We start from the raw sequence: 114043 nt of genomic DNA, 5'->3' as shown, positions 1-114043 counted from the left end.
ATAGTTTTTTCTTGCAGTAATCGTTCCTCCTGTTCAAGTTCAAGTTTCACATTCCTTTATTGTTTCATCTCATTACACAAGTAGGCTGTAAGAGAGTACAAATCTAAGGTTTCAGCTCCTTGACAGTGCAGTAAAAAAATAAAATTTAAAAAATAACGGAAATATTTAAAATAGCAAAAGCAATAGTAATGGATAAAGAGAATGAACAATAAGAAGTTTTGAACATATGAGTACATGTATGTATGTATGTATGTCTATAAAGTGTGATGTGCATGTGTCTTTCATATAATATATGAATAAATATCTATATGTAGGCTTTATATTATATGTGTATGTACATATATTTGTGCTTATGTAGCCTCTGTGTGTGTGACATCAGGCAGGCTGCAGGCCATCAGCGTCCATTATTCATGAACACTGTCATACTTCTAATGTCATAGGCTACCGACTATTAGAAGATCCCCTCATAATGCACTTAAAATATAAGTGATGGGGGCCAGAGGGGGCCACAGTCCTCCTTCTTTGCAAAAATGTATTTTAAAGTTTATCTGAAGCTAATATGAAGTGTCAGCTGTCCAAATGAGTCAAATCAAGTAGACATCTTTTAACCTTACAGTCTTTTCAGTGCCAAAGTCCCTCTTTTTGTTGCTATATTTTCACCGCGGCTCAACAGGGAAACACTTTCAGAGGAAACACAAAGAGGGAATTTGATGCTTAAAAGACTGTAAACGTGGCAGATATCCACTTGATATGACTGGCTCGGACTGTTGAGGCCTCATATAAGGTTCAGATAAACTTTTAAATACATTTTTGTACAAAATGACTGTGTGGACAAACTGTGAATTTTGCCCCCCATTACTTATACTGAAAGTGCATTTGAAGGGGCTCTTTTAATAATCAGAACAGGAGGAATGATCGCAGTGAGGAAAACCTCTTTCACTGTTAACATGGAGACCTGATTGTTTTTTAAAGACAGACTTGAAAATTTGTGACCCAATCCTTTAAGTGCAAACAAAATTCAAGCTACACTTTGTAAGATAGCCCTAGAATCACGGGCACATAGGCTAATTTTAACAGCAACATATGGCTAATTTTGGCTAACTTTTGGCCAGTTTTACATTCACTCATGTTTGACACACATGCTGTCCTCTTTATGCTTCTGCTTCAGTACAGGCTACTTCTACCCAAACAGATAGACAGTCTGAAAATCAACTCTTTTTTTATCAACAGTTACCGACAGTTTACAGCTTCACAGGGACAGTGAATGCAGCACAGTGCAGCGCCTGCCTTTGGTTTAAATGTTGAGATGTGGCCGCCACCTTGTGGTATAAACCAGTAGCTGCAGGTAGAGCTGAGGCTTGAATCTTGAAAATACCAAACTTTTATGTGTCCATTTGTATAGTTTTGGCGTCCGAAATACACTTTATGAATATTAAAAACAGGGTTAGGGGCTTGGGGAAACATGGGGACATATCTGCATCACTCCATATGTAAAGAGACAGAAAGGATATAATTTGTCAAAATATGTACCATATTTACATCTTATATTTAGTTTCATTGAAATGATTACTGTTGTTCACCTATGCAGAAATAGGCGTTTTTCACAGCACACACTTGTCATAGTAAAAGCACAAGTGTAATAACATTGATGATGGCACTTGAAGTGTTTCAGTAATAATAATAATAATGAGAAGAAGAAGAAGAAGAAGAAGAAGAAGAAGAAGAGGAAGAAGAAGAAGAAGAAGAAGAAGAGGAAGAAACTATTTATACAGCACTTTACAAAACAAAGTCAAGTTAAATAAATCAATAAAAATAAAAGCAATAAAACAACAGCAGTAATAAAACACATGAGACATTTTGATAATAAAACTGTGTGGTGTGTGTGACACTGTGGCAGTGAGACATATTTACCCTGCTGTGACACATCAAGATGTATTCTCTATTAACACACCTTCAGACAACAACCACAGGACCAAAGGAGTGACTTTCCTCAGTCTCATACATACAGTATATACCAGGTGACAACGAGAAAAGACAACAAGATTTTAATTGTTAATATTTCTGCACCTCAAAAATAAAATATGTCGCAGGACTAGACAGAGATGTGGTATTAATCTTTGGAGTCTTTACTTGGCATTTCTATTCATCTTGAAAACTCATTTTTACTGGCACCAACACAGAATAAACATCTGTCTTTCACGTTGGCAGCAGTAGTAAATTTTCCGCCAACAAAAGTAGTTAATCCCTCCTACAGGACACATTTGGCAGTAATGCAATTTATCATTCCCATCAGTCTAATTTAGAGGGACTCCCACCAACATTGCTTGATTACCACATATAGTGGTAGTGATCAATTGCAAAATTTGGGGAATCCATCTAGCTTCAGTCCACTTTTGACTTGTTTTCAGAGGTGATAATGTATATTATTATGGATCCTACTACATATGCATATTAGCCTGGAAAAATATTATATTTCAGTCATGTTGTGGAGCTTTTCTTAGCACAGACTGCTCTCCTTTAGGGTTACTAATGACCTCTTTTCACCTTTACTAGACGTAACTACCAGAGGTTACTAGAGGTTGAGCCTCCTCAATATTAGTGAAGTTTCACACACTGACCACAACATACTGTTTGACTACAACAAACATCGGGAATGGCTCATTGGCACAATTTGACCCGCTGAATAAAACATCCTGTGTTATGATAGCCTATGAAATGTACAGATGGGTGACAAATTAAAGGAAAAACTGGTGCAGGTGTGAATGCTTGACCCCTACAGTTAGGGGATCCGGTGGCTCTGATATGCTGTAGGGGGGCATTTTGCAAGTTTATTCCTGATGTTGGAAATTGTTTTTTAAAGGTCCACTTACTGAGAAAACCCCATATACTGATCTGAGATGTACTTGAAAACTCCCAAAAAGTTAGTAAGTGGACCTTAAGTTCCTCTTATTTCTTTAGAGGGGGGTGGGGGGGTCAAAACTGTTTATTTTTTAGAAACAAAAAGATTCATGTGAGTTTCGGAAGGTTTCTAATTGGTTGTAATGAAATAATAATGTACAGTACCATAGCAGATAATCTTATAACAAATGATAACTTTAATTCAAATTTTGATACTCTACACTTACACAGTGTAGTTAGTTTAATTTTTTTTTTTTTTTTGCATCATCCTTTTACACAAAAACAAACCTTTCGCCTCATCAGTCAGTAACTCATCTATGTGTGACTTCATTATAAATCATTTGTTTAGTCTAAACAAAAGGGAAGTGAAACAGATTTCAAGGAGCAACACACAATAAAGCCCTTCGCCCGCCACACTTAAATATAGTTCTCTCTCTGTCTCTCAGAGTCACTGATGGTCACGCAGCTGTAAAATGCCTGAAAATGAAGTACTCTACTCTGAAGTTAAGTTCACAAGAAGGAAAGGAAACACCATTGGTAAGTCTTAAATATTATTAATGATGAATGATCTATCTATCTATCGAATTGGTAGATTTTACCTCCCTCTTACATTTCTAAGACAGCAGTTTGAGGTTGTGTTTTTGTGTTGCAGAGACTGCTTCCTTATCAGCTGACGCCCCTTACGCTGAAGTCAGGCTCTTGAAAACTCAGCCATCCACAGAGCTGCCTGGTAGGTAATAACCAGGGGTAACTAAACAAGAAGATGAACTGTAACCTCCAGTCAGTGGCCATCATGCATTTTTAATTTTGTGTTCTTCAAACAAATGCTGCTCTTCAATCATACAGAGCTTTCTTCATTAGATCACTAAAGGTATGCTCAGTCCTTTGAAACAAAAAACAAGATTATATTAAAAATAAAAAAAGGTCAGGATAGTAGATTTGATCCCTTTGATAAATTGTATTGTGTAAAAACACATTAAAATGTATATTCTGTACAGCAAAATGTATCAAAGGAATCAAATTGCTAATCTGAACTTTTAGGTTTATTTTGGATATTTTAAAATACTTTATCCTGATGTAACTTTAATGAGCTTGAAACCGACTTCAACAATGTATAATAATGTTTAGTTCAGCTAAAAGGAGAATAAACTATAATCTGAAGTTCATTAAAGGTTCAACCACTGATTTTTTTTTTACCATACTGTAGATTTGAGGTATAGTTGTAAATGAAGAATTTTAGGTTAACTAGGAAAATTGCAGTTTTGTGTGTTTTTCACTACTGATTATAACATATATACAGTACTGTGCAAAGGTTTTAGACACTAAAAGTAAAGTTGGGATGCTGTAAAAAAATAAAGAATAGTTTTTATTTATCAATCTCCCTGTTTCGCTTACAGTAACCTCTCTCCCAACTGGTAACTGACAGACTGTCAATGAAGAAATAATGAAAGAAACACAATCAACCACTGAGTGAAGAGAGGGTCTGTCAGTTTATTGTAAAGTGCTGTGAAGAGAAGTCAAGGCAGAGAAAAAATGAGGAACTGGAACGCATAGCAGTCACATAAAGCTTTAGTCATCTATTACCCAATGTATGAAACCTGGTGTTTCCTGTTGCTCTTTTTTTATGTACTATGGTCCTTCATAGTTCTACTGGCCGGGTAAACAACAATAAGTTTCACCATAATTATATTATTGTTGTTTTATTAACTTTAAGATTCTGTGTGTGGATGTGTTCATGTATAGGTACACATGAGTACTCATAGATGTTATAACTAGAATAAACAGTTCAGAGCTGCGGGTGAGGAAAGGCAGAGCCCGCTCAAAATTTGTGTGTGAATGTGTGAATCTGCACCAAATGTACCAGGACATCCACTAACTGAAATGTTTCACTTCATGAGAGTGTCGAAAACGAAAATATGAGCTGATCATGGGTTGTCACAGCAGCACTAAAGCCAGTATAACCTGTAGAAGTACTTTGTTAATTTGCCATTATTTTTGCATGAAACTGAACTTTTCCTAATCCTGTCCATACTGATATATCCTACATAATGTGTATACATCCTGCACGTATATCATGTTACTCTGATTTGCGAAAGAATCTGATTCCTTGAAAAAAATGCAGATATTTGAAAGTTGTTTTTATTTTTTTATTTATTTATCAAATCCAAAATTCCAACCAAAATATTGACACATTAACATTCAGGTGAAAATATTTATTATGTGCAGATAGAAGGAGTGAATACAGTAATATTAACATCTGTCTAAACCAATGCAACAGCCCTGTGCAAAATGCCACTTTTATGACAATTATAATGTTCCACTTCTGTTAAAATGGTATCAGAGCTTTTGGTTCAACTGGTAATTTCTGCATTAAACCGTATAGATGTTCATGTTGTTGTTTGCACAATCTGTGTGCATGTCTCATGTCTTCTAACTGTTCAACAGGTTCCCAACAAGTGGTGTCAAATAGAGGGTCAAAGTTCAAATCACAGAGAGTTGCTCTGGTGGTTCTCTGTGTTCTCTTGGCAGTTGTGGTCGCCGCTCTTTGTTGTGTCTGTAAGTTTGAGCAGTTTTATCAAAGTGGGTTGATGTAGATTAACCTTCAAAATTCATAGGATATCTACAGTAGTTATTACTCATAGTCACATTATCAAAGATCATCATCAGGCTAATCTTGGAAAGGAGTTAAGTTTCCTCTAATAACCAGACTCCTGCTCATTATCAAGCACTGGCTGAGTCACCAAAGGAGTGTTTAAAGCTTTACAGACTACTTTTGTTTTATAAACAGCTTATGATAACATGCAAACGAAGAAGAGTCTCCAAGCAATGAAAGCCGAACATGAAGCTATGAAGACAAATTTCACGGGTAGGGGTTTGAGTTTGACACTTTCTACAAGGTCCTGTCAACATTTCTCATGCAACACTGCAATGTTACTTTAATGTTACTTTACACATTTTGTATTATAGTATATTTTCATTTCAACTTGCCAGTTGGCAACTTTCAAGTTGTTGTCAGCAATAATTATGCACAACTATTTTGACAAGTGTGAAAGATTTCTAAATAAGACTGCTGAAAGTGACATTTCTTTTCTTCCTGTCTTTTTCAACAGAGAGCCTCTCTGAAAAGATGATGTCACCTTCTTGCCCACAACCACTACCTCCTGAAATAAAAAGTGATGGATTCCTCCTTCACACTTTTGTAACATCTGATGTTGATTATAGAAACTGTAATGGATTGACAGGTAACAGAAGTTAGATAGTAAACAGTGATTTGTTCCACCTGACTAAATTCCTTGCTGTAATCTCTTCAAAGGTGAATCATGTCTGAAATGTGCCAAGGGCTGGGAGCAACTTAGAGGAAAGTGCTATTATTTCTCCAACACATATTCATCCTGGGAAAAGAGCAGACATTTCTGCCAAAATCAAGGAGGAGACCTGGTGAAGATAGACAGCAGGGTGGAGCAGGTATTAAACACTGCAGCAGGTTCATGTAGCACACTTACTGTGTTATCATGCATTTTATCACATATTTGTGTTTCTGAAGCAGTAAACATGGCGTCTCAGCACAGAAAAGTCATGTTACATATCATAATGTTCACCAACTTTTCCTCTTCAGATACTCTTGAACCAGAAACTGATTGACAAAATGATCGATGCTGAGGACAAGTTCTGGATCGGACTGACAGACTCGAAGGAAGAGAACAAATGGTTTTGGGTGGACGGCTCATCGCTGAACACAAGGTTTGATTGTTGTGAAAAAATGTCCAAAAATCAAAAAATCTAATCAACTCATTTTTATTTAACCAACTCTTTCTCTTTTCCATCCCTTAGTTTGTCTTTCTGGGCTGAACGTGAGCCGGACAATTGGGATGGGGAAAATCCTAAAGGAGAGGACTGTGTGAGGATGGGAGAGAAAGCAGAAGCTGAAAACCTGAAGCAGTGGTTTGATAAGTCCTGCGACAAGCCTCACAGAAGTATTTGTGAGAAACAAGCAGTAACTGGATCTCGTAGGGTTATGTGTGTCTGAAATCCAGTTGAGCACAGACTTCTCAGCCTATTTACAGTTTTTTATCAGTTGCTTTATTATGATTCTCAAAACACGGTGTGTTACTCTCAAATCTGCAGTTCACTTTCTCACAACAGTATTCGCATTTCTTGTTTGTCATTTCAAATATGTTCAAATGATCCAGTCATGCATTGAGTTAAGTCTCTCCACTCTCTTGCGTCTCTACTGAACAGTAACTGTCAGACGTGTGCATCAAAATGTTCATTGTGTACAGCAAACTGTCTCAGACATGTTTCGAACAGGCACTGCAGTTCATTTAACTAAAAAGCAAGGAATCTCTCTCTGCCTGTCTGTCTGTATGTATGTCCTTCGCATATCTGGAGGACTGTTTGTCCGATTGACTTCACACTTGGCAGGTGTATTGCTGGGGGCCCAAGGATGTGCAGTGTCGAATTTGGTGCAATTTGGACATGCAATATGTTTAATATTAATAAACTTTGAATAAACCAGCGATCAGCGAGATTCAGGCCTCTGCCGACTGACTCCAGCATGTCAGGGAGAGACCAGAGATGAGGTGTGACTCGAGTCAGAGAAAAGTGCTCTAAAAAGAGAAAAAAAAGCTTTTAAGCAAGAATGGACATTCTTATCCTATGTCTAGACAGGTAGTGTAGTGTTGGCACGTTTAGCAGATCAGTAGCAGCAGTGAGTGACTACACAGGAGGCATTCAGGTACATTGTTGAGTTTAGGTCACAACAAAGGAAATACTTTCCACTGGCAGTTCAAAACCAGTTTGTCTCATATGCTCTGATATTGTGGCAATTGTGAAGCGCCACTACAGACAAAGCACAAATCTTTGGAGCAAACATACCCACTCAAATCAGAACTGAAGTTACAGGAAGAGCCCAATATGATTGATCCGCTTTATTATTATATAGGATGCACATTACTTTATTTTTAAATGCAGCCCTTATTATAGGCTACTTGAAATGAAAAAAGGACATTTATTTACTATTAGAGTAAGTATTATTTATAACATCTGTGTATAATAGAATGATGATTTCTTTCATGTTGTTGGTGTATATACTCATTCACATCTCACATCAACTGTATTAGTTTTTCTATACATTGAAGTAGCAGCCAGAGGCCAAGCAATTCGCTTGTTCCAAACAGGCATGTCTTGAACGTGCACTGCACTAGTAAAACAATAGATGTTGCAAATTTCTTCCAGCATGACAAAAGATGTCTGAAGTTGTGTGACAAAAAAATCTAAACTCAAGATCGTGGTTGAAAGAGTGGGCGTGTCATAAAAATTAGGATTATACTATGATTAGATGTCTTAAACTCATACTATATGTGTGTTCCTGTCTTTACAAGTCATGATGAATGTTTTTGTTTTGCTCTGCAAAGTTGCAGAAACAGCAAACGCAGCAGTTAAGACTAATAATGGGAGGCCAGTACTATATGCGTTAGAGGAAGTCAGGAGGGAATAAAGGTCAGAGACAGGTCAGAAGGGTATCATTTTGATTTAAGGATCTTCAGCTGGCCACCAGTTAGAGAACTGAGAAAGTGTTATCTGTGGAATGTGTCTGTAAACTTCAGAAGAAAGCTGAGACGCCCATTTGTAAGATATATAAGCCAACTGTGAATACTCCATGCATTACATTACATTTCTCTGTAACCCTACTTGTGTGTTGCACTCTGAAACGCTCCCTCTTGTACAAGAAAATAAATTCAACTTAAACTTTGATACTGCGGATCTGGTCTCCATCATTTAAAGGTCATTAAGAAGAAATTCTTTTGACAGAACGTATTTCTGTCACACATGATCCCAGTATCAAGAATGTACATTTATGTCTGAAATTGTTATATCCAGCCTCTCGTCAACCCAAAAGTTATGATGTGTTTTTATCCTTTTTGTGACCCCCGAGGAAGCCAAATCTAAGATTACAAAAATTTCACAACCCTGGTTTGCACTTGGCTCAATATGAAGCACTTAACCAAACATCAGTCCCATTTGACAGCGCTACACTGGCTGCCTATTCCATTAATTTTGGAAAGTGTAGGTGGTTTTGGAGAGGCCAGTTACTTTTTTTTTTTTTAGGACACAACAGGGTAAATATCAGACTTCATGTTTTTACAAATCAGTTCACTATCATATTTTACACAGAAAAACAGACAAACAGAAACTATGTTACCAGTATGAACTTATATAAAAAATACACATTGTATGAGGTGAAACTTTTTTATTATTCATGTTACATATTAGGTGTGTCAACGCAGAGTATACATGTACAAACGTAATTTCTCCAAAAATACATCAAACTGAACTTGGACTTGACTACTAATCAGAAAAAGAAAGACTACCTCTCCCAAAATAAATGTGTTCCTTAATGTTACTGTCTTTATTTCCTCCTATTTTGTTTTGAACTAATCTGGTTGAGTTCCACCTAGAGTACATCCTATAACAAGCACTTGACGGGTATAGACATACCATAGAAAACACACAAATACATTCATCACCATTGCCTAGAAAGGTTCAACACACCCCTTCCTAATAAACTACAGTCAAAGTCACTGAGGAGGATGAAAATTGCAATGCAACATTATTTCACTGGCCTGAAATGTACGCATAGGTGCAGGAGATAATTCAAAAGAGAGGTCGGTATTTAAATAAAATCGGAGAGTTTTGCATTGGTTTTGACTATAACAGTATAAATGTTGTATGTCTTTTGCTATTTAACTAAACCTGTAATGCAGTCTTTCTTCAAAGATAAATGTATACGTTGTGTACGTTCTATCGAACAGATTGCTGAAATAAACCTCTGTATAAAATATAAACTCTGAAACTTGCACCACAGTATTCTAGATTTATGTAACCTGTTTGCACAAAGATGTCTCTAAAGATAAAATCCAACTTCAGCACCTCACTTGCCGCTATAAACACACGTGAGAAGAAGGGAGACGATCAGTCAGGCCTTAAACTTATAAATTTATACTTAATGCGATGTTGTGCCTTTTAAATTATAGACTGTTAGACCCTGGAAGATACTTTGAGTTTTAGTTGGTAGTCGGGCCTATCAGTGTCTTCTTTACCTGTACTGTAACTTTGAACGCAAAGACTGAACTCCCTGCGACATGAATCTTAATAACAGCAGTGCAATGGCTGTGGCCGTGTCTGAGCTTGTCTTTGTGACATTAAACACAAATATAAAAGAAAGTCCTCGTAAAATAATTTCCATTCTGATGACTTCAAACATACATTTCAGTAACATATATGTGTAATTTTTTCTTGTTTGTTTGGAATGTACATTTACATTACAGTCCTGTTCTGAATAAAAACTCAATTCAACATTATAACTGGTCCTTGTTTACCCATGTAGTTGTATCTGTCTCGTTCAGCTGTCGTCTGATTGATCGGTCGGCAGACCAATCGGCAGGTACATAACCCAAATAGGCACTATGCAACCACATCAAAAAAATAAAGTAAAGTCATTCGTCCATAGCAATATATTGTGAATATATAATTCTATCTATAAAACAAAAGCCCTCTTGTGGCTCCTATTTCTAATACATACAGTAGTCTAAATGTAAATTATGTATGACAAAATCTAACATAACAATTAAGTAACCCCGTAATAACATGTATACAATCTCTTATTAACATACCGCGATGAGAAGAAAATATGTAAACCTCCAGGGGATTTGTTGTTTGCGGAGCCAAAGTCAGACGAATTGGCATCTGAGCAGATGAAAGGAAGAGAATCTGTGTGTAATTCCTCAGCTATTGCTGTCAAAGAGCCCTTCAGCAAGGCATTAAACTACCTTCTTCTCCAGTGTGGCCCATAATACAAGTCTGGCTGTACTGCTCTGTCTCTTCAATAAAAGGTTACTACTTTTTCATTTGCAGCCAGCAGCCGCCATCCTGTTGCCATCATGCCACTCGCTGATGACGGACCATTCATCACTGCTCATTTTCTCTCTGAACTCCATGTGAACATTAACCATCAGTTGATGAATGGGCAATTTAAAAAGTGAAGGCTGATTGAAGTGTGGTGTGGCCAGGGGATGTTTAGCTTGCTAATCCCTTCGATATCAATGCAAAATAATGGGACACAGTTATATTTATAAAAAGGTAACTTCAATATCTCTTTCTGTACTTCTCTCTTTTAGAGCTGCAATGATTAGCCGATTAATCAAATAGTCAATAGACAGAAAATTAATTAATTGCAACTATTTTGATAATAAATATTACCAATTGTTTTGGTAATTTTTACAGCAAAATAGTAAACTGAATATCTGTATTTTAGCCTGTTGATCAGACAAAACATCTCAAGACGTCATCATGAGTGTCATGAAACTATAATAGGCATTTTTCACTACTTTCTGACATTTTATAGACGACTAATTAAGAAAATAATCAACAGCTGAATCAATATTGAAAATAATCATTAGTTGCAGCCCTACTCTTTTCCCGTTGAAGACATTTTGACATGTTATGACTTTTTTGATGTCTGGGTTACATATAATCATTGTTTCAAACGCATTTAAATGAATATATTTCAGTGTGAAGCAGGTCAAAACTACACATCAACATATAGTCATTCAACTGCTGGAAAAGCATCTGAAAGACTTCTTGCAACTCACCAAAGTAATGCTTATTGGGTAGGTTGTTAAGAGTGCTTCTGTGTTACTCATTTTATCAGTGTGTTATTGTCAAAATGTGGCTTCTCCTGCAAGTTGTGTAGTAATTTTAATTTTAAAATCTTGTGCAGGATTTTTTCTCTATTTCTAACCAGAATGCAAATCTGATTCAGATCACGCTACCTAATGATGCTTTTTTATAAATTAGCAGCATGTTGTCTACATGACAATTGGTGGAAGTTTACTGGTTTATTTGTGGCAAAAATGAAACTAAAATAAAATAGGAAAGTAAAAAAATATAACTAGCTGCAGATTAAGGAGTAACTTAACACTCCTCAGCTGACAAACAGTATTTCACTGCCCTCTCTGGTTAAAAGTTTCAAGTGTGTTGCACCTCAGGGTGAGGTCAGAGGTGTGCTTTGATCCACCTGTAACCGCACCCAATACTGATACCCGGAGTACACTTCTCCATCACTGCAGCAACGTGAGAAGCTAAACTACTGGAGGCCAGCAAAGACAAGATTTTTCAGCTGCCGTTAAGTTGCTCTTTAAAGAAATTTAAAATGAATAACTTCCATTTTGATCCCCCTTCATTGTCACTATTTTAACAGTGAAAAAGCAGTAATCGTTCTTTTCCTTATTAAGATTTAAGTACAATTACTAGATGTGGCCCAAACATTGACAAATTAGCAGGAGGTTTAAATACTTGCCCTCATCACTGTAAAACATGATAAATTCAAAGGCATATTCCAAAGTTAACAGTACAAATATCAGAGAAACACTAGCAAAGAGGGACATTTAGTAACGAGTAGTGAGGTTATAATGATGTAGAATAGAGGTGATACTATATGAGCAACCTGGATTTGCAACATGTAGGGATTTTTTTCCTCTTTTTGTTTTGTTTGTACTTTAAACACTGCCACGTTTTACATACACAGTATTCTTGTGGCAACTGCAAAACAGTCATTGCGTCTCGTTTACTCTCTCTGTCTCAGTACAAACTCACGTTCTCCCACTCCACAAGGTACTGCACCTTCCCGTCTGGCGTGACACGTCTCGCCAAGATTCTCACTGCCTCCCCTCCTCCCCAGTTCCTGGCCACTGTCCCGTCTCCCCCACCGACTCCCATATTCCCTCCACCTCCTCCTCCTCCTCCACCTCCACCTACACCACCCCCTCCGCCCATGCCGGCCTGGTAAGGTAGGAGGGGCTCCAGCTGCTTCTGCCCCGGCTGGTGTTGGTTTTGGTGGTTGTGGTTGTGTTGGTGGTTGTGATGGTGCTGATGGAGGTGGTGGTGGTGATGGCTGCCATTGGTGTTGAGGGGGTACTGGAAGCAAGGTGGTGGTAATCTGCAGGTGTCCTCCACGCTAGGAAAACAAGAGGAGTGAGGAAGAGGAACTGATTCATTTAGAGGTATTTCACCATCCCATTCAAATAGGTTTTCTTTATGAGGAAGCATACTTTAACACAAAATTTGTACTGGAATGTTTTTCATAGGTTTGCTACAAATATACTTTTGCAAATAAAAACTAGCTTTAAATATCCTTAAAGGAAATACTGTACATTTATTTGCTTTCTTGCAGAGACTTTGATGAGAAAATGGATACCACTCTCATGAAGCTGGAGCTAGCTGTTTCCTCCTGCTCCTATTCTTAATGCTAAGCTAGGTTAACAGCTGTTAGCTCTAGCTTCATATTTAGCATACAGACATGATGGGGTATAGATCTTCTCATCTGAGTTTTAGCAAGAAAGCAAATAAGCATATTTTGTCCTTAAACTTCTGTCATCACTATCAACATAAGTAAAACTGGTATGTTGCTTGGTATTTCAAAATGTGACCTCTGATATGCATCACAAGCCAACTCAAAAAGGTCCAGAGAGGCAAAAATCAGTTGTGCTCAAAGTCCAAATGCATCGGTAAAAAATAAAAGAAAAAATTGATTAAAATTACTTATTTCACTTGTCAAAAGTCTTGAAAAATTCTCATACCATATTCCAAACACAGACAAACTTCATCGACGAAGAGGGACAGTGATCTAAATTTAAAATTAATCAACAGGGATATGTGGGAAATACATTAAACTGTCTTTACTCCATAGCTGCTAGTTGGCATACAACCCAATATGTTGCAGTGACTGAAATTTATGATTTAATAATCACAAATCTCCTGCTCAATACTCAAATCTGATGCTGCGCCAAAAAGAACCATTTTTACCATCAAGGTTACTTCAGCTAATGAGGAAGAAAACAAAAACTGTAGATGAGCAGTCTAACTGCCTGCCTTATGCTGTGGAAATGTCCTTGTTCTGTGTATAATGAAAAGGGTCCTCAAGAACATAGACTGGAAGGCAGACTGGGAGCAACCGAGGGGTCACTCATCAGTGCCGTTTAGATGTGGTGATAAGCAGCTCTACATCTGATACTTTAAGGCATAATTCTTGTTCCTTTGATCACAGGATGGTGAAAGATCAGGGGCAACAGTGGCTGAACAGAGCAGCCTCCACATGCGACTATGTGGACAAAATCTACTATGACTGTATGTAATTTTATATCACAATATCAATATATATCACAGTAGACGTAATTTTATAGAAATTTAATGACGAAATTATAGATCAAATAACCAGATATCTGAATCTGGTTAATTCAAGTCCAAATTTCTATAATTTCATGATCTATATCTTCATACTGTAAAGTGACTATATACATGACCAGCAGGATTTACTAGATATGAGGATGGTAGATGAGCAAAACCTGTTGTAGTGATGGAGACTCCTGGAGAGTGCAGTATTTCCGTTGTAAGAGGTGTGATACAGGGCATACATCCGCTTAGGGGGAGAGCTGTGGACAGGACAGACAAAGGTTAAAGACGTTAAAGACAGAGTTGCTTGCTTTGCAACTTGAATGTAAAATACAAGAAAAACACAAAGATCCAAACTGAAAAACATACTTTCCCACTTTCCCCTGGTATGTATCCATGAAGATAGTTTTGTTTGAGTTCATTTACTTAAAGGGGACACACAGTATCATGCGTTTTGTGATTTTCTGTTATTTTTTATACTGTTATAATGTCAGATGTCTATGTTAAACATACTAAAAGTTCCAAAACTTGAGGTCAACATATGTAAAATGCTGCCTGAAAGTCAAAAGCCAGGGCTTCAGCCTGCTCTGAACTACTTCCTTCTTGTGATGATATCCGATCGTTCCTGCATGCCCTCAAACAGCCATTAGTTCAGTAGTCTTTGTCACAAAGGTTATTCCACAGGTTTCCTTTTTGCATATTTCAAATCGGATTCAGGCTCAAACATGTACGGATGTATTTGAGAAGTTTCCATTTTGAAAGTGAAATCCTACTACTGCTGTTTGCTTACGTAGCCTCCAAAGCTAGCCAATCAGAGGAGGCTGCATAAAGGACATGTATAAGATAAATAAGGAATGTTCTAAACTGTAAATCACGCATATATATTCCAGTAGAGCCCCATGTTATGTCCCCTTTAAGTTTTGAGATATGTTCTGCTCTGACTTCTGCTGTCATCCTTATACAACAGAGCCAAAAAGAATTTTGTTTGTCTTGGTCACATCATTGAAAAATGACATTTGAAAAAATCTCTGCTGTCAAGAGTTTTCACAGGAACTATTTCCAACCAAAGAAATAATCCCACCTGCATTGTACTGAGGTGGCGGAGTCTTAGAGGCAGATATCTCAAAACCTCCGACACTTAAAACAAATCTATCTGAATCATGTTACTTCATAGTGCAGGAAGTAGGGATGCTGAGGGTGCTACAGCATCCTCGCCTCCATGTGTTTTTGAAAGATTGTTTTTTTTCTGTTGCATCACATCCCACCTCTCCAGGTCCTTATCAACCACAATATCTTTTTTTAACTATTACTATTATCACAAGTATAACAAGCCCTCCAGATGGATTCTGTAATATTTAGTACAGTCCCATCATATGTTGTTTGTAATGATCTGTTGTGGCAGGAAGTTTTGAACAAAATTTAGACACATGTTCGTGCGGCTACTGTATGCGTTACTTGTGATACAGGTGAACGGACCCTTTAACTCTTCTCATACTCATCAGTCACCACAGAAAAACAAAATGGTACAACACCCCTCACCTCAAGTTAAGCTCCTCCTCTGACTTCCTGGAGGTGTAAAGGCTGGCCCCTCCCATGTAGCCATGGCAACATGGCAGTAGCTCAATGGGGCTGGCAGACACTGGGGGTGGACAGGCCTAGGCACAGGAGACACGCACAGATCGGCTCGAGTCTGGATGCCAGCATCATCACAGGAGTCAATCAAGCACTGATAGCTCCGTGCTCAGTCATGCATAAAGTTAATTTTGCATATGGGACGTTCAGTTTTGAGATAAATATGTCTAGACAGAGGTTTGCATACTGAAATTCAGAGTGAAAACAATTTAAAACAGTTGATGCATATTTTTTTATATATATTTAGCATTCTTAAGGTTTTGATTTCATGCTCCTGCATTACATGAGGGCCAATATGTCAATATATCCACACTAATAGCATTAATGGATGTGAGTCACATCATTCTAAGGCTCATCAGACACAGTGGTGGTAGGTCCTGCTTGAACATATTACCTCAAGAGCACATCTCATGGAGCTGGCTGGTTAGTGAGGCAGCTCTCCTGACATACCAACTCATGACCCATAACACGTAAAAACATCAGAGCATCATCAGAGCCATCTATCACCAGAAATGTCATCTGGGGAGATGCCACTTGAAGGTTTTTGCATTTCTCATCGCTGGACTGTGACATATGGGGCAACTCGCTTGGCCCATTATCATTCCCTTCTCTAGCATTACTATTAGGAGGAGAGATTATTATTCAGTGGCCTTAGTCAACGTCTGTGCCTTTAAATGGATGTGCTCTGTCAATGCTGCACTGTCAAGGTGCCAGCGCCACCTGGCCAAACTGTAATCGACTGCAAAGTGCACTTGGAAGCGATCCCAGGCTATACATATCAGCATTCCTTCCCATCTCACTTTCCCTACTATAACAAACCTGCTCCTCCAAGACGGACGGAGATTAGCATCAATCAGAGGGGGCACAATGGGCCTGGATTTGCCAGAGTGAAAACAAATGCTCTGTGGAGCGTATTGTTCCAGGATTACTGTATGTTCACATACACGAATCAGAGAGTTGTGTAGGAGGACACAGTACAATGAGAATCCACGGTTAAGAATGCTGTGTAAAAATAGTAACCTGCCACATGTTTTGTTGGCTGTTTTAGTGTGATCCGCTGGGAATTGGGTTTGATGATCATGATAAATGCAGCGCTGAACTGCAGATGTTGATGAAATACTTGAGCGAGTTTTTGTGCAGCCAAGTTTGTATTTGAATTATAAATTTTAATCGAGCCAAACACATGACAGCTCATCTCTCACACGCTACCTTTACTCTAACCATAGACTTTAAAGCATCAGCATTAAACACACCGCAAAAAAGCAGCAGAAAAAAAAATACTGAGGCACTGAGCTGCACTTGGTGTTAAAAGACACGTAGACTGATCTAGACTGCGAAATGAACCTTCATCACAGTGTCTGACTGACAGGTTATTTGGATCGCAGAGAGCTGTTTACCTGCCTGCCTAAAAAAAAAAAAATAGAAGAAGAAAAAATAATCAGAGAGGTTTCCTGGCCCAGACCTTCCCCCTCCTCATGAGTTGAAGACAGAGGCACTGACCTGTGTCTCCATGATGCGACGCTTTGATTTACGTGGCTCTGGCCCTCCGACTCTCCTCTGGCAGGGTAGTGACAGTGGGCTGAAGAGCGCAAAAACAAACATAAATTAATATACAAACATAAACACACACATACAATCCCAATGTGCAATGTTTAGTTTATTCATGTGTCTGCATAAAATCCCACCGAGAGGTGTAAAAATACAATAAAATGAGATGATATACTGAGTGATGGTGATGTATTATGTTAGTAACACATTTTTAATATACAGTATGAGCTCATACATCATCAGCAAGGACATAAAACCTTCTTCATGCCTTCTTCTCCCCAAATTTCCCTCATTCTCTATCTTCTTCTTCTGCTTGCTTGTCTCCTGACTTGTTTATGACATATACAATACTTAAACTCCAAAAGTTGCCCCTGGAGGCTCGAACGTCCATTACAATTCACAATTTGAAAAAGCTGAATGGACTGTCCATTATGCTATAATTAGAGCTGTGTGAGTAGTACGACTTTAAATGTATATTTTTGCCTGAGGGCAATGCTAAAGAATGGACCGTGTAGTCATCAAAATCAGAGGGATTCATCCTCTTAGTGGCATGAATGTGTTCAGCAAATTGCATGGAAATCTTCTTACAAGATGTTCTTTGTATAAAGTTGGGGCATCTTTGACTGAGGGTGGCTGAAGAGGAAGGTTAGCTCCATAATGGCGGCGCTGAAGAAAAGCTTATGTAAAAAAAAAAGGGGGTTATCATCTGTGGACCATGAATAATTGTCTTTACTAATGTAAAGGTAATTCAGCCATTCCTTTCGGAAAATGAAATTGTGCCTCGTCATGGTCGACAGTATTGTAATTTTCACCTGACAGGGCCTCTATATAATGGTTTGGGGGTCTCCATAATCATCAGGAATCATCCTTTGAGGATCATGAATATTTATACCAAATTTCATGGCAATATTGCCCGTACTTGTCAAGATATCTTGTTCTGGACCGAAATGTTGTATCAACAAACCGACCAGTTGACAGTTAATATCACCATCTTTAGTCTCCGCCACAAGCAGAAATATACTGTATGTTCTACCTTTATTGCTCACCTGATCTTTGACCCTTTCTTTATTGTATTGAGGTTTCTTTTGTCTCTGTTCAGAAAAGTGCTGTAGAAATAGCATATTATCATCATTTGTTCAAATATATTTCATTGAAAAAATGCCTACTGTTACATGAAATTAGGCATTTGTAGTTTTTAAAACAAAAAATCAACCATAAATCTAGTAAAGGAGATATTTTTTTTAGAAATGGATAAACCAATGCTGTACTTAGTCTGAACATTAGTTAGTTTGTGGAGAAAAATTACTTCACTCTGGTCAACCAATCATCTCACATTTTTGTCAGTGAGAATGACGGAGCTTAAAGTGATGTAAGCCAATAAGATCAGTGTGTCTTGATGGATACTGGAAACCTGCAGCGTGTAGCTATTTAAGTGAGCAGAGGAAAGTGAAGAATTAATTACCGCAAGTACGAATGAACTGTCACCACATAAGCAAAAATGATTTTCTCTGCACTTCTGAAAATTATTCCCTACTTCAGTCCTGGTAAAAGAAGCATCAGTTACATGGCAAAAATGATTTAAAATGAAAAGTGTGTGCAGACTAAAGGACACATGCATACTCATGTGCTCAGACACACTTATGGATGTACAAACGTAAGCACACAGGGGGTTTTATAGCCTACTCTTTTAGGAGATTATTAAGACACTGATACATTTGCTGGCATATGAAAACTGCTGCTCTAAGTTAATTGTTCATGCGTAATGACTATATGCCCTGCGGGAATCCCAGAGCTCTTATTGAGATAAGAGCTGAAAAGAGAGACCCTGTCCTTAATCTGACCTTCTCCGGTGAGTTATGTTGGTAGGTGGGTCGGTGATGAGGGGTGACGAATCGGACGTCAGCGGTGGCGGGGCTCGGACCTGAAGCCCGAAAAGACACTTCTTCTTCTTGATCTCCTTTCCAGAGACAAACCTGGGTGACATCAAAGAGACAGCTTGTACAGTAGACGCAGTGAGCCTGGACTGGTGTTGGTTCTTAAAAATTATCATTCATTACTTCTCTTTCATGCTAATAACGAATTTAAAGTTACGTAACAAAATGTATGTATTCTCCTGATGAAAAAGTAGACTCAGGGACATTTCAAAGGTAGTGACTGTGTAATTTAGTATACATAATTAGAGCAGACTTTGTCTGGAGAAATTTGCAGTTTTATGACTGCAAGGTTTTTGGTGAAATTCAGTGAAAATCCAGTAAAAGCAATTATACTTCTAGGCTGGTTATTGTGATTAAATACCAACAACTTGTATCCTCTGCTAACAAGACAAAACCAGCACCGAAAAGAGTAAATTCCTTTTGGTCTAATTGCTGGTTACATTTTTCTGCCGTTTTATTCAAAGTCACACATTTCACCTCGCTCATTTCAGTCTGTGTGTCCAACGTTACAAACTACAGAGCACTAAGAAGACCCCTCTATTCATGGAGTGCTACTCATCAATCCAGGCATGTGTGGTCGGTGTTTATTCTTCTCATCATATGCGGTGACTTACCTGTCCTTGTGGGAGTTCAGAGCGTTGAGGAGATTGTGACAGCGGTCTTGCCTTGGCGTGTCAGAGAGCTGGAGGACAGGCAGGAATGAAAAATCAAAGCTGTGTTTACACAGCGGACGGCCATCAGACAGAAAACCTTAATGCTTACAATAATTTTCTTTTACAGTCGCTGACAGCAATTATCTTGATATGGAAAAATGACTTGTTGCAGCTACATGGCTGAAAAATCTGCTGTCATGTTATGACAAGACAAACAATACATCCCAAATGATCTTTTAAAAACAGCTTAAAAGAGAACCCAAAACCTCAGATACATGTACAGGAAATGCATAAAATCCCCCCTGGTGTCTCTCCCAGTCACCTCTACTTTTATCTTTATCTTTTATCTGTTTATTCTCTGTGGAGACGCTTCTGACTTTAAACCAGATGGTGTAACAACTTTGAGCCTCCACACTCTAGTTTAAAGGTTTGTAAAAAAAACTTCATTCATATTAACAAATCTATCATAAGCCATTCTTTAACTCAGCAGTGTTCCCCTTTAAGCTTACACAGAGGTTATACTTTTTTATACTTTAAATTTTACTTTAATGATGGTTAATAGGCTTTAAGTCTCAAATGCAAAAAAGGCTAGCAGCATTTCACATCATTTCATCATGGTGCTTAAACGGGGAAATATCAATACCGCGCCTAGGAGCAACGAGTCCCAATTCTCATTGGTGAAAGACAGGATTTCATGGTCAAAATCAAAGTATTTCCTCTTGCAGCACAGGGAGAGGTGGTAGAGCACTAAATGAGCCAAATCCACCCTGCGTTTCAAATAAAAAAATAGTAAAAATTAGATAATGTGAAACAGGTGAAATACATTAAAGACAAAAACAAAATGGAAGCAATTTTTTTAAGGATATGTTATTAAATATTTCAGAATATTTGCAACATTTGTGAGAGTAGTTTAATACATCAAATTTTTATGACATGCAGTAATATCAGTCTGTGCTGTGTTGTTGTGTGAAGTAGCATTGTATAAAACTACACATGAAATGTGCTGAAAATTACTTATCTTTTTACAATTTCATTGAACAAGAAAAATAACTATTGCGGTGTTTTCTTCCTTTGATAAAAGTGTCAAAAGTGTCGTATTTGTCGCTGTAAACATGTCAGTAAAGGTTAACATTACCAGGTCATGGGTAGTCTTTGGATGGTCTCTGGTCCCTTTGAACATACTGAGCACTGGAACTGATAAAACCTAAAACACATGTAAAAACACAGAAAATCTTAATTTATTCGAAAAAGAGTTAATTTGTCATCTTAAATTTTGTCCCTTTTTATCCTCACTTGCACAATCTGTACATTTATATTTCCTTTTAAAGCATATGAACATGTGTGAAAACTATTTTTGTCCAAGAAAAGTATATTTTCCACCTTGCAGACTTCTTATCATTTAGTCCGAGTATCACAAGTGTCACAGTATTTACACTGTAATTTCTTTCTTAGTTTCTTTGCAGTCTATATATGTTTCTCTTCTCTGGATATTTCATCATTTAATACATTACAATAAATCAACCTGAACTTGAAATGAACATACAGGTGTATCTGTTCCACTCTAATAACATTCGGTTCTGGGTGACCCTGAAACTCAGCTCAACACCATACCAACATTGTGTGCATCTATCTTTCTATATGCATGTGTTTGCTGAAGGTCATCGGGAAAGATGAAACGCAGACACTGTATGACGGCAGCACATGCTTACTATTCCAACTGTGAACTCAGTCTTCACTCTTCCTCCATCACCTGCTCAGCAGATGTTGCACCAATCCGGCCTCCCTCTCCCCAACTGTCAATCTAAATCTAATCCCTCCTTTCCCCCCCCCCTCCTCAGACAGGTTCGGCAATAACACCGTGTCAGGGTGGGTGTAAAACCCAGCCGGCTAACGCAGATGGTTACTGACAATAATAACTTAATGGATGGATACATTTTATTAAATGCATGAGATGCAGCCTATCAAACTGCACTGTGATCAGCAGCTTGAATATTCACCCAGCATCATATCTGAACTACTACCAGTAATATTAAACGTCTGCTCCGTCGTCTGTCACTGTCCCTTCACTTTGAACAGCTCTTGTCCTTGTAACATGAGTCAGTGAGTACATTGACATGCTAATAATTTAGTCTTAAGCTAATTAAGGCATTTCTCTGACAAGTGAAGCTGTCATGTAGACGTCTTCATCTGATTATGTTAATCAGACTTTGGTCTACTGCTCAAACGATTAGCTGATTCATCCATTAGTTAATCGACAGAAAACTAATGAACAACAATTTTGAAAATCAATCGATCATTTGTTATTTATCAAGTAAAAATGCAACTGGTTCCAGCTTCTCAGAAGTGAGGATTTGATGCTTTTCTCAGTTCTATATCATTGTAAGTTGAGTATCTTTGGGTATGGGACTGTTGGTAGGGGAAAAAGCGATTTGAAAATGTTATCTTGGGCTTTGAAAAACTGTGACTATTTCTAAACATTTTATAGACTCGGCCATTAAAGTCAAATGAATTATCAATAGCAGTGTTGCAGTTCTAGTATGGTTGTAATCAGAGTAAATATAGCCCTGATACAGGTACAGGTAGGTTACTGATCAGTCTGAACCTGAACATCGTACGTAACAAAATCAACAACATGTGGTGAGTAGACCAATAAGGAAAAAGATCAATGTAAAGAACATTAAAAGAGAAATTCAATTTCTTACATGAAAACACAATCCAAATATTACATGCTGACTGATACATCATCAAGATATTATCAGCTTTTATTGGCTTATCAAAAATATATGTTTGAAATGTTTGTAGACAGACAGACTAGAGTGGTTCTGGATAGCGTTGTCTGTCCACCGCTGTGGGTCAGACTGAAATATCTCAATAACTATTTGATGGATTGCCATGAAATTTTGTACAGACATTCATGCTCCCCAGAAGATGAATCTTAATGACTTTGGTGATCCTTTGACTTTTCCTCAAGTGCCATCACGAGGTTGATATGTGTTTATATAAGGTGAAATGTCTCTACAATTATTGGCTGAATTGCCATGAAATTTGCTTCAGACATTCATGTTCTCATCAGGATTAATTGTAAAAACTTTGGTGATCCCTCAACTTTTCCTTTTAGTCTTAAGTATTGAACAAATAATTCAGTAGTATTAAGACTAAATACTCAGCTGTACTTTCTGTTTAGTGCTTATTAGCAGTGTGAACTCACTAGACTAAGATGGTAAATATTATACCTGCTTGACATCAGCATGTTAGCATTGTCATTTTGAGTATGTTATGATGTTAGTATTAAGCTAATACAGCCTTAAAGAGATACTATCATGACTGCAGACTGTTGTTTTTAATTTTAGTTCAACACATTTTCACTGTATATTTATTAAAACTATTTACTGTTCAAAATGTACTGATATCCTGAATTAACTCTGATGCCTCAGTGTATTTCTTTCTCACAACAAATGAAAGGGATCACTGTGACAAATGTTGCTCCTGTAAAATCATTAGCAGAATTTACTCTCAAATATCTATATCTTCCTATAAAATCCCCGGTCAGTCTATATAGGCCTATAAACATACTCAGTGCGTAATGCAAGCCCGCTGTACCAAATTCCTACCAAACAGATTCCTTTAATTATTGTAATAATAAAATTATAATTATGAGGATAAAGAATCCACAGTTTTCATAGTGCTCTGTAACGTACCTGTCTCCATACAGTAATGGCTTGGTTAGACACTGTGTGCAGGCCTCGTGGAACCACTGGCCGCAACTTCCACACTGTAACATCTTCAGGTTCCACCTGCAGTCCCACAACAAGAGAACATCAAGAGACTTTTAACACATGAATGAATGAAGACAAGTTTGTATTTATGCATAATTAAGGGAAGGCTGAAGGCTGATGAATGCAGCTGACAGTTTGCATCTCATGAAATGTGTCTTCAGGTGTAAACTCCCACCGGGTGCTACTTCTCAAAAAGATATAGCAGTTGGGAGTTTGTTTTATACTGCTTGAGGTGCCAAGTGGGTGGAGTTTGCCACATCAGCAAAAGCAAAGAAGCAAAGTATAAAAAAACACAGAAAATGCATTTAAAAGATAGTTTGGTTTACTTATTTTTTGACTGACAACTTACCTGACAGTATCTGAATTGATGCATCACTCATAAATCATTCCGAAAAAGTCAAAACAAACTCTAATAAAACTTGTTATTGCTGTTTGACATACATCTGATTTGCTGCATGCAATAATCCACAAGGTGACTAAAATGAGATTAAGCTTTGAGAGACAATGTTGTTAAATGTTAAAGAGCATACATGTACAGTACATTCAAACTTAAACTGGCCTCTGCAGTGTCACTCACTCTCCAGGTCCGGCACAGTAGCAGTAACACTGTTGCTGATTGGTCAGATGTTGCGGGTCCCAGTCTAAAGACGACAGCTGATAGGGGAGCCGGAGTTTCATAAACTGCATGAGCCGGGCGAAGCGTCCTCGTTTGAGGGCCCCACCTCTCTGAAAACACAATTTTTAGGACAGAACTGATTGGTCTGTGACCCCTCGAATCACTGTCATGTCAGAGCAGCGAGGGAGACGGATCACATTCGGTGGGGGAGAAAGCAATTCGTCTCATTTTATTGTAGGTCAGCTGTGAGAGATAGTGTCCGAGGCAGCGGAAGTCTGGACAATGAGATATGGACATTGACTGATTGACAATTAACCGGGTGCTTTCTCATCTCATATCTACAGAACTGGAGCACATGTGATTGATTGACTTTAAATGTACTTCTCTCAACTTCAGCGTAGTTTTTCAGCTTCATAACTATTGATTGTTCATGATTTCTTGGACACAATGTAGAACATCTAATACTGAAGTCAATACTGAGCAAATTAGTGCGCTTTTGCCTCGAATAAACCTATTACCCGCCGTACACATCAGTGTAGTGGCAGCAAAGCCTGATAAATCTGACTGGATTTCTCCAATATTACACACTGAATGTTTTTTTCCCCAGAGTGTGAGACGGAGAGATTAGCAGTCTGACCTTGGTTGCGACTGCAAAGACACATTGCCGACATATCCACGAATCGCTGTCAGCTTCCGGTTCGATGGTTGGCGTGTGGCACTCTGGATGATAACCTGTAATGGGAGGAGGAGGCAGAGCGTTTAATTCGTGTTTGCAAGACAGACAGCCAGAGTGACAATAATGGCAGAGCAGCTCCATATTTAGTGCTCTGCTGGTTTGTTTCAACAGCATGCAAAACATTTTACTATACTATTTGCATCTAAGGAGCAAGGAGTATATTTGTCTGCTCCCCCCCCCCCCCCCCCCCCAAAAAAAATAAGCTGTCAGTTCGTCTGACAGAGCTGTGAAGACATGACGGTAAAATTTGCTGCCATTTCCTGCTTGTGCATCCTGCCGCTTGGTGTGTTTCTAAGACTTCTTCCCACTTTTCCATCATTATTCAGGCTTATTTATAAAGTCCCCCTCCACCCAAATACATGTTTTGTTTATTGTTACTTCACTTGGCTGTCACTTTGCAGAATGGATGAATGTAGAGTTTTACACTGGAAGGCTGTTTCTCTGTGCTCATATTTCAGTTTAAACACATGTACCTTCAAGCATGATTTTGTGACATCATAAGTAGTGCGGCACCTAATAAAGGTCCAATATGCAAATTACAGAAGTGTGATGTGGAAACTTAAAGCTGCGCAACATACATTGAGAATGAACTTTTCAGTTAAGCGAGAGACATTTTGTGTCTAATAGTTAAACTTTTAAAACTAAGAGTATTTGCATATTCATAGGTTCTGGATTTTTCAGTAAGGGAGAAGGAGAAATTGATTTTACAAATTTTTAACAAGGTGATTTAACTTTTTTGTGGGAAAAAAAATATCAGACTCAAATTATTATTCCAACCAGAGTGTTTTTATGTCTTGAAACATGTCTGGAGGGGGTCTTAAAATTAGCAACAAGGCAGTAAAGACACCCACTAGCATTTAAATCAGTGAATAATATTCCAAGTCTATGGATATCTCATTTATTTTCATTCTGGTCAGGATGGAGGTGCAACAACTCATATATATCATTTATGATGTGGTTTTCTGTGTTGTTTTTTTTTTTCTTGAAGGAGCAACATTGTTATTTAGCATACTGTGTCAAATCTTCAAGGTCAGAGCAAGTACTGGTGGAGAACCGCTGCTTGACAGCGGATGATGAGGCATGTTTCCTTACCGTGGCGACATTTAAGACAATTTATGAGGGGTTCTTTAAGAGGCGGGGCATCACAAATACAGCAAAGTTCTTCCACTCCAGCAGCGACTGAGGCAAACAGAAAAAGACACAGAGAGAGAGAGAGAGAGAGGCAAGGGGAGGGGAGGAAGAGAGCGAAAGTAAATGTCAGAGAGGAAGAAAGAGAGAGAGCAGTCAACGGCATTAATTTATGTATATTGATTCACATCCTTGCCACCTCATTGATTTCAGTGTCTCCTGCACCCTTTCAGATTTCACTTCATTTGACGGGCGGATATTCAGCCTGGTCCTAACATGCGACCAACTTCCCCTTCACTTGATGTTAGGTGGAGTGGGGGCGCCATTTCCCTGAGGAGTCATTAGTCTAATAAATTCATAAATAGGCTCTAATATACCAATTACATCTCAGCGTGCCCCCATCACAATACTCGGAACACTCAGCATTGTAACCTTGAACGTGATTGTAATTTTTTTTCTGTATTTTTCTCTGACAACAAATGAGAGATGTTGGGGAGAGAAAAGACAACAAAATAAAAAAAAAGTTTATAGCTCACAAGATGAGAGAATCAGAGAAGTATTCCTTCAGCTCCTCTGGTAAAAGTTGGAGAGTGTGAATCAAAATATCTATAGTGTGAGTTCAGCTGAGCATCGGTGCATTCAAAGACTAAAACTAAGAGCATTTTTCAACACAAGAAATGGAAAGTGTCGCCAACAGGAAGCTATTTACTCTTCTAGCTGAGAGAGAGAGAGAGAAAAAGAGTTCTTCTTACACGAGTGAATGTCCTTTCTTAGTACCCAGAACTCTGAGTTGTCCTCAAATCTCACCAGACAACATTGCTTGACTCCATCTACCTGAGAGGGAGATAGCAGGTGAGTGGAGTGATTGACAAAACTAAATGGAAGTCTTTTCAAATCCAGGTGAACACACTCACTGTCTGACACACACACACACACACACACTAAAAAAGTCATTCTGGCACACACACACACATACACACACACTCTCTCTCCTGCACAAACACCCACATGCACTTACTCTTTTCACATTGCCGAGGTACAGTAGTCCATCACTCCATCGAGCCAACACATCATCTCCTTCACTTACTCCCCCCATCCTGAGGAGAGAGACAGAGGGAGAGGAGGGAGAGCAGGGCTCATGTGAAATGGAAATCCGATTTATTCGCTGAATACTTTGCTGCCATTGCTGACAGAGGGGGTTTACGACCCCGGCGTTTCGGCTGGCTCTCAGACAGGCGGGCTTTCGGTGCAAAGGGGTTAAATTCATCCTCCTCCTTTTTAGAGGAGAGAGCATAGAGACAGCCTGTATCCACCACAGTGAAAGATGAGAGTGAGTACACAACCAGAGAGCAAGACAAATGATTACTGCACACATGAAACACACACACACACACACAAAAACACTGCATGATGACTGCTGCAATACAGTTTGATTGAATGAGCAAAGATCACTGTGCAGCTACTTGAAGCATCTGCCTTGCACTTTGCTGTGGTCTCCCCTCTTCTAACATCTTAAAAACTTGAATAGATGTATGAAATGACTGTGCAGGCTTTATCTCTGCACGTTGAGCATTTGTTCCAGTGCATGCACTCAAGTCAAGACAGACGCAGGATACATAACACTGTATGTAGCCTTTGTGAATCAAAAGCAAATCAGGCAAATTGTACAGTAAGCTGGCCGGTGAGGGGGTACCTGTCAAGTCGAACTCCTTTCCGTCGGGGTCACAGTGATTCCTGGGCAGGCTGGACATGAAATGCCCTCATCTGCTGTGGACCTCCGCTGTCCAATTACTGCCCGCTCGGATGCGCAGCCTGCGTGTTTGCAAAAAGTGGATGATGTGCATGTATGTCCCTGTCTGTGCCAAGCGCCTGTGTGTGTCAGTCAAGCCGTCAGCGAGGAGGCGACTGTCCGTCCGTCTCTCAGCCTAGTTTGTCCGTCCTCCTCCGCGATTCCGTTTCGTCATGTTCCTGTCGCTTTTGCTCTCTTCCCCCCCTCTCCGCCACCACCTATTGATGCTATTGAGGCGGGTTTGTCAGAGCAGCACCGGAATCAAGCCGCCAGAGACGCCATCATCCCTGCCTCTCTCCACCGACCGACTTGTTGTGACGCAGACATAAAACACCGAGATAGAGTGGGAGGGAGATACTGATAGAGGGGGATCCAGAGGTGGCGGGGAGGGGGGGGGGGGTCCACGGCGAGAGCACCTTCCCGTCTGAGGGATTGACCCTAAATCGTTGTGACAAGGGGGGATTTTGATGTCTGGGAGCAGGAGGGAGGGATGGCGGTGCGTTAAAAGCCAACGGAAGCAGCGCGCGCAACTACAGGGGCCAATTAAGTGGCCAATTAACGAGTTTAGCCGCCTCATTAATTGGTCTTAAACAAGAGAGACCAGCCAAGTTGAGAAACCAGTGGAGAAAAGTTTTCAAACTGAGATGGCCCAGCAAGCAGCGCCAAACTTGTCTTTATCAATATTGATTGATTGCCTCTGTCCTGCCAAACTGAACTGAATTTAGGAGGAGTGTTTGTTTTACTCTCTTTATTTTAAAGGGACATTTTTAGGGGTAATTGATATTTTTAAATCTCTTCCGAAGAATAAATTAGCTGTAAAATGACACCATATAAAGATCACAGCAGACTTATTACAAATGTTGTGCATCACTTAACATTTATTCACAAGTTCATGTTTCTACTTTCAGCATATTCTAAAATTTGCAAGTCAAACAGCCTCTCCACTGCTCTTTTTGCTGAAAATACTGGAAGCCAACTCCAAAGTGGACGAACTCTTGCCACATCTGCAGGACAGATGTGACATCCAGAGAGGGTCATCTCCTGTCACTAGACATCCGGGCTGTAATGTGTGATGGAAAATATTGTCCACACAAAATAAGTGTGGCTAAAACGAGTCTTAAATCTGACATATGTGCCACAAACAAACACACTACAGCCTTAACAAATAACGATCTAGTCATAATCCAGAAAATGCAAATAGTTGAAGTTATATTAAGTCAAAGATATAATGTTAATTAACTAGTTTAGCACCAAGACAAACATCAAGCAAGGCTGCTGTAAGAAGCTCCAGTCGCAGAGTTGTAAGTTACTGTGTAATAATGTCCAATTAAGCATCATTAGATTATACTCACAGTTTGGAATGATATCACGTTTTGCTGTTTTCACTACAGGCGCATGTTCCCAGCCTTGTTCAAGGTTTTGTTTGTTTATTTTTTTCCCTGCTTGTGTCTTTTCTTGTTTATTTATGTCTTACACATTACTCACACCAGCCAATCATGTGTTAACACCGCCGTGCGGTTCAAAATGGCCCCTGGCAGACTGAAAAGTGGTGGAGTGCCAATGCCAATTTTCAGCTGTGACCACTAGGTGGCGAGCAAATACAAGGACTAAACAATCAGTCTGTAGGATGCTCAGGATCTTTAGAGTAAGACTAAAGTTAAACAATTATGATATGATGAAGTAAAAAGTATTTTCACTGCACAAACTTTTTTGTTTCGAAGTGAGAATGAATTATTGCTCCAAAAACTACTAAAATGAAGCAGGGAACTGTTTGGTTGTACTGCTCACTGCTGTGATGAGGGGTTACATGTAGGCATTGTTTAAGGATGATATGATATATATAAAGTCTGATATAATCGATCTGTATAAATGTTGACATAACATGTGTTTTGAGTTTTGTACATTCACAAAATCTTAGTATAGCATACAGTAGTTTTCATTTTCCATAGTGTGTGTCAGTGAGAATCTGCTGTCAAAAATATTTACAGGCCCCTGAATTGTATACTCATTTCCTGGAAATGAGTATACAATTCCTGGAGTAATTTGCAGGTATTTAATGGTTAATTTTTTTAGGACGTTTTATAGAGAGAGTGGTGCAATTTAGTACAAAAACAGAGTTATGTTGGTTTAGTTGGTAAGTGAGTAGGTGTCTATCAGCATTTTTGGTAACACTTTATTTTACTGACCTTGTGCTTTCCTACTAATTTTCAGGATTTTTCCCTCTGAAAGTAGCTGCTGTGTAGCTGTTAATTCTTAGGACATTTATTTGAATGAGTAATGTAATTTGGTAGTGTACAGGAAATGCACTCATTATGAAGTTTTTAAGAAAGAGTCAGTTTAATTTATTAAGACTTTTTAAATATAAAACAATGAACCCAAATATAATCAGAGTTCATTTACCAACTAAACCAATTTAACTTTAACTAACTTTTTTTTTCCATTTTTCATATAATTTGCACCACTCTGTGTGTAAAAATAAGAAAAATAAAAATAAACACCCATCTAAAAATACCTGCAAATTACATAGAAAATGTCATGGAAATTTGTATAAAATGAAAGGACCCGTATAACAAAGCGCTGCCAAAATGTTCTTTTCAGTGTCACAATTTCTAAGTCTTGTAAACATAATGCACCTAGTCATTATAGTGACATGGTGGCTTTATTAATAAGAGTGGCTACAGAGTGTCTCATTCATCCCTGCAACAGCTGACTCAGGCAACAGCAACATGTGTAATGTCAATCAGTCTGTAGTCATGCATCTCTTCATTAATAAGAGCATCAGTCAGTTAATCAAAGACTGGAGTCAAGCACAACACAGTTAAGATCTGTGTGATGAGATGTGATGAGACTGAGCTTTTTAGATCAGACTTTATACTGTACTAAATACAGATGGGTGACAATTAACGAAAAAATTCAACATCAAGTGTTTGGACACCATGAGCATCCAGAGCAGCTGAAGTGCTCCATGGCATAAATTCTCAGAGTCCCTTAAACTTTACTAGAGAAATCAAACATTATCCCAACAGATAATCCTTCATTTGGCATTTTGACGATGGTTTTGGAGGGAGTCAAGCCAAGCCAATTTTTATTCATATAGCTCAATATCGCAAATCACAAATTTGCCTCAAAGGGCTTTACAATCTGTACAGCAACACAACATTCTCTATCTTTATTAGACTTTGTATTTGAATAAGGAAAAACTTCCCCAAAACACCCTTTAACAGGGAAAAAATGGATGAAACTTCAAGAAGAGCAACAGCGGAGGGATCCCTCTTTCAGGACTGACAGAATAGAACAGATAGTAAAATTATAGTATGAAAAAAACAGAATGACAAAATCATACATAAATTGATAACATGTAATTGGTAGGGCATCAAGGAATGTCCAGGTGCTGCCAGACAGAGATAGGACCTGAGCCATGTGACCTCCTCTCACCATGGAGATCTGGAAAGAGGACAGACTACGAAGGGAGGGAGAGACAAGAGGCTCAGTCTGAATCTCTTGGAAGATGAAGATTCAGATCCAACAGCCAAGGGAAGGAGAGTGGTCCCGGGATGGCCAATGGTCTGGTTCAAAGAAGCCTGAGTGGGAAGAGAGGACGTGGAGGAGAAAATAGGGGGAGAGAGGGAGAAGAAGAAAGATAGATAGAGAGAGAGAGATAGGTACACAACTCATGTGCTTGTGATACAACAAGCAAACAGAAAGTTAGAGAGATCCAATGGTTATAGGAAAGTTCACAAGGGATCAGTTTAACACATCACTTCATAATCTCTTGTAGGTGTTCGACTGGTTTGAGATTCGGTGATTGTGAAAACTAATGCATGTGTGTTTGTTTTATATTCATCCTCATAAAACCACTCTGTGACACCTTGTGCCTTGTATTCATGCCATTTTTGCTGGCATCCATACAACTACACTTGTGGTGTTTCCTGTGGATGTGGTGGTGCACTTTTAGAGCAACAGAGCTGCAAACATTTTGTTAACTGATTGTGAGAGAAGTGGCATCTAGGAGGCAACGGGGTTCCACTAAAAGACGTTATTTAGGTAAGGTAAGATAAGATAAAATAAGATACGATAAGATAAGATATACATCTGTCTTGGTCTCAACTGTTGCAGATGCATATAGAAAAATACAAGGTACACACAATATAAGTATATTATCTCCATATGTACATTATATAAATCTTAATCTGAAAATTAACCATTAACGTCAGATGTCAGATACGTGCAGTGGAGTAAAAAGTTAAGTATTTCAAAATTGTACTTAAGTACAGTAAATGTATTTAGCTAAATCACTGAAATACCCCTTTAACATCAGAACTGGAAATTATTTTTAGATTTAGTGACAGTAAAAATTAGGATTAGGGTTAGTTCAGGATTAGGCCTCGAGTTTAGGGTTGAAATTAAAACTTTAATGATTAGGTTGGGTTGGATGTATGACACAGATTAAATAGGTTTAGGATCTGTAGTTTAGTTTGTTTAATTCAGGTTAAGAATATGTAAATATAATAGGATAGCTTTGTTTTTTCAACAGTTTATTCAAATAAGATTATAGATTTGATGTTGTTTAAAGAGCTTTTGGATTGAGGATTATGGCTACAGTTAGGATTAGGTAAAACGAGGTGAAAAGGTTATAGGTTATAGGTTTAGGGACTGTCACTGGCATAGGAAAAGCGCGTGTGTTTGCGTGCGCGCGAGCCGCTTATGCGTAAGTGCGTTCGTGCGCAGTGAGAGTGTCTAGACCCCCTTCAGTCCATAAAGTCACATTTCCCCTGTGGAGCGGTGTATCGTAGACGGTCTGGTGTACAGTATCCTCACACTGTGTACTAACCAGAGAGACGCAGCGGTTGCCAAAGCGCTGAGTGCACAACATAGGCTACAGGAACTGCGACGTCAGAGAGAAAGAGAGAGGAGAGGGAGGAGGTGGAGGAGAGGGAGCGAGTTTGCAGCCAAACCAAAGTGCGCTATCAGCTGCTGAAGGCTGGACAGACGGGCAGTGTGGGGACACAGATAGAGGAGAGAGAGAGAGGGTGGGGAGGGGGGCGAGCCGGAGGACGGAGACTCCCTAGTCGTTGTCATCGGTGACGGTACAGATGGGTGCGACTCCCCTCAGCTGAGCCGGCCACCGATCCAGCAGTAACAGCGGTCATCCAATGCTGCCAGAATCCAGCTGACCACAGTTGGATAGCCTACATCCTGCTAATGACACTCGGCTATCAGTAAGTTGAATTACAGCTTCCTTCATTTCTGTTCCTCTATCTGCTTCATTTTAACGTCTTTTGGTAAAATTTCAAGGCCCTTTGTGTCATCGGGTGACTCACAATAGGAAGCAAATGTCATCATATGTCACTCTTGTATATTTAAATAGGAGTGTCAGTGCACAAACTTTTACAGCCCTCAGACTGTCAGGCTTTATTCTCACTATCCTACATGGACACAGAAGCTATCATTAGGACTGCACAGACTGTAGCACCACCCTATGGCTGCATGTATTGAGCAGAAAAGGAGCATTGTGTGGTGTGACTTAACTGTAACCTAGTTACAGCCCTATGTGTGTGTGTGTTCACCTCAGTCATATGTGAGCTGTTTGCTTTGGTCAGAGCCAGTGAATAGCAGCCATTCACAGCTCAGCGTAACCGTTAGTGCATAAACTGCACTGTTTATGCATGTTTTCTCTGCCTGTTCTCATCTCATGCAGATTGCAAACTAGTCCTTGTAAGCAAGAATATAACGAGTGAAATTACAAACCTGCAAGAATGATAGATGATTATGTAACTAAGTGTTGCACAAATGCCACAGAGCTGCAGGAGACCAAGACAAAAGCACAATAGAAAGTTGGGAGTGCCGGCATATTTTTATATCACACTTGAGGCTTTTTAGCTCTTGCTTGTATCTAAAGCTGTGAGAACAGAAAGGGGGTCCAGCACCTTGCTCACAGGTCATTTTCACCAGTGGTAGTGGGCCGTGTAGGGGATTCAAGTTGAGGATTTTCAGTTACAGCAGCCACCTGTCAGCCATCCTGCATATTTTTCCCACAAAAATCAAAAGAAACTGCAATTTACACACACAATATTTATTAAGATGTCATGCACTACCTACACAGCTGAGTGCTGAAACAGTGGTTTCATCAAAGTGCTTCAAGCTAGCATCACTGTGTGTGAGTCAAGTATCAAGCTCTCCATCTCTCTCCCTCCTACACCTCTCTTCCTGAAGCAGTGTTTACTAGATGCCTATCTTCATGGCAATCCAAATAGCAAAGACAGGAAAGGGAAATGAAAGCTATGCAAATCCTGACCTGCTGTAGGGCACAATGAATGTGTTTAACAAATTAAATGCAAAATGGCCTCAATGCCACCATTAACTTATTCTTGTATATTCCTTGTGTTTAAAATGTCTCCAATTTGCACTCAAAGTATGCTGTAATGTTTTCACAATGATTGCCAAAGTCAGACTTTGCTTGATATCCTGTCCAACAACGATCTTTAGCAGTTTGAGAGCATTCACAGCCTACCTAGTTACAATGTGGCTGTACATTGATTTGCATGTGTTTTTGTACTAATTAGACTGTTGTGTGATCCCAAAAAAAGTTAATCCATCCATCCTTTACTCACCAATGTGTAACAGTTAAGAATTGTGTTCAGTTGTATAGCACCTATCAACAAAAAGGCAATTCAAAATGCTTTACAACACAGAAAAAAAGACATTAACACAAGATATAAAATAGACACAAGTAGAGCAGCAACAATTAATCAAATAGCTGATCAACCGAAATTTAATCGGCAACAGTTTTGATATTCAATTAATTGTTTTGAGAAACAAAATTTCTGGTTTCTTTAGTCCTCTATGATAGTTAACTGAATATCTTTGGGTTGTGAGCTGGGAAACAGTGATTGACATGTTTTTTAACCATTTTCTGACATTTTATAGATCAAACGACTATTCGATTAATCGAGAAAATAATCGACAGTTTAATCGAGAATGAAAATAATTGTTAGTTGCAGCCATACACGCATTAAAGGCAAATAAATAGGAGCAATATAAAAAAGAAGATTAAAGTAAGCTAAAAGAGATGTGGTCAACTTTCTTAGTGTTAACGAGGACTTCAGCAGCCAAATTCTACTAATCTGCTTCTCTAGAGTGATTTATAAGGAGAATAGCAGAATAATAAGCTTCAAATGTTACTTTGTTTTATCATGAGCACTACTGAATATGTTAGCGCTTATTTAATCTCCGCAAACTCTCAAGATGTTTGCTCGAACGGCTGTTTAAGAGACCATGAAACACCTCTGTTCTTGTGTTCTTCCCATCCTTGGCAGCTGGCATCATGCTCCCCCGTAACATGCGAACAGGTGGTTGTGACCTGCCGGGGGTGGAGTCAAGCAATGTGCCTCTCATTGGCTACCGGCCCTTGTCACCTGACAGCGGCACCCCGAGCCACCAATCAGGGAGGAGGAGCAGCAGCGGTGAACTTGAAACTTCACAGGTGAGTGTGTTTTACTTTTGCATCAATGAAACACATCCATCATTTTGTCACTTGAGTGTGTGTGCTTATAGTGGCGACTGTGGTGTGTTTGAGAGCGAGACTATTTCCCACAGCGTCGTTCTGTGAAGTTCTGAGTGATGTTGTTTGAGTATTGACAGTCTACTGCCGCCTACTTTATTCGTTTTTTTTTCCTGTTCACATAATAAAGTGATCCGACGGAGCTGAGAGAGGATTACAAACTTTTCATTTGTCATGGTCCCCCCCCCCAGCCAACACAGCTAAAAGCATTTACAGCAGTCCTCCGTCCAACTACCCTTCTCTTGAATAAACAGCAGATGCGGTCGGCTTGGTTTTCAGAAAACCTTGAGGGAATAAGATCAGTGTGATCCAGACAGAAAGAGAGAAATGCGGCGTACGTACAGTATGTGTTTGATGCTTTTCCACCAGGGTGAACTTTTAAACTTTTTACATCTTCTAATGCAATAGACTTTTAAATAATTCACTTTTAAGACAATTCTTCTGCACTTCTCTGCATATGAGTTCTTTTTGCTGCTTTACTTGTATGCAGTTTGTCTCTGATATGCATTGACTTCAGAGTAACATCTGTACTTTAGTTGAACTAAATAGGAGGAAGTTAAAAGGTCTGTAGCACAGGTGAATTTCCCACGATCTTTCACCTCTGTTAATGTTTAGTGGCATGATAGCGAGGTGTGTTGAGCCTTATCACCTTCTCTGTATGAACTTCACACACAGCTGGAGTGTTGTTTTGAGGCCTTTTACTTCAAAGTCTCATCCAGGTTTACAGCTACAGTGAAATCGTTTTTTTTTTGTCTCTTGCATGTTTGCTGAAAAATTCAGACTTCAATAATAGCCACAAATGGTAACATAGCATTTTCCTTGAGTCATGATGATCTACTGACCAACTTATCTTGACCCAACCACACATGACCGGCACATGACTTGTTAGTTTGACTTTACACCAGGCCTGAAGAAACTCACGGCTAAAAAAAGAAGTTGCACTGAGTCTCTTTCCAAATGAGCAGACTTCCTCTGTGCTCATGTCACACGGCGGTTGCCGGACCTCGCGGTAAATAATGTATGTAGCGGTTTGGCCGGTCGATGCAGTGTACACCTGCTCTCCCTATAAACAGTATCCAGTATCACAGCCGGTCTCCAAGGACAGTCTGTCAAGTGGAAACCAATATGGCCACTTGATCATTCTTTAATGAGGGAAACTTGGATGTGTGAGCCAGGATCTGCAAAGTGACAACCTCGAGTGAGAAATGAAGCTCCGGTGAAGGAAACAAAGTGTGTTCTCATGTTCGGTTTCACTGACTGACACTTAAACATGGTTAATAAATAGATACTGATCATGTGTTTTGCATTTCTGAATCTATTTTCTTCATTGGCTCTTTTTTTCTATTCAAAGAGGATAACAGGCCAAATGTAGCTGATGGTTTCCAATGCAGCTACAGCTAAAAGATTTGATTTGATGTCATCCTTTCAGAATAAAAGATATTCTTATCATTTGGTGTAGATGTTGTAGTAGATACTTTCACCATTTTCAACATTTTCAAAAAGGTAACCAGGCAACTTCCATTTTTGTTGTCAGTCTCCTTGTTGGTGTTCCATTAACTAAAAAGTCAAGAATGTTGTGCGCTTACCTTTCCATGACAAAAATATAACTAGAGCTGCAGCTGAATTTACATTTATCATTTAATCTCCTGATTATTTTCTAAGTTTACCTTCTTAGTTTTGTCTATAAAATACCAAAATAGTGAAAAATGCTTGTCATAATTTTGTGGAGCTCATGGTTACGTCTTCAAATGTCTTGACATTTGAGAAGCTGCAACCAGCTACTGTTTGTTATTTTTGCTTTAAATGACCAAAAATGTTTATTTGATTATCAAAATAGTCGCAGATTAATTTTCTGTTGATCGATTAATATTAATTGATTAATCGATCAACAGAAAGTGAATCATTGCATCTCTAAATATAACATCATGTGTTATGTCTATTTGAAGGCAGTAATGTATTATTGTGTAATAAGTAATATTGTGTTGTATGCTAGGAAAGGCACTTTCCTACTTAAACATGACAATGCCCCTATGCACAAAACCAGGTCCATAAAGCAATGATTTTAGTAGTTTGATGTGTAAGACCTTGACTGGCCTGCACAGAGCCATGAACTCAACCCAATTCAATCCCTTTGAGACGAACTGACCATGAGCCAGGCCTTATCATCCGACGTCAGTGGCCGACATCATTGAAGCTATTGTAGCTGAATTGGAGCAAATCCCTGCAGTCAGGTTCCAAAATGTCATTGAAAACCTTCCCAGAAGAGCGGAGGCTATTACAGCAGCAGATTCATGCCCAGGTCTGGGAATGAGATGTTCAACAATCACACATTTTACATATTGCTTGGCTGGCCAGCTAGCCATTGTACATACCCATAAACCTACTACAGGAACAAGTTGGACATTTTCAGAGGTATCTATCAAGGTAATAGTGGAAATCACTCATGACAATCAAATGTGAGGAGTAAGATTAAGACAGTTTTTCCACACCGAAAGGTCAACTATTCCCCACAATTTACAGATCAGAGACTGATGGTATCTTACTAACAAAGTAATCGTATCCAAGGGAGATTTTTTCCTTTAAGGGGAACAGAACAGTTTTGACCTGAATGCCAAAGAGTTTTACTTGAAAGAAAGCAGATAACGGGCACCAAGGGATACATAGATGAAAGCGTGAGAAGAGGAGCAGAGAGAAAGATAGGAAGGAAAGGGTCTGGGTTGTGGACCACTCAAAAAAAACAATGGTTATCTTTAAATAAAGCTTCAGAAGATATATTTATGACCCCCTGTTTGGTGGAAAGACTGGTGTATTTGTTCAAAGGCAGTGCCTTTTGGCACAGCGGAAGCACAACTACATGAAGGTATTTAAGGAAAAAGGTTGGAACTGGTTGTTTTTTGAGACCAGGGGGTGAAAATGGAGAGTCGGCTTCCTGCCCGGTGCTTTTCTGGTGCCCTCCAATAGTTGACGTAGTTGTTCGCAAGGAGAGGTTGACGCAGGCTGAACTTGTGATGGAAGGAGAAGGGAAGAAAAATAGCTTCACAACACGACAGCACGTCCTGCTTCCTGTGTTTGTCTCCACTTATTATGTACTTCCTGCATGCAGCTGGGGGTGGGGGAACGTTTGGCCTTAAGAGAAGATCCCATCTCGCAAGGAACATAAACAAAGTGTCAAATCTGGCAACAACAAGGGATCATATGGGAAAAAATCAATAGTAGTTTTGATAAATCTTCTAAAAAATCACATGAGATTCACGAATAACAGCTGTGGAGTCATTTTTTATTAACCAGAAGCAACCCATGCCACCCACCACTGTGGCCTATATCATGATCCTTATCAGGCAGCTGAACTCCAAATTACAGACATCTATTACACCTTGGAAAGTTTCTCCACAGAAACAGCTGAAGGTTTCAGAAAAAGGTTTCAGAAGGCAAACTCAATTCGTTTCAGAAGGCAAACTCACCGAATATACTTTTATCTCAAGTATCTCAATATACCAGCTCTGTCTGGAGTAAGAACAGAGCAAAAGGGCAAGTTTCCTTTGTGTCAGTGATTAAGGCCCACAGGATCACCAGAAAACCAGAAAAGTGATCAGTGAGAGCTCTAAAACACTTTCACTCTTTTATAAGGAAGCAGTAAGACTATGCCTAAGGCGTGAAATATATTATCTTACATATAAATAAGCTATATTTAAAGTCTTGTTCGCAATTATTTTTATCTCAGTGAGACTCGTTTGCTCCATACTGCTGTTAATCATACTGCTAACTGCGTGCCCATGCATCTACCGCATAAGACACGTCTAATTGCTACTTTATCGTACTTTCTATGTTCACACTGTTAGTCTGAGTCAAAATCATGCTTAATCAATTTTTATTTGTTCTGTTATTATCTGTTCTCTTATTGTATTATGACCTATGTTATCTAATACAGAGTAAAGTTCAAAGTTTTATTGCTTAAAAGATTTTTTTGGTCTTATCTAGTGTTAAAATTTGATACAAGGAGGCTTATTTGTGACATTTAAAAATATGTGAGAGTAACTGACCTACTTTGGTTTAAGAAAATTGTAACTTGGTATTGTTACTCAGAACATTCATCCATATCAACCAGTTCTAAGAGTTTCAATATCTATTTTTAAGACTCAGAATAAACAAAGCCTTAACAAATTGAGTCCAGTGGGGCCTAATGATGTCAGACTTGCAGATATTTAAAGTCTAAGTAAAAACAATTAACTGTGTGTATGATCTAGCTTCGTAGGATGAATAATGCTAATAAGCGGACATAACTAGTAGTTTGAGTAACTTATCTTTGCATTTTCTTAATATATATTGTATAATTTTTATTTCATACACATTTTGCATAGTTGTTTTATTTCTCTTTCTCTTTTAGGCCAAATTTTGCACAATTCTTCAGTAAGCATCTATTCATCTGGAGGACCTGACTTCAGAGGAAATTGTATTACAGTTACAATTAAAGCCGCACCTATCAATAGTTTTTACATGGTCAATGAGTGAATGTGTAATGCAAAATGGGTTGCTCATAGAGACAAAACTACAGAAAATTATCAACTCGATCTGGAATTTCTCATTGTTTTGGTTTTGTAGCCCACAACCTCACAACCTCCTCGTGATAACATCAGATTGTTCATGCATGTCCACACGCTGTCAATTTCCTAACCTTTGTTGCTAAGGTTGTTCTACAGGTTGTTCGCGTTGTTCATTCACATATTTTGTTACGGATTTGGGCTCGAACATGCACGGACGTATTTGAGAAGTTTCATTTCGAGTCGAGAACGAGTAAAAGAAGTGAAATCCTACTGCTGCTGTTTGTTTACGTAGCCTCTGCCAAGTAGCAGCCTCTGGGAGCTAACCAATCAGAATAGAGTGGGTTCATTGGGAAGGGGGGCCTTAAAGAAACAGGAGCTACAACGGCCTGTTTCAGACAGGCTGAATTGAGGGGCTGCATAAAGGGCCAGTATAAGATAAGTGATGAGTTTTTTGAACTGTAAATCATACAAGATTTTCCAGTAGAGCCCCAGAATATAAATATAGACCTGGAAATGTGCATGATACATCCCCTTTAAAAAATACCTACAGTATACATTCTTTGTTCCCAGATTGTTACCCTCTTATTCTGTAACTTCACATCTTGTTTGATTGTACTTGCATGTATGTACTTGTATGTACTTTACTGGTACACTGATGGTACAGAAAAATTATGCTGTAAATAGGGATTAAACAGGGATTACTCTGTGGACCATAATCTAAACTCCATTGAACACATTGTTACTCTGTGGTTGCTGGATATATAAATTGGTAAATGTTTGCTAACACGTTAGCCATAACAATTTAACAGGATAATATGATACGATAAATGTTACATTGCTCAGCTGTCTCCAAGACGACAAAAACAAATAATATTGCTTTAATCATTAACCTTGCAGTCTCAGCTGTGTGTTACCTGACATGCTAATGAGGTGACTGCCATCCACACACACACACACACACAGCCGTGAAAGTCTCCACCTAGTTAGCATGGCTTCACTCTGCGATGTCATTAGCCCCTTAAATAAACACAGCATGCTTCCTGGTTTAGTGGCTGCTGAACATTTACTACCTCTCATTACAAGACTAGAGGCCTCTCACCTCTCACACAGCAAACTTCTGCCAATAGTCAGATGGTGGCTTTTTTAGTTAATTGTTGTTTTGCTTGGTGTAGCATTAAACAGGATACTCAGTCAAACTGGTTTATCTGCATGGGAAGGTCATCTACAAAGGCAAAAAGAGCAGGAGAGTGGCGAGGAGAAACTGAAAGAGAGGGGGTATTGTTCTGGAAATAGCTTCAGGGCTTTGTCTCTCAACGTGTGTGTGTGTGTGTGTGTGTTTGTGTGCAGGCAAGTGCACGTGTGTCTATTGATGAGGGTCTTTATTTGTGTGAGCAGTGTGTTTGTATGTGAATTATTCATATGCATATGTGTGTGTGAGAGTGTGTGTGTAAAAGGTGACTCACTAAAAACGAGCGTTGTCCTATCAACACTAACATATCCCTAAATGTGTGTTTGAATTGTGTGTGTGTGTGTGTTGTGTGTGTGTGTGTGTGTGTGTGTGTGTTTGTGTGTGCATAATGGGTGTTCCCGGGTGATGCAGGCTCACAGGGGCCGGACTAAGCTCCTGCTTCAGGTGTGTCTTTGTGAGATACAGACACAAGACTCGGAGAGGCAAACGGTAAAGACTTAAACATACAGATCTAGGTCAACTGACAGTGACAACAGAGGCAGTCAATTAGAGAGAGAAAGACAACAAAGGGAACGACAGATGAGAGCAAATGAGGGAAATGAAAATGGTATTAGTACCTTCATCCTGAAAATTTCCAGGAAGCTTAAGGATTGCTACCTGTCTGGACTTGCCGAGGGAAAGGTAACTTGTGTGACTGTTTTTTTTTCTTTCTTCTTCTCTCTTTTTTTGTGTGTGTACATTGGTTTATTTCATGGGAAAGATAGAATCGCAGGCAGATTTGCGTAAAAGCAAGTAGAGATAGCAGGCAGAATAACTGGTTTGGTACAGAGAGACTATTATTCAGAGCAGTAGGATCCTTTTTGAAAGCAGCGCCTGCTTGGAGGCCTGCTTGACCTTTGATCAAGTCAAGTAAAGGTAATCTGAAGTAGGCTAATAGAGGCTAACACATGCCTAATTACACTGTAGGTTGAGCTGGGGAAATAGCAGACCACAAGGCAGCAGTGGTTGCTTCATGTTTCGCCTCTGCTGCCCGCATGAATGTTTTCTTAGCTCATACTGTGACTTTGAATTTGCATTTGAGAAAGCTCACAAGTCAGCACATGCAAAATGAATGGTCATTAGTTTTTCTTTTTGAGAAGCTGGTTAACATTCAAAATGGTTTTGGAAGATTTTTGGTGTGTTTGTTGTGAGTGTGTTTCCAAGGTGTTGCTCAAGTGTTGACTCACGATGAGTATGAACCGTCTAAAATGGTCTGGAGATTTCCCCAGACATGCAGTATGACTGCACTCAGTGTTTTGCTCATACATTTTTTATCACGGAAAGTCACAGAAAGCATCAGTGTCAGGAGAAGTGTAAAGTGCTATCGATCAGCATATTAGTTAAATGCACAATCTGTGACATAGCTGTAAACAGGAGGGCAGTCCCTCCCACCACCAGAAATTCACAACACAAGATTGGAACCTGCTGTCAATCTAAAAATGATTAACAGCTCCTTTTAGTATGAGAGGTAACACTAGACAGCAACTAAATCTAAATTACTAATGTTATATGATGTTGTTAAAAACATGTCTTCATTTTGTTGAGCTTAAGTTTAGTTGAAAAAGAAAAAAATGCTGATTTTCCATCTATAACTCAAACCCTACAGGAATGAATATGATTATATCTCAAATTTGTGCTGTAAAAAAAAAAAAATTGGGCCTTGTTGTCGACACACCCTGCCTCAAGGATGTCATAATAAAGCTGTTTTGTCATGTGGCTCTTATTTTTCTGGCTGCTTCAACAGTATTTGAATACCTCTGGAGTGCTGTATATCTCACACTTATTCTCCCCATTAAAATGCCATGAGTCATCTGCTGACTGTAACATGACTTATGCTGTAGGATCCCGCTATCAAAGAACTGCGTGTGTGTCAGTATGTAGTTGTTGATATGACTGCTGCCAAGACAAATACCTGTACATTGATTGTATTGGACTGGACTACTGGATTTTGATTTTAAGTCCACAAGAAAGCCTATTGTTGAACAACATTCAAAAGGCTATAGCATTCATGAGTTTGTATGTGTGTGATTGGCAGACACTATGCTTAGTTGCACATTAAACCAAGTTTAGGGATAAATCTAAAATCAATCCAAAATAATTTTTCTATTGTGTTGCACCATCTCAACTCTTTAAAACTCTTTAAAATGGACAGTAGAGAGAGTATAGAGTTGCAATGATTAGTCAATCTACAGAAAATTAATCAGCAACTATTTTGATAATTGAATAATCATTTTAGTCATTTTTTAATTTAAAAAAAGGCCAAATATTTGCTGGTTTCAGCTTCTCATACATGATGATGATTGAATGGATTTTTATCCATAACAGTAAACTGATCATTTTTGGGTTTGGGACTGTTTAAAAAGGGCATTTTTCAGCATTTCTGCCATTTTATAGACATAACAATTAATCGAGAAAATAATCATAAACAATTACCATATGGTTTATCTAAGGAGATCATTCTTTGGTTGAAATGTATATACAGCCTGGTGGGTCGGGACTAGTTTGTCGTCATTTGAAGGCATCACAGACCAAGAACAGTGACGACCACTATCTCATCCAGTAATGATGATATGATGTGTTGCTTTACTCCTGATTCACTTGGTATAAAGCTTTTTTTTTCTAATATGACAAATGTGTTTATTTCTGTCTATGTTGTATGATTCTCTCTCTCAGGTAGAGCCCTCACCGATGAAGACTACCTGGTACTGTCCTCTGGATCTGGTAAGGCCGACTGTGTTGCTGTGATCCTTTGAGCCAGCACCAGTGTAAAATAGGGAAACTGTGTCAGGGACTTTCCCCGAGGCTAAAATTGGATCGTTAGAGCTCCATGTAGCATGTGAGAAATTAGTTCAAAGCAACTTGATTTTATGCTCCTTTTTTACACATGCATGGATATTATGTGTCTCTAGTGAAACAGATGATATCTCAATCATTATTTTACTGAGACTGTCTAATGTTAGAAGTTTTTAGTTTAGTAAAAAAGTAAGGTTAGATTTCATAAGTTTTTATTAAACAAATGCTTCATTACTCCTCATAATGTCAGTTCAGTTATCTTTTAAAAAATCCAAAGTCATGCATCGAACAGCGTCTTAACATCATTTTCTCTGCTCTATAGTCCACTGTGGTGGAGGAGGAAGAGGATGGGGTGATCTACACAGTGGTGGTCAAACAACATCATGTCGCCCCCAGCAGTCCGTTGGTAAGACATACTCGTTTGACTGACCTTATAGACCGCTCGAGACATGAGTAGAAGGGTAACATGAATAACACGAACTTCCTTTCTCTTGTCTTTTGCTCTCTTTTCCTTCCTCCAGTCCTCGGCTTCTCGTTCACAGTGTGTGAAAGCAGGAACAGAAGAGAAGCTTGTGCTCCACCTCCTCCACTCCTTCTCCATGGGAGATTCTTCCTTCATCACCATCTTCCTCTCTACCTATCGATCCTTCACCTCCACAGGAAGAGTGCTGGACATCCTCACTGACAGGTAGGAAAGAGTTTCGCCTTTGATCAGAACGATTGTGTTTGGAGTTTTTGTCTGGCAAGAAAATCCAGTGTCCAGGGAGGGTTTTAAAAAAGACTCAAAAATGAGAACAGTAAATAAAAAGGAAAGTAGCTGGTATGATAACAGTTCCAGGGGCATTGATGCACAACAAGACAGCAGCTGTCAGTAGCCTGTCTGGTTGGGTTTGTGTAGTTTGAAGCAGTGAAATCTTAGACTTATTCAGGCCAGTGGGAATTTGGGAAGAGGAGGAAATTGAGTTAACTGAGTATTTAAGACTGTTACTCAGCTCAGCCTAAATTGGAGGAACAAATCTCTTTATACCAAGATGATGCTCACAATGAAAAGGCTAACATGTAGATGTTTAGAAGCGTGTTAGCATGCTAACATACGCTAATTAGCACTAAACACACACAGAGGAGGCTGATGGGAATGTTTTTAGTTTTGCAGGTATTTGGTCATAAACCAAAGTATTGGACAAATTAAAATGTTGATTTGACAACTCAGTCCAAACCAAAGTCATTACAATCCATCTTGTGGAGGACATGAATGCCTGCTCTAAATTTTGTGCCGATCCATCTAGTAGATCTATATTTCACTCAACTTTAAATAAAAAAATTGTATGGCAATCCAAACAAAATGTCAACCTCAGAGCGCCAGAGGAAAAATGAGGGGATCACCAAATTCATTGGGAATCATCAAGTATTTGTACGAAATTTCATGGCAATCCATCCAATAGTTGTTGAGATACTTCAGTCTGGACCAAAGTTGTTGACTGAGAGACCAACTAGTATTACTATCCCAAGAGCCACGTTGCTAGCACTGCTAATAAAAACTTATCACAGGGCAATAGGACCTGCTATTTCATACAACAATCCCATGTTTTTATGGCTGCACCAATCCATCAAATAGAACTGTTCTAAATGTTGTGTGCAAAGTTATGTTTTCTCGAAAATTTAGCTCGACATACTTGGTACTTTCAAAAACTTTGAGAGCTCTTCTACAACATCAGTTGTGAGTTAAGTGTTGCACATGAATAATTTTGAAATTTCCTGATCATACAAATCACTTTAGTCTTTAAGGTGTATTCAAGCTTAAAAATGCGATAAAGCCAAAAGATGTCAGAGACCTTTCTCACTAGGAGGTGTCTGCAAAAGAGTTCCAGAAACCAAACGACGAAACTGGGTGTAATTAACTGTAGACCTAATTTCCATTTTTATAAGATAAACAGACAAGGCACTTCATTTACAGGAAGCACCTGTGTGGCCATATAATATGTAACTGCAACTTTCTTGACAACATAATACAGCAAAAGAAAACTCTTGGTTCTTTTCTTAAAAAGTAATAAAACTATTTGAATGAAACACCTGTTAGGAAAGTTTTCAAAGGAAACAACACAATGTAGAGCCATTGTACTGAACTTAACTTCCTGCATTATGCTCAGTGTTACCTGCGAACATTACAACAACTCCTTTGCTAAAAAGCATCTTAGGAAAAACAAGTCATACATATATGCATCACAAAGCATGAGTATTATTTATGACACAGCAAATGCACATATTTGATGCTGACTGACTCTTTGGAGCTTTCTGGGTTTTTGTCTGCTCTACTAACTTTGTCTTTCTTGTTAACAGATTGGAGCACCCACCAGGAGACAGCGAGAGGAGCCAGACGAGACAATCTTTCAACAAGTGAGTTTTTGAACACGCTACCCAATGTCTTTGTTTGTCTTTGTGAAACTTTTAGTGTGACATGAGGTTTGTGTACACTTAAATATAAGTGAGCTGCTGTGTGCCAATGCAAAACCATCATATACCTGAAGGAAATACTCTTTAACAGCCAAATGCTCCACTCTGTCTATCTGCTGTTGGTGCTGGGCAGTTTGCATACAGTCGGTTTATCAGAGTGTTTTCGCTGCAGCTGCTTGTCGCTGCTGGAAATGAGGTTGATGAGTGCACCCAGACCGAAGCAAAACGTGACAGCTACAAAAACCAAAACAATGAGGGGAACTGCAGAGTCAGATGATACAGTGATAGCAAGTGACTCCTGTCACATGACACAGTGTTGTTATAAAAATATTGATATAAAAATGTTGATTAATGCAGCTTTCAACAAGTAAATATCAGCAGAAGACGCCTGAACAAAAGATAGAAAAGGAAAATGTTTTAAAAACCATCTTGATATGTTATTTATTGACATAGTTTACTGGCATTTTGAGATAAAGCTGCTTAGAGATGACCAACTAATGGGAAATATATTAAATAGTAGTAAACTTAAAGTGACTTACTATAGAGATTGTTTAGTCTGACACTGAGGAGGGGAGCACCTTCAAATCAATCAGGCTTGTTGTACTGTAAAGAAAGTTGGGCATTTAAGCCCTCAGTTTTGTCTTACAGACAAGTAGCAGTGTTTTAGGGAGAGGGGGCAGTCAGTCAGATGGTTCCACCAATATCATAACATTTCATGCTTTGTCATCTTTAAAGAGGTCCTTCATGCTATTTGGCCAGGCTTTACGTGCTGTCGTGAAAAGCGTTTTTATTACTTTTTACAAACGGGCGATCATTCAATGTCTGTTTAAATAATACAATCTTGATCCTTTGCTTCTAATAAATTATAGACCCATCTCTAAGCTGCTTTTCTTGTCTAAACCCCTTGAGAAGGTGATGTCTTGGAAACTTGCTAGATGTGTTAGAAAAAATCAATATATTCAATCAATTCCAATCTGCAACTGCTTGTTTATCTGCTTCCGAAGTGCTGCACCAGCTCAGATCCAACCAGGGTTTAAACCAGAAGCAGATGTAGGTCCCATCACACATCCACTCATTGGCTCCCAGTAAAATTTGAAAATTATTCTTTTGACTTTCAAGACATAATACAATGACCTGATTTACGCCTATAACAATGTAAAAAAACTTAGCTGTCTGGAGGTCAAAGCTAAAAAAAACAAAACTCCCTCTCTCCCTGCAGAGCAGTGTGTACGGTGTTCAGCACATGGCTTTCGGAGTACCCTGAAGACTTCGAGAGTTTGGGGGAGCCCTCGCGCCTGCTGCGACTGGCTCCCCTCCTCCCCCAGGATTCCTCCTCCGCAGCTGACCTCCGTGCTCGTCTCCTCAGGATAGCTGAGGAGCTGAGTGAGAAAGCCTTGCTCCCTAACACCTCTAAAGGTTTGTATTTTAAGAGGGATTTAAATGACACAGTGAAGGCCACACTAGATTAGATTTTCATGTTGAAATATACCCAATTTATCGGTGTAAATTGCAAACTGAGGCTGCAAAAGAGAGAAAAATACAACCTTGTTTGGTTGTGGTATCAATTTGAGAACTGCTTTAGAAATATTTTTTGAAACCTTATCTTTGGATCTTCTAAACTCAGGAAGTGAATCCTTTTATTTAGGTATTCTTGACACGAGATACTGAGATACTGTGGTCACAACACTTTTTTTCCTATCCCATAATGTCAAGGTTACAAGTGAAATATGTTATTTTCTTGTGAAAATAAGACGTTTATCCTGTTTGCTTGGGTTTTCCTGAGATAACTAACCGTTATCATGAGAAAATGACTTTGTTATCTTGACGTAAGGAGATAGCTAACTTGTGATTGTAAAATAACAAGATTGAAAGACATAATTGCAACCGCAGATGCTCTTGGCTTCTGTACTCTGCAACAAAACAACTTCATTATTACACACAGGACCAGAGTCACAACATTGAGAGAAACTGATTCCTGCAGTTGGTGAAGAGAAATTACATTCAATGATCCACAGTTTTATTCAATAGCTTCAACCTTTGCAGATCAGACTGGTTTCACTAGCCCTCCTGATGCAGCAAAGTTTGAAGCCACCAGCGTCCTGGGATTCCCCGCAGCGATCATCGCTGAGCAGCTCACCAAGATAGAGACGGTGAGTTCACTTTCTAAGCTAGAACAAGTCTTTTAAAGTGACATGAAGTAAAATATTGACCAATGATATTATGTTTGCGTGTTACTAGTCTGCTTTCCATAGACTTGATCTGCCCTTTTCCACTATCCTGTTGGTGTTGTTAATCTTAATCAAATTAAATCATTAAAAAACTTCATCTTTAAGATTTCAGTCCTCCTGGTTGATTTGGCAGCACCTGTGGGTATTGTGGTAACAGCAAGTGAGGTTTAATGCTACAACAAACACTCCTTGAGCAGCTACATCGTTGGAAATACAACAGATGATGGTGTATCTGTTTACAGAGCAACCAAACAAACATGCATTGTTTTAATAAAGAAGTCAAAAATGCTGCACAGGATGTGTTTTCCGGTGTGCAGTAAAGTTGGTTTCCTTGCTGAGGAGTTGGGGATATGCAGCTTATTCATCTAACAACTCACTGTAAATGCACCTTCTTGTTCCATTACCATTACTGTCTTACAAAAATGTAAAATGATCCATTGTAGATGTGTTTTTGATGAATGCTTGTAGTCACTTCTTACCCTTTGTGACACATTGAATCTCCTGTGGCTGCTTCACAATAAAAGCCACTCCCTGTCTCGCCCACTGAAAGCTTTTATTGTGAAGCAACATACATGGGAAATGTTCAGTTTGCTTGAGCAGTAAATGAATACAACACTGGTATGGCGTAAAGAGAGTGAACAGTAAATAATGAGGCTGTTATCACTGAGATAAAGTGGCACTGGGTTCCTGTAAATCGTTCATGCTCACGTAGACAATTTAAATCCAGCAAGGGAATGGCGGACTCCGCCAATACCAATAAAAACTACTGTATAGAGAGGTAATTACTGAATGTAAATACACTGAATGGTTATTGCAGAAAAAAGGAAGATGGTGTTTGATTTCACGAAACCCAGCAACAACTGGTTTATTTAGAGTACGCTGAAGTAAATTGGTACTTACAGTAACATGAGCCACCACGGCTGCAAAAACAAACAGAGAGGTACCACCCACAGAAAACTCAAACTCTGTCAGCAGGAAATTCAAGCAGGAAGAGCTCACAGAACAGGGTCACATGGTTTGATTACTGATTCTTAGGAAACAGGTTGTTATTCATTAACATATATATATATATTTATATCCCACCTCTCTCAGGAGCTGTTTGTCCGTCTGGTCCCGTACCACTGCCTTGGCTCGTTGTGGTCTCAGAGGGATAAAAAAGGGAGAGAGGGCGTTTGTTGGTCGGTCCGGGCCACTGTACGTCAGTTCAACAAGTTGGCCAATGCGGTTCTAGCATCTTGCCTTTGGCCCACAAAACTGCGCAGCCAGCAGAGAGCTCGACTGCTGGAGAAATGGATCAGTGTGGCAGAGGTCAGTATACAAAAATATAAGATCACAGTTTAAAAAAAATTGCAGAACCTGATGCCATAAACACATTGTTTACAAGCTAGAAATGAGAAATATGGTTCATTCTGAACAGTAGTACAGAAGTACATCAGTTGGGGTTGCAGGTCCAAAAGCCTCAACTATGCATTTTCCTACAATAAACCCCCAGTAATCCTCTAACCATAATCCTGTTCTCTGCTGTGACTGTGCACATACCATCACAGCCTGCTTGGTGTCTGATATGGCTGTTCTTGTCATTTTCGTTTCAATCAATAGCTGAAAGCAAAACACATTATTGTATTGATTTATGGTTCTTTTGGACTAGAGTGGGAGCAAATACCAAAACAGCTTTTGAGTGCATCTGGTGATTGACCATGTTTTGCAGAAGATAAGAGGAGAGATTGTTCAAAATTAGCATATTAATAATCAGCATATTTTATACAAGAAGTATACTTCCTTTTTTAGTACTTGGAAATTGACTTTGCATGAACAGTACATATCAGCAATGTGCTGGTATATGTCAAAAACTGCGATGTAAGAGCTCAAGGCAAACAGTGATGGTGTGGATCTGCTTAAAAGTATTATTCAATGTTATTAAAAAAGAATTTACCGAGGTTTGTAACAGTGTTGTGGTTATTGTGCACAAAAATCAGCTTCTTTTGAGATATTGAAGAGCTTGAAGCAAGTACAGACGCACAAAAACACAGAAACATACTCATAAACATATCCTGCCCTTGGTTGTTATGGTCACATGAGCAGTTGTATTTCTATCCCAGCCTCTTTGTTGTGAATAAAACACAGCTTCTCTCCAGTATGAAGCAACATACACACACACTCTCACACACACACTAACATCCTCTTTGGCAAAGTGAGGTACAGTATCACTGGTTTGCTGCCAAAGTGCTGCCCCAAGCTCACCCCTGGTTTCTTTTGGGACAAACCTCTTAGCAGAATACATTATTCAGCACGTCAAACTGACACTGTAACTTAATACCAGCCAGACCCACACCCACAGGTGTTCTCAGTTACAGAGTGAGCGTGAGTGTAAGAGTGTGTTTGTGCATGAAAATGAGCATATTCATCTGTGTGTGCTTTCAACAGGAGTGCAGAGCCAGGAAGAACTTCTCCTCGCTGTACGCCATTGTGTCTGCCCTGCAGAGTAACCCCATCCACCGGCTGAGGAAGACCTGGCAGGACACTGACAGGTTTGTTGCCTGACAACTCAGGTTTTACAAAGGGAATAAAGAATATTAAGCATCATACACAAAGAAAACTATCGGCACTGTACAATTACATTCCTAGTTTGCTGTCCTTTCTGATTACCTTTCATAAAAACAGACCTGAAAGTAAAAAAATTAAATGTATTAAATGGCAGGACAACAAAAGTAACTCAGGTGTGCATCAGTAATACAAATTTTACAGTAGATTCAAGTGTTTTTATCAGCTAGATAGCTAAATTTCATCAGCAGTCCCTGGGCAGGCAAATCCACAAAGGAATTACTTCATCATATGTTATAATTCAGACCGGGGCACAGAGAATAAATATTGCATCATGCAAAACTAATTCAATTAACTAGGTATAGTATAAAGTAATAGAGGACTTTTATCAACCTCTGCTGGTGTTCAAAGAATTGCAGCCATGTTACCTCAGGTCTGTAGCAGATTCTAATGGCTTGAAAGGAAGCAGTGACATCTCATTTTCTCAATGATACACCTCTCTCATGTGGCCATAGCTTGTTTTGAGTCATCTTATTGTGCATGTCAGCTAACTGTCACATCTACTTTAATGGAGCAGAGCTATCGTTATATCTGCGTTTTTCCTGCTATGACAAGTCGAAGCGTCCGCTGAGGTCTATAGAGGACACTACAGTAGACAATAGGAGTAGAGATTTAATGAATAATCAGTGAAGAGGTCATATTTGACTTGCTGAATGCTTTAAGTTATTTTATATAAGTGAAAGCAGCTGAAACCAAGTCAATAAATTCAAAATCCAGGAGGATTATAAATAATAACCGTTGCAGTGTAAACATCCTGCAGTTTCATCCTTGATTGTTTTTTTTTTAAATAATTTTAAAGTAATAATCATCAAGAAACTTTAAAAATCTTTATATTTAAAAAAGCACTGTATACTTAATATGCTGTAACAGAAGTACACGTTTTTTTTATTGTCTTTACTTGATGGAGGTTAAGTGATTTAATTTGATTCAGAAATATATTTTAAAGAGAGCTAACCCTATGTTAAGTGTTTTATTAACTGTAAATGTGATGTGTTTTTAGGACCAGGAGGATAATTTCTTCATAGTTTCAAACTGCTTAACAGGAAACTGGTTTTAACCTAAAGACACTTTATCTATTAATCACTGAAGCAGCAGAAGTAAAAGATGTTTCCTCAAAGTTAAACTATAATCTTCAGCAGTTCCATTTTTAGTCACTGCACGATCTCAGTATTATTATTGTTTCAGTATTACTCTATTAGTCATGTTAATTATTCTTTACTCAATTTTCTTACCACTTTGGTTCATCTGAAATGTTAATAATCCCGGTATTAACTCATTTAAAATTTAAATAAGTACTGCAAAAATATTCATTATATTTCATTAATTAAAATGATATTGAAATATAAATGAGTATTTAAGACAATTTCACTAATTTGTTCACTTGACAGGGAGGCGATCAGGAGATACGAGGAACTGTCAGAGATATTCTCAGAGAAGGACAACTACTCGCAGAGCAGAGAACTCTTGAAGGAGGTAAGTTCATTTCAAGATGAAGAACAGAATGAGTGAAAGTGTAATATACTGTACGTATCCAAAATTGGCTGGGTTAAATGATGACATCATTTATATTACACTGTGTTAATAGAGCAGGTTCGGTGAGGAACTTGATCTTTTATTCATGGCACACAGAGGACGGTTTCTGCTTGGGTCATGACACAGCATGTAAACAGTTTTGTTTTTGAAAATTAGAAGTGAAAGCTTCAAGCCTGAATGACTTTTTCCCCAGATACCTAGTCATCTGACCACTTGTGTGTTACTTAAAGATAAAACTAAATGCTTGGCCATAGGGTGGAGATGCAGTTATTTATGCTGGAAAGCTGCCAGTTTGAGATCAGGGTTGTAGTGTCAGAGTGTAGTTTTGGTCTGGAGTTGATTTCAACAACTCCTTTCTAATGTCTTGGACTTGTTTTGGGCCTATTTTTAGATCTGTGTTACTCTGGGCTGCTGTTGGATACTGACACTTCTCATTGCCTTGCTAAAAAAATCTTCAAAGAGACTCTCTTCTCCACCTTCTTCCCCATCACTACAAACAGTTTGAGTTTACACCTGTGTATACAGTATGTATATGTATGCAGTGGATGCATAAAGACAATGTTTATTGTCTGTTTTCTATGCAGGTCTTGGTTTTGGGCTTGACAAATTCTGTTCAGTCTTGACTCATTATCAGATCACTTTTGGACCAGATTCTGAAATTAAAGTTTAGTGTATGGACTAATACACATGTAAAACATAACATCAAATACTCCCCATGCCTCAAATATCCTATATTGTGTCAACATCATGAGACTGAAGCAGGATATTGCTGAACAAGTGAACAGCCATGCCAACACCTCTGTGAGAGTGTACTTAGGCAGTGTGGTGCTTTGAGCTGAACACTAACGTCAAAATGCTCACAGTTGCAATGCTAAAGTTCTGATGTTTAGAAGGTATAATGTTTACCACATTCACCATTTAAATTTAGTGTATTAGCATGCTGACATCTGCTAATTAGCACTAAATACAAAGTAGGATCCTACAGAGGATGATGATCGCAATTTTCCTATTGTCCAAATATCGGACATATTGAAATTTTGACCTGATGTTGATTCTAGATGAAAGGTTAAAGGGGACATATGCTTTTTGTGATTTTCTGTTATTTGTATACTGTCACGATGTCGCATGTTTATGTTAAACATGGTCAAAGTTCCTAAACTTGAGGTGAAGGTATCTGAAAATGCTCCCTGAAAGTGAAAAGCCAGGGCTTCAGCCTGCTTTGAACGCTCTGTTTGCTGTTTTGCCTCCACTTCCTCCTTGTGATGACATCAGCAATTTCTATATTGAGTAAAGGAAGAGAGAAATAAGTGATATTCTACTGCTATTGTTTTTTTACGAAGCCTACTGGAACCGGCAGGTTATGGAAGCTAACCAGTTAGAACAGAGTGAGCTCTTAAAGAGAGACAAGAACTAAAACGGCCTGTTTCAGACAGAGGCTGAACTGAGGGGCTGCATATAGGACGAGAATAAGCTAAATAAGGAGTTTTTAAAACTGTAAATCATGCAAAGATATTCCAATAGAGCCCCAAAATATAAATATAGATCTGGAAGTATGCATGATCCATTCTCTTTAAGGGATCACCAAAGTGATTCCAGTTCATCCTGAAGGGGACATGAATGTTTTTACCAAATTTAATGACAATCCATCCAATAGTTATTGACACATTTCATTTACAACCACAAATGCCAAACTGCTGGTGGCGCTAGAGGAAATGTCAAGGAATCATCAAAGTCAGCAAGATTCATCCTCTGGGGACCATGAATGTCTATACAAAATTTCACCTAAATACATTTAATATTTATCAAGATATTTCAGTCTGGACCAAAGTGGTGGACTGACCAATTGACAAACCCACATAACCATTCCTTGAGCTACACTGATAGCATAGTTCACAACAAAAATACATCCTCACTGCAAGCATAATGAATGTATTTTAAGCCTCAAACTGCAGCTATGAAAAACCATGTGACTCTGCTGCACTTTGACTGAGATCTCACATCCTGGTGACTAGCATGCCAGAATTTGAACAGCAGCATGAGACATTTATTAATGTGTCTATCAAGTTAAATTCCTATCTGCACAGGCCTTATCTTCAGCTGAAAACAACATTCTGTGTTACAGATTTAGGACTGAGCGTGCTTTAAAGACCAGAAACCAGTCTAATCTGGTTGAGGAGAACTGCCCTTATTCTGTCAACACTTTCACTTCAGTGTTAGACACTCATCTGAAGACGTACATTATATTTAGTTTGCACTGTGTCAGAGTTTGGGGAAAATGGCAGGATTAGCTGTGTTTTGATTCACTGTAATGGCGCAGTGCAGGCATCAATACCTTTGCATTAGCTGCAATTTTACCCATGATACCCCCAGAGGAATTCATCCAAACATTCGCTTTCATTTTGAAAAGCTTCACTCTGAGCTTTGATGCCAGAAAAAAACACCATCGCCTTCTGTTGCCCTTTGATTTTTTCAGCACAGTTACTTGCCTCCCTTCATCTCTCAGCTTGTCTAAAAATGACTACGACTAGCTGACAGGATGTAAGATGAATGATTCAGACAAAAGGCTTAATAAAAGTTAGGGGAAATAAATTATTCACACCACTGTCATTAGAGCATTTGACAGTGTCATAACACTTTATATTTATATTATATATATATATATATATATATATATATATATATATATATATATATATATATATATATATATATATATATATATATTAGATTACATAATGTCTGTCATGTTTATGGCTAATGTCATATTGTCATGTCAACTTTGCATCGAAAATCACATTATGTATGACAACAGACAAGAATTCATTCATGTTCATATCAGTCGTTATAGGATTTATTCTAATTTAATGATTATTGAAATGTGTATTTTTGTTGTATTTTTGTTTAATTGCATATTTTTTTTACATATTTTTTTTTATCACCCTGAATGTTTATTTTTGTAAAATAAAAATCCATCTAGAGTCATGCATTGCAAATTAGCTTAGACTATAAATGCTAAATGTAATAAGATCTCTAAAGAGAAGCATAAATGAATCAAAACAAAGATACTATTGAAGCCACTATGTGTGGAATTTAAAACCCTCTGACTTTGGCATCCCATAGTGGTAGCATCACAAACAGCAATTTGGCATAGTAATCATTTCCCTTTCTCACCACAAGGTCCATTGTGTAGCTGTTGTAGAGCTTTCAATCACATCAGATGATCTTCATCAGTGGAGGGAGTTTGTCCAGTTGTTCAAATTTAAAATGTTTTCTGAGCACTTTTACAGACTTCTCATCTATGTCGGCTTAAAAGCTGAGGTTCGCAATCGATTTGGCAAACGTTGGCAAACTCCATCTGCTGATGAGGATCATGTGATCTGATCAAAAGCTCCAGAAGACCTTGTAGTGAGATTGTTTTCTCAAGTGCTGTGTTCAAGGTCAAGAATGAATCCTCGCTTTTGTCTTGCAGGAGGGGACGTCAAAGTTTGCCAACCTTGACAACAGGCTCAACCACAGACTTCCTAATAGGGTAAGTAGTGCAAATAACAATTTTATGAAATACGGAGTGATGGAGCTTTAGCTTTCAAGGAGACAGGCTTCTTTGTGGAAGGTCACTGGGTTGAACTTGCAGTGAACATTTGTGTTTAGAAAGTGAACAACAACCAGCTGAAAAACTGAATACTGTAGCTGTTGTTGTACAGGTCAGCACTCAGGTATAAATGGTGGAAATGATAAGAATACGTCTATTGAAAGACTCTAATATGCTGAGTTCAGATCTTTAAAATTTTTAAATTATTCTGATTAAAGCATCAAATCATTTAGGGTTATATCACCAGGACATTTCAGATAGCGTTAGGCAAATTGTCAGTCACAGAAGAGTAACTCAAAATGACCTCAGTGTTCGTCTCTTAGGCAAAAACCACAGTCACCAAGTAGATAAAAAAAGACTTATTTTCACCAACTTTACAACCCACGTCTGGTGTGTGAATATCAATTATTTTAGCCTGAAGGATTGTACACCCCCACAGGCCTTTATGGGAGACCTTGGGAAATTTAGGAATGATGTAAGACCCTGCAAAAGTGTCCTTAGTATTGTAAAAGTTAGGGGACAAAGATGTAGTATAGTATCATTTGAAAAATTATTGCATTCAGGTATATTTTTAAGGCTCATAGAGAAGCAGTCATGACATTAATCTTGTTTTATTGTATATACAGTGTTTGCTCTTCGTGCAATATAAGTTCAGTATGTCACAAACATGTGAGTAGAATCAGGTTTTACAGTTAAAAGCACTCAGCTAGTAAAAAGGTCTATGGCTTTCCTGAGAGCTTAATAATGGATTGCACTATAAAAGTACTCAATAATAGTATTTTCATACAAAAAGACTACATCCAAACATTGATACTGATGTCACTTCTGCTAAGCGGGTGGTGTTCAGTGGTTTGATGGAGGGTTGTAAGGGGGATCGACCAGCATGCAGCAGTGAAGTGGAACAGAGAGCTGTCGTCTGTGTGTGTGTGTGTGTGTGTGTGTGTGTGTGTGTGATGTGCTGAATCCTGAGCCATCGTTTGAAAAGTAGCTGCAGGCGGCTCCTCTGAAATCCCTCACTGTGTGGGCTCTTTTACGATGTGAATAAAAATCTCTGGGGGACTGATGAAACACACTTTCTTTTGTGTTTTTTTACACAGTCCAACGCCCAGGGCACCGTGCCCTACCTTGGCATCTTCCTCACAGACCTCACCATGCTGGACACGGCGGTCAAAGACAGGCTGGATGTAAGTGAATCTCATCTCTATCAAGGGGAAATCCAGTCACAAACCCCTGCGAGTTGCTCGGTATTTTACAATTATCAAACTGAAATAACACATCCTGTTTCTCCCTTTGCAGAACGGCTACATCAACTTTGACAAAAGGAGAAGGGTAAGTGTTGCAATACATATCAGTTTGAGAGATCTTATCTCACAATTCACACTTTGTCAAGTCTGTCTTAATAGTCAAGTGCCCGAATGAACTTTGAAACAGGTTTTGCTAACTGTAATCATTCCTCCTGTTCATACTGACCATTAAGAGAAATACAATGCAAGTGATGGGGGACAAAATCCACAGTACTTGTTTTGTGATACATACAAAAATGTATTCAGAGGTTTATTTGACGCCAATATGAGGTTCCAGCCATCTGAGTTAGTCAAGTAAAGTGGTTCTGCCACATGTACAGTCTTTTTAGTAAAAAACATATCTTTTTGTCTCGATGGACAGTGTTCGTCTGTTCAGCTGCAGTGGAAGGATTGTCATGAAAAGAAGGAAGTTGGCCTTATATTAGTTTCAAGTAAACTTGAAGGAGGCTTGTGGATTTTGTCCCCCATTACTTAGACTGTAAGTGTATTATGAAGGGATCTCTAAGTCCAGTATGAACAGGAGGAATGATTACAGCAAGGAAAACATGTGTCAGTGCTCATTTGGGGACCTGACTATTGTTTTAGGACAGACTTGAAAACCTTGTGAACTTATCCTTTAATATAAGAAGCATTCTGCATTTAGCTGATGCTCTGATACTCGGTGAACCAAGCTTTGGCTACTGCAGCTCAAAAATAACACACAAGTATTACGGAGTGTGTATGAGTACAGTAAGAATTGTAGCACCCTGACAAAATTCCTGTGACCTTGGAAAGATCTTATTAGAGAGGAACAGAAGTGAATAAAGTAAGAAGAGAGATAGGAGGGATGGTTTAAGATAAGAGCATATTAGAGCAAGAGGAGGTAACACTGTCTGAGGGAGGAAATGATTAAGTGCAGTGATGCTTTGAGGTGCTTCTAACAGAGAGGAGAAAAAAAAGTAATTCTTGATCAGCCAACACGGTTGCCCTTTTCTGTTATGAAACATTGTGGTGATACAGTTTTTTGTTAACAGGAATTTGAGGTTTTAGCTCAAATCCGGCTCCTGCAGTCTTCCTGCAAAAACTGTGTTTTCACTGCTGATGAGAGCTTCACACAGTGGTATCACAGTGTACCTACACTAACAGAGGAGGAAAGGTAAATGTTCAAAAGTTTTCACTCAGTTATTGACTTAAAATAAAATGTTTAGTGTAAAGACATTCATTCTCTTGACAAGAGCAATGTTGATTTTCTGCTCTTGGAAGATGGAAGATTTTGAATTTTAAACTCCTATGATGTCTATTTCAGTTATAGATTGTCCAATGAAATAGAAGCACCTGGTGAACCAAGCCCCCGTGGCCTTGCCCCAACAGTCATCATTACACAGTGCGGAGAGTAAGTAATGCTGAGCTCACAAACATGCACATACTGTAGGAGCTGAGTGAGGGGGTGAGTTTGAAAGATGTGGAGGTTTACCAGACAGGAAGAGTCTAATGAACATCTAATGAATATCTTTGGGTTTTGGACTGATGGTCCCACAAAACAAGCAATTTGAAGATACCACTTTGTGCATTTTTCACTCTATTGGACTACATTTGTAGACTAAACAATTAATCGAACAATTTCATTAAATGTGATTGATCCATAATGAAAATAACCATAAGTTGCAGTCCTGAAATGAATATGTTTGTGTATTTTCATGTGTTGACAGCCTGAGTACCTCCCGGACCAGCCTGGCTGGTGACAGTGACAGCCTGTTTGACTTCCCCTCCCCTGTCAATAACCTGCTCTCAAAACTCACAAAGGTAACATCCTATTACAAATACCTTCGGGCCAACCCTGCAATTATATTATACAGTATTAGCTTGGTACTAGTATGATACTGTATGAAGGAGTGACTCTTTTTTTGCTGTAGTCTAAATCTATTAAATATTTTAGAAAAACAACCACATCTTTTGTTCTTGGTCCTTGGATCACCATCATAATTACTGTTATTTTCATTGCAGCATATGAGATCTCCGTCTGTGTCCTGTTTGGATGTTGACACATCTCCTCCACCCAACGACTCTACCCCTGCCACGTTGACTCCATCCACTCCAACAAAATCACATCGCCGATCGGCCTCCTGCGGCAACAACCCCCCCAGTAACACCAAGGGTTCGGGGCCGGACATGCGAATCATCAGGATACGGATGGACCTGCAAGATGGAAACCTGTACCGAAGCATACTGGTACTACCCTGAGCTGTATTATTCTAATTTACAGCGGCGAGATTGTAGAGAATGTTATGTCCCAAATTATCCGAGACATGCTGCACTTACATCCTTTCTTCTTATCCGCACGGATCCCGTAATGATAGTCATCAGGATCAGATCCTCGGGAAACGATGGGCCCAGTATATCATTAGTGCAAATCAAGCTGTCCTTGTGTCATTGTTATTCTTCTCTCTCCTCTCAGGTTACGAGCAATGATAAGACCCCCACTGTGATCAGCTCTGCCTTAGAAAAGCACAATCAGGACCCCAAACAGGCATCCAGATATGAGCTGATCCAACTTCTGCCTGAAGGAAAAGGTAAAGATGTTCTCGCAGTTGCAGCAAAAGAACATTTTTTAAAGAATAATCCGCTGTCCAAAAAAACTCTACTGGAAATGTATTTTTGGACTAGTTTTATCATTTGGTGGTGCATTTATCTCATCCAGATGGGGACAAAACTGACATCATCTTGAGATTGTGATATATAATTTGCAGCTATCTAAATCCAAAATTGTGGTTAACACCAGGTATTAGTGAAGCACAGGCTTTTTTTTTTTACACTCACCATTTTGCACTTGACTTTAAGCAGTCATACAGGGAGAAAATCATTACCTTTGCCAAGAGAGTAATCATTTTGGTCCAGTTCGTTTGTTTTATTCTATTGTATTTGTAATTATATTGTCTATGTGTGTAGCATGGAGGGGGCTACAACTGAATGTCATTGTACAATCCTGAATTGTATATTGACAATTAAAATGAACCTTGAACATTGGCCCTTGTTAGCAGAATATCTGAAATGCTTTTTTATGGATTTCATTGAAATTTGGTTGAAAGTAAAGCCAGTTTTAAAGGAGTAAGTGGTTACTTTTTGTTGCATATCCAAAGATTTTTCATCAGAATTTCTTAATATTATAAGATGGGGCATTTTTGAACATTTTCAGGATTTTTTCACAAACTACTGTACTTTTTTAATGAGAAGAACATTTTTTATTATTAAAATAACAAAAGTAACTCAGCAAAGGTATGTGCTCTCTTAGTGGTTTGTACTTGTAGAAAACACCAAAAACTATATTTCAACAGTTGATCACAACTCCTAAAAGACACAGAACACCACAGACTAATCACATCTTTTATACATTGTCAGCTTATTTATGAGCATTTTATATCTTTAGTAGATAGTAACAGTAGAGAAATTGCAGGAAACAACGAGAGAAAGAGCAATAAAGGCCCTGATCCAAATGCGAGTTGGGAATGTTTTAGTTCATTGTTGGCGCCTTAACCTCTTGGCCACCAGGGCACTCCATGTATTGTCAGCTTTAGAGAACTGATGGTATCAGTGCAGCAGCTTTTGTAAAGCTCTATTGAATTTTCATGTGTTTATTTGTCTTTCTTCTCCTCTTAATGCAGAACTGGTCATCCCTGCTACAGGAAACGTCTTCTACGCCATGACATCATCTAGTGTTGACTTCCTGTTGAGAAGGAAAGGTGGGAACCCTCCTCTTGGCTCACAGCCAATCAGCACAGAGACAAGCGCCACTTTCCCGCGAATCAAGGCGAAGGGGAGGAGACTGGTCAGGACTCTATTTTGACATCAGATTTTTCCTCGGCGCAGCTTTGTCCACAGTGATGGATATTTAGTCCTGACATTATTGCAGTGTGAGCTCTCACAAACTGTAAATGTGGCCTTCTCTGCGCAAAACAAAAAATATACACATGCCTTTCTCCCATTCTCCCACCAACCCTGTTCTACCAAAACACCAAGACCAAGTCTCTTTAATGTACAACTGCATATAGCAGAGTTTGTCGGACATTTCAGACCTCCTGCTGCCCTGCAGTGCACACCAGAGCCGCCTGCTGCTGAAGAACAGTATCAGTTTTCCTCTTTTTCCAAACAGTATGCATTACTAATTTACACCTGGAGGAAGAGCAAAGGAAGCCTTTAAGTGAGTGCTTTTGGTGCTGGCTCTTGAGTCCCAGTCAGGTAGCACTTGATGCATTTTTTTCATTCCAACTCAATGAATAAGATCTGTTTTAATTTCTAACAGCCGATGGGGAAATCCAATGTTGTTGTATGTCTCAGTCGTGAGTAACGTTTCCAAATGTAAAAAGATGTAAAAAGATGTTTAATTGGAAAGAACTTGCTTTTGTGATCACCCAAGATGAAGGATTTAGGGCTGTGTTTTTTGGGGAGAAGCTTAATGAAATCTAATCTAATCTGATCTGGTTCTTGTCAACAGCACACACCTGGAAGACACAAAGAAAGTGCATCATTGTAGCAAAACACTGGAACCTGTCAAATGAGACATATATATGTTTTGTATATATTTATATATTTTGTACGTCTGTATGATGTCAAGATTGTGTTTACACTGGTAAGGAGCTCTAGGATCCATGTGTCTGAATTGTCAAGTAACTAATTCATTAAGGAAAAATGCATCAAATACCTGCAAGATTTTCACTTTAAACAGGCCAGCACCTGCCTACAGTGGGAATGATTATTTCAGCTTCAACTCAAGCAGATACTCATTTCAGCATAAACTTAAAGTTGCATAAACTTAAGTTTTTATATTGCATTTAATTTAGTAACTCTTCATAATGTGAAAGGGGTTACTCGTAAGGACAAACCCTCTGAGAATTATCAACTCTGCAGCTCTACAGAGCTTTTAAGCTCATTGTTTTGGTTTTACAGCCCAAAAATATACTTTTGTTAGTTTTCAAGCTGTTGTCAACCCTGTTTCTAGCAGCAGCTGTTTTTTTCTGCAAAAAAGTTCTGATAAAACTGCTGTATACTTTTCCAGCAACAACCAGCAGACACACAGTTAGTGCACAGTTGGTGAGAGAGCCAGATATTTTCATTACGAGTTGCTAGATACCAAACTAGAACTTAAGGGAGAGTGACATGTACTTATTTTATCAGATGGACAGAAATTCAACTCTAGATAAATCCTCTTCCTGTTCACTAACAAGCCAAAACAAAGGCGATAAAAAATGTTGATTTCTTCTGCCCCCTAGTGGCCGAAAATTGATTTTTGCAGCTTTAAAAGCAACTTGGAGCACACTTAAAACTTGTGGCTTTGCATAGTTTTATTAGTACCAAAGCCCTGTAAAACAGTAAGGAAAATCCCCCAAAATATGCCATCATTATTGGTTTTAAGGTTTTCCAAGTCTCAAGTCAACTTTTCAACAGAGCATAAGCTAAACTTGATGTATGCAGATTTTCCAGCAGTTCAGCAGGATACATCTTCACTGCTGTTTACATACAATGCAAAGCCTCAGTTCCAACTTCATGTTTTCAATTAACATGATAACTTCGGTGTAACTTTAAAACACACAACCTCTTTGAAATAAGTCTCAACTTTGACAAAGTCTTGTGACCCCTGGTTGTACTGTACCTGCTCATCGCTGGTGAGGCCTCCTTACTGGCTGAGGCATGAGCACGACAGGACCAGGGAGAGGATTCTGGGTAATAATAGATGACGTGTGCTAGCATTATGCTATGCTACTGATTGTTTTAGTGCCTTTCTCTACAGGGTGCTTACCTTTTCCATGTTTGCATTAGAATGTATACATTATACAAACACGCATGGGTGTATGCGTGGAGAAAATGCAGTCACCCACAGCGCTGTGTAGTCTCACATCAAAGCTATTTATGCACTACATACAGGATGTCCTATTTTTGTGGTAATAAATTTACTTTTATATGAATTCCATTGTTTTTGACTGATGTGCTGTAACATATTCCACGTTCAATACAGACATATATTGTCCATACTGCTGAGTATCCTCTGAAAATAACTCAAGCAAACAAAGCAAGGGGAATATATGTCAATACAGTTTATTCAGATTCAAGATAGCCAGCATCTTTATCTTCAAGCAAAATCATAGCATAAAAGCTGCCAATATAAGAATGAATGTATGCATGTATGTGGAAATGTGACATTCTAACATCTGAGGCACATAACAAAAAAAAAAAAAAAAATCATTCTGGATTTGTCAGAAAAGCACATTTGAGTAGCAGACACTCAGTTAATAACACAAACACTCATGAAACACAAAGTATTAAAAGCATTCCTCATACCTGAATGTTGTCAGCGTCTGTAATTTAATATTGTCGGTGAAATGTGTGTTTGTCAGTGTGTTTGTGTGCATTGATTGTTACATAGTGCAATTATTCCCATTTTGTTCGTACATTTACAATTCCATAAAACTCATTGTCATACATTTTTCCTTGACACGCTCCCTCACACTGAGTGGTTAAGTTGCTAAAGCAGCACTCACAAGTTTGCACCAGTGTCTCTTCAGTTTCAGTTAAAACAGTACCAAGTCCCTTTGAAGATACTTGAACCGGTGCTTTCTCTTAAAAAAACAATGACACTTGTATCTCTAAAATTAACACTATATTTCCTGTAAACCCCGCCGCTTCCTGTCAGAATTCACTACTTGTCCTCTTTCAGCATTGTTCAGCATGCATTAAATTTCGAGAGGAGGATTTAACAGTGCTTGATAACAGCCAATAATCATTCTGAACAAGCAGTAAGATGAACACGAAGTTAGAAAATTCAAATTACTTTAAAATGGTAAACATGATTCATTTCAATTAGATTTCAGCAGACATTAATAGAAATATATACAGTGAGTGTACCAAATATCATAAAACAATAATCACATATCTGACATTATCTCATGATTATCAACTCATTATGGCATTTTGCCTCAATCCCAGTTGACCTACAGCAGGCTGTCAGCACTTGATTGTTCCTCCTCCACACGCCTCACACTCAAGCGCCGCTGTTCGGTAAGCATTCCACACCACCGGATCCCGCAGACACACCGTGCCGCCGCCTCGCTTCTCCTCCGCCTCGTTCCGGTTAATGTCTCCCACACACACCCAGCCTCCTCCTGCCCCCGACCCAGCCGCCTTGGTGCTGACTGCCCACTTGGAGTGGTCTTGGCTGGTCTTGAAAGTGAACGTCTGCCCCGGGGAGATGGACTGGATGTCCAGGACATGCCAGCCCCGCGAGCAGTCGGAGGGGAGGATGCCGGTGGAGCGAACCCAGAACTGGACCAGGAGGTTTGACTGGAGGGTGGGCGCTACCCAGGAGTGGTACAGGTCTGATGAAGCAAGAGAGGGAGGACGGATGAGAACATGTTTTTGTTATTTTTAAACTGTCTGCATGCTGTTATAATAATTTAGGTCACATAAAAACTACAAAAAGTGATATTTGCATAACACCTTTCAACAACAACAATTCTAAATGCTTTATATAAAACATAACAGGCATTAAGAAAAGAAACACAAGGCAATATGAAAATAAGTGCAAAATATAAATAAATAAATTAGACAATTAGGCATTAGACTGAAGGTGAAGCTTCAGAACCTGAAGGTGATGCTCAGACAAGGTGAACCGCTACCAGAGCAAACTTTAAATTGCTTTCATTTCTCCGAAGTCGTACCATTGTTAAACGAAGATCCTTTGGCAAAGCTGATGAAGTTGGTGCCATCCTTTGAGGTCAGGGTCACGCTGCGATTGGACACAGTTTTGACATGTGGAAAGATGAGACCGGACGGATGTTTTTTCTTACAAACAGCAGCCAGCGCAGGCACCAGGGACGCCAAGGACTCAGGGACATCGCAGTCGTACACATTAGGCTGATTGATCTGCAGCTGCTCTCCTGTGGTGCAAAACAAATTAGATTTAAGGCAAACACTGCTAACGGCAATCCAGAATCAGAGTCACTTTATTCATTAAGTACAGTAAATGAATAGAACTGTCATGGTGACATTGGTGCAGAGGCATACAGACATAGCAAAGGGACAATGGAAGGCACAGGCCTGCAACAACAAAAATCCACCTCTGGAAAAGGGTTAAATCATATCATGTTAAGTGTGATTTGAGTTATTTTCCATCTTTTCCTTCAACCTTCCCTTATTCATTTCTACTTCCGTACATACGTAGGGAAAAACCTTTTCTCTCTGCCCCCTTGGTACAAAATTTCAGCTCTAGAAAGAAGTCCTTGCTCTTTGATTCTGAGACCGACAACATAACCTGATGTTTTCTACTTGTGTTTTAGACTTATAACAGGACATTAATGTTTTCTACATTCGGTCAGTTATCAGGGGAAAGAAAAGCTGCAAAATATTCTCAGAAATGCTAATAAACAGTATAGATTACCTTTTTGAAGTATGCATTACCATATGCAAGTTGTTCCTTTATTGGCCTCATTCAAAAACCATTACAAAATTTGTTGCTGGTTGTAGAAAACTGTGGAAATGCTGAACTCAAACACATCACGAGCTTCATTAGTCTACATTACTTTTTTATTACAGATTAATATTTCCATTACTTGCATGATAAGTTGACTGTTGAATCTATAAATTGTTACTAAATAGTGAAAAATTACCCAAGGTGATCTTCAAATTGCTTGTTTTGTCCAACCGATGTCCAAAACTCAAAACATATTCCGTTTTTACTGATATAAAATAGAGATAACATTTAAGAACATTTAAGAAGCTGGAACCAGTGAATGTTTGTCATTTAGGCATGATAGCGGCGTGCTTCTAGTTCAATGTGACCTTGTCTGTCGGTCCACCACTTGGGTCCAGATTGAAATATCTCAAGTACTATTTGATGAACTGCCATAACCTTATGGACAGACATTCATGGTGCTAAGAGGGTGAATCCGACTGACTTTAGTGATCCTCGACTCTCCCTCTAGCGCCACCAGCAGGTTGACATTTTTAAGTTTTAGTCAAATTAGACAAGTTCATGTCCCCTTCAGGATGAATTGCAATCACTTTGGTGAGTTTTCATCTAGCAGCATTATCAAGTTAAAATTCTAATTTATCCAGTACTTTGGTTTATGAGTGAATATAAGCAAAATGTTTAATTAATCATTAAAATTGTATTGATTAAGCACTAACTCAATGCATTAAACACTTGTTACAACATAAACAAGAAGATTTTTCTGGCAATATACATAATGGATAGGAAGTATTTATGAACTATGAAATAAAAATTTTAGTTATAGTGATGTCCAATCTCGTTAACGTGCAGATTTATGCAGCAGGGTGCTCCAGAATGAAACATAATCAGAACTAAAAAAGGATCACCTTCTGCTATTTGACAAAACATTTATGCACAGTTTATCCACGTAACCCTGGACACTGTCACACTCTCAACATCCCACAGAAACCGACGGACCAAATGCTTGCCGCAGTGTGAGGGCCAATATCTCTATGGTTACATACCTCAGTCTAATTACATTACCCCAGGCACTGCCATAGCAACTGTGCCAACTGCTGGGTCTGCCAGGGAACTGCAGACGCAGCTCGGTGACATGGAGATGACACCTGTTTACTCTGATTATCTTGGATAGGGGTTGTTGTTGTTGTTGTGTCAAACCTGACTGGATTATTAAGTAACTGGGAGATGACAAGACGATAATGACAGAGGAGTTCCCTTTCAAAATGAAACAGCCCGTATAAAAGATCATTTAACAGCTACACAGACCACACAACATCTTAAAATGTAAAATGACAAATATGTAGTATTTCAGAAGAATTATAATATTTTTATCAGGATGGAAAAGCCTTAGAAACAACATTTACAACCTCAAGAGACTCTTTACTGAAACTCACTCACTCAGCGTCTTTTTTTTTTTACACTTTGCAGCTATTAAAGGCAAGGTGACCCACCAATCAATGACAGGGAAACACTTTAATACATTATACGTCTCGACAGGTTTTATATTTGTCTTCACTGAAGAACTTTCATTATATTGGCTGGGGATTACATCATTTGTCTGATATTACACATGAAACCCTAATAAAGAGGCCTAATATATCAGCAAACCCATATATGTTGTTTGTAATTTTATAATAGCAGCATTTTAGATAACTAGAATTTTAAATATATTGAGCAATGAATGACCTTTTTCACTTATATAGATGTGAGTTTGAAGAGGAATTCCTCAATTACTGGTCAATTAAAGCATATTTAGTCATAATGATATTATGGCAGACAGAAGGGGTATGAAAATCATCAATTGTCTGGTTCTTCTCCTCCCAACTCTAATAACTGTAATCGAATACCATAATCCATTTAAACATGCTCATAAAGTGTTAACTGCATTTTGATAACGACTCTGCCTGAGCTACACGGCCATATGGCAGAACTCCAGTCTTACCGATGGTCTGGAAGCGGTCAAGCGGGTACGTAACGCAGATGAAGTTTTGCCCGTTGTTCACGCCGCTGCCGGGGTAAGAATATTCCCCTGCTTGTTGCACGGGGGGAAAGTGAGGGGTGCTGTGGACCAACCAGAAGCCTTGATTTTTATCCAGTAGCACGACACCTGAGGAGCAGAAGTGGATATTCAAACCAAAACGAAATAAATTCAACTATGCTTGTTCATTTTGATCCATAATATGAGATTTAATGTCAAATTTGCTTAAATGTACAAGTGCTCCTCAGTCTATTCATACACTGTTGTGGGATGTATGAAGCATTTGCTCCTTAAATAGGGCTTGCAGGGCTTTGCGAGCATTATAGCTAGACTGTTCTGGCGTTCACCTTTCGTGTGCCCCCCTCTGCTTCCACTGTTGTCCACCCATCTGTCACCAACGTCCTTGAGTGGCGGCTGGTCATTGTACAGGATATAGGCTACCTCTTTGTTCTGTAAAAAAAGGGTAGAGATTTTGTGGATATAGAAAAAACACCATTACACATGGACACATACTACTCACTCAAAAAAAAGCACACATGCACTTAGGGTAAAAAATGAAACAGCAGAAGCATATACATGTTGAAATTACTCTGATATATTTACCACAACTGCTGGGGGACGGAAACACAAACTGCATTTAAACGAAAAAGTAAATTTCAGTTCTCATTCTCAGTTTCTTATGCTTATCTGTTAATGTCAGTTGTTATAACAGAAACACTTCTTTTGAAAGAAACAGTATTGTTGCATAAATAACTGAAGTGTTGTGACTGCAGCAAAAAAGCAGAAGGAGGCAAAAATAAAATGCATCTGCTTTGAGGAAACGTATTTAATACTGATGTTTCTTGGGCAACAGTATAGTTGTGTTTTCACTGTGGATATCGGAGGGAAACATATGCAAAGAAATCCTAACATTAACACCCCTAGGAAGATTTGCAACCACTTTATGGCTGAAGCTAATGAGGATCCAAATACATAAACAAATACTAGAAAGAGAAATGAAGAGAAATCTATATTAATAACAAGAAAATATAATTTTGTATATGTCCTATATAAATTATACAGTTTTTAAGTAAATATTAGTAATTTTAGAGGCAGAGCCAGTGTGATGTCTTTGATTTCCAACAGGAAAAATCATTAAAAGGATATTTACATTTTAGAGAGATGTCAAATAAAAAGTGAAGTTCTGGCTGTTAGGAAAAAAAAAAAGATGTTGGCTTTGGTGTGGCTTGCACATATTTCATACATGAATAAAAAGGAACTGAGGACTATGTGGTAATTTTAGGATGCAGCTCTGAATCACATATAGAAGAACTCTCCCCGTGACTTTAAAATTAACTCTAATTCTCAGAGGAACAAAACTGAGCTCACGTTACAGACAAAAAGACATGTGACCGAAGCGGACCTTTCCTTGTGAGTACAGTTGTCCGACCGTCCTGCCCAGGGCTCCTGCTGTGTCGTTCACTGTGTACTTCCCATCAGTCCATCCTTCACCCCCTTTGTTCATCAGTAAATACTTTTCACCCTTTATGGGAGCTTTTCCGCCATGTTCTTTAGGCAGCTTGTACACATAGAACCTGAGAAAGACAGAGAATGAAAAGTCAAATCAAGGGACAGCAGGAGGAGGACATCTGTGAAGGTGTGACTGAAACAACTTGAGAAACGGAGATATTAGAGGAGAGCCTCCAGTAGGTGATTTTACACTGTAAGCAGCAACAGAAGACGGACTGTTTTTGTGTCCAGCACTGCATGACTGGACTATTACTAAACTGATTTTTCAAGTTATTGTTTCAGATTTCTAGAACTTATAACAGATTAAAAATAAGCCATAAAGTGTATATGCTTGTTATTAGTGAATTACCAATCAACAGCATCTCCTTGGTCGTTGTAGCAGCTGATTGTTGAGGTGTCGCCCCCCAGTGGCACACAGATGATCAGCAGGGAAATGAATAGAAGCATCTAAGAGACAAAACATACAAAATTGTGTTATCCTTACAGATAATATAAAGTATATTTCTGTATAAAACAAGAAAGGGTTTTTCAGGACGTTGGTAGTTTAGTGTAAAATGTGCATAGGGAACTGAGGGTTATTGTAAATACTTAACTGTACGAAAAATAAGTGAAAAGTAACGAAGTACATTTACTAAACTATCTAGAAATATTGTATATCCAACATAATAATTTGCAGCAGGGTTTCTGCAGACTTGACCAAGTTAAATTTGAGACATTTTTAACACCACATAGAATGCAATTTAACACCTGTTTCACTGTCAAAGTCACATCACATAAAAAACATTTTATAACTTACATTACTGTCTATGGCAGGCTAGAAAAAATATTGAAGACTTTTAAATATCTCCTAAAGCCTTTTTATGGAGGAAATCTTAGATCAATAAGACTTGTCAAGACCTGCAGATACTCTGTTAAACCCTCTACAACTGGAGTATTTTATATTGCAGATAAAGGAGTTTTCCACCACTGATAAAAGAAACTCACACTCAACAAAAAAGTATATTTTAAAAAATTAGTTAAGTCATTTGAGCCTATCTCAACTGTGTACAAAGACTGATTAAAAACGATAATGGTTCCAGAGGTTATTTGTGACATTCAAGAGCAGACATGACATACGTGAAAAATGAATGAAACTAAACATACAGTACATACAGCTCCTGTCAACAAAGTTTAAAGGCAAGTAGTGAAAGGTAAGTACTTTCAAAACAGCGAATCCCATCTGAAAACTAACACAAAACCTAAGTAAAACTGCACTCCATGTAACAACATAAACAACAGACGTAATGACAAGCCGCGAAACTTAGCTTTTTGCTAACTCTTCACATTGATAGGAAAGTAAAATCACTCAAAGCACAACTTAAGTTTCCCTAACCTGTCATACTCACCTCTTACTGAGTCCTCGATATATTTATATCTGGCTCTCAACGTGAGAAATCACGACCCTTAAGTTTCGGCTTCGCCTGCATCCTTATTTTGTTCTGAGACTGAAACAGTAGGATGAGACAGTGTCGTCATCCATGTGTTCCTCGGAAGCTAACTCTTACAGGCAACGTGTTACAGAAAATAATAGGAGGACAATGATTAAAAAGACAAAACAAACATATGGCGAATTGTTTTTCTGTAGCAGTACACAATGTACGAAACAAAGACTGAGGGAAAAATATGGTTAAACACAGTTTCTAAATGCGCCGTAACTTCTTGTTGTCTTCTCCTTGTCTTACAGTCCTAGGTGTCGGTCAAGTGTTTTTGGCGTCATCCAATGGGCGTGGCTGCATAGAAAAAAATCATGGCTGAATAAAGTTTAAAATAAATAAATAGGGATATAATTGAGTAAAATATAATAAAACTAGAAGTCCTGACTGCGGGGTGATGTGTGCAGGCCTATTATGTTTACATTAATCATTTAGTTGCCTTTATATAAATGCATTTTCACGGTAAGGATCTTTGAACAGATATATTATTAATGCCGTAGTCTCCAAACTGATAAAATGTGATCTTAGTGTTATGTCAGTATTTTTAAAAAGTTGATACATTTGACCATTTTCATTCTCTTAGAAATGAGACATCACATATTTTGAGTTCCCCCCCCCACCCCCTATCAGTATAGGCGTGGCAGGGTGGGACAGTTTCTGAAACTGCAGAGTGAGTGAGTGTTACTGCAGGTATTACAGACTGACATTCCTGAAACTGTGCGTGTAAAATACCCCAACACCAGTCTTATTACATCGGAACAATTTTGCAAGTCACCACGTGAAATAAAAAAAAAATGCTGACCTGGCCAATATCTAGTCTTTGACAGAATTGGCTAATAAGCTATCTGATAAACTAGCAGACTGGTACAGTACAGTCCATGTGCCTTAAAAGTGGAACCTTAGTTTGCTGGCTTGCTGTTGTTTCTTCCTGTTTGAGTGTTTTCACTTCTTGAGTTCTTCTGGGTGAGGTTTCTTTTTTTGTAACATGTCTTTCTCCCTTAACTGTTCCTCTTCTTTGTTAGAAATGTTTGTTTGTCGTAATGCCATTTGATGTTTTGAGGCAGAGGTAGAAAGTAGTAGATCATATCATGTGGCAGAATAATAAAAAACCTGAAGATATATCATGACCTTTGCCTGTACATCTGAAATTTAAACGTTTCGATAAGTTCATTGATCTCCTTTATAAAAAAAATGTAACAATTCCAAAAATATAATAACCTTTAGAGGCAATATTTTATGTTCTACTATTTGACTTACAATATAGGTTCTCCTTTTAATGTGTGTCTCAACTAAGAGTGTTGGTCAAAGTGTTGCTATCACACATCACATAATTCTGCTTTGTTTGAGGAAGTGACAAAGCCTCCTAACGCCACCTCTAACCTCTCTTCTGCAGACAGACCAGCACTTCCTCAGAAAGCTGTCCTCTGAGCTGAGTGGACTAAACACACACCAAAGAAGGTCACAGGACACAATGGGGTCCTGTATATAGCATGTATACAGTATGAAAGCTTTAGAAACAAATGGTTGGATCACGTGTTTTAATGAGTAACAACCAGGTTCTGTTTACCAGCAAATACTGTAAAGCTGTGTTATTGACATTGAACTTAACAGTTACTACCATGTTTAGATGTCAAATCTAGTTTAAGTCCTCTTATCCATATACATTTTCATACATTTAATATTTTTACAGTAAAAATTGGGTTAGTTGTTGAATACGTATCTCCTGTTTGTCTTGTGACCTTTGATAAATAAATGACTATGTAAAGTAAACTCAAATTCAGGAACTCTGAGATAACACTCACACAGTCCATTCAATCTGTGAAATATTAACACCTTTATCTTTGCCTCTTTTGTTCCCTAAATGGAACATCATAAGCCCATCTCTTTTCTGTGCGAACATTTTTGATTTATTTGCAACGGTATGCTTTTAAAAGATAAGCCTCTATCACAAGTCTGTGGGAATGTGTCTTGCAGTAGCATAGGAATGATGATTAATGATGAAAATAACAGAGCGGGTTTCACATACCGCTGTTTGTGTCACCGCTTAACTGCTTACGTACTACTGTGTGTTTGATATGCAAAAATGAAATCAAAATGAAAGGATACTCTGATGATATTCTCGTCAGAGTGTGTGTTAAATCCTTTTTTCAACAACAACATTTGGGGAAAGTTAAATAAATAGATGAATGAAAAAAGGCTCAGATACACATTTTGTTTTATTTTCTGGAGGAGAATTATTCATATACAGTTAAGCAACATGTGGCCTTGGAGCTCATATCTCCTCACCACCAGCCTCTGGTGTATTTAATGTCTACTGTAAAAGTAAGGAGAAATATTAGAGATTAATAGACTCCCTCCTTCACATTAAGAATAGGAACACACACTAAAAACATTCAACCACTCATCGCAGACATTCAATGAAATGCAAAACTTTGTGAGATAAGAAAGCATATTTACTGACAGAGAGACAGACAGACAGACAGAAAAATACCTAAATAGCAGTAAACTTCACTATCTCATCAAGAGATTATCTCTATCAAGTCACTTTAAAGCTCTATTGCTCAAACATTAGCGTTTTTGCTACAGTCTCGACAGCTTTATCACCTACCAACATTATCAAGAGGGATAACATTCCCCTTAAACAAAGCATCACAAAGGTCAACAAAAAAAATGAACCTAATTTAACAGGAAATAAGATTAAGGCTACAATACTAGAATGGCTCCCACAGCAGCTCCACGCCTGTTTTTTTTTATTCCATCTCAGGTTTGCAGCAAGCACGGTAGTTCAGTCCTCTGCTCGTCCATGCGTCCCCCCTGGACCTTCAGGAGCAGGGAGAAGAAGTCCTCATCATCCATGGGACCAGGAGCCCTGCTGCGCTGGTCCTCCAGCCTGCCCTGGGCCTGTGGGTAAGAAGAAGGTGGGAAAATGAAAGCCTGAAATGATGTGCATAGTCAAATAAAACACCACTCAACTTACATTGACATGACACTGAGGTTTCGCAAGATGTTTTCTGCCATGACTGTGCACTTTTGAGAATCCTTTTTACTAAGAAACAAAGTTGCCACAGCCTTCATGTCCTAATAAAACATTTACACTAACAAGTTCTGATTTCTTACTTGTGTCGTGAGAATCATATTGTAAAGATCTTCTTTGGGTGCTGGTGCGGGAACTGGCGCAGGCTTTTCAGGCTTTTCGGGCTTTTTCACAAAAGAGAGTTGCTTTATGCTGCCTCTGAAACTTCTGGCTTTTGGTTTTGGTGGTGAAGATGTTTCGAGCTGCGCCCTCTGGTCATCCAGCCGGCGGGCTTGAGCGGTGGCCACAAATTCAAAAAACTCCTCTTTCTGCAGTGAAGTCATGGAGGAAAAGATGACTGTGGAGAAATGAGAGAAAAGAGCTTTGATGGTCAGATGGCAGGAGGGTATAAGTGGTCTGTGGTCAAGGAAAGAAGTGGAAATAAGTCACACAAAACATGCTTCAGTCATGGAAAACAATAGTTTTGTGTTGTTGCAGCTGGACCGACATAAGTCAGCATCGCAACATGGAAAGAAATCATTTCTATCAGTTTTTATCACACCTGTGAAATGAAGTATACCCTCTCAAAGCACTCTTACCTCTGTTGACTGGCTTGGTGGTGTTGGGCTCTGAGTGGCACCTTCTTCTTCTCATCCCACCCTCCAGCCTGAAGGAGCAGCGCTGGTCATTGAGCCGTCTACCCTCCTGAAGGGTGCAGAGCAGCTCGTACAGCACGTCCGGGAAGTCGGGGGTTAATCGGTGAGCCTGAGAGAACATGGGTAGGTGGCAGAAAAAAGAATGAGGGAGAGAGAGAAAAGGTTTTTCTAAGTGGTACAAACTGTTTGTTTGGCACATAAAAAGAATTCACTTGACTCCTACGTACTCCCACATGCTCTGTGACAAAATCTTAACCTGTAATTTTTCCACCACAAGATTGTTTTTCATGTAGAGTAACATGGTGGCTGGTGCGTAATGTCAAGAACAGTACTATTGTTGATCTAGGGAACAAGTGAAATAACAATCCACAAACCTTTTTTGCATCCTCTTTTTGGCTCTGTGTACCTTCGGCTTGTTGCTCAGGGAGCTTTAACGTCTTTATGTCCACTTTAGGGTCATTTTGTGTGACCTTTTTATCCTCTGTGTCACTGGATTTCTCAGGTGTTTCATGAATCTTCGTCACCTTGTGCGTCTGCCCTTCACTCCCGCTCCCATCTTTGTTCTGTCCATCTTTTACATTCTCAGTTTCTTCTGGTTTGCCCTTTACATCCACAAAAACATCTCCTGTCTGCTCTTCTGCTGTGTGGGTCTGTTGCTCTTCTGAACACATTTTACCCGCCGTATCTTTTTCATTCTTGTCCTCTCCACAGTGCTCCTCTTTGTCTCTGAGAGCTGACTCTCTGCTCAAGCTCTGAACGACGACAGCCTCAGCAACGTCCCCTTCTTCAGTGATGACGAGAGGTTCCAGCAGCCCTCCTTCAGCCATTTCAACTTTGATCTCTGTGCTGTCCATTAATCTTCCTGTCAACCCCAACGAGATACACAGAAACAGGATTTAGGTCAAAGATCTTAGGTCAAAGATTTCAAGGTCCCCATTGTTAGTTCTTCTGAGAAAAATACTCAGCTAACATCCCACCAGTCAAGCCTGTAGTTACTTGGAATAGACATGTAGGTTACTACAGAGCAGCTGTGCTTTTTGCTCTTGCAAGGAAATGTATGAGAAACCAGTTTGACAGGTTCTAGTATGCTGGCTACAGATGTTTGAGATGAAAATATTGTAAGTTATATATTCCTGTCAGCTTTATGACAACAAAGTTGTGCGACAACATGATCGGGGAAGACGTCAACGTCTTGTCGCTGACAGAGGATTTCTTTTGCATATTTTACCAAAAGTTTCACAGTAATCTTTGTTTACAGACATATTCCCTTGTCGTTTCACCCCAAAAGATTCCTTGTGTACCATACATTAAATGTAAATTTAGTCATTTCAATCTTACCTTTATGTTTTTAACTTTCCCTCTTTAAACCATCATCTCTTAAAGTTGAAGTTACCGAACTGAGCACAGCATTTTTCGGCTCAACACTTGTCTTGTCAAGATCTTTATGAAGAAAAAAAAAAACCTGCTATGAAGAGTTTCACATGCCGACGTGAGAAGCTCTCGCCTTTTCTGCTCTGCTCTTGATACCTTTCTCTCTCGTCTTCTCTTCCTGTTCCTCTTACCACACAGCCCACCCCTATTTACTTGGCCCACATCTGACAAGTCATGCCATCATGAAATATTACTGTCAAATGCAGAAGGACACCCAGCATGTATTTGGTTAGCCTCAGTATGGTCCCAAGCAAAGGTTTTATGAGTTAGGATAAACTTAAAGCCGTCAAAGCAACAGTAGGCAGCTGCCTGCTTTAACTGCTGCTCATTTGATTATGTCAGACTCGACTCCAACATGTTGAAACAGGCGCACAGTTTTTCTGACACTGCTGTGGTTTTGGCACACATCCTGTTGACTTGCAGCTAAAAAGAGAAGTAGACTGAGTGAGAGAGGCTGTCTATGTGAGATGATCAGCTTCACATACGAGAAATTAAAGATTTTTACCTTTTTTCAATCTGAAAATCTCTGAAAATTTGTGCTTTCAATCGGGCTTAGCACTGAAGGAGAGACTGCGACTGAGAGAGACTCTTTGTGTGTGTGCGTGTGTATATGTGTGTACTTTGTGAACATACATAACACATACACACAAAGTCTCTCTCTCTCTATCACTCTCCCACACTTACTCATCCACCACCAAACCCACACTCTCACCCCAGCCAGACAATATTTGTACTTCTATCAGAAGTATTCATCATCCATCACTTATGTGCTATACACTAATCACTTATGTACAATACCGCACCTCCACACCAGTGTGCAATATGATGTATACTTGTGTATATTTTAATTTCTCTCTTTCTTATCTGTCTCTTTTCTCTCTCCTCTTTCTTTCCTAATTATTGTAAATGTTTTATTATATATTCTAATTGGAAATAGAGCTACAGAAGCCAAATTTCACTGCCTTCAGGGTTGCCATCTGCTGTGTTGCTGAGTATGTGACATTTTTATCCATTTTATTATTTAGATAGATCTTATTCCGCCTTATTCTATGACACAAACACACGCACACGCGCGCGCGCGCACACACACACACACACTTCTGCTTTCTCAAACGCTGGTAGTGCAGATGTTTTGCTGTTGTGGTTACCTTTAACCCAGTTGTGTTACTCCTCTATTTCCATAGAAAAAGCAGGCTTGCGATCCATCACATGCTGCAATGTTTTAACATAGCTTGTACCTTTTCCTGTCAATCGCTAGGGGACCCTGCTTTGTACGATGCCTCGGATCTGGCTGTGTTGTTGTGTGTCTGTGAGCACAGTCGGGCAGCAGTCGTCGCCACTGTGCGTCGCTGAAGATGTTGCAGCAGCAGCCTCTGACGGGCAACGGGCCCTCCAACGGCCGGGGACTCGGCATGAGTGGCCACCCCGGGTTGCATGCGCTCAACTCGGCTCACCAACCCTCCCAGCACCGGTCCGACGGAGGAGACTCGGGCCCAGAAAACGGACACGAAACCCGCAGAGATATTGGTGACATACTGCAGCAAATAATGACCATCACCGACCAAAGTTTGGACGAGGCACAAGCAAAGTAAGTGACAACTTTTGGATTTTTTTTAATTTATAAAGTGTTTGACGCTTTTTGGTTTTGCCGCTTTGTCGACTCTGACCCTCGGTGGCAAAGTTTCCTGAACTTCAATCTATTGTTTAAATTATTTAGCAAGAAGCTAACTAATTAGCTAATGGTAGCTACAGAAAACAAAGTTGCATTTGTTCAAACTTGCTCATTTTCAGATGTATATGTTGATTGGTTAATGTTTTTTATTCTCATGTTTCCCATTTACAAACATGTATATCTTCAGCAGCGGTCGCCTAAACAACGTAGCCATTGTTAGCTGGCTAGGCTAACTAGCGAATGCTACAATAGGTAGCTAACAGCTAACGCTAATGTTTACATTAAAACATAATTTTGCAGCTGGACATATTTAGACCACTAAACAAATGAAAATACCACCAAGCTTTCTGGTTATTGCATCCAGGCAGCTCATCAGTCAACACTTGGCTGCCTCCTTAGCTCAGAGCTAGCTATTTGCCATGCGAGAGTCACTTCATTTGTGTTGTTGTTTTGGTCGATTTGCATGTTGTTGTTGTTGTCACTATCTCTCTTTTTTGCGGTGAGACTCTTATCGTCGCTACAAATCAAGCTCTTTTTTTTTCATGTACAGGAAACATGCACTCAACTGTCACCGGATGAAACCTGCTTTGTTCAGCGTTTTGTGCGAGATCAAGGAAAAGACTGGTAACATTATTTACAGTGTTGTTGTCATCATGCATTTAATTTTAGTTTTGATGTGCAGTGGGCTCTTGGCTTATTACAGCGTTATTAGATTGTGTCATCAATCTAATCATAAACGGTGTAATGACACATCACATGCACCGATTTTACTGTTGAACTTAACTGTGGACAGTTGCACATTCCCAGTAGATATACATGCACAATATATATTTTTTACACTCAACAGTTCTTTTCACTTGGAACACATTTTTTACTATGTTTACTATATTTTATTTTTTAATTGTAAAATTTTATTTATATATGTTTACCACCTGTCTTTTGTGGTAGTTGTCTTACCTTCTGTTTTTTGATTGTTATGCACCACAACACCAAGGCTAATTCCTTGTTTGTGCAAACACACTTGGCATTAAATCTGATTCTGACATACCTACTTGCAATGTCGAAAACACATACAGGGAGATATAAAAACATCAACAGACTTTATGTACAATGCAAAACTAGAGACAAACAGTTAGATAAAGAGATATAAAGTATTATAGCTACAGGGCAATATAATGGAGGTCTTATTGTTACAGGTTGCTGGTTGGTCCTCACATGGATTCAGTTCATTCATGCTATGAAAGTTTTATGAAATTTTATTTTTATCTTTAGTTACAAAGCAGCCCATTTTTCTCTGCATAAATCAAATAAGTGGTTGCATTGTTAAAAGGTATGTTTACATTAGTTCTCAGTCCAATGTTTGATTAATGACTTCTCCTAGCCCAAACACAGTTCGTCACTGTTTCTATTGGCTGACTAGTGAGAACCTGAATAACTCTAATCCATGAGTCACATCAAAACAGGAAACACACACCTAAATGAATCCATTCAGTTGTACAGGCTTTAAAATAAGTGAATGGCAAATAGTGGGAACATTTTCAGGATGGAAGTGAAATGGGACTAAACCATGATACATTTACATTTTTCTATTTATATTTCACCCACAAAACCAATCAACACTGACATTTGTCTTGTTGACAGGCCTGTCGATGAGGAACGCCCAGGAGGAGGAGCCTCAGGATCCTCAGCTGGTGCGACTGGACAACATGCTGCTGGCAGAGGGTGTGGCGGGGCCAGAGAAGGGCGGCGGGGCTGCTGCTGCTGTTTCTGCAGCCACCAGCTCGGGAGGGATGTCACCTGACAGCTCGCTTGAGCACTCCGACTACAAAAGCAAGTTGAGCCAGATTCGCAGTATCTACCACACTGAGCTGGAGAAGTATGAGCAGGTACCGTGTCGCAACAGGAGACGAGCGCTGACATTGCCTGTACACGCTTGCCTGTACTAATGCTGCTCGCCAGAAGCGTAATCCATTGGCATGTTAGGTCTAGAGTTAAACCACATGACTTTTCTCCACCTGGCTATACACTTCTCTACTTAATGTTCTTCTTATGCTTCATATCTCTGTATGAGAGGAGGCATCTGAAGATTATCAAAGTAACACATACTGTAGGCAACTGATGATTATTAATCTGGCCCTGATAAGCCATTTAGTCTATTAAATGTTAAAAAATAGTGAAAAATGATTTCTTAAAGGCCACTGTAATGTCTTCAGTTTGCTTGTTTTGTCTGACTAACAGTCCAAAACCTAAATATTCAATTCACTGTCATATATGACAAAGAAGAACAGCAAAATCCTTAATATGTTTGGCATTTTTACCTGAAAAACAACTGATTGATTATCAAAATAGTTGCTGTTAATTTTCAGTACCGATCAAATAAAAGATCACTCAACTAATTGTTGCTCTTAACATATTCCAGCCTACACAAGGCCCTAATGTGTGCTGCTATTCAAAACACCATTGTTGTGATACTCATCTTATTAACAACAGTACAATACAGTTTTCTTGCACAGACTTTTTCCAAAATTGTTAGAGTAGCCTGTCAACTGCACATAAATAACACTAAGAAACCTTTCTCTGATAAAGTTGTATAGAGGTAAATTGCTTTATAGATCATTCAAATGCAGAATTTATCAGCAGGACATACCAATTGTGCAGAGAGCTTGAGCAAGTACATGCTTACTGACAACTGCAGTGATTTTAAACAGCTAGTTTTCACAATATGTCTTCATGTGATTCCATTTAACTATTAACTATAACACAAGAGGCCTTGATAAATCCCAGCAATCCAACATGAAATAATTCACTTAGCTACAGTTGTTTGCACATGTCTGTCCTTCAATGTCCATCCTCTTATTCCTCCCACCCCCACCCCCTCCCCCCACTACCCAGGCGTGCACTGAGTTCACCACCCACGTGATGAACCTGTTGAGGGAGCAGTCGCGCACACGGCCCGTGACTCCGCGGGAGATCGAGCGCATGGTGGCCATCATCCACCGCAAGTTCAGCTCGATCCAGACTCAGCTGAAGCAGAGCACTTGTGAAGCGGTCATGATCCTGAGGTCCCGCTTCCTTGACGCCAGGTGAGCGTGTGATGTTGGATTTTTTTTGTTTTCATTTTGTTTCTTGCGTACTGGAATACCGTAATCAAAATCTATCTCAGTTAAAGTTTGTACCTGCTCATATTTTGGGTATGATAGGTGTAGTCGGCTTGGATTGTCCACAGTTATAATGGTTTTGAAAGGTGACTGGGAGTCACAGCAAAAAATACAAAAATAAATAAAATTGTCACTTTTCAAAATTCCCGTTAGGAAAATTCCCAGCCATGATACCTTTCCTAGTTTGATGGAAGCTGTTTATGTTAGCTAATAGCTAAAAAATGCTGCAATGTTGATCTCATTTGTTGAAAATTATTCAGGTTTCCAGCATGTCATGACAAATTTCACCCATTTTATTCACATTTCTTGAAAAAAGTATATTCTATTAACACAGTAGCCATTAAAAACTGTATTGTGTGTGTGTGTGTGTGTGTGTGTGTAGAAAGGGCATGGGACCCCTGTCCACATGTAGAGTAGATAGTATAATAACAAAGAAAAGGAGAGAAAACTTTTGTTTTCTTCCAGCACTCATCACCTGTTTCTGTCTCATCAGGCGCAAGAGGCGTAACTTCAGCAAACAGGCCACCGAGGTCCTGAATGAGTATTTCTATTCCCACCTGTCCAACCCTTACCCCAGTGAAGAAGCCAAAGAGGAACTCGCCAAATCTTGCGGAATCACCGTCTCTCAGGTAAATCACTGACTATTTGTAGAAACGAGCACTGATGGAACAGTTAAGAGTGTTGCAGGAGCTTATCTTGATGTATTGGGTTTTTTTGCTGCTCTGATAACATCCAAGAATGACATTCAATGTTTTTGAGGCTGCCTGAATTACTTAGACAAACTTTAAAGGGGACATGTCACTTTTTATTATATTCTGTTATTTATATACTGTTAAGATCTCAGATGTCTATGTTAAACATGGTCAAAGTTCCAAAACTTGAGGTGAACATATGTAAAAATGCTCCCTGCAAGTCAAAAGCCAGGGCTTCAGCCTTCTTTGAACACTCTGTTTGCAAAGTTACTTCTACTTCCCCATCAAACTGACGTCGGATTGTTCGTGCATGCCCATAAACGGCCGTCCGTTGGTAGCCTTTGTTGCTAAGGATGTTCCAAGGGCTGTTCATGTTGTTCACTTGCATATTTCGGATTGAATTTCAGCTCAAACATGTACAGATGTGTTTTGAGAAGTGCACATTTAGAATAAAGCTGAACAAGAAAAACAAAATCCTTCTACTACTGTTTATTTACGTAGTCTCTGGAGCTGGGATAGGGTATAGAAAGGAGCTAAAATGGCCTGTTTCAGACAGAGGCTGAACCGAGGCTCTGTATAAAGAGCCAATACAAGTTAAAATAAGGAGTTAAAACTGTAAATCATGCAAAGATATTCCATTAGAGCCTCAGAATATGAATATAGACCCGAAAATGTGCATGATATGTCCTCTTTAAGACATACTATTCATCATTTTTCCAATAACATGATGCTGAAACATTGATGTGCATTTAAATTTACTGATCAGGGTTAAACAATTACTCTCTAAAATGTGGTAATTTTAAATTAACCTATCAATGAAAGTGTGTACACTGAATGTTAATTTTTTTTTGCCAGGTTTCCAACTGGTTTGGCAACAAGAGAATCCGCTACAAGAAAAACATTGGCAAGTTCCAGGAGGAGGCCAACCTCTACGCCATGAAGACAGCCTTGGGGGGCAGACAGGGCAACGATTCCCCGCACACTCCCAACTCGACAGGTACCAGACAGGAGTTACAATATGCAACTACTCCACTTAAAGCAGTGAAATAATAATTAGTTCAACCATTCTCTGCCTCAGTTTGTTTCCACCCCAACACTTGTTGATCATCTTAATGAGCCGTCTACTCAAACACAATGTATACAGACCTTCTGTTGCTTCTAGGTGCGCTCGTTTTGTTGTCCGTGTGAACATTGTATCCTCGTATGAGACACTGAGAAAGCTGGAGCGACCAACAAACCACCGCCCACCCGTGCAACAGGGGTGTTTAAAACAAACTAAACCTCCGTGCTGAAGCTAGCAGGCAGACTGGAGCCGCTTTCATGGGACAGACGAGTAAATCAGAGTTCAGAGGATCATATAACATTAACTGACATGTGCGACATCAAATAATAATCTGTTAGACAAAATACAACTAAGTAATAGCGAGCAAAAACTGTTCAGTGGAGCAGACTTTCTTTAAATTGACTGTGACGTTTATCTGGTGCTGCTGCTTTACATTACAGTAATGTTAATTTAGCTTTATAGCTTCCTCGCCACTGTTGCCAAGTGCTTGCTCATGGGGGGAATGTTTGGTTTCTATAAATTGAAAGAGTACAGTCTAGACGTGCTCTATATGAAAAGTGCCCTGAGATGACTTCTGTTGTGATTTGGCGCTGTAGAAATAAAATTGACTGTCTGTTTGAGTACAGCAGGGCAGGTAGTAAAGGCACCTGGTAATTAGATCCTTTTAAACCGAGAGAAGAAACCCTTTTCATAATATAAAAATTATGGTCAGATGGGAACCTGGAAAATCTCCCTTATTTTCAAAGCCTAATGTTGACAGGTAGCTGTATAACCTGAGGCAGTGGTAATTTCCATTCATAAAGCCACTGCGGGCGTTGAGGAAGCACTTAATAAACAAAGTCAGTTGGCAGTTACAACAGTAATACCAATTATGTTTTGAGTCTTTGAACTTGTCGACAGCACAATTTTCTTTGCTTTAGTTTTTACAACTTAGAGATGTTTTTTTGCTGTAACTTGCCTGAGCTGTGGCTACTAGTCTCACTTTGAGAGCCACATCCCGGTTCACTACTGACCACACAACGTGAATGGACGCTCTAGAGGATAGATAAATCATCATGTGATGACTTGAAGTTTATTAAGGCTATAACTAAAGAAAAATGCCTATTATAATTTTCCATACCCCAAAATGACGTCTTCAGATCCCTTGTTTTTGTCTGACTAAAGCCGGGCTCAGACTACAGGACTTTTGGGTTGATTTATCCTTGATTCACCCCTCCCAACACATCTGGTCTGGGACCTTGGTCGGTACCGATGTTTGGCCCAGATTATCTTGTAATGTGAGGGGGTTTACAGATCCAATTTTATACCTCCAGAACTGCTTTCAGACTCATCGAGGCTGCCCCAGTAATTTCAAACATGTTTGATATTTAGGATTTAAAATCTGGATGATTACGTCACTACTTTATAGTCTACGAAGACGTGGAAGTAAATGAGAGGACTTTTGAAATGGTGACTGTGTAGAACAACAACTAGCTGTCTTATGGGTGTGTTGGACAGCTGAGACGGAGGAAGGGCTTGTCGATATGTAGCAAGAACATGACTGACTATATGACGTGTCTTCCAAGAAATGTAACCCTACAGACAAAGAAGAGCTTTACTAAAGAAAGTTGTTACATCATGTCAGTCTCCATTTTGTTTACATCTGCTTCCCCCTGAGATCACATGACTAAATGGCATGAAATTAATGAAAAATGATGCTTTATGGCAGAAAAACTGTTGTTTTACCATTGGTGAGACATTTTATGATTTACACCTACCCTAGGGGCATGTTTGTAACTATCTAGTTATTACTAAGACTCATGTTGTAACTTATCTCCGTGGTGCAACCGCTTCCTGATATGTGCAGCTATTTGTTAATTTACTGCTGGCTCAAATGTCTCTGTAGCATTTTGATATATTGACAACGCCATATCACAGATTCACTTTAAACAGTAAGCTTTACACTTAATTCACTGAGTGATAATGGTGGCGGGATGATGCGTTTTTTGGGGGGAGGGGGTTGAGGTGAAACGCTGCCCCCTGTTTGTTTGGATCAGGTGGCCAATTCTTACACTTTGAACCCAAAGACATTGAATTTACAATAATATAAAAACACAAGAAAAGTAACAAATCCTCATGTTGGAGAAGCTTGAAACAGGAAATGTTTGGTGTTTTTGCTTGAAAAATTACTGGAACAATCTGAGCTGCAACTAACGATTATTTTCATTGTCGATTAATCTTCTGATTATTGTCAGAAAATAGTGAAAATAGCCAGTTATAATTGTGTAGAGCTCATGGTGACGTCTTCCAATGTCTTGTTTTGTCTAGAATCCAAAGAAATTCAGTTTACAATCATGTTTGACAATCTGAGAAGCTGGAACCAGCAAATGTTTGGAATTTTTGCTTAAAAATGACCGTTCGATTTATGATTATTTGATTATCAAAATAGTCGCTGACCGGTTTTCTATTCATCGACTAACTGATGAATCGACTAATCGTTGCAGCTCTAGAAACAATTAATCAATTATCAAAATAGTTTCAGGCTATTTTCATTCATTCATTCATATATTTCATCTCTATAGTCTCTACAGTAGCGATGGCAGAACGAGGCTTTCCTGTATCGATGAAGCCTCGCAGTCAGTATCACTAAAAGATTTATTACTCAAAGCTACTGGTAAGAATAATCAGGAGCAGCCAAATTATAAATGATCATGTGCTGCTGCACTTTTTGCTACTATCCAATAAGGATTCTTACATCTCACTTTGTCATTACTTGTTATTACTGATTGATAGATAGATAGATAGATAGATAGATAGATACTTAATTAATCAATGGGAAATTGAAATGTTACAGCAGCCAACAATGAGGTAAAAAAGGTAAAAGAAACAAATGCAATTAAAGGCTAAATAATATACAATCACTAAATAATAATGTAAGAAAGATATAAAGTTATGTGTAGTTTGAGTGACTGGGTTTGGATGAAAACAGGAGATTTAAATATAGAATTAATTTGGGAAAGTGTTTATGTCAAACTCTCTGCACTTTCCACTACACCCCATGAAGTCTACACCATGGATGTATTATGAGATGTACACCCACGAAAGGTTCAGGTTTCGCGTTCCTTATATCAACAAATCGAATCTCAAACCGAAACCTCACATGCGTCTGGCAAAACCGAAGCCTTGTTTGTCATCGGGTGGGTAATTCTCTGAAAATGATACAAGCCTCGGTACGATCAGCAGAAAGTGCCAGACACAGTCGACACACACGCTTCAGAGCCTCGATATCAAACATAACATCACTAGTATACAGTTTAGTCATAGCATCCCAATCCAAACTGCTACAAAACACTTAAAAGTCACTGTTAATGTATCAGGAATGATTTAATGAGGTTGCTCTTCTGGTTTGTGTTTCTTTAGGGTCTGGGTCCTTCTCTCTGTCTGGGTCAGCTGACCTGTTCCTTGGGGTTCCACCGGTGAACGGCGAGCAGTCCACCTACCAAATGGGAGTGCAGGTGATTTATAACACTCATGAAATAGTTACACACACACACACACACACACATTCGAAGAACAAAGCTGTTGATATTCTGTATTTTTCTTTCGTCCAATATAGCTTTTTCCTCTGTGCCATCGAGCCTCATTGTTGTTCAAAAACTATTAAAAACACATCAATGAGTCACACTGTTGCACCGGAAAACATGTTCCTACAGTATGATGAGCATGGACGCTGTTCTTTATCTGGAATCAATCCCACATTCACCATCCTGCTGCCATAAATACTCATCAGAACATAAAATGTGTATTAATCTGCAGCTGAAAATAGTCCCCAACAAATGCACTATTTTCTCCTGTTTGAGTAAATTTTTGCTAAAAAAAAAACAAAAACACACAGTGCTCAGATGTTTAACTTTTTTAAAAGGCAAAACAATTATATAAACTATATTTGTATAGTTATATTATTGGTTTTGGTCTTTTCGTGGGATTTATTGACAATATGTAATATATAATTGTTTCATGTTCACAGGATTTAACTTTTCCTTTATCAATAACCTCCATGGTAGATATTTTACATCACTGCCAATCAGTTTCAAAAACATACCTCAAATGTTTATATGATTCTAGGCATCGATTTCCATTCATTTCATTTTCAGTGCTTGACATACGTAATCTTCACAGTCTGTTTGTCTCCTTTATGTTTTGTCAACATTATCATCACATGACAGTTGTGATCAGAAGACACTTCTTGTCGGTGTTGATGCCTTTAAGTGCTGTTGGGAAAGTCCGACATCCAAACCTCAGCAGCCGGCTGCTAAACAACAGACACGTCAATCCAAAAACAACCAATTCTCAGGAACTGATTCTCAGATTTTGGATGTTTTTGTTTCCAATAAGCACCTGAACGCATCAACAAGGAAGAGTCGCTGTCAGCTGCATTACCATGAAATTAGACATGTTGTTTATTGTGATGGATTTTCTACCTCAAATTATTTTCAAGCCTTTTGAAGTTGATTTTCACACATGAACTGTGACCTGTAGCTGCCCAGAGACATCCAAAACATCCTGCTGTTGTGGAGGTTGTATATAGGGCTGCAACTAACAATTATTTTCATTATCAGATAATCAGTCAATTATTTTTTTTCAATTAATCGGTTAGTTGTTTGGTCTATAAAATGTCAGAAATCAGTGAAAAATGTTGATAACTGTTTCTCAAAGCCCAAAGATATTCAGTTTATTGACATAGAAGACAAAAGAAACCAGAAAATATTCACATCTTTTTCTTTAAAAAGTTACTCAAAAAGCGATGAATGGATTATTAAAATAGTTGGCCAGTACTGTAATGTTGATCAGTTAATCATTGCAGCTCCAGTTATGTAGAATAGTTTGCGCCAGTTATGGTTAAGCTACTAAAACCACAGGTGATGTGTTGAAATATGACACAAACACCAGCAACAAGCAAGGTTGCAGTCACACTGTAAGTCACACGTTGCCTTCGAACGCCTCACCGTCTTTCTTCTCTCTTTCGATGTCTCAGGCTAACGGGAACTGGCAGGGTCGAAACTCGCCCCCGTCTGGCAACTCGCCCCACAGCGACCACTCGGAAAACTCTGACTGATTATCCAGCCCGTTGGCACAGAACGACAGCGACGGAAAGTTTGATGCCCGATAAGACAGAAAGAATGATATCACACTTCCCACTTGGCTGCAGTTGTTTTTGTATGTTGTTTGTTTGGTTTGATCATTTTAAATGTACATTGGGGTTTTTTTTTTGTTTTGTTTTGTTTTTGTTTTTTTTGTCTTTTCTTACCACTCAGCGTTGGTCATTATTATGTTTGTATGATTAGCTGAGTGCACGGATGGTAGAGTGAAAATGTGTGTGTGTGCGTGTGTGTGTGTGTGTGTATTGTGTGCATGCAGGTGTGGTTTAATTATCGGGGTCGTAGGGTTTGTTTTCCACTACTTTTGACATGTTACTGAGGTGTTTGTGTTTGGGAAGAGGGTGGGGAGGGGGGGGCTGACTGCATTATCATTGTTTTTAGCACACTATATCATTATTATTATTATTATTATTATTATTAATATTATTGCTGTTTTATTATTAGTACTACAACTATTTTCATTTTAACAGCTCAGAAAGAGAGAATTCTTTTAGTGAATGAGAGGGCAATAGAGAAAAATCCAAAGATTTTGTGTGTTTGTTTCTCTGTTTTTTTTTTTTGTTTGTTTTTTTTTTCTAACGGGCTTATGTGTCTGTAAAATGAATGAAGAGTGCCTGAGTCCATATTAATGGTTTGAATGAGTATATCAACAGTGCTGTCTTTTTTCTGTACAGTGAAACACCTGTATTCTCTCTACCTCTTTTACAATAAAGACTCTCTGTATTCACAACTGGCTGGTGATCTTTCCACATTTATGGAGTCAAGAGGCATAATTTAATAGTTTGAGGTACACATTTAAGGGTTGGTTTAGCCAAATTGCAAAACAAAAACAACGCATTTACTCAAACGCAAAGATTTCTGCTTTTATTTTCCAGTGTTTTCAGACATCTGCCTCTCGTCACCCCAATACAACGGAGTTTAATTTGTGGAGATGAAGTTTAAAAATATCAACAGTAACATGTCTTTCCTCTAACAATGGCCTGGTTTCTCTAGATAATCCACAGATTCACAGAGGAAATCCCACTGAAAAATGAACTGAAACTATCCAGAGCAATGGGGCAGTTAGGCTGAGCTATCAATTGGGCAAAGTAGGCCACAGCCAGGGTGCCTCCACAGACTCAAATTCACTGAAAACAGCAGTTTCTGGTAATTTAATTAATTGCACATTTGCACCAACCAAGGCAGGTCCTGCATTATTACCTAATCCTCTGATAGAGAAGTTCTGTGTCAAATTCTAGTTTTAATACTTCATCATTATAATTTATATTGTGCTCATGTGATGCATATTCCTTAATTCCTTAATAATGGTATTTGTTTTTTTTAAATGTATTAGTGTATTTGAAAGGGACGGTGATCTGCAGGAAAAAAAAAAAAAGGAATAAGGAATTATATATTGAAAGAGTTGGCCTAAAAGGCTAATTCCCATATGTTGTTTCAGGCCAGATGTTGAAAAGGCAAACTAAAAAATATCTCATACAAATTATATACACAACATAATATATGTGCACACAGGAACAGTAACATCCACTGGTAAATAATGTGCAGTATGAGACAAGGTAGTTAGTTACAATACAAATTTACGAAGATAACAAGTTGTGTTTAATAAAATGACGTGCAGGGGCCCAACAATAGCGGCCTGACAGGTTAATCCAGCGATGTAAGAAATCTTAGAGACAGATATGTACATGGCTAGATGAACTGATCCTTTAACAAACAACATCAACCCCTATTGCTGAATCAACCTCTGCACAGATACTGAACATTGTAAATGTCACTAAACAACTGCAGTTAATGGATTGTTTTATACAGATTCAACTGTGTGCACCCCCTGAAATTTAGACCACAGACCTCATAAATGATAAAAAAAAAAGCCCACACCTCATTCTGATACTGTGTGTAAAGGTGACTACTAATAGGTAGATCTGAGTCTGTTGTGGAGAATGCTATGGATTGCAAACATTAAAGCAAACATTTATTAATCACAGATCTAGAGATGTTGCTGGGTTTGCACCATTTCAGGATACATGGAATGCAAATAATAGGAAAACAGATGTGAAATAAATGTCTTTATGTATTTATTCTTTATTTATTCAGGTAGCCTCATTGAGATTGAGATATCTGTTTCAACCTGAGACCAAGAAACATTCATAATCAGACAAGCATACAATCAGAAAACAGAAACAACACAACTAAGGCCAGACAGTCACAATCAACAAATAATTGATAAAACACTTACAAGAGTCATAAAAACTTCAGATAATTAAGTTTTTAAATATCCAAGAGGTATGAAACACTAGTTTTAGGGCAGTTTATAGTCATTCCATAGTACCCAAAACCAGTTCAACCAAAAAGTAATATGAATATTACAAATACTGACAAAAGAAAACAATTCAACTTCAAAATTATGACGCTGCTGGGTTAGAAAAATAATTTATTTCTATGTTTATTTGCTTCAAATGTACTTTTCTTAAAATGCTGGATGGAGAGAACCCGGTTATCGACAGTAAAATGAACAGGCTTCTCCTTTGTCTATCGTGTGGCGTGTGGAGTTAAATACTGTTGGATTGTGACCGTACACACCAGCTACCACGCAGTTAAAGGTTGTTAATTAATCCTCATCAGCAAAGGACCCCTGAGGGGCCCCGGGCTCCGGGTTGGGAACCTCTGGATCAAATGTTAATTCAAAAAGTTGTCACGTGCGGGTCGTCGCTGTCTCTCGGCTTTCCCACGGTCGCCTGGCAACATCAAAGAGGTTTCACAAGCAAATGTCGAACAACTGCGGCGCTTAAAGGCGCGCCAGCACGAGACAGCGGCACAAATGGCACGCGTGGTCCATTGTGACACGGAGGTGTGAATGCAAAATGTTAAGCATTGTTACCTTCACCCTGCCGACTGGCTGACAAATGCAAAGGCGTCAGGTGTGAGCGGCGAAGTGTTGGCACTCGCCCACAGCTGATGATAATAGAAACGAAAAAACGAGCAGGGAAAAAAGAAAGACGTATTGAGCTGAAAGATGACCTTTTAAAAGTGATGTTTGAGCCACGTTTAGTAAATGATCTTGACAAATAATGAGTGGGCTATAATTTCTCAATCTGACACCAGAAGTTGCATCATGGAGGGTGGGTGTCACAGGTTTTGGTGTATTCATAAAGCAGCACAGCAGAAGGGCAGAAGTGCGAACTCAGTCAGTGGCTCGTAACTCAAATGGTGCACGTACACAAATGGTTTATGTGCTCCCTGTGGCGCAGCTGTACTGGTTAAAAACCTACTAATCATATACTGATATATAACATGGGATAAAAATATTTTTAAAAACACCATTATAAAGTCACAATTTATTGTTACAGGCAATATCTGTGGAAAATTGTGTTTTAAATTCGCCCTAATATCTGGTTTCAGGGGAAACAGTAAATGATGTTTCAAATGTTGCTAAAGCAGAGAAACTATATTTACCAACTGTTGTGCATTGACCATCGCTTATTTCATCTTAAATAAAGCAAATCTGAAGTTATGTGTTTAATATTTTAAAGGTAAAATCTCAAATTCCAGTCATTTTACGCATGGCTTTTACGCACGGGTTTGCGCGTAATATTTATCCAGGTTTATTGCATGATGGTCAGATCGAGGCTTGAGCTCAATAAACTGTTAGATAAATGGTAGCACAGTACACTTAATTTAATTTAAAGTTGTCTACATCACTGGGTATAAAAAAGTGTGTGAGCCAGAGACGGGGGGGATGGTGCGTGGCGTTGTCAGGTGACGTATTAGTGATTGGCTGGTAGGAGGAGTTTGAGGGACTGGCATGGAGGAGGTAAAAGAAGCAGCCTGGGACAAGAGCCTCATTATCTGATTAGTTGCAGACTGTGAAGGAAGTTGTTACCTCACCACTGGATAAGGACAGACAACATTGGAGAATGAAACTGATACAGGAAGCTGAGGATGGAGCAAACGACAGAAAGGTAAAAATACATCATAATAAATGTGGTATATGTTGTTTTTTCATATATACGACAGATAACAACTGCTAAGTTAACAGTTACCATTAGAAAGTATTTTGTTCAGCCTTATTTAAGTCTGATTAGCCAAATTGCATTTTTTAGAGTCACAACTAAATGACTGTTTTGTCCAACATAAAGTGAAATATCCTACATGACACAAATATCCCAGAAAAAAAAGATCTTAATATTGGGAGAAAAACTTTTACATCAGAGTAAATTTCATTAAATTGAAGAGCCATTTTCGTTACATTTACATTTTCTTTTTTCTCTCTCTATCTCTTCTAGTTCATAAAATCTCAAGTGGAGAAACGGCGAAGGGAGAGGATGAACCGCAGTCTGGAGTGTCTGAGGACCATGTTGCTTCAGCAGCCACAACAACCGGTAAGAGATGAATCCCTTTGAGTGCACTTGCAGATATTGTGAAAAGAGATCAAGTGGAACTTAACTATGATTACAAAACTGTATTTATTTATTTCATGTGTCTCGATCTCAAGCACCAAATATTAAATAATGTTGCTTTGCAAAACTGGCCTACTGTGAGCACACTATATCAAATTTAAGAAATCCAGCAGCTTTTGAACATTTGCATACAATTAAACATAGAAATAGAAAGACATGTTTAGCTAAAGAATATAAAGGAGGTATGTGAAAGCTGTATTTTTAGGCAATATAATCATAATGTACCATTCAGGCCTCTTACTGAAGCCAGCAGACTCCATTAACTCATACTGATGTTTTCATGCAGGGTGGGACTCAACCCAGAGTGGAGAAAACTGAGATACTGGAGCACACAGTGCTCTTCCTACAGAACACCGCCAAAAGAGACAACACGAGAGCTGGAGGTGAAGGCCAGAAACACTCCTTTCAAGACGGCTTCTCCACCTGCCTACAGAAAGCTGCTCAGTTTCTGGGACCTGAGGGGAAAGGCCTGTGGCTTGGAGCAGCTCTGGATGCATCTTTCACTGCTCGATTAACCCGCTCAGACTCTGATTCTGCAGGTGCCCAAAGGAGAAGTGAAGCCCAGTTCTCCAGCTCTCTGCCACACACAAAGTCCATCCTTCGGATGCTGAGGCAAAAGTCCAAGCACAGATTACATACACGTGCCTTTGGTGTGAACAGTTTTGCTCATCCCTACCAACTTCCAGTCCAGCAAGGGTGTCCTAGAGTTCCCCAACAGCCTCAGAGACACAGTCAGCTTGACATCAGGGTGGAGAGACGAGTGAGCAAGCAGAGCTCGTCTCAGAGCCTCCCGGTCAGCCAGACTTTGTGGAGGCCCTGGCCTTGATCACCACAAAGTGACTTCTCAAAATGAACTTTTAATGAGTGTAACAATCTATGGCCTCTAGTTCTCTGATAACTCATAGCAATGTTGGCATTCAACCGCAACGTCAAAGCCTGTAAATAATGTAAAAATGTCATTTATACATGTGCTGTATGTGTGATAGGGTTAACTCACTACTCTTGTTTAATACTTTTGAATGAGCTCAGTCAGTGGGGCAGCCATCTATTCTGCTGACAGGCACAGGGACGCTCCCAGACTGGGACGGATGTGACATGAGCTGGATCATCAAGCTGGCCAGCTGGGACTGCTGCTGTACTTTAAAAGCAAGTTTAGAGGTGAGTATCATGGAGCTGACGAGTCTTGTCTCCTCCTCCATATACTGATGCATCTGCTTGCCTAATCCAAGCTACTGAAGTGGATAATGATTGAGTGTCCATCCGTCACATTTGCAGGTGTGGGACTTCAGGGTTCGAGGCTGGGAGAACCCCATGCAGCCCCTCACATCCACCCGTGTGCCATTATGTCTGCTGGCATGAATGACATCTGTGGTTCTGTGTACGATATAACTTGTATTCACTTTATATATATATCTTGTATATTTTGCACACTAATTTATTCTGGATGTCTCCCTATGGAGAGCAATATACTTTTTTATCAAAAAACAAATAAAAAAAAAAACATTTCAAATGAAACATGGTGTCAAGTGATTTCTTAGAAATCAAATAAGGTGCAAGCGGCAGACAGTTTGTGACAGCTCTTTTTAGTTTGAGTTAGAGGTGTGAAGCATGGCTTCCTGCAGAGTGACATCTTGCACGTGTGAAGTCTGGCCTGGAGGTGAAAGAGTTGAGTAACAGATCCCACTTCAAAAAGATAGCCAGGCCTCTGCTCACAGTTTGAATGCCTTTTTGGATTCAACCAGATAAAACTATAATATAGCCTAAAGGCAGTCTGCAAAAAAAATCATCAAAAAAATGTTAAAAAATAAAACATTTCACAAACCATATTTCATTTCAGCATGTAGCCCTGTAACAATATGTTTCCATCAACCTATTCAGTTCTTAAAAAGGCTTGACCAAGACTTAAGTGTGCTGTAAATATTGTGTAATTCTTTTGAAAAAGTAATTAATTATATCAGTAGCCTAAATTCTGTAATTATATGTTACTTGGGAGCCCATATCAAACTTATTTAGAATCACATATAATTAATTTTCTCTGCTTTTCAATCAAGCAGCACTTCAACTATATTTTATCTAAATCTTTAGTTTCTAGATACAACTATTCCTTAAAATAGTTTGTTTTAATCAGGTCCTGGACCTGACAAGACCCCCCCAAATCATGTCCACGTTTGTTTTCATTATAATTAGTATTCATTCTCTCACCAACATGCGCCCCAGCTGCTCACATTTGTTTTCCACGCGTGTCTGGTGTCAGTTTACAGGAAACAAAACGTGTCTTAACACCTCCAGCAGCCCTTTGAAGTTCAGTCTGACGCATCAGTTTGTCTGCAGAGTCTGACTTTTGTCCATCACCTGTCAAAACTATTTTAATGGTTGATTTTTGTCTCTGAAAAAGCAATTAATGGACTGTTTGACATCACCATACAATGGCAATAAGCAATATGATGAATAAGGGATGTATGGATAAGAGTTTGTCTTCTTTGTTGAGCTCGAATTAAACACTGCACTGCAGTCTTTTGATGAAAGTGATGACATGGGAGACAGTTTTCCGTCTCTTCCTCGTGGGGAAAGAAGAAACAAGCTCCATTTGCACTTTTATTATCTGTCAGAACTAGTACATCATTAAAAGAAGTGTGTGGAGGCCCACGCGCTCTCAGGTTCCCACACACACGTGCACACTAGTCACTCAAATGCAAATTGAGCATCAGGTTGTTGCGAATAAGATTAAGATGTTTTGATCTTATTTTGACTGTATTTTCCTCGAATCTACGTGAAGAACTTAGATCCTGACACTTTACCTCATGTTTGTTCTACATTCTTCTTAAAACACGGACTTGTGACTGAAGACAACTCGCTATAATTTCTTGGGAACACAAATTACTGTTGTTCTCATTCCTCAACCGAATTTCAATGTTATTTGTCGCTCAGGTGATAAATAGTCGCTGATTAAATTATTAGAATGAACCTCAGCAGGACTGAGAACCACCTATATTTTATAACTGCAGGACTATCCTCTGATATTTTAAGGTTTGAGATGTTTGTAAGGTGTTTAAAAATAAACAAAGGCCTGGACACGTGCCAAAAATCATTATGTTTATTAAGCGGCCTCTGGTAGATATTTAGCTGAGCTAAACAATAATTTTTGTTCTGTTTCGGAACAGATGAGTAAAAGTTCCTCAAAAGTGTCTGTAAAGATCATATGTGCTTGAAGGTAAACTGTTATAAAGGTACGAGTGGCGCGAGACAAATTGTCTCACCTTTTTCAGTCTGAATGACAATAAATAAATGGAGTAAAATGGACATTTGCCGCCTGACACCGCAACATGCAGACAAATGTTGGATAAGTGTGACAGTGGGAGAATGTCCTCCAGCTTTTACTCATCACGGGGACGTGAAGCAGGTTTCATCTCACTTTATTACCTGTTAAAACCGATACGTCGTTTACAAAGCGTGTTTGGAGGTGAGGTGGCGTTCAGGTTCCCACACGCACGTGTAAGACAGTCAGAGTAATTATTGCTGGGTGTGACAGGAGTCAAAAAATGGGTTGCATTTTTGTTTTAATGCTGTAATTACACATTAATTTGAAGAACCATGCGTAAAAGCAAAGATTTTACGCACTCCACGGTTGAGAAATACAGATGTTTAATATCAATGGATTATGCTAAGAGAGTTCCTGGGGAATGATCTGACACAGAACGAGTTTATTCAGTTTTATTTACTAGGTGGTGGATGCGTATTTGCAGTCCAGACCAACAACCTTTCAGTGCTAATTTGGGGAAACTTGGGAGAAGCTTCCTCAACTGTCTCTCTCATGGGAAAACTGACCAGGGAGCTATCACACTTTATTACCTGTTAGAATCGATACTTCATAACAAAGACTGTTTGGAGGAGAAGTGGCGTTTGGGTTCCCACGCGTTTGGTTTTAATCTCATTATTTCACAGATATTCGCAAAGCTGAGGGTAAAAGGAACATTTACGCATGACACATATTTGCCATTTTTAGCAGACTTTTGCTGATTGCTTGTAAATTTACAACAAACATATCATGAATGAGTTCAAATATATCAATCAATTTTGCAGTTTTGACTTAGTTTTGTTTTACACCCACAATCAAGAGGACAACCATTTGCAGAGCTGCGCATCAAATAAAGGATTTTACGCACGCCTTAACCATTTCCCCAGTTGCAGACTTTACAGAATGTATGTGAGCCTCCATCATCAGTAAGTCACTGAAAGTGAGTTTATTCAAAGTGGTTTTGATTTCACCTGATTCTCTCTGCTCCACACTCCTTTTTCTCTGTCAGTATCAGCCTGAGGACACGTCTCCTTACACCATCCATAATAATGGCGTCAGAAGTTACCCACGGTCATTTGCCTGAGCTTCACGCTGTTTTGCGGATGTTTGTAGCTTCCCCTCACATATGTAAATAAGCACCGCACGAGTTGATGACACCTTTCACAGGCGCGTGGCGCTCACACCGGGCAGGGCAGTGGCACGTGCCTGTGGATAAGTGGAGGGTCCTATGTGCGCACCAATCCCTTAATCTCTACTTGTGAAAAATGTGTTAAACACAGATCATTAAGAAAACAATTTGAAGTTAAAAAGGACTCTTTTCAATGTAATTCTTAAGTTTAGTTTTTAACTTTATTTGAGTGATTTAACAAATTTGGACCCATATTTTTCCACTGATATGACCAACTCGTGAATTAGAAGATATTTAAACTACAGGGGAAAAAGGTTTTTCGTCAGAGTAGGCACTCAGTTTTAATATTGAATATTTTTACTGCCATAAACAACTTGTTGAAACTAAGGTTAGTGACTGGCTGAGGTAAAGTTAAGTCGGTGGTCAGGGGTGGTGGGAGGTGCCTAAGGTTACGCCCACCTACGGCTTTAAAGCCGCACTGAAACTTTAGTGGTCACATTCAGCCTTTACTGACCGACCGGCAGAGCTGCAGTTACTGCTGGACAGTTCTTGGATTACAAACATGAAATTACATCAGGACTCAGAGGACGCAAAGGCCCAAAGAAAGGTACTTGTTACATTTAATATTACAGATTATTGTATATGTAGGAGAAAGGAAATGTTTTTGAAAAGATTGAAAGATTTTCACCTCTCAGTCTAATTTCATTCATCATTTCATCGTCTCTTTCTCTCGCAGATCCTCAAACCTCAAGTTGAAAGACGTCGAAGAGAGAGAATGAACCGCAGCCTGGAGAACCTTAAGACTCTTCTGCTACAGCAACAGGTAAAGATCACATAGCTCAGCTGGTCTCTAGAAGGTTAAAGGGTTTTTACTGGGGGCTGTGAGTATTAAGTAAGTAAATAAGTTAAGTATGTGTATTAAGTCTTTGTTTCTGTCCCAGGAAGAGACTCAGCGCAGAGTAGAGAAAGCTGAGATACTGGAGCACACAGTCCTCTTCCTACAGAACACCACCAAAAGAGACAACACGAGAGCTGGAGGTGGAGGCCAGAAACACTCCTTCCAAGATGGCTTCTCCACCTGCCTACAGAGAGCCACTCAGTTCCTGGGACCTGAGGGGAAAGGCCTGTGGCTTGGAGCAGCTCTGGATGCATCTTTCGCTGCCCGCTCAGACTCTGATCCTGCAGGCGCCCACAGGACATCTGAATCCTCCAGCTCTGTGGTGCTCAGAAAGTCCTCCAGATCTTTCCTTCGCATGTTGATACACAGGTCCAAGCACAGGTTGTATTCTCCCCTCAGTGGGGCCAGTTGTGTTCAGAGCCACAGAGACTCACATTGCTCCTCCACAATTCCCCAACAGACCCACACAGTGACGAGTCGTGTGAGCAACCAGAACCGACCTGTCAGTCAGTCTCTGTGGAGACCCTGGCCCTGATCACCAGGCAGTGACTTCAGAAACTGAACTTTTAATGACTATAACATGCTCATTAATATTCATACAACAGCATGTATTGTTCATTTGACCAAGGACATTTCCAGTGCAATGTATGGAACACGGGTCTCCTGCTTTCTGTCATTTCTGATCTCTTTGTAGATATTGTAAATGTATTATGATCACACCACGTGCTGCTACAGCCTATTCGGACCAAGTCGTGGTAAAAGTTTCATGTATGGAGTATTTTTGCACCTTAATTTATTTTATTTGCCATTTGTAAATAAACAAAGGTAAAAAACCATTAAGACAATGCATACGTGTTCATTGATTGTTTCCTGGCACGTGTCTTAGGGAGCGTGCTGCCACACCTGGAAGGCGCCATGCAGTGACGTTTCACACAATTTCACAGAGGCTTAATCCTCCCTTTTTACTCCTAAAAACTATAACATACATGCAGGTGACAAACACTTTACGGAAAACTAAAGACATATTTGTAATTGTCATTTTATTACTACCAGTATTTTAGATTTTCAGCAGCCATGTTCATATTATAACTGTGTGTGTGAATGTTATGAATTGTAAGTTGACAAAGAGTTGAAGCCGTGCGTAAAAGGTGCCATTGCGTGCGTAATGTCATATCTCTATCCTGCTTTGCTTTAGACGTGCGCAAAACCCCTCTTACGCTTCAGTCTGTAAGATCATTTAACTGCATCAGTTTAAAGAGTTGGTCAGTTCGTTCAGGCTCTAAGTAATTTGCATTTCAATCGTCGGCAAATGCGTGTGGGAACTTGGGAAGTGTCTCCTCTCTGTGCCACCCTTTCCATTGATGTATGAGATTTAGCAGGTAGTAAAGTTGTAAATGTGGTGCCATTTCCCCTTTTCCCACGAGAAAGAGTTGGAAGACCCCACTCCTCATTATCTGAAAAAATGTGTGTGTTTAGAAAAAAACAGTTTATAGAAAAAAATGACAAAGCTGGAAATTAACATTATTCCCAAATGCGTTATTTTCTATTCAACTCAAATGAATTTTGAAGTAAAAGAGTGAAAAACATGATAATAAGATGGTGATGAGACTACTGTTGTGAAAAAGCTAAAAGCAGATCTCTCTTTCAACCAACTACGTTGTCATTCAGAGTAGAGCGCGTGCGTAGAAATGTTGGGTTGTTACAGGAAAAACATTTAATTTAAAGGCACTAAATCCAGCATGCCCTTTGATCTACATTGGCGCGTGCAGGTGTGTTTAAGGCACGCGCCAGCTCTTTGTATAATCCAAACAATTGAAGAAGAATAACTTAGATCCTGACACTTTACCTCGTGTTTGTTCTACATTCTTCTTAAAACACGGACTTGTGACTGAAGACAACTCGTTATAATTTCTTGGGACCACAGATTACTGTTGTTCTCATTCCTCAACCGAATTTCAATGTTATTTGTCGCCCAGGTGATAAATAGTCGCTGATTAAATTATTAGAATGAACCTCAGCAGGACTGAGAACCACTGTGAAGTTTCAGTGAAGTTAACAGCATCTATTGGTTTGTGACTTTGTGGTTACATCATAACTGCAGGACTATCGTCTGATATTTTAAGGTTTGGGGTGTTTGTAACGTGTTTAAAAAAGACCTGGACGCGTGTCAAAATCATTACAGTTGTAGGGCTCTCCAACAATAAACTAGCGAGATCTAAACGTTGATCTTAACTCTTCAGCCTCTGGTAGATATTTAGCTGAGCTAAACAATTATTTTTGTTGTGTTTCGGCGGAACTGATGAGTAAAAGTTCCTCAAAAGTGTCTGTAAAGATCATATGTGCTTGAAGGTAAACTGTTATAAAGGTACGAGTGGCATGAGGCAAATTGTCTCACCTTTTTCAGCCTGAATAACAATAAATAAATGGAGTAAAATGGATCCACATTTGCCGTCTGACACCGCAACATGCAGACAAATGTTGGATAAGTGTGACAGTGGGAGAATGTCCTCCAGCTTTTACTCATCACGGGGACGTGAAGCAGGTTTCATCTCACTTTATTACCTGTTAAAACCGATACGTCGTTTACAAAGCGTGTTTGGAGGTGAGGTGGCGTTCAGGTTCCCACACGCACGTGTAAGACAGTCGGAATAATTATTGCTGGGTGTGACAGGAGTCAAAAAATGCGTTGCATTTTTGTTCTAATTACGCATTAATTTGAAGAACCATGCGTAAAGGGAAAGATTTTACGCACTCCACGGTTGAGAAATACAGATATTTAATATCAATGGATTATGCTAAGAGAGTTCCTGGGGAATGATCTGACAGAGAACGAGTTTATTCAGTTTTATTTACTAGGTGGTGGATGCGTATTTGCAGTCCAGACCAACAACCTTTCAGTGCTAATTTTGGGAAGCGTGGGAGAAGCTTCCACAACTGTCTCTCTCATGGGAAAACTGGCCAGGGAGCTATCACACTTTATTACCTGTTAGAATCGATACTTCAGAACAAAGACTGTTTGGAGGAGAAGTGGCGTTTGGGTTCCCACGCGTTTGGTTTTAATCTCATTATTTCACAGATATTCGCAAAGCTGAGCGTAAAAGGAACATTTACGCATGACATATATTTGCCATTTTTGGCAGACTTTTGCTGATTGCTTGTACATTTACAACAAACATATCATGAATAAGTTCAAATATATCAATCAATTTTGCAGTTTTGACTTGGTTTTGTTTTACACTCACAATCAAGAGGACAACCATTTGCAGAGCTGCGCATCAAATAAAGGATTTTACGCACGCCTTAACCGTTTCCCCAGTTGCAGACTTTACAGAATGTATGTGAGCCTCCATCATCAGTAAGTCACTGAAAGTGAATTTATTCAAAGTGTTTTGGATTTCACCTGATTCCCTCTGCTCCACACTCCTTTTTCTCTGTCAGTATCAGCCTGAGGACACGTCTCCTTACACCATCCATAATAATGGCGTCAGAAGTTACCCACGGTCATTTGCCTGAGCTTCACGCTGTTTTGCGGGTCTTTGTAGTTTCCCCTCACATATGTAAATAAGCACCGCACGAGCTGATGACACCTTTCACAGGCGCGTGGCGCTCACACCGGGCAGGGCAGTGGCACGTGCCTGTGGATAAGTGAAGGGTCCTATGTGCGCACCAATCCCTTAATCTCTACTTGTGAAAAATGTGTTAAACACAGATCATTAAGAAAACAATTTGAAGTTAAAAAGGACTCTTTTCAATGTAATTCTTCAGTTTAGTTTTTAACTTTATTTGAGTGATTTAACAAATTTGGGCCCATGTTTTTCCACTGATATGACCAACTCGTGAATTAGAAGATATTTAAACTACAGGAAAAAAAAGTTTGTCATCAGAGTAGGCACTCAGTTGTAATGTTGAATATTTTACTGCCACAATTTGTTGAAACCAAGTTTAGTGACTGGCTGAGGTAAAGTTAAGTCGGTGGTCAGGGGTGGTGGGAGGTGCCTAAGGTTACGCCCACCTACGGCTTTAAAGCCGCACTGAAACTTTAGTGGTCACATTCAGCTTTCACTGACCGACCGGCAGAGCTGCAGTTACTGCTGGACAGTTCTTGGATTACAAACATGAAATTGCTTCAGGACTCAGAGGACGCAAAGGCCCAAAGAAAGGTACTTGTTACATTTAATATTACAGATTATTGTATATGTAGGAGAAAGGAAATGTTTTTGAAAAGATTTAAATTTTCACTTCCCAGTCTAATTTCATTCATTATTTCATCATCTCTTTCTCTCGCAGATCCTCAAACCTCAAGTTGAAAGACGTCGAAGAGAGAGAATGAACCGCAGCCTGGAGAACCTTAAGACTCTTCTGCTACAGCAACAGGTAAAGATCACATAGCTCAGCTGGTCTCTAGAAGGTTAAAGTCCTTTCATAGGGGGCTGTGAGTATTTAGTAACTAAATAAGTTAAGTATGTGTATTAAGTCTTTGTTTCTGTCCCAGGAACAGACTCAGCGCAGAGTAGAGAAAGCTGAGATACTGGAGCACACAGTCCTCTTCCTACAGAACACCACCAAAAGAGACAACACGAGAGCTGGCGGTGGAGGCCAGAAACACTCCTTCCAAGATGGCTTCTCCACCTGCCTACAGAGAGCCACTCAGTTCCTGGGACCTGAGGGGAAAGGCCTGTGGCTTGGAGCAGCTCTGGATGCATCTTTCGCTGCTCGCTCAGACTCTGATCCTGCAGGCGACCACAGGACATCTGAATCTTCCAGCTCTCTGGTTCTCAGAAAGTCCTCCAGATCTTTCCTTCGCATGTTGATACACAGGTCCAAGCACAGGTTGTATTCTCCCCTCAGTGGGGCCAGTTGTGTTCAGAGCCACAGAGACTCACGTTGCTCCTCCACAATTCCCCAACAGACCCACACAGTGACGAGTCGAGTGAGCAACCAGAACCGACCTGTCAGTCAGTCTCTGTGGAGACCCTGGCCCTGATCACTAGGCAGTGACTTCAGAAACTGAACTTTTAATGACTATAACATGCTCATTAATATTCATACAACAGCATGTATTGTTCATTTGACCAAGGACATTTCCAGTGCAATCTATGGAACACGGGTCTCCTGCTTTCTGTCATTTCTGATCTCTTTGTAGATATTGTAAATGTATTATGATCGCACCACGTGCTGCTACAGCCTATTCGGACCAAGTCGTGGTAAATGTTTCATGTATGGAGTATTTTTGCACCTTAATTTATTTTATTTGTCATTTGTAAATAAACAAAGGTAAAAACCATTAAGACAATGCATACGTGTTCATTGATTGTTTCCTGGCACGTGTCTTAGGGAGCGTGCTGCCACACCTGGAAGGCGCCATGCAGTGACGTTTCACACAATGTCACAGAGGCTTAATCCTCCCTTTTTCCTCCTAAAAACTATAACATACATGCAGGTGACAAACACTTTACGGAAAACTAATGAAATATTTGTAATTGTCATTTTATTACTACCAGTATTTTAGATTGTCATTATTACAGTTATTATATCTGCGTGTATGAATGTTATGAATTGAAGCCGTGCGTAAAAGGTGCCATTGCGTGCGTAATGCCATATCTCTATCCTGCTTTGCTTTAGGCGTGCGCAAAACCCCTCTTACGCTTCAGTCTGTAAGATCATTTAACTGCATCAGTTTAAAGAGTTGGTCAGTTCGTTCAGGCTCTAAGTAATTTGCATTTCAATCGTCGGGAAGTGTCTCCTCTCTGTGCCACCCTTTCCATTGATGTATGAGATTTAGCAGGTAGTAAAGTTGTAAATGTGGTGCCATTTCCCCTTTTCCCACGAGAAAGAGTTGGAACACTCCGCTCCTCATTATCTGAAAATATGTGTGCGAAATTTATAGAAAAAAATTATAAAGCTGGAAATTAACATCATTCATAACTACGTTATATTCTAATCAACTCAAATTGTTTTTGAGGTAAAAGAGTGAAAAACATGATAATAAGATGGTGATGAGACTACTGTTGTGAAAAAAGCTTAAAGCAGATCTCTCTTTCAACCAACTACGTTGTCATTCAGAGTGGAGCGCGTGCGTAGAAATGTTGGGTTGTTACAGGAAAAACATTTAATTTAAAGGCGCTAAATCCAGCATGTCCTTTGATGTACATTGGCGCGTGCAGGTGTGTTTCAGGCACGCGCCAGCTCTTTGTATAATCCAAACAATTCATGTGAATTACACCTTTAAGTAAGTCACGACTGCAAAATATGTTTAAGATATCTGTTTGCATTAAAAAGGTATAAAGATGATATCGTATGATATCACATGCTCATGGATGAGCTGTGTACTAAGTTTCATCTCATTAAAGACTACAGAATTGTAGAAATATCATCTTATATTGTTACTGTAGCGCCTCCGTGGTAAGCAGTTACAGATAAAAGGTGAGCGATATCAAAAAATGAACCCAGACCAAATTTGATGAAGATCGGATGAAATACTGTACCCTATGTGCCAATAGAGGCAAAAATGTGTTAGCGTGGTAGCGTTATTGAATACATGCTTTAAAATGTTGAGTACATTTCCATGGGGCACCTGTGTACCAAGTATGATTACTTTGGTACGTATATTATTTGAGATTTTGATGAATATATGCGCACCTCCATAGACGACGCATAAGAAACGGTCGCCTGGCAACATCAAAGAAGTTTCACAGGCAAATGTCGAACAACTGTGGCGCTTAAAGGCGCGCCAGCACGAGACAGCGGCACAAATGGCACGCGTGGTCCATTGAGACACGGAGGTGTGAATGCAAAATGTTAAGCATTGTTACCTTCACCCTGCCGACTGGCTGACAAATGCAAAGGCGTCAAGTGTGAATGGCAAAGTGTTGGCACTCGCCCACAGCTTAGGATAATGGAAAGGAAAAAACGAGCAGGAAAAAAGAATGAAAGACGTATTGAGCTGAAATATAACCTCTCAACAGTGATGTTTGAGCCAATAATGAGTGGGCCAAAATTTCTCAATTTGGCCCCAGATGTTTCATCATGGAGGGTGCTCCTATGGCGCAGCTGTACTGATTGTACCACAATCAAGTGTCTTCGATATCACAGAGAAAAAAATGCATATCATATACTGATATATAACATGAGATAAAAATTACTAAAAAGTGCAACAACAACAACGTTATAAAGTCATAATTTGTTGTTGCAGTGAATATCTAGAAAAGTGTGTGTTTCAAATTTGCTCTAATATCGTGCTTCGGAGGAAACAGTAAAGGATGTTTCAAATGTTGCTAAAGCAGAGAGATGAGACTCACCAACTTTTCTACATTGAGCATCGCTTATCTCATCTCAAATAAAGCAAATCTGAAGTTATATGTTTAATATTTTAAAGGTAAAATCTCAAATTCCAGTCATTTTACGCATGGCTTTTACGCACGGGTTTGCGCGTAATATTTATCCAGGTTTATTGCATGATGGTCAGATCAAGGCTTGAGCTCAATAAACTGTTAGATAAATGGTAGCACAGTACACTTAATTTAATTTAAAGTTGTCTACATCACTGGGTATAAAAAAACTGTGTGAACCAAGAGCCAGAGATGGGGGCGTGGTCAGGTGACGTGGTGTGATTAGTGATTGGCTGGTAGGAGGAGTTTGAGGGACTGGCATGGAGAAGGTAAAAGAAGCAGCCTGGGACAAGAGTCTCATTATCTGATCAGTTGCAGACTGTGAAGGAACCTGTTACCTCACCACTGGATAAGGACAGACAACATTGGAGAATGAAACTGATACAGGAAGCTGAGGATGGAGCAAACGACAGAAAGGTAAAAATACATCATAATAAATGTGGTATATGTTGTTTTTTCATATATACGACAGATAACAACTGCTAAGTTAACAGTTAGACTGAGTAAATTTCATTAAATTGAAGAGCCATTTTCTTAACATTTACATTATCTTTTTTCTCTCTCTATCTCTTCTAGTTCATAAAATCTCAAGTAGAGAAACGGCGAAGGGAGAGGATGAACCGTAGTCTGGAGTGTCTGAGGACCATGTTGCTTCAGCAGCCACAACAACCGGTAAGAGATGAATCCCTTTGAGTGCACTTGTAGATACTGTGAGAAGAGATCTACTGTTAGCACACTATATCAAATTTAAGAAATCCAGCAGCTTTTGAACATTTGCATACAATTAAACACAGAAATGTTATGACATGTTTATCTAAAGAATATAAGAAAGTATGTGAGAGCTGTATTTTAAGGAAATATAATCATAATGTACCATTCAGGCCTCTTACTGAAGCCAGCAGACTCCATTAACTCATACTGATGTTTTCATGCAGGGTGGGACTCAACCCAGAGTGGAGAAAACTGAGATACTGGAGCACACAGTGCTCTTCCTACAGAACACCGCCAAAAGAGACAACACGAGAGCTGGAGGTGAAGGCCAGAAACACTCCTTTCAAGACGGCTTCTCCACCTGCCTGCAGAAAGCCGCTCAGTTTCTGGGACCTGAGGGGAAAGGCCTGTGGCTTGGAGCAGCTCTGGATGCATCTTTCACTGCTTGTTTAACCCGCTCAGACTCTGATTCTGCAGGTGTCCAAAGGAGGAACGAAGCCCAGTTCTCCAGCTCTCTGCCACACACAAAGTCCATCCTTCGGATGCTGAGGCAAAAGTCCAAGCACAGATTACATACACGTGCCTTTAATGTGAACAGTTTTGCTCCCTACCAACTTCCAGTCCAGCAAGGGTGTCCTAGAGTTCCCCAACAGCCTCAGAGACACAGTCAGCTTGACATCAGGGTGGAGAGACGAGCGAGCAAGCAGAGCTCGTCTCAGAGCCTCCCGGTCAGCCAGACTTTGTGGAGGCCCTGGCCTTGATCACCACAAAGTGACTTCTCAAAATGAACTTTTAATGAGTGTAACAATCTAACCATCTATGTTGTTCCTGAAAGGAAAATGCATTGTAAGGTTGTAAACAATGGCCTCTAGTTCTCTGATAACTCATAGCAATGTTGGCATTCAACCGCAACGTCAAAGCCTGTAAATAATGTAAAAATGTCATTTATACATGTGCTGTATGTGTGATAGGGTTAACTCACTACTCTTGTTTAATACTTTTGAATGAGCTCAGTCAGTGGGGCAGCCATCTATTCTGCTGACAGGCACAGGGACGCTCCCAGACTGGGACGGATGTGACATGAGCTGGATCATCAAGCTGGCCAGCTGGGACTGCTGCTGTGCTTTAAAAGCAAGTTTAGAGGTGAGTATCATGGAGCTGAAGAGTCTTGTCTCCTCCTTCATATACTGACGCATCTGCTTACGTGATTCAAGCTACTGAAGTGGATAATGATTGAGTGTCCATCCGTCACATTTGCAGGTGTGGGACTTCAGGGTTCGAGGCTGGGAGAACCCATGCAGCCCCTCACATCCACCCGTGTGCCATTATGTCTGCTGGCATGAATGACATCTGTGGTTCTGTGTACGATATAACTTGTATTCACTTTATATATATATCTTGTATATTTTGCACACTAATTTATTCTGGATGTCTCCCTATGGAGAGCAATATACTTTTTTATCAAAAAACAAATAAAAAAAAACATTTCAAATGAAACATGGTGTCAAGTGATTTCTTAGAAATCAAATAAGATACAAGCAGCAGACAGTTTGTGACAGCTCTTTTTAGTTTGAGTTAGAGGTGTGAAGCATGGCTTCCTGCAGAGTGACATCTTGCACGTGTGAAGTCTGGCCTGGAGGTGAAAGAGTTCAGTTCCCACTTCAAAAAGATAGCCGGGCCTCTGCTGACACAGCCCGTTTGGATTTAAACATGAAAAACTATAATATAGCCTAAAGGCAGTCTGCAAAAAATTCACCACAAAAATGTTAAAAAATAAAACATTTCACAAACCATATTTCATTTCAGCATGTAGCCCTGAAACAATATGATTCCATCAACCTATTCAGTTCTTAAAAGGACTGACAAAAACTGTAGTATACTGTAAATATTGTGTAATTCTTTTGAAAAAGTAAATAATTATATCAGTAGCCTAAATTCTGTTATTATATGTTACTTGGGAGCCCATATCAAACTTATTTAGAATCACATATAACTAATTTTCTCTGCTTTTCAATCAAGCAGCACTTCAACTATACGTTACCACGTTTGTTTTCATTATAATTAGTATTCATTCTCTCACCAACAGCTGCTCACATTTGTTTTCCACGCGTGTCTGGTGTCAGTTTACAGGAAACAAAACGTGTCTTAACACCTCCAGCAGCCCTTTGAAGTTCAGTCTGACGCATCAGTTTGTCTGCAGAGTCTGACATTTGTCCATCACCTGTCAAAACTATTTTAAAGGTTGACTTTTGTCTCTGAAAAAGCAATTAATGGACTGTTTGACATCACCATACAATGGCAATGAGCAATATGATGAATAACGAATGCATGGATAAGAGTTTGTCTTCTTTGTTGCTAAAATTAAACTTCGACAAATATCCAAATTGTAGAGGAGACACTGTTAAGTTCGAATATATTTTGGCAAAACATCTTGCAACTAAAAAGCTATACTTTTATTGAAATGTGATTTTTATTGTTCATTTTGATTTTTTTTGGCCCCAAACTTCACTGCAATCAGACAGTTTTCTGTCTCTTCCTCGTGGGAAAAGAAGAAAGAAGCTCCATTTGCACTTTTATTATCTGTCAGAACTAGTACATCATTAAAAGAAGTGTGTGGAGTTCCACGCGCTCTCAGGTTCCCACACACACGTGCACACTAGTCACTCAAATGCAAATTGAGCATCAGGTTGTTGTGAATAAGATTAAGAATGCGCCGTCATTCTGATGTTTTGATCTTATTTTGACTGTATTTTCCTCGAATCTACGTGAAGAACTTAGATCCTGACAGTTTACCTCATGTTTGTTCTACATTCTTCTTAAAACGCGGACTTGTGACTGAAGACAACTCGCTATAATTTCTTGGGAACACAAATTACTGCTGTTCTCATTCCTCAACCGAATTTCAATGTTATTTGTCGCCCAGGTTATAAATAGTCGCTGATTAAATTATTAGAATGAACCTCAGCAGGGTTGAGAACCACCTATATTTTATAACTGCAGGACTATCTTCTGATATTTTAAGGTTTGGGATGTTTGTAAGGTGTTTAAAAATAAACAAAGGCCTGGACACGTGCCAAAAATCATTATAGTTGTAGGGCTCTCCAACAATAAACTAGCGAGATCCAAACGTTGATCTTAACTCTTCAGCCTCTGGTAGATATTTAGCTGAGCTAAACAATTATTTTTGTTGTGTTTCGGCGGAACTGATGAGTAAAAGTTCCTCAAAAGTGTCTGTAAAGATCATATGTGCTTGAAGGTAAACTGTTATAAAGGTACGGGTGGCATGAGGCAAACTGTCTCACCTTTTTCAGTCTGAATGACAATAAATAAATGGAGTTAAATGGATGCACATTTGCCGTCTGACACCGCAACATGCAGACAAATGTTGGATAAGTGTGACAGTGGGAGAATGTCCTCCAGCTTTTACTCATCACGGGGACGTGAAGCAGGTTTCATCTCACTTTATTACCTGTTAAAACCGATACGTCGTTTACAAAGCGTGTTTGGAGGTGAGGTGGCGTTCAGGTTCCCACACAGCACGTGTAAGACAGTCAGAATAATTATTGCTGGGTGTGACAGGAGTCATGCATTTTTGTTCTAATTACGCATTAATTTGAAGAGCCATGCGTAAAAGGAAAGATTTTATGCGCGCCACGGTTGAGAAAGTAAGTATTATTTGATATCAATGGACTATGCTGCTTGAAAATACATAGTATAAGAGGGATCCTGTTGAATGATCTTATAACAGAACGAGTTTATTCAGTTTTATTTACTAGGTGGTGGATGCGTATTTGCAGTCCAGACCAACAACCTTTCAGTGCTAATTTTGGGAAGCGTGGGAGAAGCTTCCACAACTGTCTCTCTCATGGGAAAACTGACCAGGGAGCTATCACACTTTATTACCTGTTAGAATCGATACTTCATAACAAAGACTGTTTGGAGGAGAAGTGGCGTTTGGGTTCCCACGCGTTTGGTTTTAATCTCATTATTTCACAGATATTCGCAAAGCTGAGCGTAAAAGGAACATTTACGCATGACACATATTTGCCATTTTTAGCAAACTTTTGCTGATTGCTTGTACATTTACAAGCCTAATTTGAATAAGTTCAAATATATCAATAAATTTTGCAGTTTTTGACTTGGTTTTGTTTTACATCCACAGTCAAGAGGACAACCATTTGCAGAGCTGCGCATCAAATAAAGGATTTTACGCACGCCTTAACCATTTCCCTTGTTGCAGACTTTACAGAATTTATGTGAGCCTCCATCATCAGTAAGTCACTGAAAGTGAATTTATTCAAAGTGTTGTTGATTTCACCTGATTCTCTCTGCTCCACACTCCTTTTTCTCTGTCAGTATCAGCCTGAGGACACGTCTCCTTACACCATCCATAATAATGGCGTCAGAAGTCACCCACGGTCATTTGCCTGAGCTTCACGCTGTTTTGGCGGGTGTTTGTAGCTTCTCCTCACATATGTAAATAAGCACGAGCTGATAGCACCTTTCACAGGCGCGTGGCGCTCACACCCGGCAGGGGAGCTGCACGTGCCTGTGGATAAGTGAAGGGTCCTATGTGCGCACCAATCCCTTAATCTCTACTTGTGAAAAATGTGTTAAACACAGAGAATTAAGAAAACAATTTGAAGGAGAAAATAAATATAAAAATGTAACTTGTAAGTTTAGTTTTTAACTTTATTTGAGTGATTTAACAAATTTGGGCCCATGTTTTTCCACTGATATGACCAACTCTTGAATTAGAAGATATTTAAACTACAGGGGGAAGAAAGTTTTTCATCAGAGTAGACACTCAGTTGTAATGTCGAATATTTTACTGCCACAATTTGTTGAAACTAAGTTTAGTGACTGGCTGAGGTAAAGTTAAGTCGGTGGTCAGGGGTGGTGGGAGGGGCCTAAGGTTACGCCCACCTACGGCTTTAAAGCCGCACTGAAACTTTAGTGGTCACATTCAGCCTTTACTGACCGACCGGCAGAGCTGCAGTTACTGCTGGACAGTTCTTGGATTACAAACATGAAATTGCTTCAGGACTCAGAGGACGCAAAGGCCCAAAGAAAGGTACTTATTACATGGAATATTACAGATTATTGTATATGTAGGATAAAGGAAATGTTTTTGAAAAGATCGAAAGATTTTCACTTCTCAGTCTAATTTCATTCATCATTTCATCGTCTCTTTCTCTCGCAGATCCTCAAACCTCAAGTTGAAAGACGTCGAAGAGAGAGAATGAACCGCAGCCTTGAGAACCTTAAGACTCTTCTGCTACAGCAACAGGTAAAGATCACATAGCTCAGCAGTCAGTTTGTCCATGTTAGAAAATTAAAGTCCTTTCATAGGGGACTGTGAGTATTAAGTAAGTAAATAAGTTAAGTGTGTGTATTAAGTCTTTGTTTCTGTCCCAGGAAGAGACTCAGCGCAGAGTAGAGAAAGCTGAGATACTGGAGCACACAGTCCTCTTCCTACAGAACACCACCAAAAGAGACAACACGAGAGCTGGAGGTGGAGGCCAGAAACACTCCTTCCAAGATGGCTTCTCCACCTGCCTACAGAGAGCCACTCAGTTCCTGGGACCTGAGGGGAAGGGCCTGTGGCTCGGAGCAGCGCTGGATGCATCTTTCGCTGCTCGCTTTGCCCACTCAGACTCTGATCCTGCAGGCGCCCACAGGACATCTGAATCTTCCAGCTCTCTGGTTCTCAGAAAGTCCTCCAGATCTTTCCTTCGCATGTTGATACACAGGTCCAAGCACAGGTTGTATTCTCCCCTCAGTGGGGCCAGTTGTGTTCAGAGCCACAGAGACTCACATTGCTCCGCAATTCCCCAACAAACCCACAAAGTGACGAGTCGAGTGAACAACCAGAATCGACCCGTCAGTCAGTCTCTGTGGAGACCCTGGCCCTGATCACCAGGCAGTGACTTCAGAAACTGAACTTTTAATGACTATAACATGCTCATTAATATTCATACAACAGCATGTATTGTTCATTTGACCAAGGACATTTCCAGTGCAATGTATGGAACACGAGTCTCCTGCTTTCTGTCATTTCTGATCTCTTTGTAGATATTGTAAATGTATCATGATCACACCACGTGCTGCTACAGCCTATTCGGACCAAGTCGTGGTAAATGTTTCATGTATGAAGTATTTTTGCACCTTAATTTATTTTATTTGTCGTTTGTAAATAAACAAAGGTAAAAACCATTAAGACAATGCATACGTGTTCATTGATTGTTTCCTGGCACGTGTCTTAGGGAGCGTGCTGCCACACCTGGAAGGCGCCATGCAGTGACGTTTCACACAATGTCACAGAGGCTTAATCCTCCCTTTTTACTCCTAAAAACTATAACATACATGCAGGTGGCAAACACTTTACGGAAAACTAAAGAAATAGTTGTAATTGTCCTTTTATTACTACCAGTATTTTAGATTGTCATTATTATAGTTATTATAACTGCGTGTATGAATGTTATGATTTCTAAGTGGACAAAGAGTTGAAGCCGTGCGTAAAAGGTGCCATTGCGTGCGTAATGTCATATTTCTATCCTGCTTCTCCATTTACAAAATATTTTGCCCGTTTAGAGATTTAACTCAGACTGTGAAATTATGATCAACGTCACTATTTACTGCTTAAATATTGTGGTATAGGCGTGCGCAAAACCCCTCTTACGCTTCAGTCTGTAAGATCATTTAACTGCATCAGTTTAAAGAGTTGGTCAGTTCGTTCAGTCTCTAAGTAATTTGCATTTCAATCGTCTGCAAATGCGTGTGGGAACGTGGGAAGTGTCTCCTCTCTGTGCCACCCTTTCCTTCGATGTATGAGATTTAGCAGGTAGTAAAGTTGTAAATGTGGTGCCATTTCCCCTTTTCCCACGAGAAAGAGTGAACACCCCGCTCCTCATTATCTGAAAATATGTGTGTGTTTAGAAGAAAAAGTTTCTAGAGAAAAATGACAAAGCTGGAGATTAATATTATTCCCAAATGCGTTATTTTCTATTCAACTCAAATGAATTTTGAAGTAAAAGAGTGAAAAACATGATAAGAAGATGGTAATGAGACTACTGTTGTGAAAAAGCTAAAAGCAGATCTCTCTTTCAACCAACTACGTTGTCATTCAGAGTGGAGCGCGTGCGTAGAAATGTTGGGTGGTTACAGGACAAGATTTAATTTAAAGACGCTAAATCCAGCATGTCCTTTGATCTACACTGGCGCGTGCAGGTGTGTTTCAGGCACGCGCCAGCTCTTTGTATAATCCAAACAATTCATGTGAATTACACCTTGAAATACACCTTTTAGATGTTGTCGTATCGTATGGCATACGTCGTCATGAGTTAGTTTCACCTGCACTGTAAAACACTTACTGTGAAATTCACAGTAATTAATTGGCAGCCATTGACAAGTAACTTACTGTAAAAAAAAAATCACAGTAATTAACTGGCAGCCATTGACAAGTAACTTACTGTAAAAAAAAATCACAGTAATAAACTGGCAGCCATTGACAAGTAACTTACTGTAAAAAAAAAAATCACAGTAATTAACTGGCAGCCATTGACAAGTAACTTACTGTAAAAAAAAAAAAAATCAAAGTAATTAACTGGCAGCCATTGACAAGTAACTTACTGTAAAAAAAATCACAGTAATTAACTGGCAGCCATTGACAAGTAACTTACTGTAAAAAAAAAAAAATCACAGTAATTAACTGGCAGCCATTGACAAGTAACTTATTGTAAAAAAAAAAAATCACAGTAATTAACTGGCAGCCATTGACAAATAACTTATTGTAAAAAAAAAAAAAATCGGTAATTTACTGTATTTTTTTTTATAGTAACAACACTTTAGTTGTAAAGTAAAACACAGTAATTTATATGTACTGTAATTTTGTTTACAGCAACTGTGTTTTAGCTGTAAAATAAAACAGCAATTTCTATGAACTGTAATTTTGTTTACAGTAACAGATTAGATTAGATACCATGATATCTACCAACTTTCTAAGAAGATGTTTATACAAAAGCTTTAATTTAAGTTCTTATGAAGATCCATCCAAACGTACCAAATCTACCAGTCTGAATTTGAGGAAATGTGTATAAAATGAGAAAAAAAAACATGATGATGTGACCGTGCAGACAG

General features: G+C 39.1%; 11 protein-coding genes across 17 annotated transcripts; 8 read left to right on the top strand and 3 right to left on the bottom strand.

The window, feature by feature from the left end:
• Positions 1-3329: 3329 nt before the first annotated feature.
• Positions 3330-8652, top strand: LOC137190951 (natural killer cells antigen CD94-like). Of its 2 annotated transcripts, none has more exons than XM_067600698.1 (8): positions 3330-3435; positions 3551-3628; positions 5344-5454; positions 5687-5764; positions 6009-6071; positions 6212-6363; positions 6515-6639; positions 6730-8652. In XM_067600698.1, exons 1-8 carry the CDS (start codon positions 3372-3374, stop codon positions 6923-6925), a joined length of 867 nt encoding a protein of 288 aa, XP_067456799.1. In that variant the 5' UTR covers positions 3330-3371; the 3' UTR covers positions 6926-8652. The 2 variants fall into 2 exon arrangements, with proteins under 2 accessions (XP_067456799.1, XP_067456800.1); XM_067600699.1 differs by having other exon boundaries at positions 3416-3435; positions 4296-5454.
• A 476-nt stretch (positions 8653-9128) lies between these two features.
• On the bottom strand, positions 9129-29462 carry phf1 (PHD finger protein 1). Of its 3 annotated transcripts, XM_067600696.1 has the most exons (16): positions 29292-29461; positions 27844-27962; positions 27169-27247; positions 26903-26984; positions 26115-26201; positions 24924-25018; positions 24248-24396; positions 23593-23688; positions 21030-21098; positions 20538-20661; positions 19856-19923; positions 19149-19280; positions 17260-17338; positions 15667-15782; positions 14301-14387; positions 9129-12913 (listed from the first exon to the last, which is right to left on the bottom strand). In XM_067600696.1, exons 3-16 carry the CDS (start codon positions 27244-27246, stop codon positions 12538-12540), a joined length of 1638 nt encoding a protein of 545 aa, XP_067456797.1. In that variant the 5' UTR covers position 27247; positions 27844-27962; positions 29292-29461; the 3' UTR covers positions 9129-12537. The 3 variants fall into 3 exon arrangements, with proteins under 3 accessions (XP_067456797.1, XP_067456798.1, XP_067456796.1); XM_067600697.1 differs by lacking the exon at positions 27844-27962 and having other exon boundaries at positions 29292-29462; XM_067600695.1 differs by lacking the exon at positions 29292-29461 and having other exon boundaries at positions 27844-28448.
• Positions 29463-32695: 3233 nt separating this feature from the next.
• Positions 32696-64005, top strand: rgl2 (ral guanine nucleotide dissociation stimulator-like 2). 2 transcript variants are annotated; one of them, XM_067600689.1, is made up of 20 exons: positions 32696-33158; positions 35256-35422; positions 43943-43990; positions 44385-44468; positions 44584-44750; positions 46400-46456; positions 47733-47929; positions 48557-48663; positions 49834-50049; positions 51166-51269; positions 52731-52815; positions 56345-56404; positions 57562-57648; positions 57761-57793; positions 58782-58903; positions 59054-59140; positions 59457-59550; positions 59752-59976; positions 60203-60317; positions 61407-64005. In XM_067600689.1, the coding sequence occupies exons 2-20, from the start codon at positions 35264-35266 to the stop codon at positions 61586-61588; spliced, it is 2229 nt and encodes a 742-aa protein (XP_067456790.1). In that variant the 5' UTR covers positions 32696-33158; positions 35256-35263; the 3' UTR covers positions 61589-64005. The 2 variants fall into 2 exon arrangements, with proteins under 2 accessions (XP_067456790.1, XP_067456791.1); XM_067600690.1 differs by lacking the exons at positions 32696-33158; positions 35256-35422 and adding an exon at positions 41689-41911.
• Positions 63819-71417, bottom strand: dnase2 (deoxyribonuclease II, lysosomal). The gene is made up of 7 exons (XM_067600692.1): positions 71117-71417; positions 70081-70178; positions 69625-69796; positions 68570-68672; positions 68187-68351; positions 65454-65672; positions 63819-65111 (listed from the first exon to the last, which is right to left on the bottom strand). The coding sequence occupies exons 2-7, from the start codon at positions 70176-70178 to the stop codon at positions 64741-64743; spliced, it is 1128 nt and encodes a 375-aa protein (XP_067456793.1). The 5' UTR covers positions 71117-71417; the 3' UTR covers positions 63819-64740.
• A 1984-nt stretch (positions 71418-73401) lies between these two features.
• Positions 73402-77587, bottom strand: LOC137190948 (G-protein-signaling modulator 2). Of its 2 annotated transcripts, none has more exons than XM_067600694.1 (5): positions 77452-77587; positions 75247-75734; positions 74816-74981; positions 74321-74574; positions 73402-74104 (listed from the first exon to the last, which is right to left on the bottom strand). In XM_067600694.1, the coding sequence occupies exons 2-5, from the start codon at positions 75724-75726 to the stop codon at positions 73964-73966; spliced, it is 1041 nt and encodes a 346-aa protein (XP_067456795.1). In that variant the 5' UTR covers positions 75727-75734; positions 77452-77587; the 3' UTR covers positions 73402-73963. The 2 variants fall into 2 exon arrangements, with proteins under 2 accessions (XP_067456795.1, XP_067456794.1); XM_067600693.1 differs by lacking the exon at positions 77452-77587 and adding an exon at positions 76211-76711.
• Positions 77588-77621: 34 nt separating this feature from the next.
• Positions 77622-88756, top strand: pbx2 (pre-B-cell leukemia homeobox 2). Its single transcript, XM_067600691.1, has 8 exons — positions 77622-77891; positions 78526-78599; positions 79617-79861; positions 80868-81058; positions 81627-81762; positions 82681-82822; positions 86288-86382; positions 87903-88756. Exons 1-8 carry the CDS (start codon positions 77659-77661, stop codon positions 87981-87983), a joined length of 1197 nt encoding a protein of 398 aa, XP_067456792.1. The 5' UTR covers positions 77622-77658; the 3' UTR covers positions 87984-88756.
• A 3105-nt stretch (positions 88757-91861) lies between these two features.
• LOC137190564 (uncharacterized) lies at positions 91862-93998 on the top strand. The gene is made up of 4 exons (XM_067600111.1): positions 91862-91985; positions 92310-92405; positions 92770-93641; positions 93759-93998. The coding sequence occupies exons 1-3, from the start codon at positions 91941-91943 to the stop codon at positions 93307-93309; spliced, it is 681 nt and encodes a 226-aa protein (XP_067456212.1). The 5' UTR covers positions 91862-91940; the 3' UTR covers positions 93310-93641; positions 93759-93998.
• Positions 93999-97422: 3424 nt separating this feature from the next.
• LOC137190563 (transcription factor HES-7.1-like) lies at positions 97423-98587 on the top strand. The gene is made up of 3 exons (XM_067600110.1): positions 97423-97514; positions 97644-97730; positions 97849-98587. The coding sequence occupies exons 1-3, from the start codon at positions 97470-97472 to the stop codon at positions 98338-98340; spliced, it is 624 nt and encodes a 207-aa protein (XP_067456211.1). The 5' UTR covers positions 97423-97469; the 3' UTR covers positions 98341-98587.
• Positions 98588-101856: 3269 nt separating this feature from the next.
• Positions 101857-103089, top strand: LOC137190562 (transcription factor HES-7.1-A-like). The gene is made up of 3 exons (XM_067600109.1): positions 101857-101965; positions 102093-102179; positions 102298-103089. Exons 1-3 carry the CDS (start codon positions 101921-101923, stop codon positions 102787-102789), a joined length of 624 nt encoding a protein of 207 aa, XP_067456210.1. The 5' UTR covers positions 101857-101920; the 3' UTR covers positions 102790-103089.
• A 2398-nt stretch (positions 103090-105487) lies between these two features.
• On the top strand, positions 105488-107401 carry LOC137190943 (transcription factor HES-7.1-A-like). Of its 2 annotated transcripts, XM_067600688.1 has the most exons (5): positions 105488-105610; positions 105770-105865; positions 106129-106705; positions 106756-107047; positions 107165-107401. In XM_067600688.1, the coding sequence occupies exons 1-3, from the start codon at positions 105566-105568 to the stop codon at positions 106663-106665; spliced, it is 678 nt and encodes a 225-aa protein (XP_067456789.1). In that variant the 5' UTR covers positions 105488-105565; the 3' UTR covers positions 106666-106705; positions 106756-107047; positions 107165-107401. The 2 variants fall into 2 exon arrangements, with proteins under 2 accessions (XP_067456789.1, XP_067456788.1); XM_067600687.1 differs by having other exon boundaries at positions 106129-107047.
• Positions 107402-110853: 3452 nt separating this feature from the next.
• Positions 110854-112120, top strand: LOC137190561 (transcription factor HES-5-like). Its single transcript, XM_067600108.1, has 3 exons — positions 110854-110978; positions 111108-111194; positions 111323-112120. The coding sequence occupies exons 1-3, from the start codon at positions 110934-110936 to the stop codon at positions 111818-111820; spliced, it is 630 nt and encodes a 209-aa protein (XP_067456209.1). The 5' UTR covers positions 110854-110933; the 3' UTR covers positions 111821-112120.
• The last annotated feature ends 1923 nt before the right edge of the window (positions 112121-114043 follow it).

This window comes from Thunnus thynnus, chromosome 10, assembly GCF_963924715.1.
Source record: "Thunnus thynnus chromosome 10, fThuThy2.1, whole genome shotgun sequence".
NCBI lineage: Eukaryota > Metazoa > Chordata > Actinopteri > Scombriformes > Scombridae > Thunnus > Thunnus thynnus.
This window is presented reverse-complemented; position numbering and strand designations above follow the sequence as displayed.

Bases quoted from the DNA above. Each gene is read 5' to 3' on its own strand.
- LOC137190951 (XM_067600698.1), top strand. From the start codon at position 3,372: ATGCCTGAAAATGAAGTACTCTACTCTGAAGTTAAGTTCACAAGAAGG. The intron at 5,455-5,686 runs GTAAGTTTGAGC...TTTTATAAACAG, and splicing joins CGCCGCTCTTTGTTGTGTCT to CTTATGATAACATGCAAACG. The intron at 6,364-6,514 runs GTATTAAACACT...TTTCCTCTTCAG, and splicing joins TAGACAGCAGGGTGGAGCAG to ATACTCTTGAACCAGAAACT.
- phf1 (XM_067600697.1), bottom strand. From the start codon at position 27,246: ATGGGGGGAGTAAGTGAAGGAGATGATGTGTTGGCTCGATGGAGTGAT. The intron at 26,985-27,168 runs GTAAGTGCATGT...TCTCCCTCTCAG, and splicing joins ACCTCGGCAATGTGAAAAGA to GTAGATGGAGTCAAGCAATG. The intron at 17,339-19,148 runs GTCAGATTAAGG...TGCGCTCTTCAG, and splicing joins AACATAACTCACCGGAGAAG to CCCACTGTCACTACCCTGCC.
- rgl2 (XM_067600689.1), top strand. From the start codon at position 35,264: ATGCTCCCCCGTAACATGCGAACAGGTGGTTGTGACCTGCCGGGGGTG. The intron at 46,457-47,732 runs GTGAGTTTTTGA...CTCTCCCTGCAG, and splicing joins ACGAGACAATCTTTCAACAA to AGCAGTGTGTACGGTGTTCA. The intron at 60,318-61,406 runs GTAAAGATGTTC...CTCTTAATGCAG, and splicing joins ACTTCTGCCTGAAGGAAAAG to AACTGGTCATCCCTGCTACA.
- dnase2 (XM_067600692.1), bottom strand. From the start codon at position 70,178: ATGCTTCTATTCATTTCCCTGCTGATCATCTGTGTGCCACTGGGGGGC. The intron at 68,352-68,569 runs GTGAACGCCAGA...TCTGCTCCTCAG, and splicing joins CAGAGGGGGGCACACGAAAG to GTGTCGTGCTACTGGATAAA. The intron at 65,673-68,186 runs GTAAGACTGGAG...TTTGCACCACAG, and splicing joins TGACCGCTTCCAGACCATCG to GAGAGCAGCTGCAGATCAAT.
- LOC137190948 (XM_067600694.1), bottom strand. From the start codon at position 75,726: ATGGACAGCACAGAGATCAAAGTTGAAATGGCTGAAGGAGGGCTGCTG. The intron at 74,575-74,815 runs GTAAGAGTGCTT...ATTTCTCCACAG, and splicing joins CACCAAGCCAGTCAACAGAG to TCATCTTTTCCTCCATGACT. The intron at 74,105-74,320 runs GTAAGAAATCAG...TCTTACCCACAG, and splicing joins ATATGATTCTCACGACACAA to GCCCAGGGCAGGCTGGAGGA.
- pbx2 (XM_067600691.1), top strand. From the start codon at position 77,659: ATGTTGCAGCAGCAGCCTCTGACGGGCAACGGGCCCTCCAACGGCCGG. The intron at 79,862-80,867 runs GTACCGTGTCGC...CCCACTACCCAG, and splicing joins AGCTGGAGAAGTATGAGCAG to GCGTGCACTGAGTTCACCAC. The intron at 81,059-81,626 runs GTGAGCGTGTGA...CTGTCTCATCAG, and splicing joins TCCCGCTTCCTTGACGCCAG to GCGCAAGAGGCGTAACTTCA.
- LOC137190564 (XM_067600111.1), top strand. From the start codon at position 91,941: ATGAAACTGATACAGGAAGCTGAGGATGGAGCAAACGACAGAAAG. The intron at 91,986-92,309 runs GTAAAAATACAT...TATCTCTTCTAG, and splicing joins ATGGAGCAAACGACAGAAAG to TTCATAAAATCTCAAGTGGA. The intron at 92,406-92,769 runs GTAAGAGATGAA...GTTTTCATGCAG, and splicing joins TTCAGCAGCCACAACAACCG to GGTGGGACTCAACCCAGAGT.
- LOC137190563 (XM_067600110.1), top strand. From the start codon at position 97,470: ATGAAATTACATCAGGACTCAGAGGACGCAAAGGCCCAAAGAAAG. The intron at 97,515-97,643 runs GTACTTGTTACA...TTTCTCTCGCAG, and splicing joins ACGCAAAGGCCCAAAGAAAG to ATCCTCAAACCTCAAGTTGA. The intron at 97,731-97,848 runs GTAAAGATCACA...TTTCTGTCCCAG, and splicing joins CTCTTCTGCTACAGCAACAG to GAAGAGACTCAGCGCAGAGT.
- LOC137190562 (XM_067600109.1), top strand. From the start codon at position 101,921: ATGAAATTGCTTCAGGACTCAGAGGACGCAAAGGCCCAAAGAAAG. The intron at 101,966-102,092 runs GTACTTGTTACA...TTTCTCTCGCAG, and splicing joins ACGCAAAGGCCCAAAGAAAG to ATCCTCAAACCTCAAGTTGA. The intron at 102,180-102,297 runs GTAAAGATCACA...TTTCTGTCCCAG, and splicing joins CTCTTCTGCTACAGCAACAG to GAACAGACTCAGCGCAGAGT.
- LOC137190943 (XM_067600688.1), top strand. From the start codon at position 105,566: ATGAAACTGATACAGGAAGCTGAGGATGGAGCAAACGACAGAAAG. The intron at 105,611-105,769 runs GTAAAAATACAT...TATCTCTTCTAG, and splicing joins ATGGAGCAAACGACAGAAAG to TTCATAAAATCTCAAGTAGA. The intron at 105,866-106,128 runs GTAAGAGATGAA...GTTTTCATGCAG, and splicing joins TTCAGCAGCCACAACAACCG to GGTGGGACTCAACCCAGAGT.
- LOC137190561 (XM_067600108.1), top strand. From the start codon at position 110,934: ATGAAATTGCTTCAGGACTCAGAGGACGCAAAGGCCCAAAGAAAG. The intron at 110,979-111,107 runs GTACTTATTACA...TTTCTCTCGCAG, and splicing joins ACGCAAAGGCCCAAAGAAAG to ATCCTCAAACCTCAAGTTGA. The intron at 111,195-111,322 runs GTAAAGATCACA...TTTCTGTCCCAG, and splicing joins CTCTTCTGCTACAGCAACAG to GAAGAGACTCAGCGCAGAGT.